This window comes from Salvelinus namaycush, chromosome 22 (assembly GCF_016432855.1).
Source record: "Salvelinus namaycush isolate Seneca chromosome 22, SaNama_1.0, whole genome shotgun sequence".
NCBI classification, from domain to species: Eukaryota; Metazoa; Chordata; class Actinopteri; order Salmoniformes; family Salmonidae; genus Salvelinus; species Salvelinus namaycush.
The window spans coordinates 21659416-21803594 of record NC_052328.1 but is presented as its reverse complement, the minus strand read 5'-3'; the positions used below and the strand labels follow the sequence as shown (position 1 = coordinate 21803594).

The window sequence follows — 144179 nt, the reverse complement described above, 5'->3', positions numbered from 1 at the left end:
TATCAAAACATGGTATACCTGTACAATACTAGCTTAAAGTAAAGAGAACGCTCTATTCCAAAATGAATGCAATATAATAAACATAAGCATTGTGAATGCAAACAGAGTGTTTTCAGTCTGGAGAAATCCCCTGACATTATAACCACATTACCTATCAGGCACTGCACCATAGTGATTCCCATTTCAGAATGTGGTAATTTTCTTAATACGTCTTTAATGGGGAAAGGGGTACAACTATTTAAAAGGGTTTCTATGCTGACCATTATCTGAAATCAACCGTAATGATTGCAAAGTTTTATGTTAATGACCATTATCACAGTGACTACCCTATCTGCCAAATTACCATGCATTTCTTACTTGCGACTATGTGACTTAATTTTTAGTCATGTGGTTGTGATGTTATCTAGATTTCTATGTTATCACTATTCAAACCTATAATACTGAACCTATGTTGGTCTTTTGAAGTTGTTAGCACCATACAGTGTACAATCATTAGCCTCATAATGGATAATATCCATGCAGAGATTTCATAGTCTACATATTAAACAAAGTGTTCACCCTCAGCACAAAGGTAATTGTGAATCTGTAATAATAATTTGTTATAACACACGCTGACTCGCTGTGTCGGATGCCACATGGATCCTTTGAGGTGCAGACTGTTGATTACTGTAAATGAGAGCTGTTTCAGGGTGGATTGTGGGTAATTATATGCAGTGCACCCTGGGGACCGGTGGTGGGACTCAGGGGACAGTGACTCCACACAAGAGAGCGACTACGAAGAGAGCAACACATGCTAGGCTATCGACTCACACAGTGCATGTACAACTATTCAACAGGGCTATCTTTTAATTGGAATATCAATGATATGTCACAGAATCCCTATAACACATTTACAAGAAAAGTGTGCATATTTTTATGTGATTGAACAGCATTATGTCTTAATGAACTTAAAATGCTTAAAGAAAACAGATACAGCTGTAGTTTTCTTCCAAACTATTATTATAGCTACTAATCAAAGAAACATATAATCAAAGTTAGATATAAAATCAAAATGAGAATCAAAATTGACAACTGAATAGGCTTTAGAACAATATTCATGACAATAAGTAAACAAGGAATTGGGGTGATAGCACAATCAGGCCGACATTGTAATTGCAGGGATACAATTAAAATTGGCCACATTAGCAACTGCAACACAAATTCATGGAGAACATGAACAGGGCTGTCAAGAGTTCAATATTACTGGCAAGGATAATAAAGACAATAAAAATAGCATTGTATAGGCCCAAATATATGTTTTTATAATTGTCTTTATGACACACACATACTGTACATTGGGAATTAAATTCAAATTAGAATGCACTGTGTGGTAAAGTTTCAAACCACGCTGGGAGCCCAGCAATCTCGTTCTCTTCACTTGAGCTCATTTCGCCACTAATGACTTTGCCCCCTGATGCAAGCCAAGGGATCGGCAAAGGTCCTTGAAACAAAAAAGGGAAATATAGCAATTACTGGGACTTTCATCGGCAAGAAAAGAGATTAAAAACCCTTGTGGTTGTATAAGCACCAGAGTTGCAAACCATGACTTTTTCCGTAATACGCATATATTCAAACTGCAGTTCTGTTTTCAATACAGAAAATGTATTATTTCCACAACCTTAATTCATTCTCCTTAACATGATAATGGCATCAGATGTGTTATGTATTACTAATCACGATTATAGCCTTTGGTGGTAGCAATGCACGTTGATTTCAAAATGCTGTGCATGTACGGAAAGAAAAGCTATTGCTTTTTAACACGGGCCTAAGGGACTGAAATTGTCCCCTAGTCTCTATATACCCATTGACACAAAGGGTCTCTTAACAATTTCAAATTATTACTTTATTTTCTCTAATATAATCCACCCCCTTTATTAAATCTTTCACCTTCTGGGACTTTAGCGATATAATCATATTACAGTGCTAAGATGTTTACATTTGAGAGACAGGCAGCTTTACTTGTTATGAACATGTAGCCTATACCCTAAGGACTGTTAAAATACGTGTGCATGCTATTTGGTCTAAATGAGGCTCGGGTCACCCATTACCTCAGGGCATCAGGCTAAGGCTGACTGAGCAGAAAATGGCCCCTGATATCCATAGATGCGATCTATTATACATTAAACATGCTTGTAAATATTCACTAGTCAAACCATTTGAATGGAAAATATTGTTTTGTTCAGAGGTCGGTGGGAATGTTGTCTCTAGAGGAAGTTCCATTAGAATAGGACCAACAATGACAATAGGAAACACCTATAGGGGACTGGAGAGAACATTAAGAGTTGTTTAACATGTTTGACTGCAGGACAGCAATGATACCAGAGAGATACATGATGGGTACTTATCATACTGGACTAATCCGGTTTAGACACCACAACCATTGGAGACTTATAGTTATAAATTGAAGTGAATTGGAACTGCATTGCTGCAGCATATTATACTGTCACATGTGGTTAACAAAAAAAATGATGCATTGGACCCTCAGAGTAGCCAAACCTACAAAAATGTATAACATTTGTTGGATTAGTGGTTTGTCTCTGTGACAGGCCTACATGGCCTAAAATGATTGTATCATGTTGAAGTCCAACTATGGTGTTACTGATTGTTTTTGTTTCTAGCCTCATATACAATTTTAAGAGCCAGGAACAATGTGCTCTGACAGATATATTCTTTATAAGAGAGTCGTGGTCTCTCTAATTTGACACAGTTGTCAGATATAAAGCTCCTTAGAGAGTGTGGCCATGCTCTGGGTAAGAATGGGGATTACATTAACACCCCCACATCTTGTGACCCCAATAGTGCAGAATAAAACATACACCATGACTGAATCAAAGACTACTTCATGCTTCAGACCTCATTTTATGGACTTGGTCTTCTAAAAAGATGGGGTTTTGTTTCATTTTCTACATGTTGTAATAGATTTTTTTATTTAACTAGGCAAGTCAGTTAATAACAAATTCTTATTGAATGATACTAAATTGAATGATACTAAACAATATTGTATAATATAACCGACTTATACCATGGCATTGTTGAATAATTGTTTCTGATTGAAGGGCATTCTAGAATGTGCATTATTTCCCTATCTGACATATTTGTCATCTTCAGACACCTTTGAAACTTTACTGCAAAAAAACACCATGAAACAGTTGATATAACCATTCATTATGTACCACTCATAATGTTGTAAAATCAACATACATCTTTCATATAGGTACTGTAAATTAGTGGTAAAGGACACACACTGCCACAAACTTTACATAATGTAGCAGTACTATTTAAAGGGACATTTCTAAAATCTTCATAATCTCCAGCCCAAACCCAACATCAATATATGTGAACATTGTGTTTCTATGTTTTATAGAAAAAAAGATAGGAAGATAAGTGTTTCCATTGATATCATCGGTGTGCATCGTGTGATTTTAACTAATTATGAGTAGGTATTGCCTAATAATGGTCTACTAAGTGGTTGATGATGTCATTGGAAACACTTATCTTCCTATATATTTTTTACTACAAAACATAGAAACGCATCATTTTCACATATGTTGATGTTGACGGTGGTACTGGAGATGATGAATATGAAGTTGAACATTTTGGAAATGTCCTTTTAATTTCATATCAAATGGCCTGACACAGAAAATATTATCAATCCAACAGTAAAATAGATCATATCACATTCTAATGAAAACATAACATTCTCTTAAAATGTCCGTCCCCCTGTGCAGCCAGTCAGTCTTCTCCAGATGACGTGATGAATAGGAAACACTGATGGAATATGCATCAAAGTCGAGCTCATGATTTATGTAATAGCAGTCACTTGGACAATGATTAGCTGCTCTGTCAAGCGTGTAATACGAGAGGTACAACCCCTGGTTTATCAGTCATTTATCTGAAGAGTGTCCTGATATTATCACTGGATCCTAATGTCATCATTATGCCGCGCAGCATGTGCGGGCCAGTGTATCACAGCGCCGGCGACAGAGCCTGTCAGGAGTTCAAGCCTCTTCATTTGCAAAGTGCTCAGACATTGTTAACACTGTCAACAGTAAAATAGGAAAATCCACAACATTCCAGAAAAAGGGGGATAGCAGTACAGAGGCACTGAATAAGTGTACACCAGTGGGTATGAAGGGGGGGGGGGGGGGGGGGGGGGGGGGGGGGTGTAATGCAGTTGTCAAGCTTATTTGGTAGAAGGATGTAAAGAATAAATTAGAATTAAGCATACAACTAACAAAAAAATATACGTCTCTCATACAGTACTTCAACTATAATGGGTTTAATACAAACAGTTCACACGTACTGTACATTACGAACAATACAGAGCCCAGGAACTCCAGTGTGAGGCCCGGGAAGCATTTCTTCCTGATGAAAATTCACTCACATACCTGTGAAAGAATGATGGTGTTCATATCTCCCAGGACTTTCCTCTACTCCTCAAGCATGCTGGGTATTATAAACAGCAGCTCCTCCCACGTCAATATCAGGAGAAGTCTGCGAACAAAGGAAAAGGGCGAGACAGAGACACACAGTATAGGACAGAGCCATGACAATCATACGTACAGGAGTGGATGGAAGAAATTGCTCATAAACAATTTCTGTGTTCATGAAGAAGGTCCTGTTATTCTCACAAACATCTGGTGCCATAGGCTACACTAAAAGGAAGCTGTACTTTAAGTCCATCAACACCTCACACAAACAAATATAGTGAGGGAAACTGAACAGGAAAAGGAGCTCTTTGAGTTTCAAACAAAAGAGATCAGCCTTGCTGCCAACACAGACAGGGCACCACACCTTTACACTGATGCTGCTCACAATCAAAGGAACAGCCGTCACCAGTGGAATTGTGTTTTTAAAGGATATCTTAAAAAGATTAAATTGTGTGCCACTGATGGAAAACAATTGGGACTGGAAGCTTTACTGTACAGGTCATTCTCTCACACACACACACACACACACACACACACACACACACACACACACACACACACACACACACACACACACACACACACACACACACACACACACACACACACACACACACACACACACACACACACACACACACACATTATTCATTTGACCCCACCATGGTCAGAGTTTTTCCTGTTTTGTTAAATATTTCCACTCATTTGATTTGAATGAATACCACTGCGGTGATGCTTAAACCAATACATCATGTATGTGACCTGGATGTTTCAATACAGCATTGAGCCAATACAATGGGTGAGGGCAAAAGCAGGAGTAAATATAACAGATAAAAAACAAAACTTCTTAAAGCTCATTTTAGTTACTACAACATCTTTGTTTGCTCAAATTGTAAAACTCCAATGTAAAGTGTTGTAAGAGCAAGGTAGGCCTATATTTTTGTTGGCACATTATCATTAAACCAGAAGTCATGGCATCATGGCCCAGCATTTCCAGCAGAGGGGGCTGCTTACTGCAATCATATGGTGATTAATTGAGCTTGATTCTCACCATGCTGTGAACATAAGCTGTCCTACATGAAGTTATGTGAATAAAGGTCGCAATGCCTCTAATAATCCCTAACTCACTTACTTATAGCCTACATCAGAATCACATGCAGAATTAAGAAAAGTGTAATTTATATTATCACTCATGCAAGCTAATATCAAACCAGGTTATGTTCATTTTTATTAGGTCTAATTGTGCATGTTCCTCTAATTAGCTAACGAGAGACAAAAAGCAGGTTTAGAGCAGCAAAATGCAAATGACTTAGAAATTGCACAAAAAAGTAAATGGCAAGGCTGAGAATCATCTTTCATTGAAATGTCAGAGATAAATGGCTCAAATGTCACATCAATTAAAACGGGGGACAGTTAGTAGTTCATTAGAGAGAGCCATATTGCACCGTCGGGTAGCGCTGCCAACCCTTGCTATCTGGGGCAGACTGGCAGAGGGTCCAGATGGCACGGAAATCCTCAAAGATTTGAAAATGTTCTCTGCAGGGGTGGCGTTTTCTCCCCGCTCCCACCCTTACCACTGAGTGGGGTGTGGGCCTTGCCTGGCTTGCCACCCACAGAAGCTCAATTGGAAACTTGCATGGAAATATAGTACAGAGAAAGTGTAGAGAGTAGGCTACCTAGAAGAAGCACCAGGAAAGTTGTGGGTGTTACAAATATTTTCATTTAAGTATTCTAGTGGGTGAGATTTGTTTAACTATATTTTTTCCTACCTGCTTTTAAAAATGTGATTAGGCATACAGCCTTCATAAGGATGACAAATTGTATATTAACTGAATACTATAGTGCATGTGTGATTTTAGTAGTATAGCTGCATTATTTGCTGTGGGGCATAGGGGGAAGCATGTCTGTCCAAATACGGAGTAAAGATAAAGTAGACGCAGCCGTTTGCCTCTTTTGATTGGCTGCCTCATACACGTTGTGGAAGAAACCAGGAAGAGAAACAACTACACATTGTTACATGGAGCAGGCAAGTATTTGGAAGCATTTGGGCATTATATAAAAAGTTGTAGGCTACGTTCTTGTTTGTTATTTTCCTGACAATATATTAGGCTACTGTCAATATTACTACACCAACACATGCCATACATGTTTGCAAATGTTTTTGTTGTTAGAAGATATCAACGTGTGCTGCGCGCCTCATTTACTAGCTAATATCTGCATCGTCCTTGTGACATCCCTATCACATTGAAGTTGAGATTTAAAATGGTTAGGGTCATGTTCAGGGTAGGGACAGTATGCGCGCGAATTCCAGAGTAGTTTGCGCATTATTTAGTCTCGCGAGGCCATCCAAATCTCGTCTCGCTGACCACTGACAGACTGTTAGAATAGTTGTATGGCTTTGTCTGTTCATTATGTGTACAAATATGCTAAATAAACATAGTATACTGTAAGCTATACTTAAATGCATACACAGTTATTTGCACCAAATTTATAAAAATGTCTATTAGACCTAATCAGCACATCAAACAGCTGAACTCTATATTCCTCATCATTTAAATGTTTTGGTTACGATACCCTTATCTAGTTTGTTTAGGATTAAAATATTGTACGTGTGTCATATGTGTAAAGTACCCCAGTGTCAAAGCTGTTTCATTGCTTGGTTTGCCATTGTGGGCGCTGCTCTGCAACATTGCAGCTTGATTGTCTTAGTTCATAGCACCCCCCCCCCCCCCCCCCCCCCTCTCCCCCCCCCCCCCCCCTCTCCCCTCCCCCAACCTGGGAGTTGCTGGAATAGTTAGGGAGGAGTTTACGTGCTCTCCTTTTTCCTGGAAGCTATTATGTGGTTACTGTAGATAGAGAGGAAGGGAATTGAGCTGTAGGTCCAGTTAAACAGATCTAAATCACTTAAATTATTATGACAGCAACAAATTATTGTATCATGGTTGTGTTTTTGTCTGTACCTCCTGTTTACTTTAACAAGTGCATGATGATAATGGGGAAATGTAAACCCATTGTTATTTCTAGACTTTATAACTGATGTGCAGGCCTGTATAGAAAATAGAGATTTCTTGGAATCAATGTGACCTTTATGTATTATAACCCCCATACCTCAAAAAGTCGCAATATAACATAGTCAATCATCTCTCCTTCCCTCAAAGTAAAAATAAAAAATAAAGTGCTGTCTGGTTATTGCCAAAATCCATCTCAGTCGTCAGAAAAGCTGCACGTTTTCACTGTTGTTAAGGGCTGGAAACCGGAATCCCCTTGGAGTTGCACCCTAAGGAACACATTTAATGCTAGGAAAACATCCCGGCCATCAACCAAAAATGATGGATTGAAAATAATGTTGAGCTATCTAGGGAATCCCTCACCAGACAAGGGAACATACTGCATTGTTTTTCTCATTTATATGATATATAGAAAAGAAATGCGGGGAAAAAACGAGCGATTTATTGGTTAGATGGGCAGATAGTTTTTTTTCTCCATAAAACAAAGAAATACAGGATTTTAATGTAAGGATCATGTCACATCATGACATTGTTTCAAGGGTAGGTGTACAAATCATGAACATTTGACTCTTACGTGGCTTGCTTGCTTTTCAACAATTCCTTCAATATAGAATGTGTCACAAATTCTGAAATTTAGCCACCTATATGAATACAACATTGCATATGTTTCCCTACCAGGGCAATGACATGAAGAGTCCGAGTCAGTGCAGACAGAGGACCATCTCGTTGCAAAGTCCCCTGGGAAAGATCCAAATCAGCGGATGTGAAAATGGTGTGCACACCATCCAGATCCTAATGGATGTTCCACCTGCAGAAAGGTATTGTACTGTACAGCCACCGACATTCTAAACAAAGGTGTGCAATTTACAGGCAGACAGCATCCACCCGTGTGATCGAGTGCTCCCTATTCCTCATTGGAAGCAGGGGCATTTTTGTTGATCCCCTAAGAAATATCCCAAAGAAAGTTGGGCAAAATATAGGAGACACTAGAAATATGAGGGGCACTAGAATACAGTTGCGCTTGACATTTGATTTCTGATGGCACATTATTCCTGCAGTATATTTGAGATCTTCTGAAATCTAACTGTTTATTACCAACAGGGGTGAGTATTAGAGTGGAAGGCTAGGGTCAGCTAAGGGCATAGGGAACATGGCCTTTTCTGTACTGTATACCGGTATGTATTTTGCTTCCTAGTTAGAACTGATATTTGTCAGTTCTAGAAAACCCTTTTACACTCTGGTACAGTGGGATTTCAGAGCAATCATTGCTCAATAAAATTGACTATTTGCAATCTTGAATGATTGGAACTGATTCAAATCTGCATAAATAAGTATGTACTCTTTCATTTTCAACAAATTCCAATTTTCAGGTCCATGCCCTACATTTCAAATTGGTTTTGATTAGATGGAAATTAAATATCCCTGTATCACAGATTCAAATTTGATCAACTTGATTGGTTTGGGAAATTAAAGCTTTTTCACATTCACCAAAAAGGAAGTCACCCTTTTAGTAATGTATGGAAAACTGTAATTTATGGAAACATATTAATGCCCTTGTATATTTTAAATCAATATGTCTGCTACCTAGCTGTCTCCCATCCCCTAAAATTCATCAAGCAGTAAAAACATTATACTTGTTAATCAGCAGAAGGGTAGAAATTAATAATATGGAATGTGATTATCGAATATGTCCTGTAACCATGCACAAGCACCTTTTCTGCCCCTCGTTCTGGATGTGGTTTAATTTGTGTGTTCAGGTTCAGTGAGAATATGCAAATGAATTTAATGATTTGCATCAGTAGATGCTGCGTTTAATATAATTTGCTATGTCGGTCATCAGAGTAGTTTCTATTAGGCTGCAATGTATCTTCCCAAATGTAAGAACAAGTAAGGATTTAATTTGGATAATGTTTGAATGCTATCACGATCAGTTAGATACAGGCATTGATAAATTATTTGAGTATGTCAGCAACAACTTAATTGTAAAGTAGCCTATACAATTAGCATCAAAATGGCAAAACAAAGCAACAAGAATCCAATTGCCTAAGCCAGTCTTCCTCAAGATTTATAATTCTCCAAAAAGTGTATAATTTTTGGTTTTGGTCCAGGAGTGTTTTGCACTAGAAGAGTTGACAACCAAAGATGTGTGCTTGGTTGAAGCCTAGGGTTAGCATTGTTCAGTGCAAAACAACAGCAGTGGTAACAAAGCATTTGCCATATTGAAAAAGTGTGATTGATAAATGACATTATACTTACACAAATGCACTTGAAGCATTGCTTACACACCATGACCGTCAGCTTTTCTAATAGAAACGTCTCAAGCCCCTTTTGCTTCCTAACTGATATGGCTAGGCAACATTTGCTGAAATAAACCTCTACCAGTCTAACGACAGCCCTGAAGGCAGCGTCAGATGAACAAATTCATTATATCTCAACAACCCCTGTTGGGGACTAAGTCACCCAACACACTGTTAACCAGCATTCCCTTTTTAACATGGCCATAACATTGTTCACTGAAAAATGATACACATTTTGTTTACAGGAGATTACTATTATCTGAAATATGATGCTTCTCACCCCAAAACAGAGACATGTTATACAGAGGAAAAACACAGACTACTTTTTTTGTTAGGGTGAAAAATGGAAAAAGGCTGGACTTTTGGCCCCAAGACATTTTGTGGGCATATTATTTTACAATGCTTTGATCAATTTTTCTGTCAACCTTACTGAGATGTGGGAGAGCTGGAAAAAGCAATTTAGCTTGTGAGGTCCTCAATAGAAATGTAGTGCAGATGCCTGTGTGTGACATGTTGCATTAGTTCTTGAGTAGTCTTTATTGCCTGATAATGTTGCAAGGCGATACTGATATCAATCATTCTTTAACAGCTACCAGTATGCTGCAATTTTGTGACAAAAATAATGCATACAATAATTGATTTAATTCAAAGGTAAAGTATTAAAGTGATATATTCCTGCTTTAACAAAAAAAAAACATACAGTAGGACAACCAGAAAATGTGGTGCTCTAACAGAAACTGTTAGAAATACTGTCGGCCGGCCCGCGTATGGTTCCATAGATATTCTCATTAATACTACACGGATAAACAATGAACACTCGGTCTCATTTGCATATAGATATAAACAATATATTTGTGCATCTGAATTCCCATCACACATGGATCATGTGATGCGCCGGAAATCCTAAGTGGCTCAAACCAAAATTGTCATTATACTTCCCTATGCCATAAATCCAGCTTTTTTCCTCTCTCACAAAGCTGTATAAATCTGTCTGATTTTTCAACAGTGCACATTGTTTTTAGCTAATTGTTTTCATCTGTTTGTTTTGCCTCTGATAGCAGGGAAATCTACCATATGCTCTTCCAAAAGACAAATGATTAGCAAATGAAATTCTGGACAGCTGTCTGACTGAAAGCATTTGGTTGATAGCATTCTGCTACCATAATTAGCTTAAGCTTTGGGTTAATTAACTTTCTACCTGGATATGCATAATAATAGCAGCCCCCTGCAGAAAGCCAAGGAGCTTGTGGTATATCAGCAGGAAAGGCTGTCTTTATTTTATATTTCAACAGCATATTTCAATTTCAAGAGGCGATTTAACTCGGGAATATCATCAAAATTGTAGATTTTCCTTTCCGAGCCAGATAATTCTGAAACAATAGGGGTGTATTATGTGGCAGAAATGCCATTTCTGAATGTAATTAAAATGGATGAAAGCAATCACTGATTTTTAAATGCTTTTGTTCAGCATCAGGCCTGCTTGTAAAAGAAACACCCATTGAGAGGAGAAAGAGACAAGAAAACCTTACAGTACACGAGTAATTAGTATTTTGTACGAATGTGCTCACCATACTTGTTATAGTAAAGCATAAGAGAGGAAGACTGTGTTACACACAAGAGGAATGGATATTGTCAGTGTTTTAGTCTATTTTGCCCCAGCTAGTATAACCTATACTCTCCATTGTCATAGACCACATGAGGCCGAGTGTTTGATTTGTAACTGTTCTCCCTCAATGTTCACTGTCAAACTGTCTAAGCATGGCTGCTATATTCTGTCTAATACCCCAGCTGTCACAGCAGTTTTAACACACTACTAATACTACTAACACTAGTTCGCAGACTCGGTCCTCAAGACCTCAAGGGGTGCATGTTTTGGTTTTTGCCCTAGCACTACACAACTAATCATCAAGCTTTTGAATCAGCTGTGTAGTGTTAGGGCAAAAAACAAAACTTCCACCCCTTGGGGTCCCGAGAACCGAGTTTGGGAAACGCTGGTTAAACTATGTCATCATTTTGCATTTAGATTTTATAATGGCCTTAGGTACTGTAGATGTATTTTGTTTATCTGGCCTAGTGCTCAGCTGCAGGTTCATTAAGGTGCAGTTCCCCGTGGCCCTTGGACCCATCTGTGCTCTGTGCCTATAGCTCTGTCTCCTGGGACTCTTTCCCCAATCAGGCTGCCTGTGTCATTTCCTGTGGAAACCAACACCTGTGTTGACACACTACCTGTAAACAACCCAACACAGCCATTCATTTGTGAATGTAGATTCACCCAGGGCTGAATCCTAACTTGAGATCTGTGTGAAAATGGGAGCACAGATCTCAAGTTAGGCCGGTTTGGATTCATGTTTGGATTTATTTCACCCAGGGAAGCTGTATTTTTTTAAGCCGTTCTAGATCAGAATGTTCTATTATTATCTGAAAACTTTTGATGGTAGCATGATGCCATGTGGCTTGTTTTTGAGACTGAATGTATTCTACATTTGTGCTATTCAACACTGTACAGTGTATGGTGTACTGAGGCAGGAAGATGGTTGTGTTCTGACATCTTGAAGAGAAGTATGAGTCAATTATGGCCAAGTGTTGTTCTTGCTTATCTTCCTGCGGCACCAAACAAGGATTTAGTCAAGGATTTAGGGGTGAGGGGGGCGGTGGTGGGGATCATGGTAAGCGGTTCACAACAAAACACTCAAAACTCCTGGGAACGGGCACTGATTTAAAAATAAATTACAGAAGACGAAGCGCTAACACTCAAGGGCCCTCAGCAGGGCTGGCATACACAGGTGAAGATTACCCTCCTCACTAATCAGAGGAACAAGGCAGTCATTTGCTCCGAACACAGACGTCAATTAGGACTTGGTGACACTGGATTCCCATAATGCCTTTGTGCTTGACATGGTCAAATTTCGACAGAGGCTATCCATGCAGGGTCACTGTCCCTCTCTCTCAGCCCAGGATAGACAGTTGTGGCTCCAAAGGTCCTCATTCCAGGAGATCCTTAATACATTTACTCCCTCACTGCCTTGTTACTGTACCACTCTGGTAATTAGAATCTCCTTGGAAGACACTGGAGACTAGAGGCTGAAAACACTATTTAAAACTGCTCACTAGTCCCATGTAGATACATATTGCTGAGTGGGTTGTATATGGATGATAGAGTAAGAAATAAGCCACTGGTAATGTGTGTCTACTTAGAGTCCATGGTTACTAAGCCGTGTGTTACAGCCAGCTTGAAGTACCTCACTGTCTCTGTGGCTATTGTAGTGAGATACTGTAGTGGGCTACCAGCGGAATTTCAACTGCTTCATTGAGCAAGTGGCATACAATTGTAACACACCCTTTGCCTTGAAGCCTATCAAGATCTTTTTTTATATAGTAATTTCAGGCTGTTTTCATGCTCTCTCGAGTCCTAACATCTCAGAGTTAAGTATCTGCTACTGTAAGTCTAAGGAAAATATGGACCGGTCTTGCCCTTTTCTGTTTCATCCTCTGACCCGCCATGTTAGCCATGATTGGTGAAGGAGAACTCTGGTAAGTGGTGCCAAACGTGGCTGCCAATCGAGACAGGATGAGCAAGATCACACTTCACAGGATGGAGGCATGAAAGCTGAAGGTTTTTCCTCCTTCAAAAATACTCTGACAACAATGTCGACAATTAGATGAAAGCAATTCCTTTTAATGACAGTAGATACTCCCACCAAAGTATGTCCCTGATACACACTGTGCAGTAGATAGCATAAGTCATACTGTAGAAGACCTATAATTAGTTTTGACAAAACATGGCAACAATATTTTTGTTGATGCGGTATCGCTCCCTGATTTATTTTTTTATGTTCATCCTAGGGTAAATGAAATAGCCATCCTAATAACTATATACATGCTCAATTCATTATTTGTATTAGCTCAAATAAAATGGGTAGAGTGCTAAACGACTCTCACACTGCACAGCAATGATTTATGGTAATTGCAAATCGATTGTGACAGGAGCACAATATTAGAAATTCTTTCAACTCACAATCCACTATCAAGGGAAATATGTTGTCCTCTGACGCAAACCCTTGCCTGTGTGGAAACGAATAACCGATGGAAAACACAGGTCACAGGATGCTAAAAATATTCCGTTCTAAACTATGGAAAAGTAACATTAAAATTGTGCGATTTTAAAAGTGCCTTCAGGAATTGAACACTTCATTTGTGGGTTGGTCGGTATACAAAAGCTGTATGCGATTTGGCTTTCTTTTTGTTTATCTCAAGACACAAGTATTTCTCCTGGGAGAGTGTTATTGTAATTGGAAGAACATTGAAGACATTGATTGGATATCTCTGATCTCACATTTCAAGGTCATGGTTTCTAATCTTCCTATAAAGTATTTTTTTTTTTTTTTTAAATGCTTTTTCTGTTGAAAGAGATGCTCTCGTGCTTAATCTGAGTTTACAAATTGCATATGACGATAAAGAGTACAAACGCCCAGCCTCTCCCAATATGTCTTCAGCTAAACTAACTTTGTAACTTTTACACAATAACATGTATGTTTGCTGACTGTATTATATTGACTTGTACTAAATGTAAATTTCAATGTAGGATCACTCATACACCCTCATTGTGAGGGTATATAGCAGAGGCCTGTGGGATAACAGCCATAGTGACAGGTCTAAAGTGTGAGTGGAGGTTAAAGGTCCCATGCCTTAAGCAAAGGTGCTCTAGCCTCTGTCCAGTAGATTGTAAGGCCTGCGGGTCCAACAGGAACATTTCCACAAACAATATCCCTGAGCTGTCAGTGTGCAGTGGCTGGAACATCCTCACTGAGAGAAAGAGAGGGATGGGGGGGGTCTGGAGAGGGAATAGAGAAATTCAGAGAAGGGAGAAATGAGTAGAGAAGGGGGGAGCGGCGATTGGGGAGGGGGAGAAGGGGGTGAGGGAGAGACAATGAAAAGTAGGGGCTGGCTGGGCGCTCACCCATGCCGAAAGAGATTGCTATGAGCCTTAGCCATTGTTTGACTGGGTCTCGGCTTGGACCAGGGCTAGGTGTCTGAGTTGTCAGCACTTGACTATAAACTCAACTGTGGTTTGGTGTATTTTGATATGAGTATTTACACCTTTTACAGTGTTCACACCTACTGTAAAATAGCACCCCTGAGAGTTTCATTACAACCACAAACACCTAGGCTATGCTGCTTTCTGAAAACTGCACCATAACACACTAGCTAGTAAACCTCAGCCAAGGATGTTGAATTTGTTTTTTTTTTGTTTTTTTTGCACAAACTGTTTCCTGCAGCAGTGTTAAAAAGTACACCATGTTGACTTGTGGGTTCGAAAAAAATATGCTCTTTGTGTTTAACAAACTAAATGTGTATTATTAATACTATACAGGATAAACCAATCTTCCAAAAAGGCACTTAAATGGTGTCATTATTTATTTACACGTCCGTACACCAGTTAATGGAATTGGCGGTGTTGAGCTGCAACACAGCTTGGGGTCTACTTTACTGAAATGCACATGTTACGAAATGGCTATCCCAGTAGGGTCTTTACATGTCCAATATGGGTCAGTCCACTTGCACGGACCTAGAGGCTGGTCAGCATCACAGAGCAACCTCATCTTCGTTAAGTGATGCTAGCTCAACCATAGGCAAAGTGCTTTCCCAGATGCAAGTCCAAGTTTTGTTTGTTGCTTGTAGGCACCCCTTTATATTGATATGCTGCCTTTTTTTACTGGGACTAAACTCGTTTTAGAGCCTTGCTGCCATAAGAATAATTGTAAATCCTGTTATTTTCGACGACTGACATGCAATAACACTGTTGCATGAAATACTTAACTTTTGATGTAATGCCAAACTATTCAGCTGTTTCATTCACATCAACAATGTCTGTCAGTTTGCATACAATGAAACACTTTTGTCATTACTCTATCATTCATGCCCTTTCATTCAGGACTTTTATTACACACATGACATTCTATGATACTGTCTAACTGAGAATGGTCTCTTATTAATCTTCTTTTTTGGGGGGGTGCTTCTCATATCTCTCACAGGAGTGGTGATGCCTCCCTAAGCTGTGTGGTCACTGTTAGCAATGGCCAAGAGGAAATGGGCCCAGAGTTGCAGCACTGCGTGGAATGGCTTCGGGCCTACTTCAGCGAGCCGTGGACCGTGGGGAGGCTCCCACTCCCAGTCTTTCACCATCCCACCCTGCATGGAGGTCTGTCGCCATGGATAAATACTTTTTCAGAGCCATGACTGGAATCAGGCTTTCACTCTTAATTGTCAGTTACCTCACTTACACTCTCTGGCTCACTGTGTTATAATGAAGTATTTTATGGCAGAGAGAGAGAACAGAACCCGGAGCTGTAACTTGGTTCAGTAATCTGTGGCAGCCCTTACCATGCGTGTTAGTCTTGGCCGCTGTTCCCATGATTCTTGGCACATTCTTGAAAACTGATCAAATTCCACTCTTGACATGTTCAGACAGGAAGCTTTTTTTAATGAGAACATGTGAATGTTAGTAAAGTTTCAATGAGGGCATTGTTGGCTTGACCAGTCACCCACAGCAGGGGACAAGAGAGCCTTCACAATGGACAGTTAGTGTGCTTTCAAGAAATAGCTGTGATTTCATAGTTTATAGGCAGCAGTACATTTGACCGAAGATAGGTAGGCAATTATTAGAGCATTTTCTGCAAGAATAAATTAGTATCATAATGCCATAAGACATTGTTAAAATGACACACTTTGGAGGACAAAATCATTTCCAAGAAAATGTAAATATAAGTCAGTTAGACTTTTAAGTCTGAATGCTTATTGTATTGAAGCTGATCATTTTCCGAAGCGGTTTAATTTAGGAGGAAATAAAGCGCACCTACACCCAAAAAATATGACAGCACTCAAATCCACTCCATTGCATGTACTCAACAACCGTGCTACTCTTCCCCTGCTATTAGGTTTTAGTTGCAGTCTAATTTCATGCAGATCCACACAGTGCTTGAGTGATGGCATTTTCAATGAGTAGGTACTCCATTGAGACTCTGTATACTGCAACGAGTCCCACGCTCCCGCAAAGGCAATGCAGAAATACATCAGGAGCAATTACGATATCAACTTCCAGCGTGATTCCCTCCACCACCAAGTGCTTGTGTACCCGCCCCGGGCTCTTTCAAATCGCATCTCATCTGAAGTCTTTGGGGTTTTAATTAAATTTCTGGATAGATGGAATTCTTCATTAGTACCTGATCTGAATAAATGATTGTGCTCTGTTAACCCCCCCCCACACACACACACACACACACACACACACACACACACACACACACACACATCTCTGTTGTTCTGAGGTTGGGTAAATAGATGGTAGCCTAGGAGTGAATTGCTCTCAGTGGTCCAATAGCTGTAACGGTTGTCAGTGAAGACATGTTAAATGCAGGCAGCATGAGTATTTGTCTATTGAGGGAAGAAAATGCACTTTCTATATTTTTGATGATCATCAGAATTTTTACATTTTCTTCTGGTTATGAGCAGGGTACGGATGTTTTTATAGTTTGAATGAATTGCTAGTTATACTAACTTGTTAAGTGCCCTCAGGAGATTTATGAAATGCATAGAGTAATTAGAATGATTCATGTCCAACATAAAGGCTTTGTTTTTTTGGGGTGAGAAAAGCTGAATGTCACATTACTTAACAGCTTCACATAGGAATCATTGCCTCTACTTTTTCAATGTTGTCACATTCATTTGCTCTGTTCATATAAAATGGAACCACTTTTAATATTAAGCTTCTTTGCGTAAAGTAGCAACCCGGTTGAGGTGACATGAAACAAGATGTGGAACTTGTTTTCCTTCACTCGCTGTCATGCACCACATCACACACAAACTTTGGTTGGTCGAGAAGAGATGGAGAATGTGAGTGTGTGTCTCCTCAAACACAGACACCACAGGTTCTCAGAATGATGCATATTCTTTCATTAATTATACATCCATATGTAAAAGACGAGAGGATCTTAGTCTGGGTAAGCGGCACGGGGAACGTGTGGGGAGGGGGGAAGGGCCCTCTTCAAAGCCCATATGACTGGGTTCCTGCAGGAGTCTGAACCTCCCTCTGTGCACAGCGCAGCGCGAGATGAGACTCTCCAGGACCCGCCCCTGTGATGTGGAGAGGAATTAGGGAAATGAACGTTTTCAGAATATCGAATAATCAGAGAATCATGAACACCCCCGTCAGCCTTCAAAAGTATGGATCCCCTAAGACTCAGGAGACACTTTGACTAGGAGCCAAATTCTCTCCTCCCTGCCATTAGACACAAAGGATAATGAGGGGGCCGCATTTCCACTATTATACTTTATGCTCACAACTACAGAGGGTTGGGTAGCAACTGGAAAATGATCTCTCCAAATCTCATTGTTAGTTAGCTAGGCTCATGTAGTGTCTGCAAATGTTCCACACAGTCACCTACACAACATTATGAATGGCTAATAAACTACTGGATTTATTATTTTATGTACAGTATTACATTTAAAAAGAACAATTACGTCAATAGATTTAAAATCATATAATCCATTCCTACCCATCGATTTTAGTCGCAGCCAATCTGGCCTCTCCAATGTCCCTGTCACCTGCGCTTATGGTAGGTAATGACCTGTGACATCATTATGGGAAGTCTGTAAAGGTGTAAGTGGTGCCCCTCAACTTTTATTTAAACAATTGACATCGGTGTGACCCAATCTAAACAGGGTCTTGACCCCAGACACACCATATTAAGCCCTTTATGAAGTATGGGGCTAAGGGACCGCTCTCAAATCATTGCTGGTCACCTGAGTTGACCCTCATGAAACTCTCCAACACTGTTGAGGCCGGAGTTGTTTAACCTCTAGATGTGTAGGTTTATGTCTGTGGAACCAGTATAAACCTTTTTCTTGTTTGACCAAGAAACTGGGGGTGTAGACTCACTTAAGACATATAGTGCAAGTTAACATAGCCTTGGACATGATGTAGAGTCTGTCAATTTGACATTGACTAGTTGTTTGTCGATAATGTGTACATAAACACTGATTTGTATCTGTAGTCAGGAAGTGGTGCTGTTTAGCCACCAGAGTCACAGCGGTATCAATATGTAACACACACGCCATGCACGCGAATCCATCATTTACAAGCAAGAATAATCTATTTAAAAATTGAGGATAAAGCTTCCTCTCTCCTCTTTACATGAAGTCTGCCTTCGTAAGAACCCATCAGCTCGTTGACAGCGTGATTATTACCTGAAAAATTATTAAACAGTACCTACGGGCCTCGTTGAAGACAAAGAACTCACATGGGTACGCATCAATCAAATATATCCCCTTCAGGTGTTACACTTATTCCCCCCAGTTTAGGCAAATTGCCTTGTTGGCGTGGCTTTGTGTAGCGGAGAGTGACTATAAGGTGAGAGCCTAGGGAGTGAAGGATGTTCGCTCTGTAGAAGAGATACTGGGGGGGTTACATGTTTTCACACAATGCCAATTTAGAGTGATTTCACATACTGTAGATCACTTGTCATGTGCTCTCTTAGACCAGAATGAGATGGCATGCTAGATGGCTAATTGACTGTGTAGGATGCATGAATTAAAGGACCAATAAGCTTAAGCTGTTCACTATTTCACTTTACAAAGGTACGGTTCAATTGTACACAGCTAGTCAATGTTCAGAGTAAAAATAGATCAGATTTGAATATATTGCATTTCTACTGTAAGTAATCAGAGTAGTCTGGTAGTACAGCTAAATATAATGCTACCGCTAAAGTGTTAATGAAATCAAAGCTGTTAATGTGGCTTCTTAAACTGCAAATAATTTCTGAATTCCACCATTTAAGAGAGCCTGATATAATGAATCTACTCTCAATAGAAAGCAATTAAAAGGACAAATTAGTCTTATTAACCTCGAAGTCATCCCACTGCCACAAATGGTGTGCAACATTCAAATTATTTTTATTAAAAAAATTAGAACAGATTTGGTGTCTATTTGGCCTCTCTTAATCCTTTTAAATGAAAGAGCGACCTTATAATTGTAGCTGTGACCTTATCTAATATAACCTAGATTGTCCTTCTTCAGAAATAATTTCCTTCATGTAAAACTCTTTCTCTTTTGTAGCTGGTATTGACAGAAAGGTTTGGAAAGCTCTTTCTTAGTTGTCTATTAAAGATGCACTATTCAGAAATTGCTCTGCCATTTCCTGGTTGCTAAAATCTATTAGTTTGCCTAATTCAGTTTATGTTACAAAACAAGCAAGAATAGTGTAGAGAATCATTGTACCATCTAAACCTCGGTGAAGCATTTTATTTCCATACCCAAAAATAAAGTAATTTTAGCTGTTTGAAGCTGGTGTACAAAACTGAATGTAAAATACGCAAAAACAAAACTTAAGCACAGGAAGCATAGAAATTGAGCACATGGAACAGATCTACCGCTTAGACTTGCTTTCAATGAGAATGACAGATCTCTAAATCACATTTCTGTGTGAATTTGATCAGGTCACCCAAAAAGTTACATAAAATCACATTTTATTTGTCACATGCGTGGAATACAACATGCGTAGACCTTACAGTGAAATGCTTACTACAAGTCCTTAACCAACAATGCAGTTTTAAGAAAAACAAGTGTTATGAAAGTATTTACTAAAATGAACTGAAGTAAAAAAAAAAAAAAAAAAAAAATAAAGTAGAATATATATAACAAATAATTAAAGAGCAGTTGTGAGGCTATATACAGGGGATATCGGAACAGAGTCAATGTGCGGGGCCACAGGTTAGTCGAGGGAATTGAGGTAATATGTACATGTAGGTAGAGGTAAAGTGACTTTGCATGGATAATTAACAGAGAGTAGCAGCAGCGTAAAAGGGAGGGGCAATGCAAATAGTCTGGGTAGCCATTTGATTAGCTGTTCAGGATTCTCATGGCTTGTGGATAGAAGCTGTTAAGAAGTCTTTTGGACATAGACATGGCGCTCCGGTACCGCTTGCCATGCGGTAGCAGAGCGAACAGTCTTATGACTAGGGTGACTGGAGTCTTTTTGACAAATTTTAGGGCCTTCCTCAGACACCGCCTGGTATAGATGTCCAGGATGGCAGGAAGCTTGGCCCCAGTGATGGACTGGGCCGTACGCACTACCATATTGCAGTTTTAACTAATTTACTGCCTGGTGATGTCACCAAAACAGGCTGAAATTTCAGGTTGTCTTTTCAAACAGCTAAAAGGGCATTATCATAATTTTCACAATTTCACTGTATTATTCCAACATTATAGTGTGACATATTCTGTATATAAAATACAGGAAAATCACTTTTTTTACTGCACTGTGACTGATTAAGCGTCAGTCTCTACCTTTATACCTCCAACTCACTCCCTCTATTTTTCTCTCTTTCTCTTTTATCTTGCAGATGCCTTCACCAGCCGGGTTCTGCAGACTCTTGTGCGGGACGTGAAGGTGGGAGAGACGGTGTCGTATAAGCGGCTGGCTGAGATGGCAGGAAACCCCAGGGCCGTGAGAGCTGTGGGAGGGGCCATGAGGAGGAACCCGGTCAGTAGGGCTCTCTTTGATTGACACGTACACTCCTCTGAGATTAGCCATAGGTAGTCAGGACCACACCACAGTTGGCTTTAGTTTTACCAAAGGTATACCTCTTTTAGTAGTGGGTATCAAGTACATGGGTATGAAGTACAAGTACATACCTGTTACAGCTTCAGTAAGGCACAGACAGCTTTAGCATCCAGCCATGATCGGGAGTCCCATGGGGTGGCTCACAATTGGCCCAGCATTGTTTGGCCGGTGTAGGCCGTCATTGTAAATAAGAATTTGTTCTTTTTGTTCTTAACGGACTTGCCTAGTTAAATAAAGGTTACATTTAAATACAATTATGATTTATTCAAAATAATAATTTAACTCAATCATGAATTTTATTCTGAGTATCTGCATTATTGTAAAGGCTATGTTCAAATGTATGGCTCTTGTAGGAAAGCAGTCATACCCTCTATCTTTTTTACTGGTGATTTTATTCAGTCTGTACAAAATGAAAAGCTAGAGGGAAAACGCTGTGTCTGCTTTTGATCAGAACCTTTGATCAAAGCCCGTTTAGCTCTGCCCATGTAGTGCTGTGGGCTAGTCGACTAAACTCCACGATTTGCGATGGAGTTGGGCGGAGACTAGTGTAGGCCGACTGGAGCTCCAACTTCACATAAGATTACTTTTTTTAATCAAAAACTACTGATTTCAGCACCCAAAGAATAGCCGCAATATCACAGAACAATGTCGTTCATTTTTTTGTGACATCGGAGCTCCAGTCGGCCCACACTAGTCGCCAGTCAACTCCATCGTAAATCGTGGAGTTGAGTTTAATCGGCTAGCTGTGGGCATGTGTTGGAGGCACTGCACAGCAGTAGTAGTAATAGTAGTTTTGTGAAGACACACACATTGTGTTTTTACAAAGTAACCAATGTATGTTTTAAAGTCTAAATGTATGGTCAAATAAGTACAATATTATGTGTTATGTTACTCTGTAATATGCACTGAAAGTACCCTTACTCACGATTACATTCTAGAGTAATACCTTCCAGTTAAACAATAAAGAGTCTAGCCTTTTGTCTCATGATCTAGAATCAGATCCTCTCAATGTCAATTACTTGTCAGTACTGCTGATACACTTGGGCTTCAGCTGTGAAAAGCTCTGGAAAGTATTGATTTTTGCCTCTCTGTGGCACTTCTTTACCAGGATTTGAGTATTGATAAGCTTTAGTGTTCTTTCCCCGAGTGAAGAGGCTGATCCAAAGGCCTTGAGAGTACCCTACCTAGACTGCTCTTCAAACCCGGGGAACCCAGTATCGATCCACATAGCGTTGAAGCTTCCCTCTGTCAGTAAGGTTAATCTGGGGTCTGAAAGTTTTATTGCTGTTGACATGAGAGTGGTTTTAATGATCGATTTAAAACACATAGGATTTCCTACAGTAAGAGAAGGGCTGAAGGTACAGCCATCAAACCGTGACAACCAACCCTGAACTAGTGAAATCTAGTTCAATTACAGGGCTATGCCAGCTAATATGTAATTAATAATAACATGTTTTTAATATTTGATCATGACAGCAAAATCCAGGTAATATCCAGGCGGCGTAAGAGCAACTCGATGTAAGCTAGGCTAACGTTTGAAAATGCAAACAACTGTTATGAAGTGCCCGCCCTATTGCCACTATTCTTGTTGGGATTCCACAATGAATGAACTTGTATAATCTCGCTTGTTTTATCCTTCACCAGTCATTTAGTTTACAAAGAACTCCAGACCCCCTGGCAGTCATCTGCAACAAGAGTAAACGCAACATCGACTTCCTCTTTTTAATGATCACAGGGTTATCAGATCTTAATGTTGACACCGTCTCCATTGAATATTCATCCTGCTGGTGTTTTTGCCCATTAATTTTTGATTGCTGCTTTGCTTTATACTATTAAAGAGTCAAAAATCATTTATAACCAAAGACTGAGAGTTCACGTTCAATGTGGATCCGTTCAGGATCAAACCAAGACACTTTTGACGTGGCTTTTTTACATGATCAAATGAAGGGAAAATGTTGTAGATTCATGTTTTCATATATAGCAAATCAGGGATGCCTCAGTGGTTCTGTGTTATCAAAGCATCAACAATTATGCTACATTCACAGTGTCTGTCTGTGTCAACATGAGAATGCAGTCCCTGAATTGTCACGTCACTTGACTAAACGTTGTTATGACATAGACGTATTATCTTCATAACTAGTGGTGTGAAACATAAGGAGAGGCTTGCTCAACCAATTGTACCCCCAATATTGCCGTAACATGCAATTTTATTAATCTCTTCACCTCAGGTGCCTCTTCTCATCCCCTGCCACCGCGTCATCTCCAGCAGTGGTCAGAGTGGGATGTACATGGGCGGCAAAGGTAACCATCTCAAACAATGGCTGCTCACCCACGAGAAGGTCAAAGAGGAAGACTGAAGCATAATGAAGTGATATAGTAAGACCAGTGTGGGATTATATTTTACAAAGCAGGGTTGACGTGTTATCCAGACAACTTCTATATCCATTCTGAACACTGTACTTCCTGAAACAGTTAAGAGCTTTCTTTGTGTTATATGAGTGAAAACCAACTATTATTTCTGACTGTTTATCACAGTAAGCAAGCTAACTCCTTTATCCTGCTTTGTGAAATACAACAGTAAGCAAGATGCGATGTCAACAATGAACCACAGCTGAGGAAACCTGTACATAGTTGCGTGACATGTGCACATGGGGCGGCTTCACAATTGAAATGTGTGTCAGCTGTGCCTTATTTTGAAAATGCTGTCTATAACCCAAGGGAGAGCTTTCATGTTTTGATTTTATATCTGCTTCTGTTCTGCTTTGTCCAACTGTCCAGTCTGTGTTCTAATTGAATTCATGTGAAAGAATAAAGTGGAGGTTTAAGGGAGTGGCGGTGTTATGCGAGTTAGTGTAGAGGCCTCAGTCTACCCCCCTAGTGGGCCCTCAGTTTTAGAACGGCGGTAACAATGCTTTCTGCATTCCAGCAGCACAGTGAAATAGATTCTAACTATACTGCAGCGGGACAAGACAAGACAATCACACCCATATGTTTATGCCAATACTACTGCTCTTATGTTCTACTAATCATACTGTATAGTTAATGTTGGTCTGAAATTAGAAGGCACTAAAATAACTTTAACATTGAACATTAGGAATTACAAACATATGTTCCCATGGGTGCCAGTTTGGGTTGCCAGTTATTGTTGGAATGGTTTCTCTAAATAATTATTTCCCCAAAAATATGTCACTTGAATCGTTTTCCTCCCTATGCTAAATCACTCTTTGTACCTTTCATTGGTTATTGTATTTCCTGCCAAGTGAATGCTTTGTTCAACATCCAGGAAAAAGGCTTGAAATTGTTTGTGAGTCATTAGTTTTTCTTCATTTAAGATTCACCTACAACGACAGTGTTGAAATGTATTTTTATTTTTCATAAATACATTTAAAGTTTCAAAAGCTTCATCTTGCATAACCAGTCACTTAATTATTTTAAATGTTGTAGTTATACCGGAACAAACTGGAGATATAGTTTGCAATAGATGTTATTGTGTTCAGTTAGCCATCTCAAATATGGCTGAAATTTGAAGCACCATTCAGAGAATAATATCAGAGCTTCTTTCTTGTAAAAATGATGATTTCCATTAGAGGGCAGTGTAGAACGGGAAACAGACACACAAATTCAGCTTTCAATTCTTCAGTTGAACAATGGGATCAATTTCCAATTTGAATTATATATTTTTCCTGACAGCGAGGTATATGAAAGCAGCCCTGTAAAGAGTGCATGGACATTTTTCTGTGAGGATTAGATTGACAGTCATTTTAATCTATGCATTATATCATTTCTGCTATTCTATTTTTGCAAACCAGTATCTCACCGACTTTTACTGATGAATCAATGTTTACTGAACTGTAGTACATTTTGAAGTTTCTTTGAATGCATCTCTGCCGTACTGTTGGACTCACTTACAGCACTGTGCCATCAGAGCACAATTCCAGCCTCGATGTTGAAGCAGGCAGGCAGAAGGCTGTAGACCGGCAGATGAAGAATGCATTTCAGTGTGTGGTTTCACACAGGACTAATGATGCCTGTGGTGGCTACAGGCTACAGTCAGCCCGTAACCAAGGTTGCTGTGACAGAGCCACCAGGGGATCATATTTAAAAGGAGCACACTCTGAAGTGCACTGTAAGCTCCCTCTTTGCTTGTGGCTAAGTCAAGTCTGTGTAATAGGCTACACCACACAACAGAGGGGAGTAAAAGGTAAACGATACGTTCTATGTATTTAGTCAGTGAGACAGGCTGACAGATTAGCAGATGTGTGAGTAGTTTGGCCGGTACAGTTCAGGGATCAGAGAAAAATGCGCTATGCACTTTGATAACTTATTAGTATCATGCATGTGCAAGTACTCTGTTTTAGTATCATCCTGGCCATGTGATTCAATGGAATTATAATGGAATTATGGACACCATTAAAAGCGGTTGAGACTATTTTATTATCCGCTCTGTTAATCTCTGTGAAACCTCGAATTTTGTCCTAATATTTGCTTCTGTGTGCATGCGTGTGTGTGTGTGTGTGTGTGTGTGTGTGTGTGTGTGTGTGTGTGTGTGTGTGTGTGTGTGTGTGTGTGTGTGTGTGTGTAGTGTAGTGTGTGTGTGTGCAGGCATGTGTGTGGGGGTAAAGTGGATGATATTGAGTCTGACTTCATAAATCACCCAGACACTGATAAACTCCCCATACACCCACACACCGCTAATGGGCAACCCTTAAGGAGTGTGGGTGTCTCGTGCAGCGTTTGATTCAACATTTATTAACGCCCTCACACACACACGTGCACACACACACACACTCAAAAGAGCTTCTGGAGGACCGAGGAAAGGGTCGGTGGCATTCACATCGTTATTACAAGGATGTGACCAAGTCAAGCTGAATTAATCATTGCTGATACTGTTAAGATGTATTTTGGCTTCTGTAACAATATTTCGCACCATTTCCATTTCATAAGTTATATGCTGTCTCTAATGTAACTCCCTACTTCCCATCTCATATCCTGCCATCCCTCCTCATAACACAGTAATTGTCTGCCCCCACATCAAATACAGACACTCTGTGCTCCAACCTCACACAGTCGACCATAGTTACTCCCTATACTAATCCATCACATACCAGTGTAGTCACAACTCACATCGGCAATTTCTATAAAAGTCCTTCTCTGCTTACCCATCATGCCATATGTACATCAGTCCAGCAGCCTCATTTTACACGGTAGGCTTACACATACCGTTTGGTTGTGTATTCTAGTGCCTCAACATGTTAGTAGAACTACAACACAGCACCCAGCAAGAGGCAGTATAATGCCTTTGCGATTCCAGAGAATTACACATGCAGATAAGCATTGACCAACAGACCGATATTATACTGGGCTCCACTGCCCTATCATGTTCCCTCCCCCTCTGTCATGATGCCTCTCCGAGGCCCTGACACCAAGGCACCATGCAGCCAGACCAGCTTCCACAGCTGCTGCTACAGCAGTCTAATACACTGCGGATGTAACTAGGCAGGGGCAAGGCCATGCAGATGTGGTCTGAGTTTGGCAGTGGGCACATTGTATCATCTGCAATGTCACACATAATGTTAACCCTTATGGAAAAACCACATGATTTCACATGTGAAAATGTCCATATTTTGCACATGTAAAGTTTTAGTTCACATGTGAAATCATGTGGTTTTGGAACACTTAACATGTGATGATATTTGCAAACCAAAATAAGTTGTTAAGATGTCACGCAGTTGCAGTGTTTTCAACATGTTGTGCATGTTAATTCACACAGTTTTTATTATTCAAACAGTGATTATTATTCAGCATGTCTTCATCTGGGATTTGAACTCACAACCTCGTGGTTCATAGTATCCCGATCTTCCTGCTACGCCACCATGTCTGCGTCAATGACTGATTTCACCTGTATTCCTACACTTTGGACTTTAAAGTAAACCTCAGCTTTGTTATAAAATACACTCAAGAAAAGCTGTTATATTTATCATAGTGATTCAGGAGTAACATTAAAACAAAACAATATGTCCCACCAACATTAGACAACTATACAGAAAACCCTCAAATTGCTGAAATAAGTAAATGAAAGCAATGATGAGAGAATAGTCAGATCAGCTGATAACTAAAATTGCAGTGCAGATGGCACTCTGTTGCTAAGGGCAGATATGTATTATAGGTATTGAATCTGTAGGCGACTTCAGTGAGTGCTACATACTTTGTGGCTCAGCAGAAAGATCAGCATACCCTAAATCCAGAGGTTGTGAGTTCAAGTCCCAGGTCGGATCATATTGAAAAGTTAGCACTAAGTGATCATGTTGAATAAAGACATTTACACTATTTTAGCTTAACAGTGTACCACTTACCTTAAAACACCCATACCATTTAATTACTTCTCTTACAAAAGTTACATGAGAACAACTGACCTCACATGTGTCTCTTGTTTGTGAAAACAGCTATTTCACATGTGAAAATGTGATTTTCACATTTTCACATGTGAAATAGCTGTTTTCACATATTATGCTGAAATGTTCATGTGAAAACAAAAGAGACACATGTGAGGTCAGTTGTTCTCATGTGAAACCGTATGTTCACATGTATAAAATGTTGAGCTCACCACCTTTTCACATGTGAGTAGGATAAAAGATTTTTACCTCATGTGAATTGCAGATTTACATGTGAAAAACTTTCATGTGAAAATCGAATTTGCATTTTCACATGTGTAAACCTAACTCAAGTGGAATTGCAGTTTCACATGTGAAAACACTCAAATGTTGTCACGTGTAGTATATGGACACCTGCTCGTCGAACATCTCATTCCAAAATCATGGATATTAATATGGAGTTGGTCCCCCCTTTGCTGCTATAACAGCCTCCACTCTTCTGGGAAGGCTTTCCACTAGATGTTGGAACATTGCTGTGGGGACATGCTTCCTTTCAGCCACAAGAGCATTAGTGAGGTTGGGCGATTAGGCCTGGCTCGCAGTCGGTGTTACAATTAGGGCTGTGGCGGTCACGAAATTTCGTCAGCCGGTGATTGTGAAGCAAATAACTGTCGGTCTCACGGTATTTTACCGTTTTTTAACATAAACACATTTAGCATCTCCTGGCTTCCACAGCCTACAAGACACTGATGCAGACCTTTGTAACATCTACATTTTAAAAAGTGTAATATATCCATGTAATATAGCCTACACATTCACAATAAATCCATGATTTATTTTAGACAGGTCTAAAGAAGCATGATTTGAAGAAAATGTAGTCTATTTCAGAAGAAATGTGTTAGGTCCTGATGTGGCTATGTCAAATGGCTGTGGGCTACACTAGTTCATTTAGCAGACAAGATTTGCTTAGCATTCCGTGGCATTATTTGATATTATTTTATAGAATGAAGAATACAATTGAACAAAGCTGAATAAAATAGAAAGGATATTTTCTCCAAATGATTTGAGGGAGTGCGCACATGCGGCTATTCTGTGTTGAGCGGTTAACAAAGAAATATGTACTCCTATATACTTCATTTAGAGTTATTAATGTAACTTTAGTTGTTCTACAAACTTTGGACTATATGTTTTGATTTTTTAATACATTGTAAGGCTGCATGATGAGACTGATGATGATTTTTTTTTAAGTTGCTTAAAAGGCATAAGCTCTGCTTTGTTTTTTTGCGCAGGCTGTATACATTTCAATAGTCTCTCATTCGCAATTTGACAAGCACTTGATAATTGCTCGAATTTCACAGCAGCATCCCATTTGTGTCCATAATGCACCCTAAAAAAATGTATGCCTTTTGCAGCCCGAAGCGCCTCTCACTCACATGGCTCTCCATCACATGATCGGGTCTTTCTCACAGGCTACAAGTGAAGACAGACACATCAGTGACACAACTGCACGCGTCCTTATCCAATTTCGAGGTGCATATCGAAGATATTGGAAGAACTGTCCACATTTACATTTTGTCAGCCAACATGATGAGTAGGCCTAACGAACAGCAAAAGCACTAGACTATGTAAATCTATTATCACCATAGTACAAAAGTCTACCTATTTTATTCTCTGCAGTAAATAAATATTCCAAACATAGTCTGGGACAGTTGTGGAATGCAATAGATACCAAATTAATATAGCCACTAGCATCAAAAAACATTTTTTTGCACAATGTGGCTGACAACAGATCTGAACGTTTAGCTTAAAATGTTGATAAACTATTAGGCTATTTCTTCACATTATAAGCGCAGCAATGCACACATGGCAGTAGGCTATAATCGCAAATGTTGCGTTAGCGGGAAAACACCATTATCAAAAGTGACCGCAAATGCGATTACTCATGTAATGCTTTTATTATAAAGGTGCATTGTTATGGTGAAAATGATCTTCCCCAAACTTGAACCTCACATGCTGCTTATGTATGCCAGTTAGGCTCTACACCTGTTATAAAGTGGATTAACGTCCTTAATTTTAAGAAGTTATTTGGACACTTTAGTTGTGATACAAACCTTATCAAAACCTATAGGTCTATGGGCTAGACTACATGAGGTGTGATTTGAAAAAGTCTAAGAAAAAAAAAGCAGTTTCTTAAGCTGGACATTATTCACAAGTGATAGGTAATTCACAAGTGATAGATAATTCACAAGTGATAGGTAATTCACAAGTGATAGGTAATTCACAAGTGATAAGTAATTCACAAGTGATAGGTAATTCACAAGTGATAGGTAATTCACAAGTGATAGGTAATTCACAAGTGATAGGTAATTCACAAGTGATAGGTAATTCACAAGTGATAAGTAATTCACAAGTGATAGGTAATTCACAAGTGATAGGTAATTCACAAGTGATAGGTAATTCACAAGTGATAAGTAATTCACAAGTGATAGGTAATTCACAAGTGATAGGTAATTCACAAGTGATAGGTAATTCACAAGTAATAGGTAATTCACAAGTAATAGGTCATTCACAATTGATATGTAATTCACAAGTGATAGGCTAATATTGTCACCCATCAGACTATTCTTGATTTAATATTGTCTTTACATATACTAAATAATATATGTGTGACATTTGTTTTGATTTAGAATGGACCATTATCATGCACCTGTCTCGATACAGGGACAGCGGAAAAAATACATAATCTATGCACTTAAGTAACGAATGGAGGACGCTTTTCCTGTCATGCCAGCCAGGTAGGCTATGCTCCTGTTGTAAAGATAAACAATGTACTTAATATTATGAAAGTTGAGAAAGTAGGCCTAGTCTAGAGAAAGCTGATGTGATCCTCCTTTTAGTAGAGACCATCACTCTGTTTTCTCGCGCAATTGCCGTAGCCTATAGAAATGTTTCGCAACATGAGGCCATGGGCACTCATGAAGTGTTTGATTAGATTTTCGATTACATTTGCATTGATGTCAGAGTGATTAGCGGGACAATAGAGTGCTGAGTACCAGGCAGTTAGCAAGTTTGGTAGGCTACTAATGACCATCAGCAGCATCAGAGTTTGGAGAAGCCTAATTACGTGACTAAACAGTCACGTGGAATTTGACTTCCTTCATGACTCGTGACCACCGGTGTGGCGGTAATACGCAACAGACCTAGTTACAATTCATCCCAAAGGTGTTCGATGGGGTTGAGGTCAGGGCTCTGTGCAGGCCAGTCAAGTTCTTCCACACTGATCTCGGCCATGGAAACCCATTTCATGAAGCTCCCGGCGAACAGTTCTTGTGCTGACTTTGCTTCCAGAGGCAGTTTGGAACTCGGTAGTGAGTGTTGCGACCGAGGACAGACCATTTTTACGCGGTACGCGCTTCAGCACTCGGTTGTTCCGTCTGTGAGCTTGCGTGGCCTACTACTTCGCAGCTGAGCCGTTGTTGTTCCTAGACGTTTCCACTTCATAATAACAGCACTTACAGTTGACCGAGGCAGCTCTAGCAGGGCAGAAATTTTACGAACTGAGTTGTTGAAAAGGTGGCATCCAATGACGGTGCCACGTTGAAAATCACTGACTTCTTCAAATAAGGCTATTCTACTGCCAATGTATGTCTATGGAGATTACATGGCTGTGTGCTGTCAGCAACGGGTGTGGCTGAAATAGCCAAATCCACTAATTTGAAGGGGTGTCCACAAACTTTTGTATATATAGTGTATCACATGTTGAAATTTTGCATCCCCATGTTGTCACATTTATTTCACAGGAGATCATGTTTTCACATGGGCTCAAATGTTTTCACATGTGTAGTTTCATGTTATCATTAACTTCACATAAGATCACAAGATTTTTTCCAAATGGTAGCATATAGTCCAGAACACTCAGACTTGTGTTTGTGTGTGAGTGTCCGTGTGAACTTGTGAACGTGTGTGGTGCTGTATGCACTGCAGGGAGAGACATGGGGTGAGTGTGACTGAGTGTGTGTATTCCTTCACGTATTATTAACCTATGACTACAGCCTAGTTTTTAGAGAGTGGGAACCAGAGTGTCTCAGAAAGTGCAGGTCTAGCCTTGTTCTGTTGACGAAGGGGTGGCACTTCAGAGGCTCCAGGACCCCCTGGCACCAGTCTCCCCAGTCCCCCAGACAGACTGGGAGCATCTGGGCTCCGTCAGCACCTCTGGCCCCCGCAGACTGCGATCTATATGATGAGTCTGGGACAGGAGTGGACTGGATCAGGTAGAGGGAAAATAAGAGCCTTGGTGCCAAATACTGTCTGCAGCCTTGTGAGAAATACACTTTACCTATTAGAAGTTCTGTATGACTCGAGAAGATGCACTGTAGATATTGACCAATGTCTAGTGTCTTGTTTTTCTGTAATTCTATCAGTTTAATTATATTTTAAATTGGAGTGGGGGTATCTATGGCGTCTGGATGTAATATACAAGTCTGTCTGAATGTAGTAGTAGTCAATAACATTAGTGTATACAGTATTTATACTGTGTTGTAAAGTGTGTTACAAATTGGATTCCATGTTCATACAAATACTCATGCAGGTCTACTGTATGTGTCAAGCTCTGGACTCATCCAGAGATAATTGTTGATCAGTTATATGTGTTTGATTGGTGGAGCTGGAGTTTCCTCTTACAGGAAAGCTCTGACTAGTCATGATTAATTATTATCCATTGATAAGAAATACATCTGGCCCAATCAAACATGACAAGATGTAACAACTCAGTATCTTTAAAATGTTTGAGATATTTGATTTAAAATAATATAGATGTGATTATTTTATTATGATTGATGATTTATAATTAAGTCAACCTGCCATGGCACTACAAAAGCCTGTGGGTTGGAATTGAATCTGACACATACACAGTTCTGCGTGTTAGGTAATTTGTTGACGAAGGGCCAAATTCATTTATGGAACAGCAGTATTGGCAGGCCTGGACACTCTGCTAAAAAGCAACGATAATCACAGAGGTTTGGCGCGGTGTTGACGTTTATTGTCATGAATCTTGTCCTGGAGGCAGTACTGAGGAATTTCTCCTTAGATAGGCCAGCTGCGAAGGGAAAATTGGCTATAGTGTAAAAATGTATGGATTTTTTGTTGTTGTTGCTTTTTCAGGTTCGGATTAAAATCAGATTTTACGACGTGCTAGCTGGTGACCACGAAAGCCTCCAGAACAAGATTCATGACGAAAAACGCTAACCTGCGTGTGACAAGGACTCTTCAGGAAAGGCCCTTACACGCAGGCTTTTGTTGGCCATCGCTCTGTTAGGTGGAGGCTAGAGGGAGACGTCTTCATAAGGCCATGAAGGATAGTCATTTCTGTAGCGTGTAGACAATTTATGAGACATGTTCTTTTAGAGGATGTAAATTATAATGTTTTTATAGTGCCCTAGTTTTTTTGAGTGAATGGGGGGGGGGGGAATTACATGCTGGGTGCTGAGAAAGGTTTTAAGGCTGAACAGTAAGATACAGGTAAGGGTCCAGGCACATACTCTGAGGAGTTCAGGGATATGGGGATATGTCGGTTGATCGAAGACCCTGTTTCAAGCTTCCTAATCCCTGTTCAGGTTTCTTTAAAACACACTGTTAATGATCCTCGTTGACAGTCAAACTGGTGCTGTCACCCCCCTAGGACGCACAGCTCTCAGACCCTGCCTGTTTGTCACAGTGTCTCCCACTCAGTGTCGACTGTAAGACCATGGCTGGCAGACAGTTAGTGGTTTTGTACAGCGGTTCTGACTGAAAATGGCACGCTTCCTGTTGCTTTGCAGCTGCCACCTCTGCTACTTCCATTACTTTCTATAATATGCAGATGTTGTAACAACATTCCCAGACAAGGGGACTACAAAAACTGTGTGATTCATGCAATGTTTCAGAGTCACATCAATTTCTGAAGTGGCACAATTAAAGGGAGAAATACAGTACCAGGTGTTTCACAGGCACTGAAATGCAAAAAAAAAATTCTAGGAGTACGGTTTCATAAGGGTTCAGAAATCCACCAATTTTTACAGCCCTTTTCCTGAGTTGAGCTGTTCTGTGAGTCTTTGTGCGGCAAACCTGTCGCGACCCTCAGCGGATATGGAAATGGGGTAAGGTTTTATGGGCCAAAAGGAATGGACACAGTCAAGCTCAGGGGGCATGAATATTGGATGTTATTTCTGGTCTCTTTTTATGTAATCCATTGCCAATACATTATTAATAGATGATATCATATCCAGAAGTAGTGGACAAAGCACTACTGAGGGGTACTATGAAGGGAGTTCTATGTGTCAGAGTATGGCATTAAAATGCAGTTGAAGTGATATTATTTTATCACTGTCGTCTCTCACTTTCTGACCTGGGTTTCTGTACTATGACTGTTCTTAGTTGAGTGTGCTTTATGGAAGAAAAATATAGTGGGTCTGAAATACACTAGATCATTAATATAGTATCAAATGACACCCAAATACAAGTTTTAATGGATTTTTTACCATTAGGATACTTTGCTATTCCACAGTGAATGAAGTAGATTTATTTCTGCTGACCTAACTTTATCTGTTTTTTTCAAGCAGACTGGATTGCATATAGACAGACCAATGGTCACCCATGTGAACACATGATTTTATGTAAAGTTAATGTGATAACATGACAACATGTGAAGCAACATGTAAAAACAACATGTGAAAACATGATCTTGTGAATTTTTTTACACCATGGGGATGCAACATTTCAACGTTTCTCAGAATGTTGTGTCACCATGGTACACTGGAGGTTTGTGTCTAGTTGCGGTGAAAATACGATAAATCTACAACCAGTTACTGTGTTTTAACACCTAAATTAAGGTGTTAATGTTAAAGGACAGTATGCTGCTGTATGTTGATTAGTCGCGACTCAACCTCACTTAGGATTTTAACTCACAATCTTTTGGTTGTTAGCTACCTGAAATTCCTCCTGCGCCACTATGTCTGTACATTTATTGCCAAGAATATGTTTCTGCACTTTGCCGAAAGCTACAGTAAAAATAAAGTAAATATATACGACAACTTCAAGATGTTATTTTTATAAAATGACAGTATGCTGCTGTATTCTGATTTCAATGCTGTACAATCTTCTAAAATGTTGCACTGTGACCACACTTGGGACTCAGCCTTACCTGGGATTTGAACTCACAACCTCTTATCAACCTGAAATTTCCTGCTACAGTATCAGATTGTAAAACAGATATGGCCACAGAGTTATTGGCAAGAATGTATTTCTGCACTATGCTGAAAGCTGCCCAGAATCAAGTAAATAATTGTTCAATTATCACCACCAGCGTAACATCAACGTAAAACTAACAGTGCTCAAGGACACTTGATGAGCAGTGGTATTCAAACTTTTTCACCGGGGACCTGTCACGTCTACTCCCACTCCCCCTCTCCGGCGGTCGACGTCGCCGGTCTACTAACCACTGGTCCTGGCAACCCATCATTACGCATACCTGGCAAACTTCACCGAGAGCTCCAAGGTTGCCACGGTCATTTCCCTGCTTACCGGACGGGCATTGGAGTGGGCTACAACCACCTGGGAGAGAAGAGAAGAGGAGCTGGGTTTGAATGAGAGGTTCCTGGCATTGTTCAGGACGGTCTTCGATCATCCTCCAGAGGGTAGAAAGGGAGGTGAGTTACTTTTCCAGCTCCGGCAGGATGGCCAAACTGCTGCTCAGTGCGCCCTCACCTTTCACACTGTGGCAGCCTGAGGTGGATGGATTGAGCCGGCGCTCTGCACTCTATTCCACAGTGGTGTACGCGAGGAGGTCCAGATGGAGTTGGCATGTCGGGATGACAACCTATCCTTGTACGCTCTCATCTCGATGACCATCCATCTGGATAACCTTCTTTGGGAGCGCCGGTGTCCACCTCGCCACTCGCCTCCCTCCTTTGGCTGTCCTGAGGCAGAGCCTGAACCCATGGAGGTAGGGGCCACACACCTCTCCGCGACAGAGCAGCGTCGCCAGAGATGGCTGGGGCTCGGTCTCTATTGCGGCCAGGAGGAGCACCAGCTTCAGCGGTGTCCAGTGCGTCCTAACCCAGGGTCCACTAGAGCAGAGGGACAGCCCTGTGACCTTACATCTCCCAGGGTAGGCGTGAGTATTCCATTATCATCGTTTTCCACCAAACCCTTTATGGTTCCTATTTCACTGGCTGGCTGTCCCTCAAGTGTTGTCTCTACAGCTCTAGTGGACTCTGGTGCCGCTGGGAACTTAATCGACCAGGCCCTCGCCTCCTCCCTTAACTTAACCTCATACCCCGCTCTTCTCTCCTTTTCCTGTCCATGCCCTAGATACGCGACCATTGGCATCTGGCACAATTACGCGCATCACCGCACCACTCACCCTCACTGTAGGACCCATACACCAGGAAACCTCCCCTTCATCACCACCTTACCCGTACACAAGGTAATCCTCCAACTTCTGTGGCTCCAGCGTCACAACCCCACCTTATCATGGTCGAGCATGAAAATCACCGCCTAGAACCGGGCTGTTGGAGGACCTGCTTTCCCATACCCTGTGGTTCCACGCCGGTTGAGAGTCCTGTAAGAGCCCACCAGCCCATCAATCGGTCCTCCCGTATCGTTGGCCCTGTGTTTTGGGACATAGATGTGGACATCCGCCAGGCTCTGGAGAGGGAACCCGCTCCTGCCACCTGCCCTCCAGAACGCATCTACGTCCCCACGGGGGTGAGAGATCGGCTGTTGACCTGGGCACATACATCCCTTGCCGCTGGACACCCAGGTATCACCCGCACCATCCAATCCCTCTCCAAGAATTACGGGTGGCCCACCTTGGCGCAGGACGTCACCCACTATGTCAATTCATGCTCCATATGTACCCAATCCAAATCTCCCCGGCACGCTCCAGCAGGGAAACTCGTTCCCGTGCTTCAGCGGCCTTGGTCCAATCTGTCCATAGATTTTGTTGCTGATCTTCCCCTTTCTGATGGTTTCACCACTGTTATGGTTGTTGTGGTCAGATTTTCCAAATCTTGCCGTTTTATCCCCCTCTCTGGTCTCCTTACTGTTCTCCAGGTCGCTGAGGCACTGTTACAGCAGGTCTTCCAACAGTGACTAGGCAACAGAATCGATAATAGACAGTAGCAGCAGCCTATGTGGCGTATGTGGTGTGTGCGTAGGTGTGTGTTGGGATGTCAGTGGAAGTACTGCATGTGTGTGTGCAGGGTCAATGGAAGAGACTTAGTGCAAAAAAAGGTCAACTCAGGTCGTAATTTGATTAGCTATTTAGCAGTCTTGTTTAGTAGTCTTATGGCTTGGAGGTAGAAGCTGTTCAGGGTTCTGCTGGTTCCAGACTTGGTGCACTGGTACAGCTTGCCTTGCGGTAACAGAGAGAATAGTCTATGGCTTGGGTAGCTGGAGTCTTTGACAATATCGTCTGACACCGCCTGGTATAGAGGTCCTGGATGGCAGGGAGCTTGGCCCCAGTGATGTACTGGGCCGTACTCACCACCCTCTGTAACACCTTGCAGTCGCGTGCCTTGCAGTTGCTGTACCAAGTGGTGATGCAACCAGTCAATATGCTCTCAATGGTGCAGCTGTACAACTTTTTGAGGCTCTGAGGGCCAATGCCAAATCTTTTCAGCCTCCTGAGGGGGAAGAGGCACTGATGTGCCCTCTTCACAACTGTATGTGTGGACCATGTTAATTCCTTAGTGATGTGGACACCGAGGAACTTGAAGCTCTCAATCCGCTCCGCTGTGGCCCCATTGATGTGGATGGGAGGCGTGCTCGCCCCTCTGTTTCCTGTAGTCCACGATCAGCTCCTTTGAATATCACTGACATAGGGTATAGAGTACCAGTCCACACACACCAACACAGTCGTGAAAAAGGTACGACAATGCCTTAGGAGGCTGAAAATATTTGGCTGCACCATTGAGAGCATCTTGACTGGCTGCATCAATGGTTGGTATGGCAACTGCTTGGCATCTGACCACAAGACGCTACAGAGGGTAGTGCGTATGGCCCAGTACATCACTGGGGCCGAGTTCCCTGCCATCCAAGACCTCTATACCAGGCGGTGTAAAAGAAAAATTGTCTAAAGACTCCAGCCACCCAAGTCATAGACTGTTCTCTCTGCTGTTGAATGGCAAGCAGTACCGATGCACCAAGTCTGGAACCAACAGGACCTTTAACAGCTTCTACCCCCAAGACATAAGACTGCTAAATAGTTAACCATATAGCTACCCAGACTATCTGCATTGACCCTTTTTGCTCATTACATACGCTGCTGCTGTTTATTATCTATCATGTTGCCCAGTCACTTTACCCCAACCTAAATTGACATATCTACCTAAATGACCTAGTACCCCAGCACATCGACTCGGTACTGGTACCCTGTGTATATAGCCATGGTACCGTTACTCATTGTGTGTTTATTCCTCATGTTATTATTTTTCAAGAATGTTTCTATTTTTCTCTCTGTGTTTTTGGGAAGAGCCCGTAAGTAAGCATTTCACTGTTAGTCTACACCTGTTGTTTATGAAGCATGTGACAAATACAATTTAATTGATTGATTGATAGAATAATACTGTGAACTTGTGAAAATTATGATAATGCCCTTTTAGTGTAAGAGCTGTTTGAAAAGACCGCCTGAAATTTCAGCCTGTTTTGGTATGATGGATTTTTGTGGCCTGCCTGGTGACATCACCAGGTGGTAAATGAATGAATGAATAGACCAATAACAGTTTTCCTCGCCCAACTCCAACCACTCCCGGGAAAATTCTTGCTTGAGAAATGTATCTTTGCTAAGAAGCTGTTTTTGTTTCTTTTTGACCATATTAATTGAAAACAATCACAGTGAGATAAAAACAGCTGCATTGGACCTTTTAATGTTACTTCTGAATCACAATGATAAATACTAGTTTTTCTTGAGTGTATTTTTTACAAAACTGAGATTTACTTTGAAGTCAAAGTGTAGGAATACAGGTGAAATCATTCATTGACATATACATGGTGGCGTAGCAGGAAGAATGCCGGGATTCTGTGAACCAAGAGGTTGTGCGTTCAAATCCCAGGTTGAATAATATTTACTGTATAAATGAACATCTTGATATTATACACATGAGGCTACAAAGCCATTACATCAGTACCCCTGAAAGTGAACATATAAGCACCTGAATATGTGTAAGGCAATATTCTCTTTTAAGGTCATTTTGAATTGTTTTTCCTCATGGGAAACTGTGGATTGATAAAGACCGAACAAAACCCCTTTTCTGAATGCTTGTTCTCCATGGCCTCAATGAAGGTTTCATTCCTTTATATCGTCCAGCCCAATTCCCAGCATGCACAGCCATTGTGACTCTTTCAACTGGATCTCTCCATTGACTGGCTCATTGTCCAGGCAGGCTTTTGTGTGGCGCTATCACTGGAGTGCAATCTTTCACCTGAACACTATAGGAACATTGCAGTGATATGGCCAGGTATAGCATCTGAGGCAACCACATCTGAGAGGAATAAAGCAATGGTAGAGACAAAATATCTAGAACAACAGGAGCTGTGTCAGTAGTAGCAAATGAAATAGTCAGTTCATAAACATTGAATAGATATATTCAACGTTACCTTCTTATTTGTGTAATGAAGAGGGGGTATTTTAAAATGTAACAATATGTGAGCTGTTAAGATTTCTCTCCTTTGACAGATAACCACTACTGAGGAAAGTATTGATAAGAGTAGCAACATACTGTATGGATGTGGTGAGCCTTGGCCTCCTTTGATTGCATGACCTCTTGACCCCAGCCTGTGTTGGAGAGTGTGAGTGTCTGTCAGGCCCTGGTTATAGGGCGTTATTGACTCAGGATTTATAAATATTGAATGCACACATTAAGAGCATGGTGGAGGGCGGCCAGGCCATTAGAGTTCTCCAATAAAGAGGCTCTCACTATGATTGAGTGTTGTGGCTATGGACTGGCTTTTGGTACAGAGAGAGCCTGGTTGGATTTCCAAGCATTAGTATATTCCTGCCTGGCATTACTTGGCATGCACCAAAATGCTTGCTTACTATGTTTGTTATCCTATTAAAGGTCTCACATGCACATTAAATCATTGTTCATTGATAGACATAGATAAGGGATGGGCAACTGGCAGCCCGCGGCCCCCCTTTTGTAGGCCAGTCAGGGTCTCAACTTGCTGTTGAGAGTTAGAATAATAGAATACATAAGGTGCAATTTCGACCCATGAGCCACTGCGGCCCATATGATGAGTTCCGTTTTTTTGAGGCCCCACCCCCATCAAAGTTGCCCATCCCAGACATACTGTAAATATAACACTTAATGTATGCTAAGACTAGAAATTATAACAAATGTTTATATGGAATAGATGGATTCAGTTTTTCCTTTTAACTAGGTTTTTACATTTTTGAAGAAAAAAAAGGCCAGAAACAGATAATACTGTATCAGGAAGCAGGTATGTGACTATTGTTATCAGACACGTCAGATTAACGAGGGAATCTCTTGACGCACACAGCGATCGCAGTTGAAAATTGTATCATTCTCTGGTGTATCTGACCTCACACTATCAGCATCACCTGCATTATCTTATGTGCCATGACATCTATGCATTCCGCTGGCATAATAAGCTGGGATTCGCTGATTCCTGCTCAACTTGCATTCACTTAAACGTGATTATAGGGTGAGATGGTCATGGACACTGTTGCCTTGATGAGAAATTGACATTTTGTGACCTGGTCTCCAGGACCACTCAGAAAGCCAGATAAGATGTTTAGTTGTTTTACAGGAGAGGCGCTATTCTTCCCCGTCGCTTCTCTATCTCTGTTTGACCCACTTGATGAGTATAGATTTCACAGGGCCCCCTTTCAGCGTTCAAACTATGAGTTTCAAAACAATACCAACCCCTTATAGACAAAGGATAACCTTGCTCTTTCAATGTATTGATTCTTTATTAACTAGGCGGCCTAATGCAATGAAATGAGGGATTTTAATGGAGCCTCTTTAGGGTGCTTTGAATAAAAAGCTCACGCCATTTATGAAAGGCTACAATGCATTTAACAGGCTATTTTAAAGCATGGCAGTAGAGAGCGATGCCGATATAAAGATCAATATGAATGTGCCTCAAAGTCAAATTGCTGTGTCAATAGAGTAAAACAGAACTGCACACAGATTTGTTGTTGACTATTTAGGGAAGATTGGAAATACGTTTTACGTTTCTTTTAAAACGTATTTCTAATCTTCCCCAAAAATTGTCAAAATAAATCTGTGTGCAGTTCTGTTCTATTGGCCCAGCTTCCTGTTGCAACCTGTTTCTGAATCGAAAAGGCTAGAAACTACCATGGAGAGAGTGGACATCCCTGGTTCTTACAGGGGCAATCCAAGGTTTCATGTACAAAAGTGTTCTGTGTATTTTATCATTGTCTTTTGCTGTCGTATTTCAGGTAAAGATAACAACTGAAGAAATCCACAGGCAGTTGCAAGTTTTTTTTGTTTTTTTTTTACTGAAAATTTTAATAAAACATGACTTTTTCATTTCTGTTTCCATTCCAAATGTTGACATTTTGAATTTTTGTTCCCTGTAAACACATTTAAGCTATGTGGCAGAGTCATAAGTGGTGAGTAAAAGTGACTTGTATACATTCTACAAAACAGAAAGAAAATACTACCACAAATGGAGTCCCTTCCTCCAAGGTTGTCCCTCATGCACATTGTTTCTATTGTATCTTAACAACTATCATATGGGTCACAAACTATTTATTTGACAATACAACCAACAAAGTTTTCTCCAAAAATGGTCTGTATAGATAATTTAAAATCAATATAAAAATAAACAATGAAGTTTGACTTCCCTTTTAAAAAATGGACAGAGAGTCTTGACAGAGTAACAAAACTTTGAAGATACATGTGAAATATATGGACATTGCATTTTATCAAATACAAAAAAAACATGAAGGCAACAGTTCTTGGCTGAAATTCTGTGCTGCATCACTATTAAGGGCATGACAATTAATACATACATAATGAAAAGCAATATACAAAATATCAGAGATAAATACAATATTTATAGTTGATATGTTACAAAATTTCCCTCAAGTGAGCGCAAGTGTGTATTGGAACGGAAATATGACAATGAACTACTTTCCATTTTAGATGGAGTTTAATTTTGCTTTAAATGTTGTTGATCTAAAATAACATGGAAAAAAGACAGATGCATAAATATTTAGCACAATTTTGGCAATATCACAATAGTCTACAAGTTTATAACCACATATAAAACACATAAGGGGATTTGGAGCTAGAAGGAAGAGGATGGCCCTCTTCAACAAGAAACAGACTTCACAGTAGCCTAGGAATGCATTAATATACAGTGCTAGCAAAAAAGTCAAATTAAACGTGGCAAAACACACTTGCTTAAAAGGAAGCTCTAGCCAGGCGTTCTACGTACGCCAGTGTACTTGTTGAATCCAAGATAATTTTCACTTTCGAAGATGAATTTCTAGCTACAATAAATTACTAATTTAATTTAAGATGTATGAATGAAACATGACACAATCTTACCCACCCACCCAGCCGCACCCATTTACTTGCATTTGCTGTATTTTATGATTGATTTCTACATTATATATCTCATATATTTTCCAGTTGAAAATCTTAAACCTTCTTGGCCCCACTGTATTTTCTCACACATAAAAATACAAAAAAGTCACATTATAAAGACACACAATTGTGAATCTATTGAAAGAGAGTTAAAACAAAAAACATTTTCTGAGGCAAACAAGTTCATAGGTAAATGTACATCAGTGTTTACATTAAAACCAAATGATGAGTCCACAGAGTTTCTTCCAGTATATGGTTCACTGGACAAAGCCCAAGTTCAACCCGATAGGTATGCAAAACGTACACTCCATCGTCCTTTGTCTTCTTCCAGGTTGATCAAATGGAGAAAAAAATGAGCAAAAAAAGCTACAATTGTTGAGTTCCTAATGAAATGCTTTGTCCAAATGTCCAAATCTTAACTCTTGAAATAGTCTTTTAAAAGAAAATCATGTTTTTATCTTCATTAAAAACAGAATAAGATGTTGACTATATCCTCAGTATTTTAGATTACGCCAGTGTCTTTGCTGTGTGATAAAGGGGTGTCCTGTATCGTGGTGAGAAGATTGGTGCTTGAGACGATGAAAGTGCATTTACATTGGAGGTACAACCAGACCGGACATAGCTGGAAAAGAGAGAGAGAGAAATTGTATTTAGCAAATTCACCCTTTCCAATGTATTCAATTGGATAAGCAAAACATTTAGCTATTTACATCTTGTAACTTTAAAACAGATGTTAAGTTATGATGTTGTATGTGAGACTGTGTGTATGTGTGCATGTGCGCCTGTGTGATGTGCGTGCGTGTGTATGTGTGGTGTGTCTGTGCATGTCTGAGTGCAAACCTCTCTAACAGGATAGTTTTAAAAGCCTCCCTCTTGCTCTGACATTTCAGGCCCCAGCAGGCCAGCGTGGCTACGTGTGATATTCCTCCTGGTGTTGAGGTAATGGCAAACAGTGAACCAGACTCCAAGGAGAGACGGCCCTGCCGAACATGGAACAACAACACGGCCACTACCCACAATGCTGTGCTACAACCCCCACCTTCGTCACTTAAGGACTCAACTGACTCCCCTCAGGCTGATCTGACTCCCCTCAGACTCAGCTGGCTCCCCTCAGGCTGATCAGACTCACCTGACTCCCCTCAGACTCAGCTGACTCCCCTCAGACTCAGTTGACTCCCCTCAAATTCAGCTGACTCCCCTCAGACTCAGCTGACTCCCTCAGACTCAGCTGACTCCCCTCAGACTCATCAGACTCAGCTGACTCCCCTCAGACTCAGCTGACTCCCTTCAGACTGATCTGACTCCCCTCAGACTGATCAGACTCCCCTCAGACCCAACCATTCTCCATACTGAAGATGGAGCCACTGCATTACACTCTTATTTCCACAGTCACTACACTACTCCTATTTCAAAATCATTATCCACAAGCTTAGACAGAGATCAAAGGTAGTTTCCATTCTTTTACCCAGACCATCTGCTAGGATATCATTAGCAACTCTAGCTTATACAGAGAGTTAATATACTCAGTATTTCACACATTTTGAACAATTAGGTGGCTAGTAAAGTGCCAGGATGAAAAATCATTGAGTATTTGTAGTGTCATGGTTGGAATGCTTTTAAGTTTGCCAGCACAGATGATGGCAAGGCATTGCTCATTAATTTCTGCACAACATGTATTAATAAGTATGATCGTGTAGCAAGATGAACTTTAATTTCCCACTTCATTAAGCTCAATGTTATTAATCTTGGGGCGCACACTACGGCTAAGCTTGTTTTCAAAGCAATCATGTTGGTCATGACACACACAAAACCTAATAAACATAATTACTAAAATGATTCTGGGAAGGTGTTGTCCTTAGATCTTGGAATATATAATTTGCTATACTGGATGGGTTGTGTGTGTGGTGTGTTTGCATGTCTGCTTATGTGCGTGTGTGTGTACGTGTGTGTGTGTGTGTGTGTGTGTGTGTGTGTGTGTGTGTGTGTGTGTGTGTGTGTGTGTGTGTGTGTGTGTGTGTGTGTGTGTGTGTGTGTGTGTGTGTGTGTGTGTGTGTGTACATGTGTGTGCCCTCATGCTTGCTTGTGTATTTGAATGTAACCTCAAAGGTGTAAATAATAAATTGCAGCCTGTTAAAATGCATATTTGTAATGATTAGTCCCTCACCAAACCGGACAGAGGCATGAGCCGCGGTATCTGCCCAGTAGTCCGAAGGGAAGGGATGAGGGGGTGAGGGGGGCTCACCTTGCAGTCCGTTGCCATTTGCGCTGGTGCAGGAAGGGGGTGGGGAGGCCTGGGGTCGGACCACAGGGGCGAAGGCGCTCTTTTGTTTAACTGCACACAAGATATGGGGGCGGGGTGGGGGTGGGGGGGGGTGGGGGGGGGGGGGGGGGTAAGAACATGCTATCGGACTAAACTGGGCTGTATTCAGTGAGGTGAAACGTTCAGAACATTGCCTATAGAAATGTAAAGAATTGAGTCTAACATGATTCTGATTCGCTACCTGACAGACAAGTATAACTGCCCTACACAATACATTTACATCTGAACATTGTGTAACTTTGCTCCCTCCTGAACAAGTCTGAGATGGCAGCTCTACTCACTTCCATATGGAGAGTTGGCAGAGGATCCGTTGAGGAACCCAGGGGAGCTGGAAACTCCCAGGTTGGACATGCCAGAGTTCCCGTAGCCATTCATACTGTTACTGACGGTGTTGTAGCTGGACTGCTGTGGGGTGCTGCTGGTGATGTACCCTCGTGGAGACACACTGCTAGTGTTCCGGCTGTAGCCTACCGACGAAGAGGAAGAGGAGGATGGGGTGGTTCGAGGTCTATAGGATTAATTTATTCTTTAATTCATGACTTACTTAGCTGACTGTGAATGATTCTTGACCACTAAGCATAAGTTCCACTTACCCTGGTCGTTTCCCTGGGACTCGGACACGTTGACGGCTAGCTGGCTGCTGAAGGAGTTGACTCCCATCATGCCGTGGGAGGCTGTGTTGGCGAGGGAGGGGATCTGGTTGTGGTTACGGGGAACGCTGTACAGGGCCTCCGCTATGTCCGCTGCCCTCTTCAGAATGATCTCCTGTGAAACATGGAGGGAGAAGTTAAGAGCTGCTCTCCCTCAGTCATCCATTATGGTAGCTTCGTTTGTCTGTAAGACGTGTGTGTGTCTGTCAATCTGCATACCTGGTTATTGTGGGGCATCCCATACAATGCTTCAACAAGGTCAGCTGCTCTCTTCAGCAATACCTCCTGATTAAAAAAATAGGAAAGACAGACATTATTGAAATGCTGATGACAGACTATGCTCAATGACACTGTTCAACAAACACCATGACATGGAATGTAACAATAAGAGTCATTATTTTTACACATGCAATAAGAGGTATTTGTTAGGTGGGTAAATAAAAATGACCCTGTATTGAGAGGCACCAACTCTTCCTAGAACCACTGGGAACAATGAATAATGTCCCATCTCTTAATTAAACCAGCGTAGGCCTTAAAAACAACACCTCACCCTCTAATTCTGGGCTCGCGTTTGCACAAGAGTTCAGCACTGGAGTCTCCTTTCTTCAGAACAATAAAGTGAATTAGCTTGGGTTAATCTAGTTCTGCCGTAATGACATTAAGACATTTTTCAATTAACCTCTTTGACTGGCTGTTGTAAAGGACTTCACAAATGACTTCCCATCCAGCGAGAGTCTGGGTGCTTGTGCCTCGGGGACATGGATGCATGGGATGTATTCTTATCCATGTCTGCATGCTTGTCCCTGCTTCACCAATAAGGATTAGCCATGTTGCTTTGGTTCTTAACACTGAGAAGGAGTTGGCCCTGGATCCTGTTCCCTGCTCTACTTCAGAATAGAGCGTGTTAGTGTGCTTTTATCTGCTCTTTGAATTGAGCACTTAATGAAATCATTCATGGAGCACGGCACTGCTTTGTTTAGTGTGATGCTCCAAGCAATATGTTAGGAAAAGCATCTCCTCCACTTAGGAGCATTTATTCTCACAAAGACACGCTTGAGCTATTGCCGTGGTGTTTTATTTGAATGCTTCTTTACTGTCACCTGCTGTATTGCAGCAGTATGTTGACTTTCCGTCAGAACCCCGGTTAAAAGCGATGCAAATCTGTCACTGGAAACATCTCAGATGGCGCTTGTTGTCTTCCCACATTGCGTGTTTTCCTTCGCGGGCCTCAGTCATTTGTGTGAAGTGTTCCATCACTTGGCAATAGCAATCTGGGATTAAGACGGCAGCTGCCGTAAATGAATGTAAACACAGCCATCGCGCCTTCAAACAGCGGCCTCCAAGACTTGGCCTGCGTTTCCAAGGCAGCGCGTATGGAGCGTGTATGGAGTGTGTATGGGCCTCCTTTCATCCTGAAGAGCCATATCTTCCTAAAATCCTTGATTTATCAAGATGAAATGCTGTAGAAGCCACTTCTAGCATGTGCCATGCTCTTATGGAAACATAGAGCTTAATCCACCAAGTTACCGGATGGGTGGCTCTCTTTAAAATGAGCATTTACCTCTGAAATTGGTGTGTATGCTCAACGTTGCATGCATCTAGTTTGCATACAAATAAAGAATTATGGTTGTCATGAAACAGGTTCACTAAATGAGAGGACCAGCTGTCTTGCTGTGTTCTCATCAGGCAGAACAGATTCCTCTCTTGCTCGATGAGTGAGACAAAGTGTTTTTTCTTTCCATTTTCCTGCAGTTAATAATTACCAATAATCTATTCTATCATATTTGAAGATCTTCTACATGCCTCTCAATTGCAAACAACAATTAAAGCAATTAAGACTGTCACGTTCGCAAGCCATGTTTCATTCTCTGAAAACCTCCTCTCCATCCTTGTCCATATGGTACTTTGCAGCAGCAACATAAGGACAGCTTGGAAAAAAGAGAGAAAACGATATTGCCTCTCATCCTTAATCTGTCGTTTACCGCGTGGCGTCTTAACTAACCAAGCTCACTCGCAGGGCTATGCTTAAGTGGTAGCCTAGTCATATCCGAGGATGATGGGAAGTGTGATACCCAATCAACCAAGGAGTTTGTTTTGTTTCCGACGAGACACTTTCACGCGTATCGGCTCACGCTGTGAATACGATTAGCACCGAATGGCGTTCTGAGGGCATTTCCATGTAAATCTGGATACTGCTTCAGCATAAAATGTAATTGGCTTTCTTGTCATGGAGACAGACATATCAGAACACCATGTTAAATTGAAAACAATTAAAGCCGTAGATGATCTCTTGTTTTGTGACAAAGGCATGACAGCTTTTCTGGTATTCCTTGTTCTACACGTTTTACACATGCTCAACAACTGATCACAGATCAGCCAAGATCTAGACGCCATTAAAACCACCAAATGAACTCTGTTGTTACCTGACAAAGGCTTGAGAAATGTTGAGGTATTGCATGTTTTACACGGTAGCCTAAAACCTGTCTAAATGTGATTCTCCACATGGTAGATTAGCTAGGATTGTGTATTTATGTTATCACAGTTAATAAAAGGGGGCCCAGGTTATGTAGCTTGGAGTGGTAATGTCATTATAAAACTGTAAGGCAATTACTGTGTTAGCTCTAGCCTGAGGTAATGAATACATTCAGAAGGATAGGGCCATTAGATGTAGGTACTTCAAAGAGCACAAGAATAGACATTCATTTAAATACATGGATAATTGCTTGACATGAACACATTTGTAATATTTATTTTCTCCTTGTGGATTTCACAAAGAATTGGAAAAGAATAGGTTTGTGTTCATTTTGGGGGAAAAAGAGAAAAGCGAATGCAATCAATGTAATAATAAAACAATATTGGGTTTCTGCTTTTAATTTTGTAATGAATCTAATTTGTTACAGAAGAAAGGAGAAATTGAGTGTGTTATAATGTGATATCCAGTCTATTTGTCCATTACTGCCACAGGGCACAAAATGGTATTATAAATGGTATTTTTTTATGGGAGGAATCTAAAATTGTTTTATAACAAGATCTTAAAAAGGAGGGTGAATTCCTAAGTCTCTGTTCACTTAACGCCATGCCCACAAACTAATCTCCTTTCGCATCACTTGACTGTTCACACTTGTTACTTTCATATTCACTCTGGACTCTGCATTGGATTTTTATATCGCTGCTTGTCCCTTAGGGTCAGTCTGTCATCTGCAATGTTGTCTTAAAATTACAAGGTAAACTTCAATCAGAGCACACTTCCCCCCTTTTTTTTCTCGGTGTAGCAACAATATTAGCGTGCATCCCTTGCAATCCATGAGCACTCCCATATTGGCTTTCTGTCTCCTCACAATTACCACGTGTCTTACTGGTCCTGGGGAAAAGGCTGGTGGAAATCAATAGCGCCATAATATTATCAACTGGAGGGTGAAGTCATTGAGGGAGGGGGGCCGGTGTCGATTTGCCTTTCTGCTAATGCATACTTCACCTCCTCCAGCTTTATCTCCTTTTTATAGAGTCTCTTCGCTTCACCTGCAGCCCATAATGGCTGTTCTCTTCACGCCGTATCTCTTCTCGTTCACAATGTACATGCTAGCTAGCCTGAGGCTCTTATATTGAGAATTTGCTGTTGAACCCGAGAGGCGACCCTCAGATGGCAAGCTTAACAATGATGAATCACTCTGTAGGATCATTTACTTGGCCCCCTGAACCCCATATTTGGGTCCATTAGAGAGCAAATCAAATATGTATATTGTTTATTAGAAGTGCAGGGTTTCATTTCACTCTGAGCTTGGGCCATGTGAGGGCTGGGGGGAGACCCTGCTATATTAAGTAAGTAAGCACACTGAGGAAACTCATCTCAGATTCTGAGTGAAAGATTGTTTTATCACCAAAAGGCACTTTGTTCTCCAAGAACAAAAAATGGATGCTGTAAAACAAGTATGCATCACTGTATTCCTTGTTATATTCAAATTGTAGATTTGACAGAAATGTACTGACTTTATTGAGTGTGCAGACAGATACCCAGGGCAGGGAGACTTGGAGAGAAACTCACAGCCATAAAAACTAAGTGAACCTTTCCTTTGGTCTTACAAATGTTCTGTTGAAATTAGAGTTACATTTCATGTCCAGGTGTTGTTTTTCCACGGGGACCAAAGTCTAATTGAAACACTTCATATTGTGCACCAGAGACTGCTGGCTGCGATGTCGTATATCTTCCCATTGACTTAGCCCAGTGTCCATACTACACCCCACAGCCTGGTCTTTATTAAATTGTCCGTTGGACGTTAATGATATCGCAGTGTTGCATGCTGGGCTTTAATAGATAAGGTCTTAAAAGGCTTTATGGTAATATTAAAACTCTGAGGTGGTCACCACTTTACTACATGCCAAGGGAGTCTGTGCAAACTAATCAGTCATAATATTACACTTGGCGCAACTGGAATGCCAGTTATACCCATTGGGAATTAGCAGGGTCGCAATCAGATGAGCCCAGTAATAGATTTTATCAGAGTAAATCGAAATACTAAGGAATCAAAGAATGGCTGAAATATGTATTTTCATTTTCATGTTGAAATATGCCAAAAAGTGTCACGAGCATTTGGAAATAAAGAGTCTTTCAACACCTTTACTGAGTTCTAAAGAAAGCAGTGAGACCTAACGCATTATAATGTGTCCCTGGCCTTATTAGCCACACTAAGACAGGGGGGGTTTACGAGCGTAGTCATGTAAACAACAGATTAAACCAAATGGAGCTGTGTAGAATGAAAGGGAAACATGAGTGGGGTAATGACGGCCCAGACGACCAGGAGATTATCATCTCCACAGACTACTGGAGAGGAAAGATGTCTGATTGAGCTATTTTACCACACGCATGCCTCCCTCTCTCGCTTCTCACTAAACCAATACAATCCCAAATCAATGCTAGATGGAGGCACCAGAGTGTTTGTCTATTGTATTTCTATTTGGTTAAAAGGTTTGAACTTCTTTTGATGTTGTTTTGTTTCTTGGTCTTTGATGATGTTGTTGGGTTAGCAGCTTTGGTGTGTGTATGGTGTGGTTTGTTGTGTCTGTGGTGTTGTTGGGTTAGCAGCTTTGGTGTGTGTATGGTGTGGTTTGTTGTGTCTGTGGTGTTGTTTTGTCTGTTTTTGTGAAGATGAGATGTAACACTGACCTTTGGTAACCTCTCAGGGTCACCCGGGTGCCTGGGGATGACCTTCTGCAGCCTCTGGAATCCATAGTCGATGGTTGGCTCATTGAGGGCTAAAAAAGAAAAAATCCAATGGTTAGACAATGTGTAGTGAAGTAAATAACTACTCTATAAACCAATGTCTGCAATGCACAGCAACTAGTAGGAATACTCTGCCACAAGTGTCACAAATCCCCTGCATCCAGTTACATTTTAATTTAGCAAAATAGCCATGATGACATGATGCAGTACATCAGTCTAGAGCAGGTCTCATATCTCTCACAGGGCGCTCTTCTTTTTATCTTCTAGGGAATATTGAGTGCAAACGACATAGTGGGGTGTGTTAATCAAACCAAGCTTTAATAATCTGTGAAAGGCTTGTCCACAAATTGATCTAGCGTGAGTTGCTGTCACTCCAACGCTGCACCTACTGTACCACCCCGCTGCTCTACTGAAATACTACAGCAGATCACACAGAGCGATCAATCTCACCCACCCCTCAAATAGTAATCTGGAGCAGCGAGCCGTATTGGGCTATGAATCAGAGGCACAAAGTAAATGAATCATAAGCCAGACTTTGGTAAGACTAAGGCGTTTTATGTCTGACAGTCATAATGGGTAATTTAAGGCTTCCTTACAGCGCTCGCTGATTCTAAACAATCATGTACACCCGTAGGCCAGGAGGGAGGAAGGAGAGAGGAGGGAGAGAGGGAAGGGGGAGGAGGGGTAACGGGGGAAGGAACGACTTAATAGAGAACATCACTTCTCAATGTAGATATAATTTTCGGCAGAGTAACTCAGACGAGTGCGGCGGTACATCATAAATCAATGGCTTTCTGTGGAGACTAATAAGAGCTGCCTGCCTCTATTCATTGTTCAGCCTCTAATTTGGCCCATCACTCATTACTCAGCATGTAATTTCAGCATTAACGGAATAAGGCTCGCAGAACCTGCTGAACACAAGAGGACATAAACGCAAACGCCAAACGTACAGCCAGGGCCACTGACACACAGACCAGGGAGCCACACACACGCACACACAACCTACCAAATCGTTGCTAGACAGGTACAGGGCTGTTCACCACATAAAGTGAACTCCCAACAACCAAACGCACCACACACCGCCCGTCACAACATACACTCCTGGAAATCTGATTTGACATCTCATCATGCATCCCGGAACAACAAAGGTCCGCTTCAGAACGTGAGGGAACGCCATTTTCTCCATGATAAAGGATTGATCCGTGGTATTGATCTCACATGACAAGGCCCTAGCTGGGATTTTGCCCTCTTTCTTTTGTTATTTCTGTACACACCGCAAGGCGCATGCATGTATGTGTGTGTGTGTGTGTGTGTGTGTGTGTGTGTGTGTGTGTGTGTGTGTGTGTGTGTGTGTGTGTGTGTGTGTGTGTGTGTGTGTGTGTGTGTGTGTGTGTGTGTGTGTGTTGTAGCCCTGCCAGACCCCGCTGCCCAGTGTGATGTAAATTGTGTATCTGTAAAAAACACTCCATAATCAGGCCATCAATCATCCCCGGCTGTCAGTAGGCTCTCGCTGGGTGATGCATCATGCTCTCCTGCCCTCTGCCTCAGCTGGGGCCTACACTGCACAACACACTACACTCAAAACTGCAGCCCGGCATGCTGGGTACAGATACAGTAGCTAGCTACACCACAAGACCAGGGTAATAAAGGAGAAGTATGCGTATTTTGGGAGTATTTACAATTATAGTAATCCTGAAGTAATGCAGCCTGATGTAGTTTGAAAAACCTTTTTGAGCATCTTGATATGTCATACACATTTAAACATAGTTGACGTTTAATTCTCTATCATATCTGTTTGAAAACACTAAATTACTTTAACTACTATGGCGTCTAGGGGGAAAGGGGGCCTAGAACATGAGCATCACATACCACAGATAGTAAACAAGATGTCTCTTCTCTCTTGCTCTTTAAGATATGGATTAAAGCATGTCTCAAGGTTCTGTGATTGGGGTGCAACTCTGGGCCATGAGCAGCGCATGTCGACGTGTCGCAATCTCATCTATCATGGAGATGATCTTTGTAACAACCCTGCGTAATGAAATTGGTGACACAGACCTCCATCTGCTATCGATTTCATGCAAATGACGTTGACAGCTGATGGAGACTTGCATTAGAGCTAAACGGTGCTGTCAGTTGATGAGTTGACAGTTCTGTAGTCGACCGTGTACACACAGAGACAAAAACTGTCAATAATCCTATAAGGACTGATGACGACATATACTGAGCACTTGTATTCATTCTGTACATTAAATATATGATTACATTGTATTATAGTATGTATCATATTTGAGCTGAATAAATTCCATATAATTTAGGTTGATTTCTTAACAATCAAACTTGAGGTCCGTTTTACTATACATACACCACTATACTCTCTCAAACACCCCCAACTTACCTACTTCCCACCACCTTCTTCTTCTAACCCTTTAGTATATTGTAGCTCTGAACTCTAGGATGCCCTTGGACCGCCAGCATGCATGCCAGCAAGAGCTTCATCTCCATCATTCTACCAGCCCAGTGCAGTGTTGTGAGAGGTAAGCTAAGGAGGAGAGGAGAGCTGGAGTAGACTAGGGAGGGGAGCTGGCCCCCCTGCGAGGGTTCTCAGCCACGGTGAGGAAACATGAAACCCTCCACACACATCCCATAAATCCTGCTCTGGGTGGAAGTCTGGCTGGAGAGTGGGGGGGGGGGGGGAGCTGGCACGTTCCAGTCACGACCGCTTCCCGGCCCGCGGCCAATCAATACCACTTTCCTGTTTTAGAGGCGGGTAATTATGAGGTGGAGAGATTGTCTGACCTCTCACCCCTGCTGCATTACTCGGCTGATATTAAGATAAATTGCCTGATTTTGGGTAAACATATGCTGCAATTCAAACTGTCAGCACTGGTTTGCTCAGGGATAATTTGTATTGATCTCCTGGCTTCTTCCCCATTTTGCCTACTGACCTCACGGATAATTAGAGAGAAAGAGACACAGCGAGGTAAGGCAAGGGCTGCATTTCAATACTTTGCCAGTTATAAAGAGCGAGAATAAAGAAAGTGTGTGAAAAAGAAGAGTGAATGAAATAGACTGATAAAATGTTCTTGTCTTCTGAACTAGCAATTCAGCTTGAAACACCTTGTTCAGCTCTACTTCATATTTTCCTCATCACTTATGAGAAGCTATAATTGTTTTGTGTTCATAATAAAATGTTTAGCACTTAACAGTAAAGTCATGCCAATCATTATAGCGTTTTATTTGATGTATAGTTTACAGCTGAAGAAGCAAAATTACTGTCACTTTTGAATAGGATGCACAGGATTAAAAAAAAGAAATGCCCAGCAGAGTTCATTCTTTGGATGCAAAAGCTGAGTGGAAACTTGATGAATATTTCAGTAATTTCTTCACTCTAGTTAGTGAATGGTCATGTTTCAGAATGAAAAAATTGAATGCATGAGTTGGTGTGCAGCTGTGACCATATCAAATCTAATTTCAAGCACTACACACACACACACACACACACATCCACAATCTATGGCAGGATTTCAATGGAATTCCTCTCCCTGGCATGTGTACTTCCCGATCTTATTTTGATCTAATGCCCTTAATCTACTCTGTCATCCGTTCATGCTCCTAACACATTCACTCCAGAAGGCTCCGAGCCCAGTGTCTTTGCTTAAAATGCAGAGTGGATGGCCAAACATGCATCTGAGCACGGTCTACTGCTCCTTCTCCATGTACTCTAGAAATAGGACATGAGTAACCGCTCTAGAGGAGCAATGTAACATGGCTGCCGTTGGCAGATGAAAATGCTTATATGGCAATACGCCTGCATGCTCTCAGTATGTGGCAGTGTACTGAAGTCATGTACTGTATTGGCTTGCAGTAACAGTCAGTAACAGGGGAAAATGTTTGGGCAAAGCAGTACATTTAAGGGAAATGGTTCATTGTTAAGTCTGTGGTCTTGGAATGGAAGTTTGCAAAGAGCGCTAGCATTCTTGCCAGCCATTATTGGTTATTACGACAACTCTATATTTCCTGGAGATAAATACTAGTCTTGTTGCCATTTGCCAGCTATTACTAATTATCCTTAACTGCTTGGAGCATATCTCCACTCGTCCTACACGTCTTTATTTCCTTTCCCTCTACCACAGATTATACTGAGGTGTAGAGGGAGCAGATAAACAGAACAAGGTGAACAAAGTTTTAGTGAGTTTGTAACTTGTGATAGTATCCACCTGAAGCCTCATGGGCACCTGAGATCATCTTAAAGCTGCAACACAGATATGGGTCACAGATAGTATCACAATCACAACAGGAAATTACATAATTTTACTGACATGAATAGGATCAAACAGGGATGAAAAAGGCCAATATCACTCGGTGTTATTGAAGGTAAATAGGTGAACTTAAACAGGTGATACAGCTGCAGGGATAACATGAGACATTTAGAGGTCTTGCTGTTCAGCAATATACTGTAGATTTCCACTGTGGAGAGAGATCTAAAAGAAGCATAGTCAGAACCCAACTTCAAACCAAACCAACCAATCTTAACTTAACTTAAGCAAACCAAACCAGTGCATTTAACACTGACCATTATGCTCTCCATCCAAGCCAAGCTAACAGGGAGTTATTCCATCTCCAGGAGTCTCAGGTTGAGCAGGAAATTAACATTTCAAAGATCTGCCGGTAAGATGAATCAATAGAGAGAAATCAATGTTCATTGAAATTTCATGAACTTTGAGCTGATACATACAGCGAGATAAAACGACAGTTACAATTCCACCAGATATTGCATCTGCAACAGATCAAATGTAATTAACACAGGTTAAATGGAAGGGATGTACTGTATCAGTTCACAATTCCATACTCTCAAAATACCCTTAATCTCTGTATTGGAAATTAGTGGAGACACCTGTTCGCTCCCCTTCGATGACATCTAAAGTGACTGGTACCCTCCTCAAAGGACATAGAGGGGGACTTTAACACATTCCCGTCCAACAGAAATCAAATGGCCTCCCTTCACAGCTGATTGCAGCCACAAATTAATATTGTAAAATGAAGATCAATACATGGACGGGGCCAAATCGATGACGGCTAAATTACCGCTGCGTTTTCCCCCTCATTCAAGATGAGTTGTGTTTTCCTCTCAAAGTCAATACCGTGCAGCATCTCTCATTCATTTCTCAATAAACTTGAGATGAATTTCAATCAAAGGCAGTGATGGCGGTGGGTGTGTGTGGATGGGGATGGGGATGGGGAATAGGGGGATGGGGATGGAGTTCTTTTAAAGCCCGTTGGGTGTGGAACATAGTGAAGAGGGGAGGGAGGAGAGAAACCTCATCTATCTTGCTGCACAGGACTAATACTGTGCCTTAGTGAGGAATATCAAAATGGAGAACAGTTACCAAACAGACATCATCTAAGATTAAGATCACTTTATTCATCAATTGTACACAAGGTCCAACTGATATTTGACTTCTGCTTTTATTCCAACCCCCTCTACATATACAGGCTGGAGCAGAGGGTTGTCACACTGGGCACCCGTGGAGTAGTTGTTCTGTGGAGTAAAGTGCCTTGCTCAAGGGCACGCAATGGCATCTAGGATTTGATACCAGCTCACTTCCCACCAGATTTTTCCCGTCAGACCCAGGATTGGAACTGGTAACCCTCCAGTTGCTGGCTCGCCTCTCTGATCGCTAGTCTACCTGCCACCCCTGTATCTAACAATGCAGTACAATTTATAGAGGTGCCAATTAAATCCAAATCAATGAATAGGCCTATCATCCTTATAGAGAAACACCCCTGTACCGATACTATCCTTTAAAGTGTAAAGCCACTCCTTGCAATACATTCTACAGAGGGATGCAATGCGGTAAAAGACATGCTCATCTGCCGCCACTTATTTCGATACATTTTCCAGCGCAGGATTTCCCAGGACTGTTAATGATTCCACTGTGTGAAATAATGTCACAGTGTGCTCCTCAAAGTCTACCTGACAAACTGCTTGAAAACGAAGGAGTGGGAAAGTGTGTGTCAAGTCAGCCCTCTAATTGGACGAAAGGACCTTCCTCTCATGAAACATTGCACACGTTCACAAAGGCTCTCTGGCTGAGATTGTGTAACTAGGTGACGAGTGTCTCAGTCACTCATGAGGAGCTACAGCTAAATACCAGGCTTGTAATGAGACAGACAGGGGAACTGAGTAACAGTGATGGCAACATCAGCTATCTATACATTGCTCATATTACTACACTACACTCTTAGGTTATAAGAGATGCCATTGGAAATCCCTCTTATACAGATATGTTGACATTGTTTACATTCCTCTGTGAATGCCTTTGATTACAGTGTATCTTACAGTGTGTCTAGGCCACACCCCATCCCTGACTAGCTGCTACCAAACCCTGCCCTGCAGGGGAGGAAACCGTGAGGAGGCTCTGTATCTGATCTGCTCCAAATCCGGGACTTCAAAGAGAGTCTGGGCTGAAGGGCGGAGGGGAGCTGTAAGGTTAGACCCGATACACAGACTGAACAGCACAAGGCCCAGACTGATGTGCTTTGATAAAGGAGTCCATGTTTACTGAACAGCAGTTTTTTTGTCAAGAGCCAACCATTTCTGCTTGGAGTGCGGCAAAGGGCTTAATTTTAGATTTGAAGACTATATCACTTTGGATCTCTGTCCAACTGAGTGAGGATAAAGAGGTCAGTCAAAGTACACATCAATATTCATTGCATTACATGTACAATGCATAGCATCTTGATCTGCATTGCTTGCTGTTTGGGGTTTTAGGCTGGGTTTCTGTACAGCACTTTGTGACATCGGCTGATGTGAAAAGGGCTTTATAAATACATTTGATTGATTGATTGATTGACAAGCATTACAGTAAATATCAACACTCAACATAAATGTTCGTAATTGTGAGCTTTGCGGTGTAGGATAGCGTTACTTTTAACAATATACAGTGCCTTCAGAAAGTACTCACACCCCTTGACTTTTTCCACATATTGTTGTGTTACAGCCTGGAGTTAACATGGATTACATTTAGATTTTTTGGGTCAGTGGCCTACACACAATACCCCATAATGTCAAAGTGGAATTATGTTTTTAGACATTTTTACAAATTAATAAAACATGAAAAGCTGAAAGGTCTTGAGTCAATAAGTATTCAACCCTATTTTTATGGCAAGCCATAAATAAGTTCAGGAGTAAAACTTGTTTAACAAGTAACATAATACGTTGCATGGACTCACTCTGTGTGCAATAATAGTGTTTAACATCATTTTTTTATGACTACCTCATCTTTGTACCCCACACGTACAATTATCTGTAAGGTAAACACAGATTCAACCACAAAGACCATATCCCTTTGAGCATGGTGAAGTTATTAATTACACTTTGGATGGTGTATCAATACACCCAGTCACTACAAAGATACAGGCATCCTTCCTAACTCAGTTGCCGAAGTGGAAGGAAACTGCTCAGGGATTTCACCATGAGGCCAATGGTGACTTTAAAACAGTTACAAAGTTTAATGGCTGTGATAGGAGAAAACTGAGGATGGAGCAACAACACTGTGGTTACTCCACAGTACTCCACAATACTCCACAATACTCCACAATACTCCACAATACTCCACAAAACCTAATAGACAGAGTGAAAAGAAAGATGCCTTTACAGAATAACAATATTCCAAAACATGCATCCTGCAACAAGGCACTAAAGTAATACTGCAACAAATGTGGCAAAGCAATTAACTTTTTGTCCTGAATACAAAGTGTTATGTTTGGTACAAATCCAATACAACACATTACTGAGTACCATTTCCCATATTTTCAAGCATAGTGATGGCTGCATCATGTTATGGATATGCTTGAAATCATTAAGGACTGGGGAGTTTTTCAGGATAAAAAATTAACGGAATGGAGCTAAGCACAGGCAAAATTCTAGAGGAATACCTGCTTCAGTCTGCTTTCCACCAGACACTGGGAGATTAATTCACCTTTCAGCAGGACAATAACCTAAAGCACAAGGCCCTACACTGGAGTTGGTCACCAAGAAAACAGTGAATGTTCCTGAGTGGCTGAGTTACAGATCTACTTGGAAATCTATGGCAAGACCTGAAAATGGTTGTCTAGCAATGATCAACCAATCAACCAATTTAACAGAGCTTGAAGAATTTTTTAAAGAATAATGGGCAAATGTTGTACAATCCAGATGTGGAAAGCTCTTAGAGACGTACCCAGAAAGACTCACAGCTGTAATTGCTGCCAAATGTGCTTCTGCAAAGTATTGACTCAGGAGTGTGAGTATTTATGTCAATTAGATATTTCTGTATTTCATTTTCAATAAATTAGCAAAAATGTCTAAAAACATGTTTTCACATTGTTATGATGGGGTATTACAGTGGCAAGAACAAGTATGTGAACCCTTTGGAATTACCTGGATTTCTGCATACATTTGACATAACATTTGATTTGATCTTCATCTTTTCACAACAATAAACAAACACAGTGTGCATAAACTAATAACACACAAATTATCGTATTTTTCTTGTCTATATTGAATACATCATTTAAACATTCACAGTGTAGGTTGGAAAAAGTATGTGAACCCCTAGGCTAATGACTTCTCCAAAAGCTAATTGGAGTCAGGAGTCAACTAACCTGGAGTCGAATCAATGAGACGAGATTGGAGATTTTGGTTAGAGCTCTCTTGCCCTATAAAAAACACTCACAACATTTGAGTTTGCTATTCACAAGAAGCATTGCCTGATGTGAACCATGTCTCGAACAAAAGAGATCTCAGAAGACCTAAGATTAAGAATTGTTGCCTTGCATAAAGCTGGAAAGGGTTACAAAAATATCTCTAAAAGTCAGTCCACGGTAAGACAAATTGTCTATAAATGGAGAAATTTCAGCACTGTTGCTACTCTCCCTAGGAGTGGCCATCCTGCAAAGATGACTGCAAGAGCACAGCACAGAATGCTCAATGAGGTTAAGAAGAAACCTCTGTCAGCTAAAGATGCTAACATCTCTGTTGACGAGTCTACAATACGTAAAACACTAAACAAGAATGCTGTTCATGGGAGGACACCATGGCAGAAGCCACTGCTGTCCAAAAAGACATTGCTGCACATCTGGAGTTCTCTAAAAAAAGCACCTGGATGTTCCAAAATATTCTGTGGACAGATTAAACTTAAGTTGTGTTGTTTGGAAGGAACATACAACACTATGTGTGGAGAAAAAAAGGCACAGCACACCAACATCAAAACCTCATCCCAACTGTAAACTATGGTGGCGGGAGCATCATGGTTTAGGGCTGCTTTGTTGCCTCAGGGCCTGGACAGCTTGCTATCATCGACGGAAAAATTAATTCCCAAGTTTCTCAAGACATTTTGCAGGAGAATGTAAGGCTATCTGTCCTCCAATTGAAGCTCAACAGAAGTTAGGTGATGCAACAGGACAACAACCCAAAACACAGAAGTAAATCAACAACAGAATGACTTGAACAGAAGAAAGTACGCCTTCTGGAGTGGCCCAGTCAGTCCTGACCTCAACACGATTGAGATGCTGTGGTATGACCTCAAGAGAGCAGTTCACACCAGACATCCCAAGAATACTGTGGAAGTGAAACTGTTTTGTAAAGAGGAATGGTCCAGAATTCCTCCTGACCGTTGTGCAGGTCTGATCCGCAACTACAGAAAACGTTTGGTTGAGGTTATTGCTGCCAAAGGAGGGTCAACCTGTTATTAAATACAAGGATTCACATACTTTTTCCAACCTGCACTGTGAATGTTTACATGGTGTGTTCAATAAAGACATGAAAAATTATAATTGTTTGTGTGTTATTAGTGTAAGCAGACTGTGTTTGTCTATTGTTGGGACCTAGACGAAGATCAGATTCTTCCCACTGTATGTGTAGTTGGTGAGAATTATATATGTTTTTATTAATTTTGTGTTCGGGCTGTAACACAACAAAATGTGGAAAAAGTCAAGGGGTATGAATACTTTCTGAAGGTACATACAGTATTAACGCCTTTATTTTCCATCCCCTACCAGACTGACATGTCTTGATCTCCAACAGTATTCAGTGAATCACCCATGACCCCTTTGTCCTTATGTTGATGAATGACTGCCGTATAGCCATTTTGTCAGATTCTGGTGCAGTGGAGTCGATACTGTCACCTTGACAAGAAAACTTTGTGATTCATCAGCCTTCAAGGCTGTCTAGCCTCAACTCATACCTGGCAAGAGATGCTCACTGTATGGGGCATCATCAGCATCATCCAAAACCCTTCACCCAGACCCAGTCTGTTACATAGCAGCCCTCTGTGAGATCAGATAAATGACACTCGTTACAGTCAGCCTTATAGGGAGAAAAAAAAACACTTGACTTGTACTAATAACACAGAAACCAAACTGCTCACCAAAGGTCTGAAAACGAAGCACTCTGTCATTTCCCAGCTTGGGAAATTAGCAAATAATGTTCCTTTCCCGCTGACAAATGTATGACAGCTACCCTTCATCTATCATTCTCTCCTAACGTTATGATGCATGTCCCGGATCCCCAATAGAATATACAGGCGACGTTTACTGACCCTCAATTTACCCATGACAAATGGGGTCCCGGTTAATGTGCTATTTCTGGGGCGAGCTAGGGGTTCATTTGAACACAATTCCCGGGTATAGGGATGTCACTGATTAGGATAAATAGTAGCTGAGTGTGTTAGCAGCAGTGCCAGCACTTCATATTACTAAGGGTCTCCATAGGGAGTGGTCCTGGGAGGGTAGCTCTTATAGAAATCAAGTCTAGCTAGAAACCAAAAGCTCTCATGCAATTAGGGTTTCAAAGTCAATGTTTTTACTGATAGTTTACTCTTTTGCACTGGCGTCGGCCTATAGTAACTTTATGGTAAAAAGCAATCACATAAGTTTTACCCAATTGAAGTCACATACGGCCCTTTATAAAAGCCCTTTAAGAACAAACACAGATCCTCTATGCAGTAGTTAATAAAGTGTGAAGTATTGACGAGAGGACAGCTGGACCTGTCCCGTTTTGATTTGCTAACCTTGCTAACCTAGTTTGATCCTCCAGTCCCCCTGACCAATTGATAACCAATACATGGATCAGATACAGGACAAACCACAACAACCCACTGGGAACAGATGTCACTTCAACGTCTAGTTTTGATTTACATTTGGTTGAGTTGTCAACTAATGTGAATTCAACGTGAAATCCACAAAAACTGTCACCATGTCATTCGATTTAGGTTAAAGGTTGGGTGGAAAAAAATACGAAATGCTATTATGTTGATGACTTTTTGCAAATCCAATCAGTTTTCCGCGTTGATTCAACCTCATCACATCGATTTTTTGGGTTGAAATGATGTGGAAACAACGTTGATTAAACCAGTTTTTGGGATACTATGTCCTTTCCCTAAAGTAGAACAATTCGGTAAACATTGATACATTAAGCATGTGTGGATTATGAAGCAGTTGTTGTATTACTGATAATAGGCCTGTGGCCACAGTGAAATATACATTGCTATCTACAGTGCATAGCTTAATAAAGCATACTCTCAAGTTTTGCAGCATTATGTGTCTCTGTAGCTGGTGTTTCCATGATTGAACATACTCAATGCATACATGATTATTGATGTACATTACAGGGTGCTCACATCCTCTGACTGAATTGTTAGTTTTGGAGGTGGTCCAGAATACTAATCCAACAAGACACCACTCTCTGCCGTTAGAATTGACTGCAATGTACTCTATGTTGACTCTTGGTAATTTGTGATAATTTATTAAATTGAGCGAGTTAAATCTCCACAATTAGGGCCTGTCGGGCGAGAAGAGTCAACATGAAAAGGTCTAAAAGCGCTTCTCTCAACGACATGACGCAAAGTCACGCTTGAAGGGTAGCTTTGATAAATGGACCTTTGATATGCACACGTTGCCTGGCCACTGAAATGACAAGAGAATGTCCTCTTTTTGTTGCCAGTCCACGTTGTACTTAACTGTCCGAGAGGTAATGTCCCCCTATCAACTCGCAATTACTGTACATCTGGAGTCCATGTTAATTCTGTCGTTAAGTTCCCGGAGCTCGTTAACAGTTTCATTTCGACCCTGGTACAATCAGGGTGATCCAATCTGGGAATAGCAGTAGGCTGAGGAGCTAGACTTGTCTTATTGGTGGGCCCTCTCTTTTAATTCACCACACTAATCAATTGTACTGCCGTTGCCTCCCAGGTTAATTGTATCTTTCGACTAACTGGAACAGAGCAGGAACCAGAGAAGGAAAAAGGAACGAAATCAACATAGATCCAGAAGGGGACAGGTTCCCCCAGTAAAATCTGATGGTAATCATCCCAATCCGCTTAGCCCGTGTGACTAATGGGGTCTGTTCTTAAGAGACCTGGCACATTTACCGGGGTGCTATAGAAGCCAATAATGTCTCTTAACTTATACACCTTCCCAGGCTTCACACATATGCACATACGCTCACACACTCAGCACACTGCACTCTTGTTTCATTATCCCAGTGCCTTGTTGGCCTCTGCTCTGCTTCTGCTAGGGAGGTTAAACGCAGGAGTGCTAGGCCAGACTGCACGGTTGGAGGGGAAGGGAACGGGTGGCTTGGGGGGGGGGGGGGGTGGCTTGATGAGAAACAGCTGCCCAGGATGGAAGGGGTCTGGGGGGCGGGGTTAAGGGGTCCACCCCCCCCCCCCCCCTTCACCCACACCCCTCCACTTTTTTGAGGGAGAGTGCTTTGACGCGCCTCGTCTCATTCTAGCCATCGGTGTTAGAACAGACGGAGGCTTCCAGGTCAGACAGCCCCTGACCCTCATGACCTCTGCCTCCTCACCAATGATGACAGATAAGACCACCATATCCCTCTGTTAGCCAAGATAATCCACCTATACTTATGGTGTGACACACTCACACAAGACTCACACACACACACACACACACGGGCACACGCGCACACACACACACACACACACACACACACACACACACACACACACACACACACACACACACACACACACACACACACACACACACACACACACACACACACACACACACACACACGGTCACAAATACCCTTAACTGCATCCTTCTATTTCTCTCTAGTTCAGTCACTACTTTCATTAAAATTACAATATATAGAAAAAATCTGCAAATTAGTAGATGCATATCTGACAAGTGAGGAGAGAAATATAATTGGCAGAGTGAATTATCCTGACAGATTGAATTTAACAGAGCTTGGCAGCGCCGACTTCTAATGGCAGTTCAGGGAGAGATCAAGTTGCACTCATAGAAGTCCTTCCACCAAACACCTTTAGCTAGCGGTGCAGTTCTCACACATTGAACATTCCAGACCCAGAAAGCAGGGGCCTGGTTAGTCCATCATTACTGCCTTGACACTGGGACCCTGTTCCAATACTGTGAAAATGTATCCTTACTTCCAGCCTAACCATAGATGCAAAATGACTGGATGGGTAAAAGTTATGTATGTCAGGGAACCCTTGTTTTTTTAATCCAAATGTATCAGATCAGTGAGTGTGAGTAAGTGTGCACGATTTTGAACAGAGTTTGTGTTTAATCCAGAGAGGATGCATAGTCAGGGGACTAAACCCAGGGAGGAGAGACTGAAAGAAGCATTAAGCATTCTGACTCACCGGTGTAGACAAATCTTCCAGGAGCCCCCTTGCAGAACTGCTTGGACTTGTAGGACAGCGTGACCTCCACCACACCAGGGATGTGCCTGGGAGGGGTCTGGACGCGGATGGCGTGGGGGGTGATGAGCTGGATGACAGGGCACAGGAAGCATTGAGTCTGACCATACCTACTAAGGTCTCGTACAAACATACAAAAGAATGGCTATTGTTACTAGTTTTTATAGTAAAGGCTTCAGTTTCTAATAGGATATTTTTTGTAAAAACGGTAAGATACTTAAAACCTAGGCTGAAATTCAATCAACTCAATGGTGTGACAAAAAATACTGTACCTCACTCCAGACAAGCATGGTCCCGAAGACGACCTGCAGGCCGTCAAAGAAGTTGTCCCCAATGATGATGACAGTGGCCCCTCCTGTGGTCCATCCCTCACTGGGGCTGATGGCCTTGATGCAAGGGGTGGCTGCTTAACACAGAGGAAAGAAGAGCCTATTCAGTACCTACACTTCGACATAGCCTGATGTCTTTATCCCAATAGAAAGACATATCATGGAAATAAGCCTGGAGAGAGAAAGAATGATGGATTTGTCCTTTTAGGCGCGAGAATAAAAATCATTCATCAGCATGTTGGAGTGATGTAAGCAGACCCTTCAAATGGTCCGCTTCACAAAGGCTAAGCGCTGGGCTCGTGAGGGGAAATGATTTGGTGTAGCAAATTATGTGTCAGTGCAAATGTAGCTATCAAAATTGATTAGGCGTAGCCCTGCATGTACAGTAGAATTTGAAAGTTAAACACATCTCATATGAGTCCAGAATAAAGCTGTAGAATGTAAATGACAAGCCAAAGCTATGTTGTTGGTTTCATGTCATGCCATTGTCTTTGTTCCCTGCGTTCTGGCATGTTGTTTAGAATGCAGTTTCACAACATGAATAAATTCATGAATTATTCAGGCTCAGTTTTGCCTTTTGTGATCGATTCAATCCATTTCACATTGTTTATTACAATGCTTTTCATCTGCATTGACTTTTGCTACATAACTTTGCCATTCATCAGAGGGCTGTGAGTTATTATAATCTAATCAAACTCTTCCTGTCATTTGATGCATTACCTTAATATGGTGCTCACCCTGACACCACGTTTAGATCAGGCATAGCATGAAAGCTAACCATAAAACAGCGATATTACATGCAATCTTTTTACATCTATATTTTGTGAATACAATGTGAACTGCACACAGTCTTGTTCTTTTAACGTGTTCCACTATTTATATGAGCACATTGCTGAACTCCTATTATCACTCCAGTTCAGTAAGTAAATCCCCATCTGCCTTTGTTGTATGGATCACTACAGACAAGACATCTCCCTTTGTTTGCTTTGCTGTTGGGGCTGTGCAGGTTATGTTTGCTTTCTCCCCATGAAGCGCACATGCACACACGCACAAGCGCACAAGCGCGCACACACACACACACACACACACACACACACACACACACACACACACACACACACACACACACACACACACACACACACACACACACACACACACAAACACTACGGGAAATCGGACTTTAACAGGCTCTGTTGACTTCATGCTAATCACCCCTTACAGAATTTCATCTCTGAGGTCTGGACGAGTGACATTTGCTTTGCTTAATTGCTAAGCAGAGCATCTGAAAGAAGACCATCTCTCTGTGGGATCGCCGTGTCCCCTCAAAGGAGCTGACCTTCATCAGTGCTGCCGATTACGGCAAATAATTCCCCCTTCAAAATGACTGTACACAAATTGACTTTGGACCCGGGAGAGAGGGAGAGAGCGAGAGAATGAGAGAGAGACAGAAAGAGACAGAGCGAGAGAGAGAGAGAGAGAGAGAGAGAGAGAGAGGGAGAGGGGGGATTGTTAATGGTGGTTGTTGGGGGGCAGCTGCAGCCAGAAACCTACACACATACACACACACACACACACACCACCTCGGAAATCCCAACGCCCCCCTCCCACACACAGAAAGGACCCATGGAGAGGGAGCGACCGGGGCCCTAAGCCGTCCACCCTTCTGCCTGAAAATTTGCATATGTCTCAATGCACAGACAGAGAGGGGAGCATGTGCTGAATGGGAACCGTGGCCAAGTGGATTACACAGGCAGCGCAGGCGATCTGATGATAGACACTCACAATTCCCCGCAGCAGATGATAGACATTGCAGGGAGGGAATGAGGATGGCTAAAACAAGGCCTGTCTGTGCATCACTAAACTTTGTACTTTTAAAGCTGCAATATGTAACTTTTTGGGTGACCTGACCACATTCACATAGAAATGTGTGTTATAGATCTGTCATTGTCATTGAAAGCAAGTCTAAGAAGCGGTAGATCTGTTCTATGTGCACTATTTCGATACTTCCCGTTCTTAAGTCAAATTTTAGCTTATTTTACTTTCGGTTTATTACACCAGCTTCAAACAGCTAAAAATAGAATATATTTGGTTATGGAAAATATATTTCACAAAGGTTTATGTGGTACAATAATTCTCTACACTATACTTTCTTGTTTTGTCACATAAACTGAAATTAGGCGAACTATTAGAACTTTCAGGAAATGGCGGAGCGATTTCTACATAATGCATCTTTAAGTAGCTTAAAACAATATGGGTTTATCTGTGAGCATTCTCTTAAATAATGTTACTGTTTTCAAATGGCTCTAAGTGCAGATTCAACATACATTTTGGTTCCTTTACTTCCTAATGGTTAAAGTTAGCACTAGAGTACAGAAAACTGATCTTAGATCTGAGCTAAAAGCCAACTTCCGTCTGAAGCTCTAGTAGGCCTACTGAGCCACTCAAACAGGTCTGATGTGTCCGTCGATGTTGCGTCCTTTGTTCTGCCTGCTGAAATGTGTTGTAATTGTGCTGTGGGATGTCCAGATGGTCGGATGATAGTGCAGCTGATGGGATTATACCTTTTAACTCTCCCTGGGCCATCTGTTACCGCTCTCTCTCTATCTCTTCCCCCCTCTCTCTCTCCCTCTCTCTCTCTCTCTCTCTCTCTCACACTCACTCTCTCCCTCTCAATCTTTCAGATGGAGCAGACTGGATTCACTTGTCTTTATTGCATAAACCATAACAGCATTACAGCCACTTACAGCATGCAAATGACTGGGGCGTTGCAGGCTCTATGTTGAGTCTTCCATATTCTCCAAGTCTCGATGGTGGAGGTGGAACATGACTAAGGAACAGGTGGAGTGAGTGTGTATGAGGGGGTGTGTGTGAGTCTGCAAGTGTGTATGTATTAGTGAAGGATTTTCTTTATATTCATGTCTAAATGCATATGCTTGTTTGACTGTTCACACATGCACGGTTCAGTTGTGTCAGTAAAATAAATTCCCATTCAGCACCAATAGGGGGCAGCACCTGTTGAGCAGCCTGACACTGTCACCCCAGTGTTGAGACAATGAACTGAGAGTATGCCTTGCTTTCTCAGACACAGACAGTCAAGCCATGTCTGAGGCTCTCACCCAGTGAACACCTATTGAAGAATGTGTTGCTAATTTAAAGGGTGCTGTCTGTCTGCCTGCCTGGTGTCAGAACTCTATGGAAGACATGGATGCGATTACGTTTTACGACCGAGTATCCTGTTCTCATGTGTCACGTGTATGAGTGTCGGGGGTGGTGGAGGCAAACAAGCAACATTTTAGCTAAAGAGCTACGGTACATTGCTAATACACACAAAGTGTTTGTTTTCTACACTCATGTACATTAGGTTGGGATGAAAAATAGATTGAGATATATTGGAAAGTGAAATTTTGTGTATTATAGTTAAGTGCCATTTTCTCAAACTCCATAATTGAAAGTTATCTGGTGATTTGGGCACTCAAAAGATACTAAGATAGATTGTGTTATTGAAAGAAGATGGCTATGTGAGGCAAGCCTACTGCTCTTGCGCTTTGAAGAATGAGTAGGAGAAGAAAGGGGTGGGCAGGGGAAATCTGTGTGGCACCCTCATAACACACACACGCACGCACGCACGCACGCACGCACGCACGCACGCACGCACGCACGCACGCACACACACACACACACACACACACACACACACACACACACACACACACACACACACACACACACACTATCCCGTGGGATGGGGGGAACATGGAGGAGAGGGCTCAACCTCTTTAATTGCTCTCCTCATTAGACGCAGGTTGCTAGGCGATCCACACCTACCGTGTCATAAACGTGAGACACAGACACCAACACAACAGAACGTCACTGAGCATAATGACTTCGATGCTTGAGGCAGGACTTTAATTATTTGATTTTGTCCTCTAGTAGAGGAGTCATTAATAAAGACTAAAACAAATAGATTAGCTTATCCCCCACTAGGACTGGACTACATAAGATATATTAATTGTCTTGTCAGTTTTTTTTTTAGAACTGTTGTTGTGTTAAACGTTACATTTGCTTTTGGTGATAGGACCATTAATGGTTATTAAAGTGGAGAGAAGGCCGTTTCAGGCAGTGGTGTGTGTATATAGACTGTTTGCCTAGCCATAATTGCCTCTTGAAATCTGAAGATAAGCAATTTGCACAATTGGTCTGCTCTGTTTTTTCCATAATCTCTGAGCTGTGTGTGCTCTCATCTGCGAGAGGAGGCCAGGAGGGGTCAGAAGGTTATGTTCAGTGCATTTTACTTTTTGGATTTCCCATGGTTTGGAGGTCCTGCTTGCCTCTCTTTTGGCCGAGCAGGCAATCAGTCTATCATATGGAATCAGTTGGAAGAAAAAAAGTTTCCCCCCCCTCCTCCTGCCCTCTTCTTCATCCCCTCATTTCTCCACTCAGCTGAAACTGCAGTGCCCAGCAACAGGAAATCGACCTCACTGTGACTTATTTGCCAATTTTATCCTGTTTCGCATAGGTTAAAAACTTTTATGTGAAATTAAACACTTGGACAAGATTGGAAATAGTATATCGTTTTATAATCATTAAAATTACCAGAATTACTAGCATTCTTAGAATGATTATTGTATACAATTTCCAATCCACTTCAAATAGTATGCATGAGGAGGCAAATAGCGACTTACAGCACAGACTTAGAAGAGTGTATGAACAGAGGGCAAATGGAAGGAATGACAAAGAACAGGATGTAAAATGTGCCTACCATTCTCTAGATAAGGAGGCGTACCTTCTGAAGGGTCGAGTCTGCGAGCCCTTCGCCCATGCTTGGAGTTGTTGTGGACAAACATGTTGTCTGAGACAGCCAAGACATGGCCATCCACATTGACGGTCGTCGAGACAACAACCTGCAACAAGAGTGAAGGTAGAGCGTGTCATTTAGCAATCTGTATGAAAGCGGCACAATCACGTACAAAACATCAGCGTAATCACACTTGGCTATTTTCAGATTTCCACATCAACATTTATCACTCTCTGTAATCACTTTTGTTGACCACTCTGACGATTGTTGTCTTGACTTCGATTCACAGAACACATTGAACGACTCATCTATCTAGTTCCGTATGGTGGACAAACTAGACAAACTCACAAACAACAAGAACGAACCTCTTCTTTGTTCAACAAACATTTCCCCTGGATCAAAGTCTAACTCCGGCTGAGATTCAATCCGATTGTGGATTGAAGCCATTGCGGCTCTTAAAGCCTCAATATATCATAGCGCTTGTTCTTGTTGTTTTGCTTTCTCTTGACCACATCTCCAAACAGTGAACTAGGCCATGAATGGAGAAAGTGTTTCCGAGCAGGAAATAGAGAGCCCCTCTCAGGTTCTCTTTGCCGGTGAGTGACCTCGGTGTAGCTGTGGAATTTGGGGGGTGCTTTTTTGGTTCGTTTTGGGGGGAAAGAGGGGGAGTTGGGAAAGAGGTAGGGGGGCAGAGTAGGGAGGTGAAAGAGCTCCATTCTTGCTCACAGGTTCAGAGCTGGGCCAAGCTGCACATGATGGATGTGGCCCTCTCTGGCCTCAAGCTGGTTTTGGAGGGGGGGCGGGGTAATAAGAGTGAAAGGCAGAATACACAACCTTGGCTGGAGAAACACCTACAGTGGAGCATCTGGTAAATCTATCTGGGAAAAACGGCATTCTGGCCACCAGAACGGAGACCAGAAAAGATAGCCAAAATATTGTAAGCCTTGGCCTACAATACCCCTCTCCCATCCCAAAATACTCCAACAATAATTGCCAGTTGATTCCCTATAAATACAGTAAATCTAGATTTGTTTAAAGATACAAATGGGGTAGAAGTTTTATACAACACTAACTCATACACCTCCTGTTACATATGCCTGAGGGAGATGGTTTTTAAAGATAGCTCAGTAGCTGTCATAGCTGGGGCAGTATGTCCCAGTCTCTTGTGAATCTAGGAGTAATGCAATGGTAGAGTGAACACCTGAGCTGTTTGTGAAGACATTGACTCTGTTAAGTCCAGTTACCCCCCTGAGGGAAAAGGAGAACAGGGAGGTCTACTGGTGACATCAGAAACAGTCTGTCTGTTTCATGTCTGAGGGTTGCTGGAGAAAGCTAGGTTGGTGTGTCTGTCATGGCCCATGATTGGCAGTGACTGATGGCCCCTGGAGTTTGTGGCAAGGCAGATAGGATACCTCCACTTTATTCAGGCCTGACCTCCTTCCTGAGGTATATGGGTCTGTGGTTGGTGGATATGTCGATTACTAACTTCAATGGCACTCCTCCACATTTAATAGAGCATGTATTTTAGCTTTAGTAGCCTCTTAGACAGGGGAGTATTCCAGACCTCCAGATAGACGTTTCATTGCTCATACTGGCCGCAGTGTAATGGAAAACACCTCTCAGATGGTTCTCGTTGGCTGCACAGTGAATAATCGTGGTATCGTGACAACTCTAGTGTGTGTGTGTGTGTGTGTGTGTGTGTGTGTGTGTGTGTGTGTGTGTGTGTGTGTGTGTGTGTGTGTGTGTGTGTGTGTGTGTGTGTGTGTGTGTGTGTGTGTGTGTGTGTGTGTGTGGGCTAACCCTGAGTTAACAGTGTTGTTACATGTGGTGGGATCATCCTCCCTTCTGTGCTGTGGTTCAGAAAGCTGTCAGGACCACAATTGATAGCACCTCTGAAATCCCATATCCTTATTTGTGTCAGATGGTGTTCCCCAATAAATATTCCTTACATGTGTTCAGCAGCACACTGACACCCTCTGCAAGGATGTGTGCGTGTAAACCTGTGTGCATGAAACCTGTGAGTGTGTGTGTGTGCGTGTGTGTAATTTTGTGTAAATTTCAGTTACCTGGAACCTGCGCATGTCTCTTGGATTCCCTGCATTCTTCAGACAGTTCTGATTGCACTTCAGGAAGAACTTCAGGAAAAATCTGAAAAAGAACACAAAATAAAAATTGAATTTAAGTACACAGTACTAGAATGGAACGGAATAGAATTAAATAGAATAGAACGGAACAGAAGTATTGTCAGTCTTGCATGGGGGACAGTACAATCAGTCAGTCAGTCCAGTCAGTCAGTCAGTGTAGTCAGTCAGTCAGTCAGTCAGTCACTACAGTCAGTCAGTGTAGTCAGTCAGTCAGTCAGTCAGTGTAGTCAGTACAGTCAGTCAGTCAGTGTAGTCAGTCAGTCAGTCAGTCAGTCAGTCAGTCAGTCAGTCAGTCAGTCAGTCAGTCAGTCAGTCAGTCACTACAGTCAGTCAGTGTAGTCAGTCAGTCAGTCAGTCAGTCAGTCAGTCAGTCAGTCAGTGTAGTCAGTCAGTCAGTCAGTCAGTCAGTCAGTCAGTCAGTCAGTCAGTCAGTCAGTGTAGTCAGTACAGTCAGACAGTCAGTCAGTGTAGTCAGTACAGTCAGACAGTCAGTCAGTGTAGTCAGTACAGTCAGACAGTCAGTGTAGTCAGTACAGTCAGTCAGTCAGTCAGTCAGTGTAGTCAGTGTAGTCAGTCAGACAGTCAGTCAGTCAGTACAGTCAGACAGTCAGTCAGTGTAGTCAGTACAGTCAGACAGTCAGTCAGTGTAGTCAGTACAGTCAGTCAGTCAGTCAGTGTAGTCAGTGTAGTCAGTCAGACAGTCAGTCAGTACAGTCAGTCAGTCAGTCAGTCAGTGTAGTCAGTGTAGTCAGTCAGACAGTCAGTCAGTACAGTCAGTCAGTCAGTCAGTCAGTGTAGTCAGTCAGACAGTCAGTCAGTCAGTACAGTACATTCAACACCATAGACAGAAAAGGAGGAAAGAGAAAGGAAGATTTAGAGGAAGTGAGCCAGAGAGATGTGACGAGAAATGACAAGCGGAGGTAGAAAGGTGTGATTTTGTGTTTTACAAAATAGTCAAACAAATAATAATACTTGAAGCGTAGAGCCATTCAAGAATTCATATGGAATGGAATTTCAAAAAGCCAATACAGGTCCATGCCATTCAACCTGTTAACTACAAATATATTACACCAGTATCAAACCAATAGATATTACTCATCTGTTTAAAATAATGTAGATATCTTCTGTTGCTTCTAATATCCCTTAGCAGCAACCCTTTGTCATACCATCCTCTCACCTGAGTTCACAGCCTGCTCCTACTCCCATCTGCTGCTAGAATACAGGAAGTCACTTGATATTCCACCCACCTATTTAATCCCAGAACACCCCCTGTGCAATTAAAGTTGTGCTGTTCAATAGGGAGGCAAATGAGGCCCACCTGTGACCAGGTCTTGTTTGATGAGCATCAGGGATAAAGGACCTAACAAGGTGAGAGCGTGCCACAAAACTTATAGTCCTGTCAGACAATTAGGCGGCCACTCCTGGGACCTTCGCTTCACGCCACACACACAAGCACACACACGCGCATGCACACATGCACACATGCACACATGGGTGGGTGAGGCAATTATGCCACAAATTACAACCTGGCTAATTGTCTCCGAACAAATGTCATGTGTGAGAGAGAGATCTAGGGTTGTTTAGTCTTTGAGTCTCTGTCTCTCTCTCTTTCTCTGTCTGTCTCTCTCTCGCTCTCTCTCTCTCGCTGCGCTTCAGCTGCCAAGTGTTTGCCTGTGAACGTCAAATGAACGTCAGGTCCCTGTGATTTTATTGAAAAAGCCTCCTATCGTGAGCTCTCCTTTAAAACATAACCTTTCCGTGTTCCAGTAGATAACATGACAAAGGAGACAGGTGGAGGACGCTTAACGGTCCCTGACTTGGTTTACTGTCTCCGACTACAAATGTCTTCCCTATTAGCACTGCAAGTGATGACAACAACATGTCCTACACCTGACAGTGGGATCAATGATTATATCAGCAGAATGTACTGCAACACACCTTAATTGACTTCCTTATCATGTACAGTATATACATAATCATACAGATTCCTGCTACTGGGCTCCCGCCAAGTTTGATGTTAACAGTAATGCTAATATGTCACCACCATTCATTGGTTTTATGTACAATTTCATGGTTTCCATTGAAAAGCAAAATTGGCACTTTTGCCAGTTATTTTATTAACATGTATTGAATGCTTCGTGTAGAGCTTGCTGCTTAAGAGGGTCCTTTCTCAACACTTAGCCTCCTCCTTCTCACTCCACAGTGGGATCTGGGCCAATGCAGTAAATCAGTGGCTTGAAACGACCCCCTAACCCTGGCCACATTAATACATGCACTGGTCATTTAGAAGCGTTCTCCAATAGACTCCAATAACCCTCAGCACCACTGTTAGCCCCAAAGAACATGAGAGGTGAGAAAATATTTTCACTCACCATCCAAGAGCTTTGGCCCCAACATCAATAAAAAAACGTTTTAAGCCACGCCAAAATCCTGATTGCCTGTTGGTGTGCGGCGAGACCATAAAAAACCTGACTTGTCGTTAGTGCATTTTGCCTGATTGTGTTCAGTGTGTTTTTGGTTGCATCTGTTGGCCAATCATCAAAATGACCATTATCTACTCTAATTCCCTGACCCTGTTTTTATTTCCCCAAAGAGTCGTAATGTAGAGCAGTAGACATCTGCGGAAAGCAGACCTGAAATACGACTTTTATTTGTCTGTCGCCTCTCATATAGATTGGGTTAGACTAGTGAGTGTGTGAGTGTGTGAGTGTGTGTGTGTGTGTGTGTGTGTGTGTGTGTGTGTGTGTGTGTGTGTGTGTGTGTGTGTGTGTGTGTGTGTGTGTGTGTGTGTGTGTGTGTGTGTGTGTGTGTGTGTGTGTGTGTGTGTCCAAGATTGATGTGCTCTGAATGTTTAGCACTTTGTGCGAAAAAAATAAATATACATTTTCTTGCCAAAACGTAGCCGTTATTGAAGCCGCATGTTATTTTTAACATGGGGCCTTCCTGTACTTTCTTCTGTTGTGTTGTAGTACAATTACAAACTGTAAAACTGCAGTAAAACAAAAAGTAAGCAATTAACAGAAAAGGGTACTTGGGAATAGATATCAGCCGTACTATCGTGAACTACCTCTTTTATGTTTACTGTTATGAAGACGATTAACCACAATCTCCCAGCTAACAGATAAGCTTCATTTTAACAGTAGTCCATGTTAGTGGCAACAGTATAGCATCATTACATTAGAGTTGGTTAACATTCTACATGAGCACACTGTAAATTGGTCCTTGGTGAAAAGGCAAGCAATTAAGACCAGCCTCTCTCTTTTACTTCTTAAATATCTACAGAACTTTGTGCTGGTGTTTTGGCACGCTCAGAGACCAAAACGAGGTTGTTTAATTGTTTTTTAATGGGAAATCAAGGCGACGACGCCATTAGATGTTGGCAACGGAGGGCAAAGGGGGGATCGAGAGAAAGAATGAACTGCAATTAGGTTTGATTAAAGCTATCCTTCTCAATAATCAGAGCTAGAGACAGGACAGGAGGACCCTGGTGGCCGTGGAGATGGAGGAAGGTGTAGAGTGATATTAAGGCCAATGAAGGGGATATTAACGTGGCTAATTAAAGCAACTCCTCCAAAGCCGGGAGACGAGCGAGGCTCTCAGCGGACCGCCATGGAGGAAATCATCGGCCCAGCCAGCTATCAGTTGGAGGAGGGAGAGAGAGAGAAAAGGGCTGTAGTTCATCAGAGAGAGGGTGAGAGAGAAAAGAGAGAGAGTGGTGGTGGGAGAGGGAGAGAAAAGAGTAGGAGAGAGGAAGGGAGGAGAAAACTATGAAGTGGGAAGAAAGCCTAAAGAGATAGACTGGAGAGAAATGCTCATTTTGACACAACCCTCTCCCTGTCTGAATTCTGCCAGTATAACCACGACCTGACATCAGCTTTAATCTTCCGACACCCCGAGTTACAAGCCCACAAATCAACGTTAAAACAATCCCCTTCTAACAGAGACTAGGGCAATTAATAGGATTCTTCTGTAGCCTGTACCTCCATGCTCGCCATACTGCCGAGGCTAGCTACTAATCATGCCATAATGGCTTCTCTCCCTCTGGTCAAAGAGAAAATAGATTGTCTCTTTAGTAATGCAGCGGGCTCGGCGGTTTCCACTCCGTGTGCTTCACATGCCTGGTAATTGAAGAGAAAAAGGCAGACTTTGGTACTTTGACTGATTTATCTCTACTGTGATCATTTTAGGATGACACTCAAAGGGAGACCTAATTCGGCCTAATTCTAGCTCGCCCCTCTCCCACCATCAAATAGAGGAGAAATGGAGAAAACAAGCAGACGAAGTGAGGAGACGCTTCCTGATTTAAGGAGCTAAGCTAATTGGGAGGGGGGAGATGTCTCCCACTCCTTGACATCTCTGCCTTTGATTCAGGGAAAAATGGGAAGTATTGACTCCATTGTATTATTACAGCACTATTACAATATTAACAGGGTATCATACAGCGTTTATTTCACAGTGTTTTATACACCACCTACTTCAGAAGTTCACCACTGACAGATAGACTGAAACATCCATGAGTGTCAGGCATTGACAGTCCGTAGATCCTGATTGGCGCCCCAGCAATAATGACTACCAAGGAGTGTCCACAGCCGGCGGCCATGACAGTGAAGTCATCGTTGCAGGGCAGTGCGTATTGACCACCATCCAGCCACAGCCAATCCGACCCCAGTATGAGCCTAGCGATGGGCCTCAGTGAGGATGGAGGAGACCTGGAACCAGGGTCTCACACAATCTGCTGACAGCAGCTCCTCACTGAGATGGTAGTACACAGGTCAATAACGTATTGGCTTTCCAAAACGCCAGGGTCTTAATGTCAAGCCTTCTGCATACCTTCCAGCTCCAGTATGTAAGGCACTCTACTATGAAGTGTACTCACTCAAGTCCCTGTTCTGACAGGCCAGGCTCCATTACACTGGCTTGTTATTATACAAATAGTCCTGTATAAAAAAGGAGAAAGCTTTTTGGTCTACCTGTGGGTTGTTCTGTACTGACACATCTTAATTTACCATGCTGATGAGAGAGACTCAAATTCCAGAATGATTTTGAGTAATCTGTACATTGCTGTCGTACGCTGGTTGCTTGCTGTCTTCTCTCATCCTCTACAGCTGTTTTTCCTCCCCTTCCCCACATTAACAATATTTGCCCTACCCCTGTACAACAATAAGTGCCCAGGGACCAGCCCCACATATCATATCACTTCTTTATCATGGAACAAGTTCCTTACGATCTAATGTTATTGGGTTGGCGAAAATTAACCCTTTCCACTCTCAGGGCTGTTCCTCTGAGACTGCTATTGCTGAAACATTTCACTATCATTGTTTTCCTGTTCAACATATACAATTCCCCATAACTGGGGAGGTGGGCTGTTGAGACATACAAACAATAAAACCACCCCATTCATCCCTTTATCATCTATACCATTTCCTCCACCATCCCCCTGTTCTCTAATGGCCAGAGTGGCATTGACAACATTTTACTTGAGGATCCCCAGATCTGTCAATCCCTCTTCATTTAGTTCATGGCTGCAGGACTCATTACAGAAGAGAACTCTTTCTCTCCCTCTCCTTTCCTACCTCTCCGTCTATCCCTCTCTGAACTCTGTCAGTTTCTTGTTCAAGCAAGAGCAATGCTCGTCTCACAAATGGTTCACATCAAACACACCCCTAACCATCTTCAGCTGATTCCCTTCAGGTTCCAGTCCGGGTCTACTGTAGCAAGTTAGATAGAGATTCAGTGGCCCTGCTAACTATCCATCACTGGGTAACAGTGGACTAGGGCTATTCTTTAGGTCTAACTCAGCACATACAACATGATTAGCCCAAACCTCTCTGCCGTCACCACACAACAAGCTATTGAAGCTGTATAGTGGGTCTGCTACTCTTTGTTTTACAGTGAATCTGGGAAATCTGTATAAACGGATTAAAAAAAAGTTCAAATAATAATAATTTCTGGCTTTACTTTCAAAATGAATCAACAGCTAGTTTCAGTGATAAAACCAGTACTATTTCTACACTATAAAGGTCATTTCGATACATTCCAGTTCTATTGATCTATATGTATAACTATTATGAATAGATTATTGTTACTTACACCTTATCCACAATACAGGTGAGGAGGGTGCTGACATTATAAAATAATCACGCACATCAACAATAGAGTTTATATTTATCCTAAATGTGTAAACTGCTAGCCAGCTGGTCTAGCAGCATGAAAAGAGGTATTTCTAGGGGGAATATTGTGCTTTGATTACTGCTTAGCATTCAGGGCTTGGGGCCTGAGGAAATACCAGTCAACACCTCCCTGCACTGGTGAGATGGAAGATAAGCAGATGCTGGAGTGAATAGCAGTATTTAGGGTGTTGGACGTACTGTTGGGGTGCCTGGAAGGGCCTGGAAGGCTCCCCCTGCCCTCACCTCCACAGGCACCTTGGAGTGATCAGGCTGCAGAATGACGCAGTAGAACCCAGAAGCTGTACAGAGGAGCCAAGCGTGGGCAGCTTTGACCGTTCACTGACAACAGAGCTGCATAGTGATTGTGGAGTTGTGTATGTGTGTGTGTGTGTGTGTGTGTGTGTGTGTGTGTGTGTGTGTGTGTGTGTGTGTGTGTGTGTGTGTGTGTGTGTGTGTGTGTGTGTGTGTGTGTGTGTGTGTGTGTGTGTGTGTGTGTGTGTGTGTGTGTGTGTGTGTGTGTGCCTTTGAGTCTTCATGCACGCATTGCCTTTGTTCTGTGCGTATGCATATTTGTGTGTGTATACTTCTACATGGTATTATTACTAATGTATAATACATGTATCTAAAGTGACTGTCACGACTGGTCAGTCATCATAAAGCATGAGGCAGACACTCTGCTGCTGCTGCCACATTAAGTCTGTCTCAAAACACAGCCACAGTGGACTGTCATGTAGGCAAGGCACAGAGAGCGAGAGAGAGAGAGAGAGAGAGAGAGAGAGAGAGAGAGAGAGAGAGAGAGAGAGAGAGAGAGAGAGAGAGAGAGAGAGAGAGAGAGAGAGAGAGAGAGAGAGAGAGAGAGAGAGAGAGAGAGAGAGATGGAGGAAGACAGGGAGCAGGTTGGTGTGCTTAAAGCTAACAGGTAACCTTTCTGTGCTCCGAGGAAAAAAGCAGGGGGGAAAGAAAATGTCAAATTAAGACGGGCCAGGCTGAGAGACGTAGCTGCCATATTTGTGTGCAAGCCTAGTGCTGTTGGCAGCAGAGATGACTGCTTTCTGATTCATCTGGGGCCGTATGGCAAAGCTTTGTCAGTCTGCGCGAGGTATAAATAATTCAGGGTGAGAGATGGCAATTACAGGGCCCTGCACAACCAAAATGAATATTTTATAAGGACTAAAACCGCCCTGGAATGAATCACACACATGGAGTCACACACACACACACACAGTTAGTACATAAGAACACTTCACACAGCTGTTGTACTGTTGACAATATGACTATAAACCCAGAAAATAATAAAGGGAAAATATTTGCTCCTACTTACATGTGTGATCTATAATATTCTTTGGTTAAATCTGGAATCCTTAATAGTGAAACAGCCACGTCCGTTTGCGATATTACAACAACAAAGCAGTCACTGAAAACAACCAACACAGTTTTTCCCCTCGGACATCATGGCACGCGCAATAGAAGAGCACAATATGTACTGCAATTTGTTTACCATGCAGCTCATCATCTCAACAACAAAAGCAATATCAACGGTGGTGGGGCGGCCAGTGGCGCTGTTTCCCCCTACTGCGGATTCCATATTTAAGGGTGGTTCAGGTCATGCTTGAAATATGTTCGTTTTCTACCATTCTGCACAATAGAAGCTTCTTTAGAACAACATTAGAAGTACTCTAGGCATTTGTGATTGTTCCTCTTTTCACATCTCCCAGTGTACATTTCATAGTATAAAATCTGGATATTGAGGAGTCAACTATGGGAAATATTGACTCTTGAATAAGAAATAAAATAATTAGCCTCTATACTAATTCACATAGTCAATGGCTCCTGAGACACAAAGTATTTACTTTGAACCAAAGTCTTTACTTTTGAACATGTGTTATGGTCTTTGTGTCCAAGAGAAAGAAGCTAATGCTAATGGAACAAGATTAAACCCCACAAGCCCCCCGAAGCATTTACCTCTAAAGGGTTTTGCCTGTCGGGTTTCCTGCAAAACCATGTCTTTATAATTCTGAGACAAATAATAACATTGTTCAGGGATCCTGAGGAGTGCAGTGAGCTGCTTGAATGGCCATTGTATGGAGCAAGCTAATGATACCTTAACCTTTGTGAGAGAGAGGCCAGCTAGCTCTGCGACATCAGCGCTACACAAGTGCTTCTCTGTCAGGATGTTTAGGAGAGGATTTTGTCCGTGGTGGGAAAATAGTATAGAGGATAAACAAACCTTTTCATTTATTTTCTTTTTTACATTTTTACATTTTTCCTCTGTGCATGGTGAGAGGGCTAATCATAAAATGTGGATTCCTTTCATAGATGTTTCTACATTATTAATTTAGCTCCCATTTGGAGTATGATTTCTTGGGGGAGTTTATGTCGTTGTAAGATTCTGATTCCTTCAGTCCAAAGGGGGGATGAGAAGTTTCTGAGGGAGGAGAGATGCCTCCCAGAGCAGTAGGCTAGCTGAGCCCAGCATGAACAAGACGCATCGTGTGTGTTGGGAAAGTGACAGCGAGGCAAATGCTAAGAGAAAGCTGCTTCCTACTGAACCGCACACTGTTAGCGATCACTAGCTGTTGTGAAGGCAGCTGACAAACTCCTAGCGTTCCATGTCTAACCCGTTTGTGTGAGTTTCAAAAGAGTGTGATTTGCAAATAACATGAAGCTGGGCATAGAGTGGGCATGTAAGTGTGCAGAAGCCCCCCTCCCACCTTCTCCACAGAGGGAAACCCTGACTTGTCAGCTCAGTTCTTTGTCAGGAACACTGACAGATAAACAGATCATGTTTTGCCTCTCACTCTTCCTGGCTTGTGTACTAGTCTGCTTCCCTATACAGGTTGACTTGCTTAAGGGGAGGAATCGGTTGAAAGACACCCTGCTGCTTCTAGGGGCAATGACTGAAAACATCTCAGGGCGCTTCAGACAGCCGAGACAACCAACAATGGGGGTTGATGTGGAACTAAAACACTGTTCTGGCCTCCGTCTAGAAGCACCAATACAGGGCTTATTTCTCATGCAAATTACTACTAATGAGCTTCCTGAAACCTGACTAATTATATTGAAGTGATTTCTTTAATTAGTTTGCAATAATGTATCATATAAACATCATAGTTAACAGATTAAGCCATATAGAAATATCAATTTGTCACACTTTAGAAGAGATGTTGAGAGGGTTCGGGTTAATCTTGCTTACACTGAGTGCCAGGGCAAGTATTGACTAAACAACTAAATATGTATTTAGAAGCTGTTTAGTAGCATTTAGAGAGAGAGTCATGCATGACTAGATGTGATGTCAAGTCCAAATGCCTATTTGAGAAATAACAGACGCCTTTAGAAACGATAAGAAATTACACTTATCTGCCACATGGCACTTCTAGCTATGCCAAGACATTCCAAAAGCCCCTAAAGAGCTGAAATGTCCAAAAAATATCTAATGTACCAGCAGTCACTGGAAAAGTCACAGCAGCTACGCACCAGTCTGTTGAGATCCTCAATCTGCCCTGAGATGGATTAAACATTCAATTTGTTACTTGCTAGACCACCACAAGGTTCACCACTTACCATGCAAATGGAAAATGGCAGTAATCTATTAGGATGCTTGATCTGACTCTGTGTTATGTTGTATTTGTATTATATTTACTTCAGGGAAATTACAATTCAAGTCATATTTATCTTCATGAGGAAATGTGCGTCTAAATGGAAATCACCTTTAGAATGCGGGTGGATGTACTGTAGTGCCATACTAATGTGCTCCCTGAACCGTGAGATTTAGTCACCCTGTATGGATGCACAATGGGCTGCCTCTACACATCAAACATGCTTTCCCACTGTTAAGCCCATACTCTGAGCCCCCGATGCTGTTTGATAATTATTACGCCTACATTACAGTACAAGTCTCTGCCTGCGGAGCTGACACACACACACCTCCTTATATAGCAGACAGCGTCCCAGTAAGCTGTTTGCACTTCAGTGGCCACTCTAGGAAGTCAAAACAAGGAGCAAATTGGGAGGTTTTGCGTAAATATGGCTGTTTACACCAGGAACCCATTCTTTTTTCAAACATAATGTTTCTCCCGCTTTGAGCATTTCAACTAAAGCTGTAAATAATGGACAAAGGAAGAAACTTTGAGATAGTGGTATATTATTTAAATCAAGGTTACATGGTAGGTTGCATTACTTATAATCCCCATGCTTTAATTCTACAAACCATTTTAAATGTGCCAATAAGCCCAGATGAAACCAGGTAAGATTATTTATTTATACCGCACACTTCAATTATGCTATTAGATTAATTTATAGTGATACAGCCGTTGACTAATCCCAAGATTCAATTAATCTCTCTCAGTGCCATTTACATCCAGATGTTTAGAGTTTGGGGTAATCAATAAAGAGGGAATAAAGATTGGCATTCACAATAATCCCCTTGACAAGCTCCAGCCCAATGTTTGTCAAGCAAATTAAACACACTTAGACTTTTCACCTGCTCCTACAACGACACCACATATGGCCGTGAAGTTAAAAATAAGAAACTGTGCATACATTACCATACATAATGCACTACTCCCTCCATTTAATATGCAAATTTTGTAAAATATTACTGAATACCTTCTGTTCGGAATGAATAAATTTGAATTGCAATTAGAATAATCTTGTATAATTAATGAAAACTGTCAATTTTGGTTCCGAAGTAATTTGATTAGAATGTTGACAGGACACTTATCAAATTCAGTAAACTGTTAGATTAGGAAGATGAAAAAGGAAAAAAGAAAAGAGTCTAAGAATATTTTTTCAACATCTCTGACATTTTCCCTTGGCATTGTAAACAAAGACACTTGCTGGCAAACTTCCTGAATAGAGGGGTGAGAGAGAGAGAGAAGAGAAAAGGAGAGAGAGAGGACAGAGATAGAGAGGGGTGAGAGAGAGAGAAGAGAAAAGGAGAGAGAGAGGACAGAGATAGAGAGGGGTGAGAGAGAGAGAAGAGAAAAGGAGAAAGAGAGGACAGATAGAGAGGGGTGAGAGAGAGAGGGAAGAGAAAGGGAGAGAGAGAGAGAGGACAGAGATAGAGAGGGGTGAGAGAGAGGGAAGAGATAGAGAGGGGCGAGAGAGGGAGAGAGAGAGAGGACAGAGATAGAGAGCCTCTTGAGATTCTCTGTGAATTCCAGTCGACAGATGAAAAGAAGTGTGTCGTCCAAGCTCTTGAGTGAGCCACTCAACTCTGCTCTGTGCACTTCAACTAAGCCAGAGTTTAAGGACCTTATTTCTCTTAGCGTTTGTAGCTTTAAGATCACATGGCCAGAATGATCTAACAACCATCTAGCTGTAGCTCTTTCAACTGATCAGGTTCAAGAAACCACTGTTGTTTGTGTCAGTGTTGAAAATATATTTAGAATGAATATATTTCATTGTTGCATTGTATAAAAAAGTACCATCTGTACAATCTACAGATGAACAGAGCCTGTGACCTCCTTTTCCCCTCTCTTTCTCTGCTCATTAGCTACCCTGAACCTTCCCTTCTCCCCTTCTCAGTTTTGAAACCCCCAAACGAGACCTAAATTGCTTGTGATACAGGTTAGCTTGGGGGGGGGCAAACATCTGTCGCACTAGGTACCCACACTCATCCCCGGGTATCTCCTGCGAGGAACTTTGGGATGTTTAATTCATAAACGCTATCATCCATGTAAACCTCCTGATTTCATAATGACTAACTCTTGGTACTTTAATTTATTTAATAATGCCTTTCAGAAGCCATAAATGAAAGGGGCTCTGGAGTGGTGCATTAATTAGCTAACACCGATGCTACCACTGTTAGGCTGCTGGTGGCTGTCAGACACAGGGCATGGAGGAGGATGGACACAGCTGAGAGGGGTCAAAGGTCATGCCAATCATGCTCGTCACCACACGTAACGAGTCCTAATTTGTCTCTGGTATACACATGTTCTAGGGTCATCCTTCGGTCATGTAGAGATTCTATGTGATTCTCTACTTGCTAGATTATACTAGGCAGGTGGTTGATCGGTAGGCAATTTGCTTCACTATTGTTTTCATGTTGAAACTATTATCTGATTTTGGCAGTTTCCTGTCAAATGTGCTTTACCCACCCAACCCAAATCACTCCACCAGTTAGATTATATTCCCAAATCACTGCATCTCTTCCAGAAGATGTTTTCCTTTCCATATTGAGTAAACATGACCTAGGGGAGGCTTGTGTCTGTCCATTTATTACCATCAAATCAGCTGACTGAAGTTTCTCAGTATCTGTGGAGGCAATTATCTGTTTTGAGAGAATGTGTAATATGGGACTTTGTAATGGTATCATTTGGAGTCAAGGCACAGATGCGCCGTGCAGAGCCATACTGTAATTAGAGAGAAACGCTGTACAGGTTTTCCACTAATTAGCAAATTATGCTGAAAATAGCATCAAGCTAATTAACAGTTATTATGGCATTTTTGGAAGTATGACTTTAATTAGCAAAGTCCTGACGCAGGCAATTTCCAACTCGTCTCCAAGAAGATGGGGGATAAAAGAATAAAAAATACCGAGCATGATCAAGAAGATACCCAGATTATTATGATGCTGTCAAAACTGAAAGAGAAAAAGAAACTGAGGGAGACAGGGAGTGAGGGGTGCAGGGGGCAAGGGGGGGATGGAGCAAAGCTTTTGTGTGCTGTGCGTCTGAATCTTCATCCAAATGAGGGGACATGTGTGCTGTGCCACGTTGCCAAGAGGAGCCCTGAGCGGGGTGCCCAGTGTCAGGTGGCAGCAGTTCGCCCCACTGCGACCAGGCAGAGACGAGGCTGAGCTCAGCTGGTGCCCACAACCACTCACTTATTCTACTCCGCTGCACATTAAAGTAGTCTGTGAGTGGAGCCAAGCAGCGGCAGCCAACCTGACAACACTGTGCCTCCTTGAACAAGTCCACCCCCTGCCAGCCTGCCTGCCTCTCTGCCTGCCTGTGCTCACTGAGAATATGCCCTATAGGGGATAGCAGACCAAGCTGAAGAGTTCAGCTCCTTAGTGATTGACAAAATTATATGGGGGGGGGACTAGGTTATGCTATGGGGGTTGGGGGTTGTGGAAAGGAGAGTAGTGAACTTCAATACCCCCACACATCATCGTGGAAATACCATGTAGGTGTTTGTGTGTATTTTAAAATAGGTGTGTGTTCAAGGAACCAACATGGGATCTTTGGGGTGCATCACCTGAGGATGTGGAGAGGAGAGGAGAAGAGAGGAGAGGAGAGGAGAGGAGAGGAGAGGAGAGGAGAGGAGAGGAGAGGAGAGGAGAGGAGAGGAGAGGAGAGGAGAGGAGAGGAGAGGAGAGGAGAGGAGAGGAGAGGAGAGGAGAGGAGAGGAGAGGAGGAGTAGACTTGGGGGTGTTTGAAGGCCTGATGTGGTGTGGGAGAGAGAACAGAAGTGTGCCTCGCCCCAGGCAGCCTACAGCTCAGGCCCATTAGCTGGGCTGACCTTGCCTGCGCCTTTGTCTTTGTGCTCTCCTCCCGCTGCTTCCCCCTTCTCAAGCATTCTCTTTTTGTTGTCTCCGAGCCAGACTGGGAAGGAGGCCATGGCTTTCGGCTCTCTCCACTTCTCCACCACCAACCCCACTCCCCCCTCTAGCCTGCAGCTCGCACCCCAGAGGGGTCGTCCAGTGACAGTGACACCCCCAGCCAGTTTCCACCTCTGGCCCTTACTGGAACTTGGCCGGACAGTACAGCGGCCATTAGGCCTCCAGAGAAAGGCCCCAAAGAGGGGGCCCACATCACGGCGCTGCCGGCCCACATACGTGCAGCTTCCCTGGGCAGCCTGCCTCTTTATTGCCAGCCTCTCATTTGGGAGGATGGAGCCTGGCTGCCAAGTTTTGACTCTACCACATATGGCCTCCTCCATCAATCGGACTAATCAAGCATCAAGGGGAGGCAGGGCCAGCTTAATTGCCAGCCAGATATAGCTGCTCTCACTTGACACGCCACCTGAAATAGATACAGGTCTGAAATAGATACACGTCTGAAATAGATACAGGTCTGAAATACAGGTCTGAAAGAGATACAGATCTGAAATAGATACAGGTCTGAAATAGATACACGTCTGAAATAGATACAGGTCTGAAATACAGGTCTGAAAGAGATACAGATCTGAAATAGATACAGGTCTGAAATAGATACACGTCTGAAATAGATACAGGTCTGAAATACAGGTCTGAAAGAGATACAGATCTGAAATAGATACACGTCTGAAATAGATACACGTCTGAAATAGATACAGGTCTGAAATACAGGTCTGAAAGAGATACAGATCTGAAATAGATACAGGTCTGAAATAGATACACGTCTGAAATAGATACAGGTCTGAAATACAGGTCTGAAAGAGATACAGATCTGAAATAGATACAGGTCTGAAATAGATACACGTCTGAAATAGATACAGGTCTGAAATACAGGTCTGAAAGAGATACAGATCTGAAATAGATACACGTCTGAAATAGATGCAGGCCTGAAATAGATACAGGTCTGAAATACAGGTCTGAAAGAGATACAGGTCTGAATTAGATACAGGTCTGAAATAGATACAGGTCTGAAATACAGGTCTGAAAGAGATACAGGTCTGAAATAGATACAGGTCTGAAAGAGATACAGGTCTGAAATACAGGTCTGAAAGAGATACAGGTCTGAAATAGATACAGGTCTGAAATACAGGTCTGAAAGAGATACAGGTCTGAAATAGATACAGGTCTGAAAGAGATACAGGTCTGAAATACAGGTCTGAAAGAGATACAGGTCTGAAATAGATACAGGTCTGAAAGAGATACAGGTCTGAAATAGATACAGGTCTGAAAGAGATACAGGTCTGAAATAGATACAGGTCTGAAAGAGATACAGGTCTGAAATACAGGTCTGAAAGAGATACAGGTCTGAAAAAGATACAGGTCTGAAATAGATACAGGTCTGAAAGAGATACAGGTCTGAAATACAGGTCTGAAAGAGATACAGGTCTGAAATAGATACAGATCTGAAATAGATACAGGTCTGAAAGAGATACAGGTCTGAAATAGATACAGGTCTGAAAGAGATACAGGTCTGAAAGAGATACAGGTATGAAAGAGATAAAGGTCTGAGGAGCGCTGACAGAAGATACATGACTATGGCCACTCCTCTGACAATGATATCAAAATACACTGTTATACAACCACTGCTACTGGGTAACTCTTATCCTTACTATTGCTGCCATTGCTATACTACTAAACAACTACAGAGAATCATAATTACTGGCAATCACTGTTAATGTTGTCATCCACTCATTTGCATGATATTACTTCACGCTGCTACATACAGTCAGAAGTTATGTATAGGCGGGGACAAGCCCAAATTCTCTGTGCATACTATAGTGTTCATATGGAGTCTATCAGGGGCTGTCTGCTGCCTGGATAGCACTTCCTGATCCCCTGCACCCCACTGGGGGAGCAGCTAAGGAATAACTTAACACACAGGATGAGGACTGGAGATCAACCCCAGTCATCCATTCATCTCTGGTTTCTGCTGTCACTCTCTCTTCCGTTTGTAAACACCTGAGACGTTGTGGTCTGAATGGGCTGGTGTCCAGTGTGTTTTTCAGCGGCCGACTCACATTCACTTCAAACACAACAACTGACAGATGTCTGTCTGCCTTCTCTGTGTTCTTAAATACTACGGCTACGTGATAGCATCTGCGCTGAATGTCAAAGTGGGGATATTCGCCCCCCATTTTACCACAAATGCACTCAACGTAGAGAGAGATAAGACAGAAAGAAAAAGAGACAGAATGTTAATTCAATTTCCCTTTACTCATTTCTTCTCCTACAGATACATCTCAGATCTCCTGGTGAGCTCCAACTCTGCGTGCATCAAACCTGCCACAGTAGGAGTCCATAATTAACCAATCATGTTTCAAAGACCTAACAACAACAACAAAAAGAGGACAATGTCAACAGGATTGGGATTCTCATTCATGATTTAAAGTTTTTCATCGAGGGAGGTCTGTTCCAGTAGGAGACTGTTAGTTCTGCCCTGAAACAATAATCTGTTTCATTACCTTAAGGATGGGGAACTAAGGCTGGGTTAAGGATGGAGAACTAAGGCTGGGTTAACTAAAAAAGCCTTTATGCCAAGTCCAATGGCTTCATCTTGAAGGCATAGAGAGAGGAGACAGTTTAAAATGGTGGCGTTTTCAGAATGCCAGTGTGCTGTAATGTTTATTTAACTGTCTCTGTCTCTGCCTGCTTTCGCTGTTTACATGTTTAATTGATAAGTGCGCTCCCGGTTTCTTCTGCCCATCTGCCAAGTCGTTCCCTTCCTCTTATCCTACTCATTCCTCAAACTGACAGCTCTCTCTCTCTCTCTCTCTCTCTCTCTCTCTCTCTCTCTCTCTCTCTCTCTCTCTCTCTCTCTCTCTCTCGCGCTCTCTCTCTCTATCTCTCTCTGAGACACTGCTCTCACTCCTCTCTATCCCTCTTCGTCTCCTCCTCGCTTATACTACAATATACAGCACAGTAGGTACACATGACAAGCATTTTTTTGTTTGAGCACAGAGTTTAATGCCCAAATATATATCTGTAGAATCTACATATACACGTAGCTTAGTTGATACTGTGGCGATGCTATGCCATTGCGCTAAATGGGGGCTCGTAGAGAAACTGTGTTCCCGGCCCAGCTATTCCCCCACGTCTAAATCACCGGCTGTCAGACGCAACATGTGTGTCATTGTATTCCCATCACCCCATCGTCTTTCATTGTAACCGCCATCACCTCTGAAGAGCTGCCTCTTATCAGTAGAGTGTCAGAAAGCCCCCCCCAGCCCCCCTCCCCTCTCCCTGTTAAATGCTTTTCTATTAAGAGCAGTGTTGTGTTCCTCTGATAGTGGCTGGCCCTGCACTTCATCATTCATAAATCCCTATGGGCATCAATGGACCTGCCTCTCCAGCGCAACCAAAGGCTCTGTCATTCACCGCCACTGAAAACATCCTAAACGAGAATGTTAATCTGAGGAGGCATTCATTCAAAGGGACTAGGAAGTGGTCTATTGGGCGAAAGCACTCTCCTCCAGAATGGTCCACTGGAAGGCAGTAGCCAAGACACCTGCAGATGGTTTGGTTATAAGGTTTTAGGGGCTTATAGATTTCAGGGTTTCTGCCCTACAGCAAGCTGAACAAATACAATAAGCCGCTGTGTATCAGGAAATCTCCAGATATCTCAGGAGGATTGTCAAATTGGGTTTTCATTTTCCACAAGCAGCATATGTAAGATGGTGGAAGTGAAACACATTTCCTCCTCTGTTTTTCCTTGTAAACATCCCTTCATATGTTGCATACTGTTGGAAGGTGTCAGAATAATTCCCCTGAGGTATACAAGCACCTTGTCTGCACTCCATGCCTAGTAGGGTACATAGGATAAACAGAGAAAAAACAAACCTCTCTTCCATGTGATGGTTACTGTAGAAGCTAACTGTCAGTAGCCGAAAAAGTCCAAAACGGAGTTCCCTCCCCAGAATGGTGAGATCCCGCTGTGGGCCTCGGTGTGATCAGCAGCATCCTCACCACGTCTCCTCTTTATTCAGTAAATAGGTCTGGGCATGTCCTCAGTAAACAAAGCACTGACTGACAGTTGAGGGAGAGAGGGAAGTGGGAGTCAGCCTCGTTCCCAATTAGAGTCGCCTCAGGCCAAACTTTAAAGAGGAGATCAATCCAACACATCGCTAAACTGATCCTGTCACAGTGCTGGGGATATTTAAACCGCCGTGAAGAGTGGGGCAGGGCAGTTCCCAGTACAGTTTGGCAGCGCTGGCTAATGACTGGCGCTAGGCTATCTCACCAGGATACACACCCCACAGCGAGGCTGCGGTGATTGACGGCTGAAACCAGACCTCAGCTGCTGCTCCCTGCACACTAGGGGCCAGATGGAGAAATAGTACTCAGTGTGTTTTAGTATGCAGCTCCTTCTCTGGCGGAAATGCACTAATTGTCTTTCTCTTGCTCACCTGTGAGGCTGTTTTCAATCACGGATGCAAGAGTACATTTTAAATTAGCCCTGGATGTGTTTTTCTTCTTTAACCCAAACTTCTGAAGCTAGCAGACTGATTAAAACATGCGGGTGAATCTCATCCCTGTCCACTTGAGGTAAAAAGTTAGCTCTTACTAATGCTGAGCCAAAAGGATTAACATAAGGACAGTGAAAGTGGAGAGAGGGGTAAGAAGTAACTATAATTGCATTGTCAATTTATGACATTCTGCAACTCCAGCAGATATCTTTGTCTACAAGTGAGTAACATTCTCTTCCAAACACACAGAGGTAAAGAGTAGTGAGAGACTACTACAAAAACAGAGGAACTGAACATTTAAATGAGCGTGTGATGCATTATGTATATCAATGAGGTTCCTGTGTAGGAATTAATTATGAGCATAAAAGACAAAACATCATGCTGGATTTGTTGCTAAAATGCCATTATCTAATGCAAAGCCAATTCCTTTTCCATGCTCTGGAAGACAACGAAAATCTCTAAAAGGTTTGGTTTTGCTTGTCTGTGTCTCTTATTGAGAGTCTTTCACTTTCAACTTTATTTGGGGATTATTGTCAATCCCCGGTACAAATCATATCATGAAATCATGTAGCTGGGACATTGGATGTGTTCTGCTAATGCTCAAGGAAGATCCCCTGAGGGAACCATTGAGTGGAGAGAGAGAGAGCGAGAGAGCAAGAAAGAGAGAGATAGTGAGGGAGTGGGAGAGGGGTACGGGCGGAGAGAGGGAGCGAGACAGAGTGGAGGAGGGGTGGAAGAGAGACAGAGAGGGAGGATGGCAGCAGTCAAGCTGCACTTCATCCTGACAGATCTCCTTTACACACTAAGTTCCTTGTTAAAGAAGAGAAAATGGCACTCAATCTGGAGAAATCCTTTTCTCCTGCTGCAGGCCTGTCAGCTAGAGGATGAGTTGATAGCAGAGCAGAGCTCTGTCTCTCCCAGCTCTGCCTGGCACACAGCTACACTGCTGAACACAAACCTCTCTATCTTCAATTAACACACCGTACTCTACACATACTGTAAAATGAACCATACCATGGCATGCTGATTTCACTATCTGTCACTTACAATGTTCATTTATCTGGTCGTTGAACATTTAATATGATATCAGTTGAATTTGATCATGGCATCTCCATCACTGATATGACGCAAATGGTAAACAAACTATGACACAAGGGCATGGCTTCCTTCTGTCTAACAGCAAGCAAGGGTTAAACTTGACACCTTATTAGCAATGCTGTTGATATACTCTATATGTATATCCTGTAGTACAACACATGAATCAATGAAATGTGCAATCCTACAAAGTGCATTAAGTTAGATTTGAAAAGCGAGAAGAAAAGCCCTTTTATTTGAAGTCTGAAGTGTTAGCTGTTCAGTCTGCATGTTCTCATCTCCCAAGATTACCATTTGCACGATGTGTGTCAAGACTACTTTTCAGAAATCTCAGTAACAATTCAGATGCAATCGATAAGGAGTGACAGTTTATTTTAAAGGCTTAAGACAGGCCAAGAAAGGAACGACTCAAGCATCAAGTGGAGAGGAATGAATTTGTTTTGTATTTGATTTTTCCATTAAATTTATCACCACTTTAACCCACCCCTTCTCTCTCTCTGTCTCTCTCACGCGCGCACTCTCTCCCGCTCTCTCTCTCGCTCTCTCTCCCACTCTCTCTCTCTCTCTCTGTCGCTCGAATCAACAACAAGGCTGTAAACTAGCTGTCGATTTCTCCTCGCTGCTTTCCATGTCATCACTTTCATCCATTTTGGATCGTTTCACACCCTATACCCACAGTGCTTTTAGTGCTCATATGTGACCTCATGAAACAATGGGGTAAAGATGTCAAGAGACAAAGTCCTGGTGCCCTTTAAAACACTTCCTCATATCTGGAGATTGTTGCGAAACATCCTCTCACGAAATCTTTCAATATGTTTAGTTTAAAATCAGATGGTTAAACCATTACCACATTGTCAGGTGAAACCACCAGAGGTTCCCAGCAGTAGTCCACTTAACACACTACTAGAGAACTGCACTGAGACTACCGACTTATCTCTCGTATTACAACAGATCTCAGAATCCTCCCCTTCTTAAATCCAGGGGTCACTGAGGCAGCCAGTCAGCAGGACAGACCAGTCAGGGACCCAGTGGCATGAACAGGACAGAAACCAGCTGATGAAATTCATCCATACTTCTCACTTATGATGACATGATTGATTTTCCTTCAGAGTGCTCAAATGTAGGATTGTCTTCCAGCCCTGTGTCCTCCATCCCACCTCAATCTGTCCAGTCGTCCGCGCTGCTACCGTCTAATGGATAAAGCCTCTGTCTGTCTCAGACACGGAGGAGAGAGTTGATGTGTGGAAGAACAACTGCAGCGAATGAAGGGTGAAATTTGAAACAGCAATTTTTCTTCTGTCAATCTGCCGTCAAGAGAGCAACTTGACCACCAATCAGTGGAGTCGATTCAGGGTTCATAGTTCTTGAGGGAGTTTTGAGAGACAGCACCATATCATAGCATTAAACAGCCAAAAGGGGTGTTTGAAGCGGGTGAGATAATAGCTTTTTTTTCTTATTATTTTTAGGCAATGACATACCTTCTCTGCCTTACTGAATAAATAAATTCACACACTAATGCATAACATATCATCGTCTATAATTAATGATTCTGAATATGGAAAGTGCTATCATCTAGGTGCTTCAAAATACAACCAATTAAACTTGACTTAATTATTAAAGGTAGAAAGTGAGGGAATGAAACATGCTTTAAAAACTCCTGCTTCCAGTCAATTACGATAAAAATTTAATGAGCCTGGATAGAGAGCCATAAAAACTGATAGCCCCTCTGTCATGAATTATATATCCACATCGATTTTTTTGTTTCTTTGCCATACGAATCACAGGTAATCGTATGTTACCACATGTAAAGTGCACTTCCCTAGCGAGGATAAATATTAACTATCAAATATATATGAGGTGTATGTGCATTTACGACCGGGCTCCCGTGGAAAATGAAGCAGAAGATATGTGGAGGGGAGGCCCTTGGGAAATGGAATAGAGGGTACCATATCAGACAGAGAGAGACCATTAGCAGCAGCACCCGCTTGATATGTTGCCTAGTTAGCGTCACATATAGAGGAATAAATATGTATTTTATTATTTGTGGTTGCCATCATGTCTCTCCTAATAGACAGGCGACGTGGAGTTTAAACCACATTATCCTCCAGGAGACCATCGCAATTACTCATGAGAGAAAGGGCTGATGTGTGTATAAGGCAGGTCACTGCTGTCTAAATGAACACAAGCAATGTGGACTGGAGGAAGGAACAGTGGGGGAGGATGGGACGTAGTTGCAGGGGGGGGGGGGATTGTTGATGGAGACACCCCTAAGTTGTGTGTTATGATGTACACTGTGCTGTGTGCTGATTCTATAGATGAACAACCACATAGACAGTTTTTACATCTCCTTTCATGATCCTCTTTCCAATTCAGTCAACATCCTTTCTCTTCTATCTTTCTGCTTCTTCTCTATCTGCTTCTTTTATAGGATTACAACATTGCCCACCGATCCTGCTTAGTGGATCTCCCGTTGAAAGCTTGTGTGTCCCACTGTCGTTGTCAAAGTCGCTGTCTCGTTGGACACTCGCTGGAGGTGAAAGGGGCACCAACCTGATCACTGAGACGCCTGGTAAAAGGGTTCCCCCCGACACAAGCGGCTCACCTCTGGGTGAATTGATAAACTGCTGCTCCACTTCATTAGGCCGACAGAGCAGGCTTAACGAACAACACAGAGTGACTGTCACTCTGAATATATTAATCACGCCTGGGCATGAAGGACCACTGCAGCATTCCTCGCTGTTTCTGCTTCCTAGCTTACTTTATCACATGTCCAACCATTACGCCACAGTAAAACTACAGTTAAAAATCTTTCTCTTTGTATCAACGTCTAGAAGATGGAGAAACAGAGTGGTCTTGGGTGTTATTGAATATAAATATATCATGACAAGTGTAAAGAAAATCCACCATTTGGCCTATTCACAAAGGCAGGGTTGTAATGCAGCGCTAGGTGAGCACTGTCCTTGACGTACACACTGGAGGTGGAGGTGTCAGGGGAGAGCTCACTGGAGCGAGAGGAGGTTTTTATTGTTGCCCAGCCCTTCCGCTTAAGTGCACATGACTGGGAGGAAGCTGGGACCTGCAGATCTGACCCCTGCCCATGTATATTTAATAGGCCATCGGTTGGCCACGGTAGCGCTCTGATCAGGATTCAGGAAGGAGCTTTGAACCCCGCTGTGTATACCTGAGCGTAGAGCCTCAAGCTGCTCTCCCCAGCTGTGTCAATCCCACTGCACTGTTAATACAGGCTTACAGACAAACCAACGGGCTACTACACTACTACTGTCTAATGACAACAGAAAAAAACACAACAATAGCAGATGGTCCAAGGTGAACTGTCTATGACCATGCAATAAGTGAAACAAGAAAAATGAAATGATACATACTGTAACCCTTGCTTTGTGAAGTAAAATCACACCAACCTAATTGTACACTAGGTTTTCTTTATGAATGACAAAAAAGCCATCTCACGGTCACTGGACTGTGCACAGCTACAAAAATTGTAAAAATAAAAACAAGGTGTCAAACAGAAGAGTATCTCTTGTCCTCTAACAAGGTGCGCTTAGAGTCAAAGTGTGTGTGGGCAGCTTCGGGGATGGTTAATTTAACAGGCAATTAGTTTGCGGAGGTGCTATTGACAGGCTAGCTGGTGTTTGTTCAACAGCTCTGGGTGAGTTCCACGCTACTCTGCTACGTGACAAAGCACCGCTGACAGGAACGGAGCTCCTGATCTCTGTGGAAGAGCGCTCTGTGGGGGGTGAATGTGTGACAGCCCTGTGGAGAGAAAGAGATATGGAAGCCAAAAGGATCTATAAGGCCGTCGTTATCAGACAATGTTGTTACCACCAGTTTAGTATGCCTTCATTTGAATAGTTTGAGGAAGTTGTCGCTGTTTGATTGTGGGAAGAGGTGTGTAATCTTATGAGACACACACATTTCACGTACACATATATGGACAGATAGAGTTCTTCTATACAGACTAGTTTGACTACTCGGAAATGCACATATACTCCGATAACCCCTAACTATATTATTACTGTATCAACAAGTAATCCTTCCTTTGTGGAAGCCATTGCCAAAACCAACCCAATCCATATCCTTATTTTCAAGTGCCTTCACGGAGTTAATGGAGGATTGAGGTGGTAAACGTTTACCCTCTCCCTGTCAGCAGAGCACTGGTCCGTGTTGCAGCCCAGACAACTGAGCATGCCCCCCCCCCAACTGTGGACACACTGTATGAAAGGTGGCATGCAGGTAGATGGACAGGCATTGTCTCCACCTGCCAGCCATGGTCCTAGCCTTAACATTAGCCATTCAGATTCAGATCCAGAGATTCAGATTCAGTGTTGATTAGTCACATGTACAGGGTTGCAGGAGTGATTGCAGGGTACAGTGAAATAAATAATGAAAATTGTATTGTTTAATTTATTTTTTATATATATTTTTTTTTTAATCAATGGAGTCATTACAAAGTCGAATAGGATGTGTTTTCTTCTAAAGCAACAAAGATACAAAAATTATTATTCACGTAGCCAACTTTGGATTGTACTGCATCTATCAGAGTTTCCATGGGGCTTTAGGAAATAAGCACTAATCTATGACTGGCAATGTGGAAGCACATTCTCCGGTATAGCAGCATATGCTAAATATCTCTTCAGCCACACAGATGTCTAGCTGTAAAATAGCTCCTCTGTCTGGGTATCTGCACCACCCAGATGGGTCCCAAGCTGTGCCAAACCGCTCCTCGTCAACAGCTATGAACTATAGTGTCACATGACCAACGGAGAGAGATACTGGGTCCTTTTCTGTATCGCCTTCGCACAATGGAGCCTCGCTGCCCCATGCATCATCTGAACCTTGTCTGCCTAATCTGCTCCCAGTGTTGAGACTTCCATTCAGCCAAGGGAATACTGAACAAGGCTTTTCTCTGGTTGAGTTTGAAAAGCTCTAATCTGAGAGAGCTGATTTGGACGTGCATATGGGTGTGACTGAGTGAGGCAGACTTCATGGGACAAATGGTCATGATTCATTGAGTTATTGGTTTCCACCTTGTTTTAATCGCTCCGGGCCCGAGCCAAAAAATCGTGGAGGTTTCCCGAAAAAGTTATTTTCCTCCACCGTTCAGCAGATTGGAATTTTTGTGTGAGTGCCTCACGTCATTTGAGGCGTCCTTCACAGCTTCAGGGGCCCTAATTCAAACCACATGGAGGGCAGCGTCCGGTTACGGACCTCTGCAGGAGGGCCACGCTCCCATAGGCTGATGCAGGATGGGAAATGGTGTGTCCCGATAGAGGAGACAACAAACAGATCTAAGCAGGAGTCACAACGTGGCCAGCACACACACACTCATTCACATGAAGATAAATATACATACATATGTACACATTCAAATACATTATGCACATACACACACAAACTGCTACACAAGTTTACACTATGGGCCTACAATGGCTGATTGCTTGACATGATGGAAGAGGAAGCATTAGTCTCTTTAATATTGCTCCTATTCTTCATTGACAAGCATATATATATATATTTTGCTGTTCCCTGCTGACTTCAGAGTGCTGAACTCCATTTATGAATGATCTGACATATTTTTTGCAATTTTTCTGACAGGAGTACTCAGAGGAAATTTCAAGGCACCTTTCTCCTGACAAGTAGAAATATCAATATTTGAATAAATTGCAGATTTGGATCTCTTCACATGGATGCACTCAAGCAAGTGTGTGTGTGTGTGTGTGTGTGTGTGTGTGTGTGTGTGTGTGTGTGTGTGTGTGTGTGTGTGTGTGTGTGTGTGTGTGTGTGTGTGTGTGTGTGTGTGTGTGTGTGTGTGTGTGTGTGTGAGTGAGAATGTGAGTGAGAATGTGGAAAGGGGCTCTTTTCATTCTGTTTCCACGGTCTTATCCCCCTGGGCCCGCAGGCAAAAATCTGTATGCAGCATTTCATTAGGGGAAAGCTCCACTGAGTGACATGAGAAGCACACCTCAGTGTCGACCTGATGAAGTTTACTTCCCTCAAACGACAAAAAGCCACTTTGTAAACAGGAAGAGAGGGTGATGGCAGAGCAACAATAAAACATCAGGACTGTTGTTTCACAAAGTGACAGGCCAATCTGTACACAAATAGACTATCTTTGAGAAAAATGCAGCTTTAGAAACATTGGGGGACTATGTTATGTTTGGTAGAACTGACACAAGAAAAATAATAGCCAATTGTTATGTATGACAAGAAGAAAATACTTTGGTTAGGAAAAAGTATTTTCATTGGATGATTATACAGGTGTTCTACATACTCTTTATTTGTGTGAGAGGTCAAAGTTCAACAACCACTGTACTCAGTCTTTCTGACTCCTTCTGTTCCTGGTGTTATGCATCTTAACTGAGAAAGTCCTGCCAATCTGTCTTACGCTGATTAGCTGCAGTAGCTGCCATCCTATCTGTGTTTCTGCTGCTGATGATAGATCACTAGGGAACCTACCATTCAACCAAATACACACACAAACACACATCTTTCAACCCCGTTTTAGAGGAGCCTGAGAAAAGGCTAAGCCATATGAGGTTGCTCAGGTACCAAAGAGGTTGCGACCTCTTAACCCCAACACTGACCTTCCTGAACTGCATGTCATACTTTCCCCTTTCCCAACAGAAAACAAAAACAAATCTTGTCATGCACCTCTGTGACTGAAAAAATAGCCATTTTTGCAAGGCTGTTCTTTGACTATTGTAGACCGCATGACCTGAGACTTTCCCGACAGTGTCTATTTGGCACTTGCACAAGAGAGGTGAAGCCATGTGGGTTGTCCATTTCACTCCACATAATCTCCTCTACCCCTATCTCTCTCTCTCTCTCTCTGCTCATTCCTCGTTGTTTGCACAACTTAATAGGCGAGCCTGGGTAGATTCCTATTATGGAATCTCTGGAAAGGGGTTGTTATCATGGATCTCCATCTGGAGGAGCCACTCACTCTGACCCCCTCCTTCAATTTCACTGTGTGTTCTGGTGAGGCTACACTACTGCTATGTCTTTCACTCTCCACTGGATACAATGAGATTGTATTGTCAGGCCAGGTTGACCCTATTCGAATCGACAAGCCATTTCAATAACAAAACACAACAGTGGCATTTGAATAAAACATTCTCGGTAGCAGACGTGGCACAACAGGTCTCAGAGTGGTGTGGCGGGAAAACAATTCGGAGACCAGTAGTTTTTCCTGATCTGGTAACCTAACCAGGTAAAAAGTTGTACCTAATACAGTATTACGTGATTCATCTGTTGTAAAAAGTTATAACATGGGCTGTGATGGGACCAGAGTTTTTCTAATCATGGTCACATCCTTTAAAAAATATATATTGGAAAAACTCCTGAACTTGGGGAGGATGAAAAACCTGTCAAACTGCAGCAACCTTGAACTTGTTCATATGAATTCTATTTTAATAAAGAAGGATTAGTGGGTTCCTATATACAGACACAGACAAAGCAACATGATTGGACAATAAAACTCACAGGGCTGAGCTTGCTTCATCCAGGTTGACATTGTGTAGTCCTGCCCTGTGCAACTGTAGGCCTAATAAAACATTTACTCAAATATGTCAGCTATTGTGTTTATTGATTAATTCCAGTTAATCATTTTGGATTGAAAAAGTCTAGGTTGCCTAGTCAGCCCAAGTTTGAATATAAACCAAATTTGATCCCATTCACATTTTCTCACAATCAAATGGACTATAAATACACAGCGTTACCGCTTCGTTTACCCTGGCTAGAGGGACAGGGCACATACTGTAGTAGGCTAGACTATGCAGCTGCTGTTGATAGTAGCCTACAATTGATCAGAATGAAAGATGTGTCTCATTTCCATGCAATACAGCATGTCAAATCTCTAATGTTTAGATATACGTATATATAGGCTGCTACATTTATGGAAGAGTTTTTGCTTGTGTCTGTTGGGAGTGATGTGTTAACACACTTGCTAAATAAATACTGGAGGAAAGTGGAGAGCGGGTGCCCGGCCTGCACGATCTGTGATTTCCGTTAATCTGATTGGTCAAGACATGCAAAGAGCCTGCAGCAGCACTCCGATGTGAAGGACAGAGAAAGTGTGTGTGAGTTGACAAATCATGAGGCAAATTGGTCTAAAAAACAGCACTTTGCCCCTCTTTTTATTGCTTTGTCTCGATATATTTTATTTTGTGTCGATATATGTTATTAAACTAAATCAAAAGTGGTGTGGCGCTGCCACACCTGATTGAAAAGTGCTGTGGCAAATGCCGTCTCGCCACACGTTTTCCGGCAGCCCCGTTCGGTAGTCTAAAACAATAGGGAGGTCTCAAGAACACTTGTTCTTATATTGAATAGGTTTAGATCTTACAAGTATCCTCTGAAAATGGTCAGGTTTCCTCTGTCTGTCAGGATCTATCAGTTCACGTATGAAGGCGCCAAAAGCAGAGGATATGGTCATTTAGACTGATAAAGATTACACTCAGGTCAGCCAGTCAGCCAGCCACAATGATTTGTGAAGACAAAGCCCACAGGTCTATAGCATATACCTCATCCCATCAGAGTGATCTGCACGTGCATAAGGGCCGAACATAATACGATGTGACTTAAACCATACAATGAGCAGAGAAAATAAATATGCTAAGAGCACGACAGTGGACTGGCAAGGCCTCTCGGACTATGTCATCACTCCCTCCGGTCTGCGCAACGCTCCCCATCCAAAGGAAGGGCCAGTGATTATGAGGGCTCAGCTTCCCTCTAAGAAAGCAAACCGGAGCTGCAGTCCAAACAAGGCCAGCGGTGAGGGAGCAGAGCAATGCCAGGCGCTCGGGTTTAGCGTCGCCTCCAACCTGGCTGGCCCGGTCCCTACATTAACCCTCAGTCAGCCTCTCCAGGACAAACAAACAACGAGCATAAACACAGGGACAACCAGGCGAGAGACGGTGCCACAATCACTGAGGAGGGAACTCTATTGAATTTGCTTTATCACACAATGTAATGAGTTCCAGACTGGCTGGACCAGGGCTGGTAAAATGTGCCGTGCTGTCCTGTTGGTCCGGCCTGAGTTTAGACCCAAACAGATGGGGAGGTATCCCAAAAATGTGCGCTCCCTCCAGGGACATGTGGTTTTCCCCATCATTATAAAACTGTAAACTCCTGGATGTCAGAGATTGGGGATAATTTATTTCAGATGTCCATGGGCCTGCGCCGGGACTCGGACCCGCTGGATGGGAACAGTTATTTTACAGAGGGTCGGGGGGAGGACTAAGACATGATCAGGAGCTACTAAGGCTGCTCTATACTCAACACTGGGCTCTAGTAGTGAGGGTGTGGGAGGGAGAGAGCATGTCTGTGTGTGAGGGTGGGATAATGAGAGGCCAATTCATATCAAGCCACAGGAAGTCTTGTCATTGTATTAACATGTAGAAATCAATCTGAAGTGCACATGGCTGAACCCACGTTTAAAGCCTTCCATTTAAATTTCAAACAGATTTGACATGACAGTTATACTTCCCCACTACAATAGAGATGTATGCTAATTCAGAAACAGGGCAGGACTTCTTCAATACATGACTCCTAATAGAAGTGTTGTCCCATTAAACAATTGTTATTGGTTTGTTTCACATGACTAGAGTGGATCGTCGTTTCACATGACTGGAATGGATCGTCGTTTCACATGACTGGAGTGGAACATTGTTTCTGTTGTAGCACTTGATGGTGTACACTAACCATGTTGTCATGGTTTCAAACCAAGAATACATTTTCCTTTCCTCACATATTTATATTGCTCTGGTCCCTGCATGGTAAAGGCACAATGCTGTTTTTTCTTCCACCGCATCGAATGTGGTGCTGAACAAGCATAGGAGTGTTTTTTATTGTAAATCAATAGTGATTGATCGGCAGCTTGGGTGTTGAATATGGATCAATATTACACCGGGCTGTAGAGGAGATCTGATTTCAATTGGCAAGAGGAGCCACCAGCAGGTTTCCATCAAGCGGTAATTCAAGACATGGGGACATAAGACAGATGGATTGATATAGACTAGCCAGGACCTTTCTTGCCACTGAACCAGCACAAGGAAATTTCTGTCATATATCATTAACGCAGTTGGGGCCGGCTGTAAAGGGGGAGGGGGTCAAAAGGACCACACCACTCCACATGGGAAAGGAGGCTCATTGTAGAATACAATAATATCGTTTAAAAAATCTAATGTTACGCTTTACAGTAATATAAGAATTATGAGAATCTGACTATGCCACAAATAGATGTTGAAGTGGATTGTTTTAAATGCAACAAGATGGTTTTCATTTACAAAGACAAACGTTTTACAACAAACTTTTGAACGCATATTGAAATATTTTCATAGCTGTTGTCAAATAATTCCTTGATTGCTTTATTTCAAACAATAAGAACTAGCTCCTTAAACAGAATACAAATGTTCCCAGACTGAATGGAAGATGTGTATATGTAAAAAGAGGGGGTCATCCTTACATTTATCAAATCTACGTGATTTGTGGACAGAGGGCAACAAAAAAAACGAGCTATACTTAGAAATAACTTGTCACTTTTAATAAATGACACTGGTTCAGGACTTTCTCTGGGGCTTTCCCTCGGATCCATCCCAGGCACCCCTGGGGGCCATCGGAGCGACCAGAAGACCCGCTCGTTTCCTCGAGGTAACTGATGACCCCATCCCACAATTCCCCATCTTTGTCATGTGACCCCACGCCATGGGAGCAGGACCATGTCCAATGCAATCCTCCTCCGACTGCATCCCATCCTAATCTCAGCCATGTCACACTACAAATTGCTACATTCAGAAAATGGAAATAGATTGAGGTGGAGATGGAGGGAGGGATGGAGAGAGAGAGAGAGATGGATGGGAGGGGTAGGTGGAGTGAGTGTGCATCGACAACCGGTCCTATAAGAAAAGTAGTGGAGGAAAGAACGACTCAGGAGATCCCGGCGAGGAATCACATCACGGCAAACATATTGATCTGATTTACAAAACCTCCAGCCTAATGCGAAACAAATGGCGTGGGCGTGAACTGGTACTTAACCATAAAACCCCAGCATTACTCCATCTCCGATGAAATACCACATATATCCCTCACCAGGGCCTAATGTGCTGTTTTACGGCCAGATACGACTGAGGTTGACCCAACAGTTAGTTTGACAATTAGGGGGAACCTAATAAGGATTTAACGGGAGTGAGAACATGCCAAAAGAAAGAAAGGGGGAAAAAATTCTAAAGAAAAAAAAGCATGTAAAAACAGAGCGACGGGTGACCTAAATTTGAATCATAGGATCCGAGGATGTTTGAAAAAGCATTTGTACCATTAACGCATTAAGAAACCAAACAAAGACTAAACAGCTACAGAGTCTAATTATAAAGGACGGCTGTTAAATATTGGAGCTGGAGCGACATTTTATTTAGGTTTGATTTCATTTTCAATAAAGTACCATTTTCATTGTGTACTGTATTACACTTATAAATTATATTTCTACAGCATCACACTATTTAGTCATTTCCAAATATTATGCTTGATTGTAATCGTCTTTTAGGGCAACTTAATGTACAGTGTTACCATGATACTCCACAGAGTTATTGGATGTAATAGGAGATAATGAAACTTGACCGAAGCTGGAAAATATAAACTATCAAAATTGTTACAAAAAATATCACTCATTTTATAAATCAAAAATATGTGTGTGCGTGCACAGGGGTGCATATGTACACATGCATGTGTGTGTGTGAGTGAGGTCCAGTGTTGCTCTTTGCCCATGCCTTCATTCCATAGCCCCAGCTCTGGTCTTTTTTCTGTCAACGGAGTGAACCAAGGGAGTAAAATGGGGGAAGAGAGGGGGAGAGAAGGAGAGGGGGAGAGGGGTTGTCTCCATGGACAGATGGACTGCTCTTTCTCAACACATGTGGAACCATGTTTCGTCTTTCAGTGCAGTCAAGCTGGAGCCGAATCCCTCACTTTGTTGGTCCAGACTTATTTCTTGTACAGCACACCTCTCTCTCTCTCTCTCTCTCTCTCTCTCTCTCTCCTTCTCTCTCTCTCTTAATAAACACACACATCCCCTGCTCTCTCTGCACACATGTTAAAGTCATCACCCCTGCTCAGCACTAGTAAAACACAACACCCCCATCTTCTGTGCTGTTGTCAAGTCTTGCCATTAGCTGATGCCCCTGGGGAATCCTACACAAGTGAGGTGGGACTCCCCCGTGTACGCCAGGCACCATGTTACCTTCAGACGCCACTCATGTGAACCCAAACATGAGAGCGTCATTTGGAAAATATAATTTATACTGTGCGTCTTTGTACATGTCTTGACATTTACAAACTGTGATAAAACCGACATGAGGGAGGAGGGAATAAAAAACAGAACAGAATAATTTGAGGTCATGTTTTGCTTAGTGAACAGTATTACCCAATCCTGGATGTTGGAACAGTGGGAAAGAGTTTCTGGCTCCAAGGCTGCAAAGAGGGTCTGGGTTTCATTTTTCGGCAAGTGCAAGCCAACAGAGAGCTGCCAAGTGCAGGTTTCACTCTCAACACTTCCTGCTTTTCCTAATCTGGCTCAAGAGGAGACACTTTCACTCAAACATCACTCCAGTCCAGGGTGCAGTGGCCAGTTTCTTCTCTCCTTTCTCACAGGGTGTCAAAAAACTCACATCTGTCAAATAAATTACACTGAAAACAGCCGTAAATAAAACACGGAGATGGAAATATTGTTGAGGCATGAACATGAAAAGTTTGAGTGTGTGTGTGTGTGTGTGTGTGTGTGTGTGTGTGTGTGTGTGTGTGTGTGTGTGTGTGTGTGTGTGTGTGTGTGTGTGTGTGTGTGTGTGTGTGTGTGTGTGTGTGTGTGTGTGTGTGTGTGTGTGTGTTTTTCCCCAAAGGCAGCTACTTTAATCGACTGCACTGTTTAGTATGTCTAAACTGTATGTTCACCATCCCCGAACCAAATCCAATTCCTCCTCTGAATGATACAAAGAGTCCATGAGAAACACCTCGAGTATTGAACACAACAACACAACCTGTGCATTGCTCTGCACCTCTGCATTGCATAATTCTCACTTGTGGATGGATGGTGAACTAACACTACATACAGTTTATGGTGCAATAAACCTTGGCAGATGCAGTGGAAATATGTCATTTACTGTAGGTGGTTCATCAATCAATCAATCATAAACAGACCTCTCTTTACAGGTTATCAAAACACTGCCTCTATGAGAACACCCCCCTTTTATTCATGTGTAATTAAAATGGTCTCTGAAATCCTCTTTGACAGTCCAGGGCTTAGCCAAAAATTTAAATGACATTAAAGGAGACAATGAATTTAATTTTGCTTAATGTCCCCTTTCGCTGATTCTCATTTACATAGCATTTCCAACGCAAAAAGCTGACCTTATAAATACTGGCATTTGTTCAGCTTGGGAGTTAATCACGGTTTTGCAAAACCCAGATGGGAACACACCACCACACCAATTTTCGTATTTGTTGGTAGAAAGAAGAGAAACCACATATGAGATGGTCCGACCCGGGTGTCTTTTGTTGCTGACAAACAACTCGACAACAAGTGCACTGCACTCTGGGATATGACCTCGTAGGTGTTCCACAAATGAACAATAACGCACAGTAATTTAGAAAATACAGCGCACTAATGAGCGACATAGTGCAAAATTTGCATTAGGCCAAAAAAGTAATTGCATTAACATGCGAACAGGTGTGGAGGCCTTTATAAATGAGCTAAATTAATAAAACCCTTCCACAGCACAACCATGTGTGCTGATGACTGAAAAAATAAAAATAATAAGTCAATGTCATGAATTATTCAGTGGCTGAGCAGCCTCCAGAGGTCAGCGCTCTTTGACCTTTGTGACAGGAAGTGAAAGGGAGTGCAGTTGAAGCTGGAATAAGCGGAGCTGACATGATTTGGTCTGGTCCACAGTCCTCCTTTCTGGATGGGAGCGTAAATTGACATGGATGTTAAGCTGTGTGAACATACATTAGATTCAAAATGCATGTATGGGCAGCCAGAGCTCTGAAAACACACTCCCTCCTCTGCTATCCTCACCTAATCTGCTGCATCTCCTCTGTGATACACACAACCTTTGAACTTTGACAGAGAGAATGAGTCATTTTCTCTCTTTTTTTCCAACAGCATGTTCCTCTTTCTTATTACAAAATCCACGCGTAAGCCTGGACCATGTATATAATCTTTCACACAGGAGAAGACAAAGTCAATATGCAGGAGAGTGAAGAGCGATACCAGGGCAGGAGAGTCATCACAAATTGAGTTATGTTTGGCACACGCAGCTCTACACATACTTTAAATGGGGAAACCAGCTAATCAGATATTGGGCACCTCATCACTATAACTCTCGATACTCAAATTACTGCCTGGATGAGCCCACGCCTTCACTCACTTTAAGGCGCCACTAGCTTATAGATGTGACATCCGTTCCACCACTGACTTCCTAACGGGAAGATATGATTATAACCAACTGCGAAGTACTGTAGTCATAGCAATAGTGATACAATTATTGACCAAATTCAGTCAGCGTCTTTTTGTTTCTGCAAGGGCCAACATAGTTTCCAACATTCTCATTTCCTGATTAGAAGAGAAAACAGTATGTATGCAAAGACACACAGAACACAATAGACTTTAAACGTACAGTCAGAGCAGAAAACGGCCAGCCTTTACCCAGCAGTTTAGAGCTTCCCTTCACACACACAATAGTTACTTTCTTTCACCATAAAACAAATATGAATAATGCAATGACATCAAAAGTTATCTGAAATATTTAAAGATGCAATATGCAGAAATCTCTCCGCCATTTCCTGGTTGCAAAAAATCCAAAAGTTTGCCTAATTTCAGTTTATGTGACAAAACAAGCAAGTATAGTGTAGAGTGTCATTGTACCATCTAAACTGCTGTGAAATATATTTTCCAAAACCAAAAACATTGTATTTTCAGCTGTTTGAAGCTGGTGTACAAAACCGAAACAAAAAAATGGGAAGCATTGACATAGCGCACATAGAACAGATCTACTGCTTCTTAGACTTGCTTTCAATGAAAATGACAGATCTATACCACACATTTCTATGTGGATTTGGTCAGGTCGCCCAAAAAGTTACATATTGCAGCTTTAAAGATCCACCAGCATTGAAACTCTGTGACAGCTGTTAGGCTTAAATCTAACAAACTTTTTTAAAGAATTCTTTCCTTTCAAAAAAATTACTGAAAATCTGCATCGAACTGGGAGAGAAAATGGGGTAAACAGATGTCTGGCTTGACCACAGGAAAATAGGACACATTTGGAATGATAAGTTTCCCAAACTCAGTCGGATATGCCAGATCCATGGGAATGCCAGTTAATATCTTGCTACATGCCAGCTAGCTGTGTGCGCTTTCCCCTCTTACCATCTGGGAAAATGTAACAGTGAGGCAACACCGTCCATGATTCACTCCAAATCTGTTTCTTAACGGTTGGGCAATGCTACTGTTTCTCTAGGAAATGTGGCAGAGCTGAACTAGATGTTTTATACTGTAATGTAGGCAGATACCTAAGACATTACTGATTTAACAATCAGACCTCTCTCCTGTTTTTCACATACTAAACTCTCAGGTCTCTTCAATTGAAAGTAATCACTTTTAGCCAGAAGCAACTGCAGCACAGGTGCTACTCACAACTTGCATGAAAAACTGAGAGCTGTAACAAGAGAGTTTAACACAATGAGGCGCCATAAAATCTCACTTATATGTTCACTGAAAATTACTATATCAGGATGGTAAACTGGGTGACATGTGCATCCAGTACAGTACACTTCAGTGATTTTGTGTAAACCCCAAAACTCCAGAACTAGCCTTTCTGCCACCCCCCTTTAGTCAGTGTGAAGTCAATGGGAAGTAGTGTGGGTCCAGGAGGGTGAACTGATCTGATCATAGTTATGGAATGGAGACAATGGGAGGGTCTAATGAGGAACATATGCTTTTGTGATTCAACAGACCGGCTCATTGTGTGAGGAAAAGGATACTCTACTCCCATTCACTCCTGTCACAATGAAAATCTGAGCCTTTTTTCTGAGCCAGTTGAATTTACAATATCCATCCGCTTCTCCTTTTTTCCTCTTTGATGGTAATTCTCCATGCTTTCATTTTGGCTATTGTACTTATGTTACATGTTTTATTGCACAGAATTAAGAATAATAGAGTGTGAAACTCAACGCAATGAAGTGGCGAGCAGGGTTGGAAAGGTTTCTTTCTAAATGTAATCTATTACAGGTACTAGTTACTTGTCCAAAATTTTAATGAGTAACATAACTTTTGGATTAGCCAAACTCAGTAACATAATCTGATTACTTTCAGTTACTTTTGGATTACATTCTTCTTAAGAGGCATTAGAAGAAGACAAAAAGGATCCATCAGACGCATTTGGTGTGTCATCATAGTGGTCTCTGACTTGTGGTCAGACTCAATCAGGTAGAACAAACTCAAACTTGTACCTTGTTTCAATGCTAAATTGAATGTCGTTAAACAAAACAAAAATTTAGTTTCAATGTATTTTGTTCTGCAAACATCCTTTCTGAATTTAAAATGAATCCTGGAAGTAATCATCTAGTTTTTCAAAGTACCTGTAATCTGATTACAATATTTTTGATGGTAACGTAATTGATTACAGTTTTTTTTTTTTATGTAATCAGACTACATGTAGCTGGTTTCATCTAATCAGTTACTCCACAACCCTGGCGGCAAGGCAGTACTACAAAGCAAACTTAAAAGAAGTGGAAATAAGTGAGATGTTTATCTGTCATACTTTAGGTTTTTGTGTGAACATTTCATCCAATAAATACTAATAGATTATACAATCAGCTTCATAAAGGACATGATGAGAGCCCTTTATATATTTATTTGAATTATAAGTGTTGCCTTGAGCTGCTCAATATAAATCACATACATAATGGCCGCAACGTAATGTTACATTCAGTCCTACATAATAGAGGAACACCAGCTCTCCTAGTAGAGAGAGAGAGGTGTCTAGAGAAGCAGTAGCTGTGGTAATCCAGCCAGGCAGGCATCCTGGGCAGCCCCTACTTCCTGATACATGAGAAGCTTCTGGAGTGGCGGCAACAACTGCTCAGCCCTATTTGATTACTAATAAGAGAGTTGTCCCCTCTGTCAGATACCATGCATTCTCCGCTAAACAAACAGTGATTCCGGCTAGTCAAACATTAGCATTGCTGTCTCTCAGTACTCCATGGTGAGAATTACATGGGCTCAATGCTGAGGACAGTCCCTCCTACAGACACGGGGCACGCACATACGCACGCATATTCCTTTTTCAGCCGTGAGATAGAGGAGTCTGAATAACAGAAATACTTAATGTAAGGAATGTAAGTAGCCAATATGCAGTTTATGTTCACTGAATATGTTATCTGAATATCCAAAAACTCTAATATATTTTTTCATACTGTAAACCTAAAGGTTATGATAAAAATCACTGCCACAAACTCCTATTATATCACAACAGAGCCCTAACCACCTTTACTCACAACCGTAGCACTGGGTAATGACTACTTAAATAGACAACAAAATGGATGAGATACAAAAATCATGATAAACCCCTCGCTAATTAGACGAATACCCCGCGTGATGCACCTGTGATTGAACGCCCCTCTCCAGGTGGTGACCGCCCCTCTGAGCGCAAAGGAAAGACCTCCCTCACCTGCTCACAGAGCAATCAGCCACAGTTCCCGTAGAGTTGACCAGAAGGTTGGAGTCAACCCACCTGGGCACCCAAACACTGGGGAATTCTCATTCACTTCCCAACAGAGCTGAATCTAACACAGATCACAATCACAGCAGTATGAAGGAGACATGGAGCAGGGCCTACCTGTCGATGATCACAGGGTCTGACGGAGTCTCGTTCCTGTTGCCACAGCTCTTCTTATCACAACACCGGCTAGGGGAAGAAAGAGTGTGTTTGAGATCACCACAGTGGCTGTTACTGTTTATAAGACCATAGAGTAAATATTAGATCCTTCAAAATGTATGCCGCCTTCTAAGGCAACACGTCATTGTGTTAAATTCAAACACAAAAAATAATAGAGAAATAGAGTACACTAAATCTATCCTGTCATGGATTCTGATGGATAATTAAAATGGCAAAAAACACATTTTGTGGTACAGCGTTTGCCTTAGCGCTGGAAAAGAGGGAAAGGAAAGTAGAAGGGGGATTGGGCCAGGAGGCAGGGGAGTCACTTTTCACAGCTTCAGCTTTTGTTTACCTCTAATTGCCAAGCTGCTATTTCTGGGGGAGATGCAAGATGCCACCCTCAACCAATATTTCTGCGGGGCATTTATCAATTATGGACTCAAAAGCACTAATCTATCCTCCACCACACGTTTCCACCATCTTTTCTCTAAACCTATAGTATACCTCCAGTTCTTTGATTGGAGATTGAATTAAACCTGAAATCAAACACAAATATACTGCTGCTTACCATTTGAAATGAAAATGTATACGTGTATAATGGCCACAGGTCTAAATGAGATGGATCAACGCCATATAGCAAGGGAAGAAAGATAATGCATTTTAAAAGCTACTGTGAGTTCATTCTATCGTTCAAATCACATGATGTGTATTTTCCACAACATGCAGACAGGGATAGGTTGAGTGTATTTTACTCTAATACTGCGTATTAGTGCAACAATGTACTTAATGTTTTACCAGAGCAAAAAGGATCAGAAGAATACTCTCATGGAGCAGGCCTATAGGCTACTTATAACCTCATGGCCTCTTTAATGATGATAGCCTTCAGTAAGTCTTATTACATTTTACAGACACACTTATGCAGAGCGAATTACAGGAGCAATTAGGGTTAAGTGCCTTGCTCAAGGGCACATCCACAGATGTTTCACCTAGTCGTCTCTGGGATTCGAACCAGCGAACTTTCGGTTATTGGCTCAACGCTATAGGCTACCTGCATCCCACTACAGAATACACTTTCTCTTTGACACTGACAGTAAAATTATATCTAGATCGCACCAAATTCCACGCGTCACAAATAAGTGATAAATGCATGTATAAAATGTTGTATGAGTGACGAGTTAAAAAAAAAAAATGTTTAAGCCTAATCATTCTCAGTTCTCGGTCGGTGCACTTGCTCTCAAAAAACTTTAACAATGCGCCGGTGCAACAAAAGAAAGGTTAACCGATTGTATCCGAATTGAGTAACTTCTCACAAAGCTCACGCTGAGCTCAACAATAACAACAAAATACGTTTTTCATTTTAGTATCAATGACACCGTTGAATAGCAGATGAACATGACACATGAGACCTTGAGATTTGCGTGGTTAAATGACGCTAAAAAGCACGCTGGTCACTGATGATAGGTGGGATCAACCAAGACTTGACTCCATGTTTTGAGGCGCAGACTCGCTGGCATCAGACTAATAGATTCACTAAGAGGCCCTGTAGGCTACAACTAGCCGGGTACCAGTCTGTTTGTATTCCACTCCTTGTAGGCCTACTCCGTGTCATATGCCAATACAATAAACAAGTATGGGGAGAAAATATATAAATGTATAACTCTGTACTTCTTCAACAACTTTGAGTTTGTGGAGAAAAAAAGCAACACTTACCTGCACATAATTTCGTGTGTAAGAAGACATCTGCACATTTCAGGGTTTTTGTCTTGACCCTCATATATAATCGCCTTTGGAAAAATTAAAGACACAAATGTGTAGTCTACATTAAATATCTGAATACATGAGCCACTGTATATAATCAACTTTACAGTAGCCTAAATATAAACGGCATTATGTTTCATGTTTAATGCCGTAATCAAAAACAATTGAGTCCAAAAAACAACTAGGCTATATTGTTATTGGTGAAAAAACCCATCAAGTGTAATGTTGCAAAGGCACGAAAATGATAACATGTTACAATGTCTGTCAAATGATAATAGCAGATAATAATACGTATTATTATTGTAAGTATTAGTATTATTATATATTTTTGTAATAATATATTAGCCTATGTGAATAAGCTTTATATGGGAAGTTTCAATGAAGTGTCATCAATATGGTTATAATCTGTGGATATTTGGGGGAAAGTGTTAATGGGCAATCTGTTGTTTATTTTGAGCTGCTAACAATGATCTTTCCGTGGATAGAAAGCGGTGTCTGGCAGTACGGTTGAGTAATTTTTAAGCATTGGCTGAAACAGATGGTGTGCAGCTATCAGTTGTGCCGCTCTCGCTCCCTCGGTTCCTCCCTCCCTCTATTTTGAAGAGAGACACTTTGCTCCCCTTTAGTGAACTAGGCTACCTGGCATATTATACGGCACTGTAACTTGCCATATTTTCAGTATAGCACTTGCTTATTAAATGAAGACATTTTGAATTAAACGTAGGGCCTATATGATTAGGAGGAAAAAATACACAATTACACTCTGAAATGTTGACGTCATATTCTTACTGGGATTGAACCCCACTTTACTTTTTTGATGGCTCTGTTTTTATTTGTTGAGCACTGTGCGATTATCTATATTGATTTGATTTATGTCGCCATTTGCAGCTACAGAAACAGAGAAATCCATAAACTGCTTGTTCTGCGTCATTGATTCGGATCATTCGCAGAGGAATTTTCCCTCTGAGTGGTGGAAGCTTTAACGGCTCTATTCAGATGATCTGCTGTAACCCTCGGTAAATTAGTAGTAATAACAACCACCATGGTTGAAAAATATCAGATAAGGCCTCTTACAGATGTGTAGTTACCTTAATGTAAGGAGATTAGGGGTGTAATTTCGAGAATTCTTATAAGAATGGAAATGCTTTAGCTATACGAGCTATTTCAGAATCTCTTTCCAAACATTAGGCCTAGTTATGTTTAGCCTAATATGGGTCAAGCCTAGCAACATGCCTAAAAGTCACAGATTAGAAAAAGGGACTCAACAAGTAAACATGACTTGGGCCTACTTGTAACTCCAACACAATAAAATAGCCTACTTTATTACACAATAGCCTATGATATCTCATATGTAAACAAAAAACGTTTATGTATTATTCTATTGATACACTTTATCCGTATCGGCAGAAAGCACCAGCATTACAAACCATCAATTTATATTGTATAGGCACACAATTGTAGGCTAAGCTTATGGTAACTTAGTGCTTGATTAATTCTTACTTAAGAGTTGCGCAAAAACATGCTATATGTCTGTCTACACGCTGTCTATAATGCAATTTCAGTCAATGCATGATTGCATAAAGAAAACGCTCTCGTGAATAGGCCTAGCCTATAGTATGCATGCGTGAAGAATGCAGGTGAAGTTTAGAAGCAGTCTCTAGCGTAAGCAAGCTGTATGAATATATGAGTAACAGTAGCTTATACCTGCTTCGTCATGGAATCGATTAACCGTATGAAAATATCCTGTTCTGTTCTGACGCCTGGGGGAACAAATATGCCAAGTTAAGACAGAGGTAGGGCTGTATGAGATGTACATTTGATGACCAAAACAATTATTTGTTTGTTTTTAACCGAGACAATTTCTAAAACTATAATCTTCATAATACATCATTTTACCTGTAAATATAAATAATTATTTAGCAAATAAATTAATTGTAAATTATTATTATCCTTATTATTATTATTATTTATAGCCTTTATCTTTTGGGTGATACTGAATTGATGAAAATAATTGTTTCACTCACCATTGCTGTACAACAACTGTACTTTGTAAATGATCCCATTGTTCGTTTTTTCACCGTTTGGTTCCTGAAAACAATCAACAATGAGATGATGGTGAGTTGAAAATAAAGCATCTATCTATATATCTAACTGTCTGATATTTCATCATTTAAAATGTATAATTTGTCAAAAATAAGATTTAGCTCTGACAACCACTCTCCTGTCATCGACGAATGGGGTTAAAAACGTCGATATTGCACGTGACCTGCCTTACTGACCCACACACATCTCTAAATACATCAAGTTAATTTCAAAGTACAGATTATGAAATTCAGTAAATTATATTCTCATGAAGCGCTTACTTTATCTTTCTCCACAAAGTCCACATAAGCTGTTCTTTCAATCTCAACGGGTTGACCCTGTCTGTCGTACAGTGCCAGGACGAAATGGAAAAAATTGGATTTTCTGAGGTTGGAAGGCGGCTGCTTTTCATAGTGTGCCCGCGCCAAGCCAACACCGCTGCGGGGAGAAAACAAGAGACCATATCGGTTAAGTATCAGACACGGGGGATAGATGATGGAGCTGATGAAAACAGTGAAGACGTGGAAGCACGTTAGAGTACGAGAGATTTCTTGATTTGTTACAATAAGGGTAATATGATGTAATGAAAGAGAGGAGAGTCGAAGGGGGGCATTGGGAGACGGTAATTGATACAGGGTAGTGAGGGTCGATATGAAAAATGCGTGAGAAAATCAGATGATTTGGCATGCGTACCTTTGGGCGGCTGTGTTCGCATCAACCACCCCAGCTGTGTGCATCCATGAGCGGACTGAATTCAGCCCACCCAGCGGTTCCTCCTTCATCGTTGTCCCACCCCGCGATATAGTTTCCTGAATCCCGAACATTTAGAACAATTTACGTGCAATGAGCCTCCTGTGAAATTGGGTAAATAAACGTCCAAAAGTGTTATCCTTGAGGGTTTACGGGATGTCGTAAGTGCGGTATCAGCCTTGCAAGGTGAAAAAAACCCGGTCCTCAGGTCTCGCCTCCCTCTTCAGTCCGTCCTGGGTTGCAGCGATGTGAACAATTCTCAAAGTACTCTACTTAGTTGGTGTGGTATCCACAGACCGGAAAAGTGACTTGTTCAACAGACTATGATTGTTTTAGGCTATTGTTCCTTCTTTTTGTTATGCTTATTGACAAAAAAAATTCGATGGTTGTTGTGTGTGGATGATGCTCTCAAAGTAGCGACATCCCTGAAGCACCACATCCAAAACCTTCAGGACACTGTTGAATAAACCACTCCTGAAATGGAAAGGTGCTGCTTCACCAAAAGACAAACACACGCAGAAGCTGATCACCGTGGAGGTGTTCCCGGTACGCAGGAGAGGTGGATAAGGGGCCTTTCGCGTCGTGCAGGATGGATGAGAACATGCAAAACTAAGCCCTCTTTCCCCGAGGACTGAAATCTTTCCCGGGAGCCAAAACTCTAAACCCACGGGAGAGGCTCAGTCAGAATATGACGCTCATGGGGCGTAGCTTTTACCATATATGGAGCTCTGACGGTTCCTGTCACGCTTTGGCGCTATACTATACGAGTATAGCCTAGAAGCAACCTGAGAACACTCGCTCTACTTTCCTCTTGCAATGTGGTGAGTTGATTTTTTTTTCAATGATATGAATCCAACGAGGTGTGACCGTCACACAACATCCATTCACTATATTAAAAAGCTATTCCTGTAATGGTCATTTGTCTATTGTGAACGCTTGCTTAAATTATGGTACATTATATTTTTCAGAAGATTTGTAATTAAGCATTTTCATGTTTTAATTAGGGTATTTAATTGGGAGTATTATGACACATACGATTGACATGGCCGGCAGTGAATTCACTAATGAGTGCTAAGCTAACGAAAATATTTAATAGGCCCATATGTTAGGCCTACATAAATCATGTTTTAGATTAAAATATTGAAATTCGTGTCATATCTTTGTTTAATCTCAAATGTAGCCTATATTTAATCGAAAACGACATCGACTAAGAATCTCGAATAAGGCCGAGTAGGTAAACTGACTGTGTTTTAATTAATCTACTGCGACGCAGATATTACAAGTTTTTATCAAACAAAATGACAAGAATAATGAAAGTGGATAATGAGTTTGGGAAATTACCACCACTCATTTAGGGTATGTTCCAAATGATATTATGAATCAGGAAAACATAATGAGTGCAATTTCATTCCATTTATATTCCCTGACCTCTAATGTAAACAAGATCCAGATTGCCTTGTATTAAACATTATCGGGGACAATAAGGTGTCGTGTCTTATTTTCATCTCGTGACAGTAGGCGTCATAAGTAGTATAATGTTTTGATTAATTGGGGGAGAGCCAATGTCCGAGCCATGGCTTCAGAAAACCCTTATTGAGGGTGAATATTTGAAGGAGGGGGGAGGGAATGGGGGAGGAGAGAGGAAGAGATGTATCCTCAGCAATCTATCTGGTGTTGAGGGTTAATAGCTGCTGCCAAAGATAAGTGAATAATAAGCTGTTGCTTTCACCTCTTTCAAGATCTATTGCCTTATTGCCACTCCGCATAATAAGATATATATCCTTATACATGCGTTAAAATTAAATGTTTTAAAATGTATGAACAGTACATATTTTGATCAGACAAGCAAGTAAATGCACATTTACCAGTTAATATTTTTATTTTTTACTGTCATTCTTCTATGAACACAAATATAAAACAGGCTGGGGAGCAGAACGGAGCAAATTTGTCTGTTCATTTCAGATTGCCAACCTATCTTTCTTTACAGAACTTTGGCCTAGCCATACTGTTTTTTTTAACATGGCTTCGGTCGTTTATTAGAACTTAACCCCTAATTACACGCACCAATTCGATTTAAATCTGATTATCAAATTAGGAGACTTTGAGACAAATCCTCTTAGATCTGATACTGTTGACTTGAGAGGGAAAATGGATCTCCACACCCGTCACGTAGGTAACGATGCTGTCCTGAAAGGGGGCTTTAAACCGTATTTGACAACAAATGCAGCTGCCCCGCTATTTCAGAAGATATTAGAGGAAAATGAATGCAAATCTGTGTTCAGAAGCCATCTGGACGTGGCGAGAGGCAGTCAGCTGCTCCACACACAGGCGAGGAGCCTGAATCCGTCTCGGCTCATTCTCCGGGATCATCTGCATGGTGGGCATACAGCGTGGAAAATGCACTCGCCATCATTTGGAGAATATTACAATCACACGTTCCAAATAAAATGATGTTGTTTGTTGATCTCCCATTTGATAACACTGCACGTTTACGGATGAAGAATCTGATATGTATTATTGATCTATTATTTATATCAATCAATTGGTCTTAATCAACTTGCCACATAGGCTACAACTATTTTCTGCATCGAAAAAAGTTATTTGTGGCATATATGGGCCTACCACATTGAACGTAAGTGAAAACAAGATTCCTGGAAGTGCATCAGTTGTTTGCTCCCAAGCATCTCCATCATGGCCTATATTTTTGATCATATTGAAATTCTCATTTAAAAAAAATATATTATTAGATTACCAAAAGCTAACATGGTGATGAGGCTGAATTTCTTCAGATCATTGGCGCGTGGCTCTTTTGTGCCTTGTGACTAAGACCTCCCGTCTCGAAGGAACGAGTCTCCACAGTATTGATGGTGACGTCTTCTTTTTTGTACGAATATACGGGGCCAGGCCCTCATGATCTCCGTAAATTTGCATGTAAATGGCGACATCAGCCGATGCGCATGCCACAGGCCAGAGGGCCTCCCAGATGTCAAGGCAAAGTCAATCAGACGCCCGCTGCCCAGCTGTCCTGAAGACTATGGACTTTAGGAAAACTATTATAATCACAATCATTGATTAGCCATCATGTTTTAACTTTATTGATTCACGGATAAGCCACTTTTGTGAACTTTCAGCGTTTTAATTATAACAAATGAATATAGGCCTAATGCACATTTACAAAAGCCATGCACTATTTTGTGATCTAAAAGCCTAGTGTCAAATATAGTAAACAACCCACGTATGAATTTGATTCGAAAGATAAATATAGTCTAAGCAAAATTCGCATTTATTTTACAAAAAATGTGTGTCTTTATCAACTGGTTTCTGAATGTGAAATAGAAAATTCGTTTCAGAGTTGCAAGGAGTTCACACATCGGCCTGTTCTTTATTGCTGTATTGGCTAAATAGGTCATACGAATCAAACTCTTTATAGAAATGTCACTTGTAACATAATTATTTGCCTTAGATTGTGTAGACTTCATGTAGCCTATAGACCAACTGTTTAAAAGTCAATCTGATATGACACAAATGAGTAACATAGGCAGATATCATAATAAAAACGTAAGTACAATATTATGAAAGACAAGGAAAAATGTACTCATAAAAAAATACATTGAATGGCATAACGAAAACCGCATTGGGTCTACATCTAGGCATACATTTCAGACATTTGAAAACCACATTCTGAGCGTTTCCCCAAATGTTTTAAATAATTAGTTTAGCATAACAACAACAAGTATTGGCTATGCAGCATTTTACAGAGAAATTAGAGGAACATAGACTGAGTGTACAACAAATTAGGACCATCTTCCTAATATTGAGTTGCACCTAATTTTGCCCTCAGAACAGCCTCAATTCGCCGGGGCGTGGACTCTACAAGGTGTCGAAAGCGTTCCACAGGGATGCTGGCCCATGTTGACTCCAATGCTTTGCACAGTTTTCTCAAGTTTGCTGGATGTCCTTTGGGTGCTGGACTATTGTTGATACACACGGGAAACTGTTGAGCGTGAAAAACCCAGCAGCGTTGCAGTTCTTGACACACTCAAACCAGTGCGCCTGACACCTCCGAATCAAATCAAATCCTACTACCATACCCCGTTTAAAGGCACTTCAATCTTTTGTCTTGCTCATTGGCCCTCTGAATGGCACACACAATCAATGTCTCAATTGTCTCAAGGCTTAAAAAAACGTATTTAACCTGTTTCCTCTGCTTCATATACACTGAATGAAGTGGATTTAACAAGTGACCTCAATAAATTATCATAGCTTTCACCTGGATTCACCTGGTCAGTCATTGTCATGTTCCTAATGTTTTGTACACTCAGTGTATCTGAAGTCACATGTGGAGACGCAAAAGGAGTTGATAGACAGCGCCCCTCGTTGGTTAAAATAGAGACATTCTGTCGATTGGGGGCATCTGTTCTCCTCAGTGATGAAATTAATCGAATATTAATTTTTTCACGCCAACAGAATGAGAAGAGTTTGAACCAATGGTCCCGGGCAATTGTATGCAAAAGAAGATGGATTCGATTACATTATTTGTAGGCCTAATAGTCTTTCTTTGAGTAGCCTACAAACTATTGCCCGTACCTGTTTACTACTGAAAATGGAGGCATATATAAGGGGAGTTTATTTCAACACCCCAAAATATTTGACAATTTTATTTTACAACGCGAAAACATGGGCTTTATTCATGAGCGTAAAATGTGCACTGCGAGTTTGATTGAATCTAAAATCTGAGCAATTTATTGAGACGATTTAAGTGGAAAATTAATTATTATTATTATTATTATTATATAGCATTTTACAGTGATACAGCGAGTTCACATTTTCGTCACCAACTTGAGTGAGAGTTGTCTTGTTAATTGTATGCAATGGTGAGTTCTGTCAAGGGCATTGGCCGCGCACACAATTTGCATTTCCATTCTGCTGGAAATGATGAGAGTTGCTGCGCGGTTAGAGCCTCGCGGCGCAGTCTGCGGGCAATTCACATTTTAAAACGGCGAGATAAATTAAATAAGAAACCGAGACCACTTCAGGGCTATTAACATCTAAAATATCCCCTGGAAATTGAGGCCAAAAAAAACAGCATGACCATTCCCCATTTACACCGTTCTAAAATCCCTTGTAAAATTCCCATCACTAGAAGTATATGCCTAGGCCCTACATCTGAAATTGTCACACAACAAAGTTGACCTTTCAGTTATTTCGATTTCTTTATAAAGAGTAATGAATATGATATAGGTACCAGCCTACTTCAAATCTGTTTTTAATCATCTGCAATAAACAATGAAAAACTCAGACTTAACCATTTTACATGGCAATAGTAACTGCCATTGCCAATCGAGAACATGTAAATAAATGCATGCCAGCAAATAATTTACAGTCCTCACGCCAAAGAGATGCTGCCATGTATTGAGTGTTCCCTCTTTGAATCTAGAGATCTTTGTTTCGCTCATTGAGCCACTTGATTGACTAGCTGTTCTACGGTGATATTGCCCCACCTACAGGAGTCTGCGAAATTGTCAAGGATTTTAGGAAGGAATTGAGAGTTTTCAGGGAAGATTCTTACGGCACTCTATGAACGCTCATAATAGGAGTCTATTCGGGTACTCTCTTTATCACCAGACCAGGGCCTCCTTTCCTAGTTGCGATGTAACTTAAACATTACGATGATTGTACTAGTTGCATCATTATTTACGAGCCAACTTTTTAAGTGTTTCCCAAACGTTCGCTATGTGCGTTGCTAGACCATGTACCAATATTGATCGGATCGAAAGAAAAGCAACGCTGCTCTCGGATCAGCCTCTCTACTCAAATCTTACTTTAACATCATAATTATTTCACAATACTGACGATGGATCAGCTCCTAGAGAGATATTACCACATATGGCTGGAAATATTCAAGCGGCTTATTATAACGCGTACCCAATGAATGCACTAAATCACCGATTTGGCACATCATTGAGCACGTTAGGCTACACATCATTAAGTATATTGAGACAAATTACAGACAGTAGCCTACAAGAAGCAAAATAGAACTCAATTGATTGAACATGAGATGTATTTCAATATGATTGAAATTGGCCAATAGCCTAGGCCTGCTGTTGATATTTTAATGCAGCCATCTCGGTTTTTATTTTTACAAGTCGCTTGTTTGTTTTAATTGCAAAGACATCGGCAACTTTGTATATTTCTAGGCAACTTTGTTCTGAAGTTATCAGCAGTCACATTGAGATGGATAAACCATTTGTTTCTGTGTATAAAGTGACGCGGGAGGGCAAGAAGCGTCTAACAAAGCCCTTAGCTGTTCTACAAGTGGTATGAAGCAGGCGTTAGGAGCGTTTTCAAGAGCAACGTTAAATTCAAGGGTTTTGGGAAACAGCTCAGAGATTTAAAAATGCTCCTATGAAGGTTTTAACGATTAATTTAGCCTTGAGATGCTTTTGGGGAACCATACCATATAGCCTAGACTTAACATAGTAGCTTAAAGTAAATCTGGGACACTCAAATTAGTATATGTCACATAATATAGGTTACTAAACCCCTTTAACCTAACTCCCAACCTTAACCCCAACCCCTTGCCTAGCTAACGTTAGCCACCTAGCTAACGCTAGCTGCAACACATTGGAATTCATAACACATGTTTTGCAAGTTTGTACGAATTGCAATTCGTAACATATCATGCGAAATGGATGATGGAATCCACAAATTAATACATACCATACAAAGCGTAACATATCATACTAACTGGAGTGTCCCGGATTTACATTCACTATGTTACCTCTACCCCTGAGTCCAGGAAGCTATTCATGCTTGTTTGGGAAACACTCTTAAAAAGTTAGCACATAAATAAAAATGCAACTGGTACAATCATCGAAATGCTTAAGTTAAAGTGCAATTGGGAAAGGAGACCCTGGATCACACATAAATGTTCAAAGGTTTTTAAGAGCAACGTTACTAACTAAGGCTCTGGGAAACAGATCGGATACTAAAGATACATCTTAAAATTGTTCTAGTGATGATCTTAACGTTACGATGGCTGTGGGAAACAAGGCCCAGGGTCATGTCGATACTGATAAGAAGAAAGAAAAGCAGCGCTGCTCTCAGATCAGCTTCCTCCATTCAAATCTTACCTTAACATTATAATTATTCCACAATACTGACAATGAATCAGCTCCTAGAGAGATATTACCACCTATGGCTGCAAATGGGCTATTCAGTCAGTTTATTATACTTACCCAATAATAATGCACTAACTCACAGATGGGGAACATCATTGTGTGTGTGTGTGTGTGGGGGGGGGGGGGGGGGGGGGTCCAGGCGAGGGGAATCCTCCCCCGTAAAAAATACAATTTTAATTTCAACAGCTAACATGCTGACCAGACCGGGCACGTCGCATGCGCGAGCGTCGCAAAATAAATTTAGAAATCCATGTTATTCAATTATTGCACCCACACTGCTCGCGCGCGCCAAGGAGTGTCTGCGACGCCAAGGGCTAAAATAGAAGTCGTTCCTATTTCTGACGCAGATCGCGCTGAAAGTCTTGCCTCTCCCATCTCCTCATTGGTTTATAGAAGCAGGTACCCACGTGCCATCTCCTCATTGGTTATACCCACGTGGGTGATTGAAAGACGAACTTTGTTGCCGGTTGTCGTGGTAATACTATGAAAGTTTAGATGCGATCACCATATAAGTTCAAAGATGAATAAGCCTGGAAGGAGGAGAGATGACTAAAAACGATTCGGTTGGCCGTTTTATGTGTGGATTAATTGTCGGAGTAGTGGTCCTTGTGCATTTCAGGTAAAATAACAACTCAACGTTTATATCCCAGGACAAATTAGCTAGCAACAGCAAGCTAGCTAAAATAGGACAAATTAACGTTAGCTAGCAAGTGCAAACTAGCTAGCTAAATTGCCATACATGTTTAATGCTTTTCGACATGTCCCCTAATTAATGTCATTGGTTCAGAGTTTGTTTTGATATTTTAACCTGCATGTCGTGATCGCGTTTGGTGTGGGGAGGCAAAATACATTTATGCACGATAGCGCACGATGGAGTTCCCTTGCCATTTCTGCCTAGCAGCTTGTGCCCACTACTAAAATGAGAAAATAATTGAGTTAATATGCATTTCAATATAGCCTATTCTCCTTCTTTTTTTTTTAAACTTACAATCAACATGTCCTTGACATACATAGCCTACCTAGTGAATGCCGAGAAAAATGCATAGCCTCTCGTAAGTAGCCATATTAGATTTCAAATAAGTAGTTACGCCAGCAGAATTGGGAGGAAGAGGAATAATAAAATAAGTATGAGGAATAACAGTACTGTTCTTGCTGATAAGCACACTTATTTACCTATAGCCTAATATGATAGCCCATCATAAGGAATAGGAACTGTTCCACTGACTTACATCAGCTAATGTGAAAGAAAGAAATTAAACAGAATATCTCCTGAAGACAACATGGCATAACCTAAATCTACCCAGGACTACAGCCTACCCAAATTAAGTCTATTTATTTTTTCCCACTACCCCCACTAGGATAAAACATACATTTGGGTTCACAATTTCTTTCTCCACGTGCCATCTTAAACCACATTTGTGCTTGTCCAGTTACCAGGTTGTTACCTATTAAGGTAACATGGCTGAACACGTTTGTTTGTTCGCTAGTAGCCTAGTTTTAAAATGGCCCTGGACATGGTTTATTTATCAAATGTTTCCCGCAAATTCGCGATAGAATGAAACATCATAACTCGGTAAAATGTATCATATCTTTTGAACAGTTTGGGCTAGAGACACACAGTTTTCAGTAAAGTAATGCTGAAACCACGACAGTCACAAAGTGGTGGTCGGTTTTTCTCTATGGCATACCGCCTAGCATGTAAGTGATACGCTGTGATGGGAAGTTATATAATATATCGTATCATATTATCATATCATATCATATACAGCCTGCAATTTCAAAATTCGACCATCAAAAGGTTCAAGGCTGAACCAAAACAATTCTGGACTGTAGCCCCGGAAGACCAGGCCTAATTAAGCCACTGGCAGCCTAGTCATAAAATATGACTCAATTCAATTAACATGAAATTGATTTCAATATGTATGCATGTATCTTTTAATGCAGTCATCTCGGTTTTCATTTGAAGCATAATTTTTCCTTCACTTGTTTGTAACAATTGCAAATACTTTGGCAACTTTGCATTTGTAGTCAACCTCTTTCTGAAGTTTTTGGCAGTCACAGTCAGACAGATAGAATCAAGATGTTTAGGCTATGTTTAGCGATATCTTCTGTGAATAAAGTGATGCGGAAGGGCAAAAAAGCAGCTAACTACACACTTTGTCTGCTCTACGAGTGGTCTGGATCACTCATAGATGTTCAAAGCTTTTTAAGAGCCAGTTACTAAGGAAGGCTCTGGGAAACACTTTGGCTACTAAAGATTCATAGTAAGAAGGTTCTAATGATGATCTTAAAACCCTTTGCTGCAGTCAATGACCATATGCGCCCTCTTTGGCATCATGGGTGGAATATTATTAATATCTTCCATAATTTCATAATTAATAAAGATGATTATTATTTTTTAACTATGAAAAGCCGTTGTTTCTATGTCAAACACTTTTGTTTATTTCAGTCTTCTGTGATGTATATAAAGTGTAATATTGTGATGCAAACTCAAAATTGAATACATTCCAACTCTATATCTGAAATGGTACAGGTGTCTTATTTTTTTAAGCCCATAACAATGTGTGTGAGGTGTATACTTTTGTTTATCATCAGTCTAAGTATAATATCGACCTCATAGTGTGGAAATATCACCAAAAACAAAACAGGAAAATTACGTTTTTAACTGCACTGGCCCTTTATCGCTATGAAGGCTCTGGGAAAAGAGGCTACGATTACTATGTGACATACACAGGCCCAGTGGCGACCCATCATTCAGGGCAGCTGTTTTGAGCCCCACCTGTTTAGCCAAAAAAATATATATACAGTACCAGTCAAAGGTTTGGACACATCATCCATTTCCAGCAGATCTAAAAAGGATGATGGAACAGAATGGGGAGAGGGGTGCAGGTTAAATTTTCACGAATCTTCCCTCTAATAAGATGGGACGTTTCAACATTTGTTGTTTTTTGAATGATCTTCAAAGCGCAGAATGCACGAAAACAAAAACACAATCGTAAAACTTAACAAAAGGCATAAAGTAGAAGTAGATGAATCAACAAATACTGTACATACAGTACCAGTCATAAGTTTGGATACACCTACTCATTCCAGGGATTCTTTATTTTTTTACTGTTTTCTACATTGTTGAAAAATAGTGAAGACATCAACACTATAAAATAACACATATGGAATCATGTAGTATCCAAAAAAGTGTTAAACAAATCAAAATGTATTATATATTTGAGATTCTTCAAAGTAGCCATCCTTTGCCTTGATGACAACTTTGCACACTCTTGGCATTCTCTCAACCAGCTTCATGGGGTAGTCACCTGGATTGCATTTCAATTAACAGGTGTGCCTTGTTAAATGTTAATTTGTGGAATTTCTTTCTTTTTAATGCGTTTGAGCCAGTCAGTTGTGTTATGACAAGGTAGGGGTGTTATACAGAAGATAGCCCTATTTGGTAAAAGACCACATCCATATTATGGCAAGAACAGGTCAAATAAGCAAAGAGAAACGACAGTCCATCATTACTTTAAGAAATTGTCTTCATCAAGCGCTATGATGAAACTGGCTCTTATGTGGACCGCCGGGGGCTCCCAGTGGCACAGCGGTCTAAGGCACTGCATCTCAGTGTTAGATGTGTCACTACAGACCCTGGTTTGATTTCAGGCTGTATCACAACTGGCCGTGATTGGGAGTCCAATAGGGTGGCGCACAATTGGCCCAGCGTCATCCGGGTTAGTGTTTGGCCAGGGTAGGCCGTCATTGTAAATAATAATTTGTTCTTAACTAACTTGCCTGGTTAAATAAACATTTAAAAAAAAGGAAAGTAAGACCCAGAGTTACCTCTACTGCAGAGGATAAGTTCATTAGAGTTACCAGCCTCAGAAATTGCAGCCCAAATAAATGCTTCACAGAGTTCAAGTAACACACACATCTCAACATCAACTGTTCAGAGAAGACTGCGTGAATCAGGCCTTCATGGTCAAATTGCTGCAAAGAAACCCCTACTAAAGGACACCAATAAAAATAATAGACATTCTTGGGCCAAGAAACACGAGCAATGGACATTAGACCGGTGGAAATCTGTCCTTTGGTCTGATGAGTCCACATTTGAGATTTTGGGTTCCAACCGCTGTGTCTTTGTGAGACTCAGAGTAGGTAAACGGATGATCTCCGCATGTGTGGTTCCCACCGTGAAGCTTGGCTGAGGAGGTGTGATAGTGTGGGGGTGCTTTGCTGGTGACACTGTCAGTTATTTATTTAGATTTCAAGGCATTCTTAACCAGCATGGCTACCACAGCATTCTGCAGCGATAAGCCATCCCATCTGGTTTGCGCTTAGTGGGACTATCATTTGTTTTTCAACAGGACAATGACCCAAAACACACCTCCAGGCTGTGTAAGGGCTATTTGACCAATAAGGAGAGTGATGGAGTGCTGCATCAGATGACCTGGCCTCCACAAGTGCTCAGCATATATGGGAACTCCTTCAAGACTGTTGGAAAAGCATTCCAGGTTAAGCTGGTTGAGAGAATGACAATAGTGTGCAAAGCTGTCATCAAGGCAAAGGGTACTTTGAAGAATCTGATGATACTTTGAAGAATCTCAAATCAAATTTTAGTTTTTGTTTAACACTACATTATTCCATATGTGTTATTTCATAGTTTTGATGTCTTCACTATTATTCTATAATGTAGAAAATAGTAACAAATTAAGAAAAACCCTGGAATGAGTAGGTATGTCCAAACTTTTGACTGGTACTGTATATATTTGTTATTTTTGTTGCCTGTTTTGCATGGTACTTTGGCATTAATACGTGTCACATACCAGTTTGCAAACAATGTAAAAAATATTGTGTATTGAGTTAATAAAGCTGCATACAAACATGGTCTCTTTTTTGCTTTGTTGAGTAAGTCTATCTGAGGTGAAGGGGCAGCCAGCGGAAAATACAGAGCATAGGGGTTGGTAATCTTCTCTAGTTGCGCTGTGTTTGGCTCAGTGTTCTGTTACTCATGGGGACACTATATTACTGCAAAATCTAGAGGGAAAGCTAGAAAGTTCAAACCCCCTTGGGTGCTTTACATTAGAAGTGCCCATCCAAGAAAGATCAAGGTCATTGGCCACAGATAAAATTACGTCAAATCACGTTATATCTACAGCTTTGATTGGACTGATCATGTCAACATCATACTTTCAAAATCTTAGCTAGCAATCTACACAAGCAGTCATCATAAATCAAGTCCACAATCTACTGGCAAATCCTTTTCAATCCTTGTCATATGAAGATAAATGATAGATAAAACGTACAGTATCTGTGCTTATCGGCCATTGGACATAAACATTACACAACAAGTTGGAAATCGCAAATTCAATAATGAATGGTTTGGAAGGAATCAGTGGCTAACTGCAAGCGTTGAAAAGCAATCACTATTTTGCTTCCCCTGCCTGCTATTCGGTGGAGAGGGTGTGTGGTCCAAGGGCTTAATGGTCTCTTTTCCAAGCTTAAAAGGATAAACATTCCATGGGCCAGAAAAGGTTGAATACATTGGCCATGCTGTCAATCCAGCATGACTTCAGACACGTTCAAAACAATTGGAAACTCGGAACTGGGTAATCTCAGATGTCAGTGAGTTCAAGGCACTTGGGAAGTCGGAAAAAAATTAGCTCCAACTAGGAAAATATGTTTTGAAAGATCATCCAACTCAGAATTCCAAGTTGGGTATTAGGGCCTCTTTCTAGATCCCCGACCTGAAGATCACTGACGTCATGATTCAATGTTGTTTTTTCAGAGTTCCCAGTTGTCTTGAAAGCACCATAAATCTAGAGAATGCTAGACTTTGATGATAAAGTTTCATGACAAAATTTGCCCACAAGAGGGACCGCCAGGCCACTTTCCTGTTCAAGTGAGCACAGCACAAAGTTGAGTTAAAAAATGTATTGTATGCTGCTGCAAAAAATATGTAATAGGCCAGGGAGTTATGTATTCTGTAGCTAAGAAAGTAATGCTAAGTGTATGTTGTGTAGTAAGCTGTTAGTAGTACATGTGCCTCACTCTAATAATTGAGTCCCTTTCCCCCTTTCCCCCATAACTTAGCCTACTATTCTGACTTTGTGGTGCACATGTAGCCTATAGCCTGTTTTATAGACATGTCATCATCAAATTCTGTAAGAGCTTTCATTTTCTGCTTCTATGCCCCCTTTATTTATCCTACGATTCTGACTTGGTGTACATGGAGAATACTGTAAGAACGGGCCATGTTCTGAATTCTAGCACTGTACATTTCAAAAGTGCTGAACAAATAGTTATATTGACTACGTCTGTCTTAGCTCGCTCATTAATGTCTTAATCAAAATTACGGATTGCCTCTTATCCGCTCATCATTCCCTTATGCCATAGTTTGTACATCTCAATTGTCAGTAGAAACCACATTTGTCACTCGTTTCAGAAAACTAGGCATATGTTACACGTAACTACTTCACAGGAGAGCCATTTGAACGTAAACTTTTTTATTTTTATCAATATGCATTTTTTGGCAGAAATGCCTTCTGGAACATGTGAATTTCATGTGACTTAATAACAAACTTGCATGCCATTTGTAAATACAAATCAAATGGTTAAATTACGGGCCTAGTTGGTTTAGCCACGGAAAAGACAGGAACCTTCCCGCTAGCTGAGATAATGGTGGGCCGGACATGCCGAGAGACGAGTTACGATCGGTCTGCCATGTAGCACGCTTCTGCCTATAACATGAGCTTTCTAATGCGGCTTCTTTGAAAGATATCACATAGTAGAACTGCAAAAGTGTTGCTCTCCACTTTCTGGTGGAACGAGTTTTGAAATCAGTGGAATTAGAGTATGATAGCTAAGGAGATGGAGAAAATTCTGGTGTTTGATTGTAAATATGCAGAGCGAGTCGGAAAGAGAACACACAAAAGGTTGTTGTTGTGTAAAACACCTGTCTCCAGATTACATCTTCAAACTATGGGCAACCATGGCATCTGTGACAAAGGGGGAGAAGCATCCATCCAGATAGTCTAGCTAGCTACATTTTCAGATATTGCACGTTTCTAATTTTGTCAGGAAGTCACATTCATTTCAAGTTAAAGCTAGCTAGCTAACGTTACCTGGCTGGCTCGCTAGCTAACGTTATGTGTATGATCTGTGTAGTAATATTAATAGCAAGCTACCTAACATTGAACCTGGTTGGTTAGTTACCTGCAGATTCATGCAGCGTAGTAATGTTATGAGTTTGTTTAGCTAGCTAACTACATGTCTAAACAAGAGACTCCACTATGCAAGTAACTATTTCAATAGAATGTTCAAGATGTCACTGCGACAACTGTTGATAGACGTAGCTGGTAAATTCGCTCTGGCTATCTACTCCGATTTAATCTGAGTGTGCCAGAGCGCAGAATAACTGACGAATTTAAGAACGCTCAACACACGTGTCAGTAAACGTTGGCAAAAAAAGCGGAATTAAATTGTTGCCAGCAGCACAATCACAGTCACCAACGCTCAGGATAACATAAAAACAGCCTAACCAGCTCTGCTAGGGTGAGTAAAACGGTCAGAGTGAGCTGTTCTCTCATTTGTGTCTGGAAGTAGCTAGCAAGCTAGCCAATGGTAGCCAGTTAGCTTGGGTGCTTGACTGCTGTTGTTAGGTCAGAATGCTTGAATCAACCCTACTTCTCGGCCAGAGCGTCCAGTGTGAGTTCTGAATGCTCCATGAGGGAAACGCTCTGAATTTACGAACAGACAATCTGACAACGCTCTGAGTTTACGAACGCCCAGAGTGCACTCTGGGACTCCAGATTGAATTTATGATGTGACCCGTAGTATAACCAGCCTTTAGTCTTGAAATCTTTAGTTGTTTAGTACATAGCCTCACATGTGAATCCTTAAAGAGATGGGTGGGACTAAGGCTTAAGAGGGTGTGAACGATGCTGAATGGATGTAGACAAAGACTAGCTCTCCAGTAGGTTTACCAAAAATTCAAGGGACATTTTCTCAAAAGTGAGGTTACAAGTTTATCAACTTTCAAAGCAGAATTACTTTCCCATTGTTCCTCAACAAGCCGGTCGGTCACATATGTGATTGGAACAGTAGCAACAGAAAGTATGATGCAACAAATGAGTGTAAACAGCATTGTTGTCTGAAAAGCTTCTGATGGGAAATAAAGTTCTTCACAATTTTATTCCTCAATTTCACCTTTTATAGCAAACTTCATCATCCAAGCATCACACGGAACATATCCACAGCCAAACTCATTCCATAAACCAGTTTAAATAACAGGTTGCGCTGACAAAACACAAAACGTAAGTTAGCGACCTAACAGTTAGAGTTGTTTACAATGTATCACATCTTGGTGAGCATAAGTGAGAAATGTAACATTGTTTAGAAAAGTTAAGTTAAGGTAAGTTAAGGTAACAACAGCTAAATTCTTTATTATGTCAGCCATCTTTGTTTATGTTTGACAAGCGAAAATTCCCTAATCCCAGAATACCATTCATTAAAAACGCAAATAAACAAAGTCAAATTCAAAGATGGCTGCGCCCATTGCCTGAAAAATATTAACTTAGTTTGGCCACTTGTCAGCATTTTACAAATCTTCTATATACTTGTTACAGTGTATACAAGAACCGGAGCACATGACTTGACAAGTCGTTTACAGTTTTTGACAAATCACAAAGCACATTTTTTTTATCACCCCACAGATCATCACCCCAAATACAAGCCTACTGCCTAGCCTAACCATAGCGTTAACGCTAAACAGGCTTGCCAGATTTAGACAAAACCATTTTGGGGGGGTTTGTGGGGGGTTCATTTCATTTGTGGGTGATTTCAAGTCCATGGGGGGTAGAAATAGGGGAAGGTATTGTGGGGGGATATGATGCAGGAAATATTACTATGATGGGGGATTTATCAATAAATGGGGGGCAAACACAGGAGTAGTTTACGAGTTTAAAAAAAATGTCATCCCTGGGAAGGAGGGTCTGAGCTGGCAATCCTGATTAACGATAGTCAAGTGAACCATCCCTTCACATCGTTTTGTTATGATATCTTTGGTCTGACAGACATTTACGTGACAACCACAATGCATTGTATGATGTCAACAAACAGGCAACACACATAGCTGGCATTTAGCTTAGCATTAGCTCATCATAATCAATACAACATTCCAAAAAGTATTTTACACGCATCATATGTGTCAATTACAATCTATACAAGAATGAGAATGCATGATTTGTCATCAGTACTTGAAAACGTGAATAAAACAGTAAATACATTATGCTCCATACATACATACATACATACATACATACATACATACATACATACATACATACATACATACATACAGTAGAAACAGTAGAAACGACAACACAATATACAGAAACTATAATAATAATATAATAAGGTATTTACTTTGATAGGAAGGCACACATGTCCAAAGTTATTATTAGTAAGGAAAACAACAATGAAGGCAAAGCAGGTGCCAGCCGAAGAATGTGCCAGGGGAAAAAAGTTCTGTTCTGACTGGAGATGCGCAAATGTCTGCATACTTGATCTGGAGAAACACTGGGGAAGTGCTTAGGCGCTCGTCGAAGAGAGAAGTTTGACCGGCTCAGTAAAGCAGTAAAGCCTCAAACATAAATGTGACTGACCGGCTCGATTCGGGCTTATGAATCAAAATTTGAAATTGTGTTTTTTACATTGGATAAAAGTAGAGACTCAGAGCTAGAAAATAGTATATCACACATTACAGTTGAAGAACTGAATAAAACCCCATTTTTTATTGGATCATCCATGCTCAGTACCTATTGTCCAACCTCTTCCTTTCCCTTGCTATTGGAAGTGGTGCAAATTGTATAATGCTTCTCTTTGTTCTACAGAGTCAAGTCACATGAATAGCCGTCCTGTGCACACACACACAAAAACACACTGACAAACTGATCATCTTAAAAAAGCAACGCCCTGGTGCTCACTTGGCCTACTTTAGACGGCAGCAGTAGTAGAAGAGGGATATGGGAAGAGGAGGAATAGCATTCAGGAGAGCATGCTCTACACTGCCCTACCAAGCAAAAGAGCAGTAACTGCACATTTGGTGAAAAATGAGTTAATGACATTTTTGATACATTACATACATGCTTTATCATGTGGACAAATATCTTGCCTCCATTGTGGAGAAAATGGGAGGTCATGTTTGCAGTGACTGCAAAAAGTTACAGTGAAACCAAGGAAAAAAGCAGTAACTGCCATTCCTCACGTCAGTTACTGCCTTTTACCTTGGTTTCACCAAGCTTTGGGCTGCAATGTCTATGGTTTACCTTAGTATTATTTAGGTTTAAGGTTACGGTTGCAATTAGGGTTACAATTAAGGTTAGGGTTAGGGTTAGGGTTAGGGATTACGGTTAGGGTTAGGAGTTAGGGTTAGTTATAGTTTAGAGTTTAGGTATAGTTTTAGGGTTAGGGATTTGGTGTTAAGGTTAGGTTTAGGGTTAAGGCTAAGGTTATGGTTAGGTTAAGTTTAGGGTTAGGGTGAGATTTAGGGTTAGGGGTTAGGGAAAATAGGATTTGGGATGGGAATCAATTCTTTGGTCCCCACAAGGATAGCAATACAAGTGTGTGTGTGTGTGTGTGTGTGTGTGTGTGTGTGTGTGTGTGTGTGTGTGTGTGTGTGTGTGTGTGTGTGTGTGTGTGTAAGTGAGTGAATGTTGGACATGTTCGCTCAATCAGAGTCATAGTTGTGACAGTGGTATGGTAGTTCTGGGGTACAGGCTTGGTGGGCCAATAATTTCCATTCCCAGTATTGTTTCTAGACTTCCTTAGGCTTGTTACAACTAACCCAGACCCTTGTAGCCATTAGTGTAACGGATGTGAAATGGCTAGCTAGTTAGCGGGTACGCGCTACTAGCGTTTCAATCTGTTACGTCACTTGCTCTGAAACCTAGAAGTAGTGTTGCACCTTGCTCTGCAAGGGCCGTGGCTTTTGTGGAGCGATGGGTAACGACGCTTCGTGGGTGACTGTTGTTGATGTGTGCAGAGGGTCCCTGGTTCGCGCCCGTGTCGGGGCGAGGGGACGGTTTAAAGTTATACTGTTACATTGATGCTGTTGACCCGGATCACTGGTTGCTGCGGAAAAGGAGGAGGTTGAAAGGGGGGTGAGTGTAACGGATGTGAAATGGCTAGCTAGTTAGCGGGTACGCGCTAGTAGCGTTTCAATCAGTTACGTCACTTGCTCTGAAACCTAGATGTAGTGTTGCCCCTTGCTCTGCAAGGGACGCGGCCTTTGTGGCGCGATGGGTAACGATGCTTCGTGGGCGACCGTTGTTGATGTGTGCAGAAGGTCCCTGGTTCGCGCCCGTGTCGGGGCGAGGGGACGGTTTAAAGTTAAACTGTTACATTAGCTAGCTTCAATTTTAGCTACATATTATAACTTTATCATTGCTAACTTACATCAAATACACTGTATCTACACACACTGGTTATAAACCTGATATAGGTTTGGTGAATCTAACTGCAAAGCAGGTGATGCCGTCACAATATTCTGATATTCTGCAAAAGGTACAGGGATTGGACTGCTGAGGACTGGGGTAAAGTCATTTTCTCTGATGAATCCCCTTTCCGATTGTTTGGGGCATCCGGAAAATAGCTTGTCCGGGGGAGACAAGGTGAGCGCTACCATCAGTCCTGTGTCATGCCAACAGTAAAGCATCCTGAGAGCATTCATGTGTGGGGTTGCTTCTCAGCCAAGGGAGTGGGCTCACTCACAATTTTGCCTAAGAGCACAGCCATGAATAAAGAATGGTACCAACACATCCTCCCAGAGCAACTTCTCCCAACCATCCAGGAACAGTTTGGCGATGAACAATGCCTTTTCCAGCATGATGGAGCACCTTGCCATAAGGCAAAAGTGATAACTAAGTGGCTCAGGGAACAAAACATCGATATTTTGGGTCCATGGCCAGGGAACCTCCCAGACCTTAATCCCATTGAGAACTTGTGGTCAATCCTCAAGAGGCGGGTGGAGAAACAAAAACCCACAAATTCTGACAAACTCCAAGCATTGATTATGCAAGAATGGGCTGCCATCAGTCAGGATGTGGCCCAGAAGATAATTGACAGCATGCCAGGGCAGATTGCAGAGGTCTTGAAAAAGAAGGGTCAACACTGCAAATATTGACTCTTTGCATCAACTTCATGTACTTGTCAATAAAAGCCTTTGACACTTATTAAATGCTTGTAATTATACTTCAGTATTCCATAGTAACATCTGACAAAAGTATCTAAAGACATTGAAGCAGCAAACTTTGTGGAAATTAATATTTGTGACATTGTCAAAACTTTTGGCTACGACTGTACATTGAGTCACATGATTCTAGCTTGTTCCTGATTGGAGATATAGAGTACCACAGTACGAGTCATTCATAATACTCATAAAACCTAGTGGTCAAACAAGGAAATGGTTCCAATTGTTTTCCCACCATTTATTTCCCCCCCCAAAAATGTGCTTTTCTTTCAAAAACAAGGACATTTCTAAGTGACCCCAAACTTTTGAACGTTAGTGTATACAGTTGTTGGAGTACAATTGGAGTACAACTCATGAGCCCACCTCCTGCACTGCTCACACCTAATTCAGTCCCCTTCTGTGACTGAAAAGAGGGGGAGAGATATCAATTGAATAGCTCTCTCTTAAAAACGCAGCTAGCTATTTAGCTACAGTTGAAGTCGGAAGTTTACATACACCTTAGCCAAATACATTTAAACTCAGTTTTTCACAATTCCTGACATTTAATCCTAGTAAAAATTCCCTGTCAGTTAGGACAGGGAATTACATGAATTACATGTCAGTTAGGATCACTACTATTTTAAGAATGTGAAATGTCAGAATAATAGTAGAGAGAATGATTTATTTCAGCTTTTATTTCTTTCATCACATTCCCAGTGGGTCAGAAGTTTACATACACTCAATTAGTATCTGGTAGCATTGCCTTTAAATTGTTTGACTTGGGTCAAACATTTTGGGTAGCCTTCCACAAGCCTCCCACAATAAGTTGGGTGAATTTTGGCCCATTCCTCCTGACAGAGCTGATGTAACTGAGTTAGATTTGTAGGCCTCCTTGCTCGCACACGCTGAGGTCAGGGCTTTGTGATGGCCACTCCAATACCTTGACTTTGTTGTCCTTAAGCCATTTTGCCACAACTTTGGAAGTATGCTTGGTCATTGTCCATTTGGAAGACCCATTTGTGACCATGCTTTAACTTCCTGACTGATGTCTTGAGATGTTGCTTCAATATGTCAACATAATTTTCCTTCCTCATGATGCCATCTATTTTGTGAAATGCACCTGTCCCTCCTGCAGCAAAGCACCCCCACAACATGATGCTGCCACCCCCGTGCTTCACAGTTGGGATGGTGTTCCTCGGCTTGCAAGCATCCATTGCAGGCATTTGGAAATTGCTCTCAATGATGAACCAGACTTGTGGAGGTCTACAAAAAATTTTCTGAGGTCTTGGCTGATTTCTTTTGATTTTCCCATGATGTCAAGCAAAGAGGCACCGAGTTTGAAGGTAGGCCTTGAAATACATCCACAGGTACACCTCCAATCTACTCAAATGATGTCAATTAGCCTATCAGAAGCTTCTAAAGCCCTGACATCATTTTCTGTAATTTTCCAAGCTGTTTAAAGGCACAGTCAACTTAGTGTATGTAAACTTCTGACCCACTGGAAATGTGATACAGTGAATTATAAGTGAAATAATGTGTCTGTAAACAATTGTTGGAAAAATGACTTGTGTCATGCGCAAAGTAGATGTCCTAACCGACTTGCCAAAACTATAGTTTGTTAACAAAAAATTTGTGGACTGGTTGAAAAACTAGTTTTAATGACGCCAACCCAAGTGTATGTAAACCTCCGACTTCAATTGTATATGACATAAAATGCTGTTTAAAATAGCTAAAAGACTATAAAGTATCATTAACTGTAAAGCTATCAGTCACTAGTAGAAACATTAACAACTGCAATTAAGTTACATTATCTTTTTAATGTATTTTACCTCAAGACGGTCTGGTAGTAAGGTTGCTAGCTAGCACTCCTAGCAGATTATGCGAACTAGCTAGCTGGCTAGCATTTACTGCTAGTGAAGTTGCTAGCTAGCAAGTTAGCATAAACTAGCGTTAACTGGGCTATGCATTGTCTAAATGACAGGTAGAAACACATTAAATCAAATCAAAGTTTATTTGTCACGTGCGCCGAATACAACAGGTGTAGACCTTACAGTGAAATGCTTACTTACATGTCCTAACCAACAGTGACATTTTAAGTAAAAATAGGTATTAGGTGAACAATAGATAAGTAAAGAAAAAAAACAACAGTTAAAAAGACAGTGAATAATAACAGTAGCAAGGCTATATACAGTGGCGAGGCTATATACAGGCACCAGTTAGTCAGGCTAATTGAGGTAGTATGTACATGTAGGTATGGTTAAAGTGACTATGCATATATGATAAACAGAGTAGCAGTAGCGTCAAAGAGGGATTGGCGGGTGGTGGGTGGCAGGTGGCGGGACACAATGCAGATAGTCCGGGTAGCCATTTGATTACCTGTTCAGGAGTCTTATGGCTTGGGGGTAAAAGCTGTTGAGAAGCCTTTTGGTCCTAGACTTGGCGCTCTGGTACCGCTTGCCATGCGGTAGTAGAGAGAACAGTTTATGACTGGGGTGGCTGGGGTCTTTGACAATTTTTAGGGCCTTCCTCTGACACCACCTGGTGTAGAGGTCCTGGATGGCAGGCAGCTTAGCCCCAGTGATGTACTGGGCCATACGCACTACCCACTGTAGTGCATTGCGGTCGGAGACCGAGCAGTTGCCATACCAGGCATTGATGCAACCAGTCAGGATGCTCTCGATGTTGCAGCTGTAGGACCGTTTGAGGATCTGAGGACCCATGCCAAATCTTTTTAGTTTCCCGAGGGGGAATAGGCCTTGTCGTGCTTTGTCGGCTTTACGACTGTCTTGGTGTGTTTGGACGATTCTAGTTTGTTGGTGATGTGGACACCAAGGAACTTGAAGCTCTCAACCTGCTCCACTACAAACCCGTCGATGAGAATGGGGCGTGCTCGGTCCTCCGTTTCCTGTAGTCCACAATCATCTCCTTAGTCTTGGTTACGTTGAGGGATAGGTTGTTATTCTGGCACCACCCGGCCAGGTCTCTGACCTCCTCCCTATAGGCTGTCTCATCGTTGTCAGTGATCAGGCCTACCACTTTTGTGTCGTCTGCAAACTTAGCGATGGTGTTGGAGTCGTGCCTGGCCACGCAGTCGTGGGTGAACAGGGAGTACAGGAAGGGACTGAGCACGCACCCCTGAGGGGCTCCAGAGTTGAGGATCAGCGTGGCAGATGTGTTGCTACCTACCCTCACCACCTGGGGGCGGCTCGTCAGGAAGTCCAGGATCCAGTTGCAGAGGGAGGTGTTTAGTCCCTGGATCCTTAGCTTAGTGATGAGCTTTGAGGGTAATATGGTGTTGAACGCTGAGCTGTAGTCAATGAATAGCATTCTCACGTAGGTGTTCCTTTTGTCCAGGTGGGAAAGGGCAGTGTGGAGTGCACTAGAGATTGCATCATCTGTGGATCTGTTTGGGCGGAATTCAAATTGGAGTGGGTCTGGGGTTTCTGGGATAATGGTGTTGATGTGAGCCATGACCAGCCTTTCAAAGCACTTCATGGCTTTCCTCATTAATAACCTTAAAGGGGTAGATTGGGGGCAAGTTGCCCCCAACACACTCATCCAACATATTACTACTTTACAAAAAATGATCTCAATTGATCTCTCTAAACAAATGGTTTATTTATCTTAAGGCTTTCCTACTTGTATATTTAAAAAATATATTATTATAGATCTAACTTCATTGGAATATATATAACTTTTTCAAAATGTCAAAGAATTTGATCAATTTACCACAAAATCGTTTTGTTGAGATATCTCCAAAAGTTGTGATGACACAGAGGACATTTTTTGTTGAGTAAGAGATGTGGCAGCCATGAACATTTTGGAGAAATAATTTGGTGACATCTTGTGGTCTTAATGTGAGTTACAGGGGGGGGGCTAGTTACCCCCTAGTACCTAATATTACAAAATGTTCAAAATGTTTGCTGGATATTTCAACTCTGTATGGCAAGCGTGAATGTCTGACTGAAAACCTTTATGAGGCTGCTTTGAGCCACAGCTCGTTCTAGCTAGGTTAACAATATAATCATATCATCACATCATTGTTTCAGCGAGACAGCGTGTTATCGAGAATCGTCAAGACCAATTGAAGAATCTTGTATTGTGTGATCCCCCTCTGTGATAAATTGTTTAGTGTGCGCACCACTAAATTGACAAGACAAAAACTACAGGAAAGACGGTTCCCATTTCAAGCGTATCTTTCTAAAACATGTAAAGTTATTTCAGAATATTTAAGTAAATTAGCGGGCTAACTCATTAGTCCTGCTTTGTACGCCTCATGTCTGTGTGTTTTATCTCAAACCACGCGCACACGCACGCACACACAATCACAGGTTGTTTTGGATTACTATTTTTCAATTATAATATTCATAGTGTATGAAGTACTTATCAGGCTGCTGTAGCTGTTTCATGTCACAATACAAATAATGTGAATGCTGTATCTGGTACTGTGACATTACATCTTGGATTAAATGGACATGTTAGGAGAAAGAAACGGTTTCATCACCGAGATCATAACATGTTGTCGTGAGTAGTCTTTTGTCCCGCACCATAGGAGAGTTCTGCCGCTAAAGGGAAGGATAAGAGCACAAGGCGCCACGGGTATAAGGTTCCCCTGAGCAACGATGAAAGTTTCAACCTGCGGCACATGGGTGTAACTTTAACTGGAATAATGTGGATCAAAGACTGACAAACAAAGTGGGTGGAAATGCTGGAGTAGTGTCTGTGTTCGAGTAAAGGACGTTCACCAGAGAGGGAGGGACAGCGTTTATGAAACGCAGACAGAGAAACTGTAATTCATTACTGAGATAGTGTGTTTGTGCTCCTGAAGCTACTGAATTCAATTAGCAACATTATTAAAACTGTATAACATCTGTGACATATTTACATTGGTGTTATTTACGTTATTTATTTAAGTAAATCGGTGGCAAATTAACAGTGCAACTTATTGTACTTTACAGAAAATATTCAAGTTCGAACACCTGCAGCCTCAGATTTATCAAAGCTGCATTTATTCAATAAACAACCATTCAAAATAAGTGTTTGTTCCCTGAAATCCTGTCAGAAATGTGGTCTTGAAATCGGTGGCATACATGAACTCATCAGAGGGGACCAGTTCTATGTGGAAGTGTAACCTTTACACTGCAATTGAACTTCCACATACACGTGTTATGAAAGGTCCCAGTGGCCCCCTGATCTTCTGACATTGATTTGAAGACTTGCTACTTTATTAGGTACTAAGCCCTTTAAACGTGTCCTATACTGTGGCATGTTATGAGCCAATGCTTCATTGTCCAGCTTTATTGAGAGTCGGGGTACGCACAGTCTCCACCATTTCCCCAGAGTGAGGTCATGGTTGTAGGAAGAAGAGAAGATCCAAGTGCAATTTTGTCTCTCTTATCTGTTGTTATAACAGAAGGATTCCAATAAGCCAGGGAATGGCCTATTCAGGTGTTATTCATGAAAAATGTAGGCAAAGATATATTTGTTTTATCTTCACTTCATATATATTAATTTTGATTGTGAAACAAAAAAGAGGTAATTATCCTATTGAATAATTGTTAACACTAGAAACAAGTTTGCATTTTCCCTGTAAAAAAATTGTCTTGGAAGTAAGTGAGATCAAACCAAATGTATAGCTTGCATGTGTGTAATCTGTTCATCTGAACATTTCATAGAAATAATGGGTTTGTAAAGATTAAAGAGTGTCTTGATTGGTCCTCCCTGTTTTTGCAAAGTTCCTCAATGAGTCAATACAATGTCAGGTACACAAGCAGTTGATGCTTAGAATACATACTGACCCAGTCACATGTGAATTAAGACAGTAAGTTGTTCACATTGTTTTAGACTGATCTTTCAAAATGGCCTGTATGCTATATGAGGGCTGCTATGGCTATAAGGACTATGAATAGAGCTCGCCAACTTGTAGTCCTAAAATCCAGAAATAACTTACCTCTGGTTTGTTCAGCCACCTCTATGGGAAAAATGAATGGGGAAATAAACGCCGAAAATAAGGTATGAGGTTAACACAGGTTTAGGAGATCTATGAGCATGACTTTTATGAAATATGAAGCCTTAATGTAATTTAAATAATTTTACGACATAAATTCTTCAAAATTCCCAAAAATGTACGTTAGTTGATGAATATTATCGCATAGAACAAAACGTATAAGATCTCCTAAGCCTGTGTCTATCACATACCTCATTTTCGGCGTTTATCCAAAACGGCATTCATTTTCCTCATAGGCTTTGTCCAATGAACCATGGCGGAATTATTGCCTACCTATATACGCCATTACTATTTCTCTCTATAGTCAGTGTCATAACGCCATCTAGTGGAATTCAATATACTAAAGACAATTACATTCCTTTGTATCTTATTGAAACTACAGAGTATGAATCAGTGAGGTAAAGTACTCAAGTAAAATTACTTTAAAGTACTAGTTGAGTAGTATTTTGGGGTATCTGTACTTTACTTTACTATTCATATTTTTTTTTAACTTTTACTTTTACCTCACGACATTCCAAAAGAAAATAATGTAATTTTTACTCCATACATTTTACCTGACACCCAGAAGTATTCGTTACATTTTGAATGCTTAGCAGGACAGGAAAATTGTCCAATTCACACACTTATCAAGACAGCACATAGTCGTCCATTCTGCCTCTGATCTGGGGGCTCACTAAACACAAACACATCTTTTGTAAATTATATCTGAGTGTTGGGAGTGTGCCCCTGGCTATCCATACATTTTAAAAATAAGAAAATGGTTCTGCCTGCTTTGCATAAGGAATTTGAAATGATTTATACTTTCACTTTTGATTATTAAGTATATTTTAGCAATTATGTTTACTCTTGATACTTAAGTATATTTAGAACAAAATACTTTTAGACTTTTACTCAAGTAGTATTTTACTGGGTGACTTTCGCTTTTACATGAGAAACTTTCTTTTAAGGTATCTATACTTTTACTCAAGTATGACAATTGGGTACTTTTTCCACCACTGATGACTACACAGTACCATTATAGAGCTTTACAAATGCCTTGTGTGTGATTTAAGAAAGCAAAAGAAGAGTAAATAAAGTAGCCACAAGTGCAGGTAATTATATACCCTACACATAATCTATGTAGCACTTGTGCAACTTTACTAATTGACCATGTTAGGGATTGTTATATAATAAAGAAACAAAATAACAGAATATTTATTCTTATGAGCTGTTACCCATAGGGCTCTTTAGTAGGTTTGCAGTGAGACAGTTTTGAAGGCCAGTTTAACAAGCCAGACCAAGACCAAAGCCTCAGGCCTCATATATCTCTCAGTTTCTCCTCTCTGCTTGCAAGAGGAGAGTAGAAAAAACAACAACAGAGAAATAATGAGAAAAGCACAGAAGCTAAGCAAGAGTCCGTACTGAATAATTGATTGTGTTTGTCTTTTCTGTTGTGTGTGAAGACCGAGGGTGGGCAGAGCTCATGCCCCTGAGCTGACCAGATAGGTCCAGTGGATTGTGTCTGAGACTGACCAGGGGAGGGGGGGAGGGGTGAGTGGAATGGAGGAATGGGGCGACAGCGAATCCAGAAGGTTTAATTTATCTCTGTGATACTGTATTGTGTGTTATATACATGAGTTTGAGTGTAGCTGCTCAAGTGACAAGAGGCTTCTTTACTGGGGCAAAACACACTGAATATCGTACACAGTAGCCTCCTCAAGTATACTATTAGTCTCTCTCGACAGACATTCATACACACAATATCTAGCTTGAGATTTTGATGGCTCATGAAAATAGTATACCATAGGTCAAGGTGGCTTAACATGATGGTTAAAATATGCATGATACTGATATCACATGCTATTTTCTGATTGCCAAACTGTATGGTTTGGTCAAAAAATAAAAGCATGCAATGATGCATGGTTGCATTAATAGATATTATAAACTGGGTGGTTCGAGCCCTGAATGCTGATTGGCTGACAGCTGTGGTATATCAGACCGTATACCATGGGTATGACAAAACATTTATTTTTTACTGCTGATCTAATTATGTTGGTAACCAGTTTATAATAGCAATAAGGCACCTTGGGGGTTTGTGGTATATGGCCAATATAAGAGCTGTATCCAGGCACTCCGTGTTGCATCGTGCAGAGAACAGTCGCGGTATATTGGCCATATACCACGCCCCCTTGTGCTTTATTGCTTAAATATGAACACCTAAGTGGATCTTATCTTTATGTAATCATATAATATGAAAAGATACCCACTGACGACTTTTATGAGTGAGACAAGGTTGTTGCTGAGGGGCCTAAGTAACCCTACACTACACAGCACCTTATTGGGGAGGGCAGGCTCGTGGTAATGGCTGGAGAGGAATAGTATTAAATACATGTGTTTGATGACATTCCATTCGCTCTGTTCCAGCCATTATTATGACCTGTCCTCCCCTCAGCAGCCTCCTGTGATGTCAGCATACCTTTATTGTGAGTGTGCCAGTAATGAGGCATATTTTTCTGGGGGAAATGGCAACTTCTCCTGAGGCACCATGTCTACTGAATGTGATCCTTGATAAAACAGGAGGCTCACCAATCAATCTCTCTATGTGGCCCACAGCCAGAGAAAGCCACTGCACCAAATGTTTGCCTTGCGTCATAGTGACAAGTTAACATACAGGCAGCAGAGTAACCATCCACAAGCAGCCTCTAGCTGTCTTATAATGAATTCCCAAAGGGATGGGGAACTATCGAAGTCAGTGGTGTTACTGGAGGCTCGGAATAAAGTCAACAGATCTCCTTTAACACACTGTTCCCCGGGCGCCGATGACGTTGATGTCGATTAAGGCAGCCCCCCGCACCTCTCTGATTCAGAGGGTTTGGGTTAAATGCGGAAGACACATTTCAGTTGAATGCATTCAGTTGTTAAACTGACTAGGTATCCCCCTTTCCCTTTCCTTTCACTTATACCTTACAGAGGTGAAGGAACCCCATTTGTACACACACCCCATGTACACACACACACACACACGCAAGCACGCACGCACGCACGCACGCACGCACGCACGCACGCACGCACGCACGCACGCACACACACACACACACACACACACACACACACACACACACACACACAATAAAGGCTTAGGAAGAAGAAAACATGAAAAATACAATGCACACTGATTATGTACAGCAATTCAATAGATCTATTATAGAAAAATCACAGTAAACATTATTTCTATGATGGTGTGAAATTTGGGCTTTTCAGTTAAGTAACTTAACATTTGTTGAGATTTTTGACTGAAGAATTAAAATTCTAAGAACTTAGAATAATGTATCCAAATGTCGACTAGATGTCCCTTGTGCACCATCTATCACAGTAGGTAATACAGTGCTTTCAGAAAGTATTTACACCCCTTGACCTTGTCCACATTTTGTTGTGTTACAGCCTGAATTTAAAATGGATTAAATTGAGATTTGGTGTCATTGGCCTACACACAATACCCCATAATGTCAATGTGGAATTATGTTTTAAAAATTTGTACAAATTAATTCAATATGAAAAGCTGAAATGGCTTGTGTCGGTAATTATTCAACCTCTGTTATGGCAAGCCTAAATAGGTTCAGGAGTAAAAATGTGCTTAACAATTCACATAATAAGTTACATGGACTCACTTTGTGTGCAATAATAGTACTTACCATGATATTTGAATACTGGTGTCACCTTAATTGGGGAGAACGAGCTCATGTTAATGACTGGAGCGGGATCAGTGGAATGGTATCAAATACATCAAACACATGGTTTCCAGGTGTTTGATGCCATTCCATTCCATTTGCGCCGTTCCAGCCATTATTACGAGCTGTTCTCCCCTCAGCAGCCTCCACTGTCTCTGTACCCCACACATGCAATTACAATATCTGTAAGGTCCCTCAGTCGAGCAGTGAATTTCAAACACAGATTTGACCACAAAGACCAGGGAGGTTTTCCAATGCTTCGCAAAGAAGGGCTCATATTGATAGATGGGTAAAAATAAAAAAGCAGGCATTGAATATCCTTTTGAGCATGCTGAAGTTATTCTTTACACTTTGGATGGTGTATCAATACACCCAGTCACTACAAAGGTACAGGCATCCTTCCTAACTCAGTTGCCGGAGAGGAAGGAACCCGCTCAGGGATTTCACCAGGAGGCCAATGGTGACTTTAAAACAGTTACAGATTTTAATGGCTGTGATAGGAGAAAACTGAGGATGGATCAACAACATTCTAGCTACTCCACAATACTAACCCAATTGACAGAGTGAAAAGAAGGAAGTCTGTACAGAATAAAAATATTCAAAAAAATGCATCCTGTTTGCAATAAGGCACTAAAGTAAAACTGCAAAAAATGTGGCAAAGAAATTAAATGTATGTCCTGAATACAAAGCATTATGTTTGGGGCAAATCCAACACTACACATCACTGAGTACCACTCTTCATGTTTTTAAGCATGGTGGTGGCTGCATCATGTTATGGGTATGCTTGTCATCGGCAAAGGAGTTTTTTTAGGATAAAAAGAAACGAGATATAGCTAAGCACAGGCAAAATCCTAGAGGAAAACCTGATTCAGTCTGCTTTCCAACAGACACTGGGAGACAACTTTACCTTTCAGCAGAACAATAACCTAAAACACAAGGCCAAACATATACTGGAGTTGCTTACCAAGACGACATTGAATGTTCCTGAGTGGCCTCGTTACAGTTTTGACTTACATCGGCTTGAAAACCTATTACAAGACTTGAAAATGTCTAGCAATGATCAACAACCAACTTGATAGAGCTTGAATTATTTAAAATAATAATGTGCAAATATTGTACAATCTAGGTATGCAAAGCTCTTAGAGACTTACCCAGAAAGACTCACAGCTGTAATAACTGCTAAAGGTGATTCTAACATGTATTGATTCAGGGGGTTGAATACTTACAGTACCAGTCAAAAGTTTGGACACACCTACTCATTCTAGGGTTTTTCTTTATTTTTTTTACTATTTTCTACATTGTAGAATAATAGTGAAGACATCAAAACTATGAAATAACACATATGGAATCATATAGTAACCAAAAAGTGTTAAACAAATCCAAATGTATTTTAAATTCTACAAAGGAGGTACTGACAGCTATGCACACTCTGTATGTAATCAAGATATATTAGTGTTTATTTTTCATTCTTTTTTAAATTTTGAAATGTTTAAATCAATTTTAATCCCACTTTGTAAGACAACATTTTGAAAAAGTCAAGGGATGTGAATACTTTCTGAAGGTCCTGTATCTCTTCAAAGTGTGACTCAAATTACTAAAATTATCTGTTTTGGTAGGCTTGAAGTACACTATATATATGT

At 41.5% G+C, this 144179-nt stretch overlaps 2 protein-coding genes across 3 annotated transcripts; one reads left to right on the top strand and one right to left on the bottom strand.

Moving 5' to 3' along the window:
- The first annotated feature begins 6448 nt into the window (after positions 1–6448).
- mgmt (O-6-methylguanine-DNA methyltransferase) lies at positions 6449–25815 on the top strand. The gene is made up of 5 exons (XM_038960583.1): positions 6449–6495; positions 8156–8295; positions 15807–15973; positions 21172–21311; positions 23621–25815. Exons 1-5 carry the CDS (start codon positions 6487–6489, stop codon positions 23747–23749), a joined length of 585 nt encoding a protein of 194 aa, XP_038816511.1. The 5' UTR covers positions 6449–6486; the 3' UTR covers positions 23750–25815.
- A 17156-nt stretch (positions 25816–42971) lies between these two features.
- On the bottom strand, positions 42972–113501 carry LOC120017934 (transcription factor COE3-like). Of its 2 annotated transcripts, none has more exons than XM_038960889.1 (16): positions 113371–113501; positions 112959–113115; positions 112620–112683; positions 112300–112355; positions 110548–110621; positions 108796–108864; positions 71490–71571; positions 69388–69529; positions 64569–64699; positions 64240–64366; positions 50513–50601; positions 45571–45636; positions 45295–45466; positions 44983–45168; positions 44624–44713; positions 42972–43003 (listed from the first exon to the last, which is right to left on the bottom strand). In XM_038960889.1, the coding sequence occupies exons 1-16, from the start codon at positions 113499–113501 to the stop codon at positions 42972–42974; spliced, it is 1668 nt and encodes a 555-aa protein (XP_038816817.1). The 2 variants fall into 2 exon arrangements, with proteins under 2 accessions (XP_038816817.1, XP_038816818.1); XM_038960890.1 differs by having other exon boundaries at positions 69412–69529.
- Between the last annotated feature and the right edge of the window lie 30678 nt (positions 113502–144179).

Excerpts from the sequence above, each read along its gene's own strand:
- LOC120017934 (XM_038960889.1), bottom strand. The coding sequence starts at position 113,501 with ATGTTCGGGATTCAGGAAACTATATCGCGGGGTGGGACAACGATGAAG. Across the intron at positions 112,356-112,619 it reads ACAGTTGTTGTACAGCAATG|GCGTCAGAACAGAACAGGAT; the intron begins GTGAGTGAAACA and ends TTGTTCCCCCAG. Across the intron at positions 71,572-108,795 it reads GACCCTGTGATCATCGACAG|ATTTTTCCTGAAGTTCTTCC; the intron begins GTAGGCCCTGCT and ends GTTCTTTTTCAG.
- mgmt (XM_038960583.1), top strand. Across the intron at positions 15,974-21,171 it reads CCATCCCACCCTGCATGGAG|ATGCCTTCACCAGCCGGGTT; the intron begins GTCTGTCGCCAT and ends TTTATCTTGCAG. Across the intron at positions 21,312-23,620 it reads GGGCCATGAGGAGGAACCCG|GTGCCTCTTCTCATCCCCTG; the intron begins GTCAGTAGGGCT and ends TCTTCACCTCAG.